The sequence below is a fragment of the Melopsittacus undulatus genome, chromosome 18 (assembly GCF_012275295.1).
Source record: "Melopsittacus undulatus isolate bMelUnd1 chromosome 18, bMelUnd1.mat.Z, whole genome shotgun sequence".
In the NCBI taxonomy this organism is placed as follows: domain Eukaryota; kingdom Metazoa; phylum Chordata; class Aves; order Psittaciformes; family Psittaculidae; genus Melopsittacus; species Melopsittacus undulatus.
Window position 1 is genome coordinate 3236545 of NC_047544.1, and position 135687 is coordinate 3372231.

The 135687-nt window shown below is 53.4% G+C and overlaps 10 protein-coding genes and 1 long non-coding RNA gene across 16 annotated transcripts; 10 read left to right on the forward strand and 1 right to left on the reverse strand.

Moving 5' to 3' along the window:
- Nucleotides 1-638: 638 nt before the first annotated feature.
- TACC1 (transforming acidic coiled-coil containing protein 1) lies at nucleotides 639-22121 on the forward strand. Of its 5 annotated transcripts, none has more exons than XM_034070405.1 (13): nucleotides 639-665; nucleotides 5278-5375; nucleotides 9227-10112; nucleotides 13818-13878; nucleotides 14266-14458; nucleotides 15545-15591; nucleotides 17202-17339; nucleotides 17450-17526; nucleotides 17927-17970; nucleotides 18069-18229; nucleotides 18320-18426; nucleotides 18843-18963; nucleotides 19362-22121. In XM_034070405.1, the coding sequence occupies exons 3-13, from the start codon at nucleotides 9445-9447 to the stop codon at nucleotides 19428-19430; spliced, it is 1686 nt and encodes a 561-aa protein (XP_033926296.1). In that variant the 5' UTR covers nucleotides 639-665; nucleotides 5278-5375; nucleotides 9227-9444; the 3' UTR covers nucleotides 19431-22121. The 5 variants fall into 5 exon arrangements, with proteins under 5 accessions (XP_033926296.1, XP_033926295.1, XP_033926293.1 ...); XM_034070404.1 differs by lacking the exon at nucleotides 639-665 and adding an exon at nucleotides 4108-4184; XM_034070402.1 differs by lacking the exon at nucleotides 639-665 and adding an exon at nucleotides 4541-4711.
- Nucleotides 22122-22177: 56 nt separating this feature from the next.
- On the forward strand, nucleotides 22178-24490 carry LOC117437126 (lymphocyte antigen 6D-like). The gene is made up of 3 exons (XM_034070407.1): nucleotides 22178-22430; nucleotides 23674-23787; nucleotides 24201-24490. The coding sequence occupies exons 1-3, from the start codon at nucleotides 22205-22207 to the stop codon at nucleotides 24404-24406; spliced, it is 546 nt and encodes a 181-aa protein (XP_033926298.1). The 5' UTR covers nucleotides 22178-22204; the 3' UTR covers nucleotides 24407-24490.
- Nucleotides 24491-25165: 675 nt separating this feature from the next.
- On the forward strand, nucleotides 25166-39366 carry PLEKHA2 (pleckstrin homology domain containing A2). 2 transcript variants are annotated; one of them, XM_034070542.1, is made up of 12 exons: nucleotides 25166-25233; nucleotides 30152-30315; nucleotides 30634-30690; nucleotides 31289-31337; nucleotides 31905-32002; nucleotides 33171-33317; nucleotides 35016-35162; nucleotides 35391-35459; nucleotides 35537-35607; nucleotides 35811-35874; nucleotides 36486-36563; nucleotides 36813-39366. In XM_034070542.1, exons 2-12 carry the CDS (start codon nucleotides 30175-30177, stop codon nucleotides 37128-37130), a joined length of 1239 nt encoding a protein of 412 aa, XP_033926433.1. In that variant the 5' UTR covers nucleotides 25166-25233; nucleotides 30152-30174; the 3' UTR covers nucleotides 37131-39366. The 2 variants fall into 2 exon arrangements, with proteins under 2 accessions (XP_033926433.1, XP_033926432.1); XM_034070541.1 differs by lacking the exon at nucleotides 25166-25233 and adding an exon at nucleotides 27592-27662.
- A 1314-nt stretch (nucleotides 39367-40680) lies between these two features.
- Nucleotides 40681-41933, reverse strand: TM2D2 (TM2 domain containing 2). Its single transcript, XM_034070476.1, has 4 exons — nucleotides 41750-41933; nucleotides 41577-41664; nucleotides 41220-41335; nucleotides 40681-41104 (listed from the first exon to the last, which is right to left on the reverse strand). Exons 1-4 carry the CDS (start codon nucleotides 41917-41919, stop codon nucleotides 40891-40893), a joined length of 588 nt encoding a protein of 195 aa, XP_033926367.1. The 5' UTR covers nucleotides 41920-41933; the 3' UTR covers nucleotides 40681-40890.
- Nucleotides 41934-43789: 1856 nt separating this feature from the next.
- ADAM9 (ADAM metallopeptidase domain 9) lies at nucleotides 43790-63529 on the forward strand. Its single transcript, XM_034070457.1, has 22 exons — nucleotides 43790-43955; nucleotides 49500-49597; nucleotides 50424-50488; nucleotides 51464-51542; nucleotides 51656-51732; nucleotides 52182-52371; nucleotides 53101-53166; nucleotides 53544-53615; nucleotides 53932-54101; nucleotides 54962-55043; nucleotides 55342-55475; nucleotides 55672-55843; nucleotides 55954-56046; nucleotides 56189-56384; nucleotides 56846-56951; nucleotides 57619-57802; nucleotides 58377-58457; nucleotides 59277-59382; nucleotides 60399-60531; nucleotides 60980-61085; nucleotides 61215-61342; nucleotides 62004-63529. The coding sequence occupies exons 1-22, from the start codon at nucleotides 43844-43846 to the stop codon at nucleotides 62116-62118; spliced, it is 2565 nt and encodes an 854-aa protein (XP_033926348.1). The 5' UTR covers nucleotides 43790-43843; the 3' UTR covers nucleotides 62119-63529.
- Nucleotides 63530-63602: 73 nt separating this feature from the next.
- On the forward strand, nucleotides 63603-69672 carry LOC117437170 (disintegrin and metalloproteinase domain-containing protein 32-like). Its single transcript, XM_034070600.1, is given in 20 exon segments — nucleotides 63603-63752; nucleotides 63904-63928; nucleotides 63931-64006; nucleotides 64138-64216; nucleotides 64316-64392; nucleotides 64467-64659; nucleotides 65011-65076; nucleotides 65311-65382; nucleotides 65570-65736; nucleotides 66021-66102; nucleotides 66226-66362; nucleotides 66460-66646; nucleotides 66792-66881; nucleotides 67097-67295; nucleotides 67727-67835; nucleotides 68069-68252; nucleotides 68351-68431; nucleotides 68772-68893; nucleotides 68983-69120; nucleotides 69513-69672. Coding segments are annotated over 20 exon segments (2394 nt in total).
- A 629-nt stretch (nucleotides 69673-70301) lies between these two features.
- LOC101870807 (disintegrin and metalloproteinase domain-containing protein 2) lies at nucleotides 70302-77179 on the forward strand. The gene is made up of 17 exons (XM_034070601.1): nucleotides 70302-70415; nucleotides 70835-70896; nucleotides 71052-71130; nucleotides 71469-71545; nucleotides 71620-71800; nucleotides 72294-72344; nucleotides 72561-72632; nucleotides 73378-73544; nucleotides 73717-73798; nucleotides 73922-74058; nucleotides 74260-74440; nucleotides 74636-74725; nucleotides 75122-75320; nucleotides 75578-75686; nucleotides 76039-76222; nucleotides 76416-76496; nucleotides 76868-77179. Exons 1-17 carry the CDS (start codon nucleotides 70302-70304, stop codon nucleotides 77177-77179), a joined length of 2178 nt encoding a protein of 725 aa, XP_033926492.1.
- Nucleotides 77180-77639: 460 nt separating this feature from the next.
- On the forward strand, nucleotides 77640-84043 carry LOC101870983 (disintegrin and metalloproteinase domain-containing protein 32). The gene is made up of 19 exons (XM_031042415.2): nucleotides 77640-77720; nucleotides 78046-78107; nucleotides 78215-78293; nucleotides 78717-78793; nucleotides 78883-79087; nucleotides 79594-79659; nucleotides 79765-79836; nucleotides 79965-80131; nucleotides 80217-80298; nucleotides 80420-80556; nucleotides 80702-80882; nucleotides 81280-81369; nucleotides 81502-81700; nucleotides 82061-82166; nucleotides 82430-82613; nucleotides 82843-82917; nucleotides 83136-83244; nucleotides 83410-83554; nucleotides 83861-84043. The coding sequence occupies exons 1-19, from the start codon at nucleotides 77640-77642 to the stop codon at nucleotides 83994-83996; spliced, it is 2253 nt and encodes a 750-aa protein (XP_030898275.2). The 3' UTR covers nucleotides 83997-84043.
- A 1235-nt stretch (nucleotides 84044-85278) lies between these two features.
- Nucleotides 85279-90095, forward strand: LOC101869800 (indoleamine 2,3-dioxygenase 2). The gene is made up of 10 exons (XM_005141633.2): nucleotides 85279-85377; nucleotides 85852-85947; nucleotides 86328-86447; nucleotides 86589-86707; nucleotides 86940-86954; nucleotides 87342-87441; nucleotides 87587-87704; nucleotides 87887-87938; nucleotides 89054-89202; nucleotides 89725-90095. The coding sequence occupies exons 1-10, from the start codon at nucleotides 85279-85281 to the stop codon at nucleotides 90093-90095; spliced, it is 1239 nt and encodes a 412-aa protein (XP_005141690.2).
- Nucleotides 90096-103415: 13320 nt separating this feature from the next.
- Nucleotides 103416-104644, forward strand: TCIM (transcriptional and immune response regulator). The gene has a single exon (XM_031042416.2). It carries the CDS (start codon nucleotides 103658-103660, stop codon nucleotides 103976-103978), a length of 321 nt encoding a protein of 106 aa, XP_030898276.1. The 5' UTR covers nucleotides 103416-103657; the 3' UTR covers nucleotides 103979-104644.
- Nucleotides 104645-109569: 4925 nt separating this feature from the next.
- LOC115945246 (uncharacterized) lies at nucleotides 109570-110304 on the forward strand. The gene is made up of 2 exons (XR_004079626.2): nucleotides 109570-109674; nucleotides 109929-110304. It is a non-coding gene; the product is annotated as an uncharacterized lncRNA (long non-coding RNA).
- Nucleotides 110305-135687: the final 25383 nt, after the last annotated feature.

Below are 135687 nucleotides of genomic sequence, written 5' to 3' on the forward strand. Positions count from 1 at the left end.
GCTTTCCGAGGACGAAATGGCCGCAGCGCAGGGCTCCATCCCTCTCCTTGTGCTCCCTCTGCAGGAGCAGAACTGGATCCGATCTTCAGGTCCTTTCCAACCCAAACCGTTCTTTGGTTCTCTGGGGAGCTCGGTGGCTCCGTCCATCCCTGTCCTCACGTCTTGCATGGGGGAAAGCAGCCTCCTCGGGCACCAACCCACGGGCACATCCATTGCTCCCAGCTCACTGCTCCCTATCTCCTCTCCCTGCAGTTCCCACTCCCTCTATAAGCTCAGAGCTTCCCTTTCCCTCCCCTCCAGAGCCGAGGCTGCCAAATTCCAGCCAAGAGCACATATTTCCAGCATGACACCATTGGGGCCCCGGCAGGACGGGATCCAGGCTCTTCCCCCCCCTCCACTGCTCCGGTACCGGCATCGCTGGTGCGTGGATGCTCGCCCCGATCCCTCAGCCCCATCGGTTCCTCTTTCTGCCCATGGAAGTGCTGCCAAACACCACAAACCCTCCTCCGTGCTCTGGGACACCGGCCACGGCCCTCCCCACGCTGCCCAGCCCCTTCCTTCCTCCCTGCTCCTTCTGCAGGCAGTTGCGCAAGCGGCTTTCCAAGGAGCTATCGGGAAAGGTAAAGGAGATTGACGGAGTCCGGGACAAGTCTGCGTTGGCAAAGGTAGGAAGGAGAAGGGAGCTGAGGGTTGGGATGCTGAGCGAGCGTTTGCCTGCGCCAGGAGGGAGGTGTTGTGATGGAAAGATAACTCCCAAAGCACGCTCCCAGTCTGTTTAGGGAGGAGGCGTTTATTCCATGCGCAGGGCTCGGTTGGGGCATCTGCACAGCTCAAGCGCCCCTAGCAGGATCCTTCATCCCATCCTTGTACACCAAAGCTCCACCTAACGAATCCAATCATCCCGCCTCCCTCATGCATATTCATTGTGCGGAAGGAGCCGGATTCCCTGCGCCTGCGCCGGGATGTGCTGAGCAAGCAAAGTCTTGAGTGTGGGGTCTCAGAGGGTTGTTTGGTGGAGAATACCCCAACAGAGGAGGACATTGAGGACAGTCCTGCTTTATCTTGCCAACCTCTTGACATCCTTGCTCTAAGGATGCTCTTCTCCTCCTCCTCCTCCTCTGGGGCACTTTGGCCTTGGTTCAGTCCCTGAAAACAAGGCGGTTCTAAACCTTGACAGATATTTACATCGTTTCTTCTGGGTTCGATTTTGACTGCAAATCAGCATCATTCCCCCCTTTGGGACCCATTATACTGAACCTCACCTCTTCATAACCTATGATTCAGTTCCAACATTGAATAATCACACAGATACACACAGGATAACTACTACAACTAACAACTTCTTGACCCATAGCCCTTTCAGATCACTTCTTCCTGTTCAACAGTCTGTAAAACAATCGTGTTCAGGTTCTGTTTTCCCTGGAATGAGCTGGATTTAAAGTGTTTGTAAGGTTTAATTCTATAGCATCTTGTTCTAGCAGCACCACTTGGTGCTTCATCCTCTTGCTGCGGGACACCGATGTCCTGCCTGTGGTACCTTTGCTACCATCTTCTGTCTCCAGATCAGCCTTCAGGCCCCTTGAATAAGGAGAACAGCAAGCAGACCATCCTTTTCTAACGGGATCCAGGCCTCTTCCAGGATCCCACCTTTGGGGCCAGAACTCCTGAAACAACCTCTTGCCTTTCATACAAAAGGTCCAAAAGGCTCATCCAAGTTAGCAAGTCCCAAAGCTGCTGCTGGCGTTAAAACGTGTTGTAAATGCGTAGGAGCCTCTCGACATCCTGGAGTCCATTCCAATGAATCCTCCTTCCCTTTGCCCCCCTCATTCCCGGCTATAGCCTGGAATTAACGATCCACAAGCGACACCATCCGGCCATTCCTAGAAGAGCCCAAGTCCGGCTTTGGTTTTGGTAGCTGCCAAATCACCTCCTTTCAGTGCTTAAACTCCATTGTCCTTGAGTAATCCTGAATCCCAAACGAGTTTCCTCAGGCTTGGCGTTCCCAGGGAATGCTCTGGGATGCAGCTGTGCCCACAAGATGCTTTGGGATGCTGTCCCAGATGCATAGATGCAGAACTGCTATCCCTGGATACAGAGCCATTAATTATCCTTGGATACAGAGTTGCTATCCCTAGATACAGAACCATTATCCCTGGATGCAGAGCTGATATCCCTACATGCTTTAGGGCTGATGGAGGATGTCACTTAGGTAACCCATGGTGTTTGCTTAAACAGAGGCAAAGCCAGGACAAATAGTGACTAAGGAAGACTTTGTCCATGGTTAGAGCCTCCCAGGGCTGAGGACCACTGTACTGTCACAGCAGCATCTCCTGTACCCATGGATTGGCCTTTACATGGATCCGAATGGGAGAGCCTGGGTGCTGGGACAGGGTGGTGAGAGGCAGTACATTGATACTTAGGCTGTACATCTATATTTAGGATGTACACTGGTAATTTGTGCTGTACACCAATATTTAGGCTGTACACTGATAGGCTGTACATTGGTAGCTTAGGATGTGCATTGGTACCTTAGACTTTAAGTTGATATTAAGGCGTACATTGATAATTTGGGCTGTACATTGGTAATATGGGCTGTACATCGATATTTGGGCTGTACATTGATATTTAGGCTGTACATTGGTAAATTGGGCTGTACATTGGTAACTTTGGTTGTAGATTGGTAATTCAGGCTGTACATTGGTAATTCAGGCTGTATACCATTGCCTACCCCTGAGCCACCACAGCTGTGCACAGCCAGGTCCCAGCAGGGGCAGGAGGTGACATAAAGCTTCCGCTCACCCTGCGCATGGGAATCACTGCAGGTCTCCTTGTGAACAGCTCAGGCTCCTCTCTGTGCCTGCTGAGTGTGCTGAGCAGCACTCTGCAGCCGGTGCCACCGGTGCCACTGATGCACTGAGGCTGCCTCCTGATGTCTGATGTGCAGCCGGTGCCAAGCTGGAAAACGGCACTGGAGGCATTTCCTTAATTGCTCATCAAGTGGAAGCAGGATCTGCCTTCGCATTCCTGCTGCATCTTCCCACCCCAGCGCCCCGCAGGGCAGGAGCTCTGCTGCCGCCGCTGTGTGGTTCAATCCTGCTCATCCCGTTCCTGCTGCCGCTCAATCCTATTCCTGCAGGCAGCAGCCGCTGCTCCAGCCAGTTTCCGTGGTCAGGAGGGATTCGGGCTCCAGTTCCCGGTGGGAATGGGGAGAGGAGCGGATGCTGCAGTGTGCAGAGCTGCCCGTATGTAACATTCATCTGCAGAAAGCAGCTCTGCAGATGGCAGGAAGCCGCTGCTCATTTCTGCTCGCAGCAGATGGAGGCGGCAGGATGTGGAGGTTCTGCTTCTGGGGTTTCATTCTGTCCCCTCTTGCACAGCATCCTCAGCAGGGAGGGAGGTCCACAGCGTCCTGGGGGTGACTGGGGAGGTGGTGATGCCTTTGCAAGCGTTGTGCAAGGGGACGAGAGCCCTTCTATGGCAGAGGAGCACACAGCAATGACGCACGTGTTTAATAAGGACACCAACAGATGGAAGCTGGCAGGAAAGGCTCCCTGTAGGGAGGTTATTTGAGATGAGGAATGAGCCCTTTGAAGCATCAGCTGGAGGCTGGGGCTGGAGGTGGCCGGACCCGCTGGACGGGTCCGGTCTGCCCCTCAGGCCTCTCTGCCCATGCGGATGCGTTCCTGGGCTGGGAGCTGGTGGATGATTCACCAGGAAGTGGTCTGAGTCTGCCATGGGAGAACGTGGGGCGGTTACCGAGGGCCTCTTCGCAACGGGCCCGGCTGGTTTGGCAGCACAGCACCCCTAGGACCTGCCCCAGGGAGTGGGCTCCGTTGCCAAAGCCCTGGACGTTCCTTTGGATGCGTCAGGAACGCTCTGCTCCGCTCTGTGGGAGATAATGAATGTGGGAGCGTCCTTAGGGAGAGGATTCCCGTAGGAGGCCCTCAGGGGTGTTTGTTCCTGCAGGGAGCACCAATAGTTAAATACATCAAGAAACCTGCATCAGGATGTGGCATCCGCCAGGGCTGCCGAGGCCGGCGTTTCCTTGGAAAATGGAAGGAAGGGGCAGGTGTTTCCCTGTCCCTCTGTGACTGAATCCTAGGGAAGGATCCGCTGCGACCGGCTCTGCCCCCTCGGGGGCCACTGGCACATCCCAAATGGAAGGAATCTGTGCTAGAGCACAGGTGCAGCCCCATAACCGTGGGATAAATCGGGGCCGATCCGGTTTCACAGCCCCCTGCCCTCTTGGTTGGGGGTGGGGGGTTCCTTCACCGCTGCAGGGGGATGGGTGACGACAGGCAGGGGGTGCCCTTATTTTGGGGCAGAAAGCAGTGAATTTGGGCGTTCGCGTGGGGAGGGAGGCGGAGCAGCAGCAGCATCAGCTCCTCACCATCATCCCGCATCCCACCCGCATCCCCCGCACCGGGCGCTGCTTGTGCTGAGTGGTTGGGGGGGGGCTCCCCGTCCGGTCCCTCCCGTCGGGCGGTGCCGGGGGGCGGCCCTTGGCGCTGGGGGCGGTGCGGCCGCAGGGAGCCCGGTGGGGAGCGGAGCGGAGCGGGGCTCGGAGCGGGCCGATGGCGTTCAGCGCCTGGCAGATCCTCTCCCCGGTGCAGTGGGCCCGGTGGACCTGGTCCGCGGTGCGGGGCGGGGGCAGCCCCGACGGGGAGGAGGAGGAGGAAGAGGAGGAAGAGGACCCGGCCCTCGGCTTCAGGCAAGTGACCCGGGTCCACGCGTGGTGTCGGGGCTGCGACCGCGTCCGGCCGCGCCCGTATCCATCCCCCCCCCCATCCACCGCTGCCCGCTCCCTGCCTGCTCGCTGCCCGCTCGCTGCCTGGCACCAGCTCCGCTGCCCGATAGGGGGGTCCGGCCCGCACCGCGCTTTGGGGGGGGGGCACCGGAGCGGAACCGGTCGCTGCTGCCCTGGGTTGCACCGAGGATCGTCCCTCCGGGGGGGAGATGCTGAGTGTGCAGCCGTATCCCTGTGGCTCCCTGTGGATGCCCAAGGGGAAGGCCCGATGGAAGGAGTCGTGGATGCTCGGCCGAGAGGAGGGTTGTGGGCACACACACACACGGAGCAGGGAGGGGGGGGCACTCACGCTATCGTTTCACCTGCTCTCCCTTTTCCGTTTGCCAGCGTGTGCCGCTGGACAGGACGGAGCGGCTGCCGCAGGATGCCCGAGGCCGGCCGGGAGCCGGCTCGCCCGGGCAGCGAGGAGGATTGCGGAGCTAAGCCTTGCAAGCGGTAATTCCTCCCTCTTTTCCCCCCCTCCTCGGCAGCTCGGACTCCAAAGATAGTTTTGAGACCCCTGAAGCAGGAACACCGACCAGCGCGCTGCTAAAGGAGCCGCCGCTGGAGCCCGAGGCTGGGACCGGAGGTAAGGAGCCACCGCCTTCTGCTTTTGGGCTCCGGATGAATAGAGCCGGGTGGGGGCACGCAGGAGAAGTGGCTTGTTCTGAATAATGCCTGCCACATTGTTTGTGGTTAATGGCCTGCGTGGTTCAAATGCCACTCGGCAAAGGGCTATGTTCTCATTCCCCTGCATCCTTGGCTGCTGTTAAAGATGCTGCTGAGCCCTGTTTGTGGAGAAACTGTGGGATTTTGCTGCTGGAAGCTCAGGGGTCCTTAGTGCTGTTGCTGGTTTGTCCCTGTGTCTTGTACCATTGTGGCTCCCTCTTAATCCTTGGCCTTTTGGGGACCTGCTCGCTCCCACCATCACACCTTCTGCCAATGGGGAACTGTGGTCTGGCTCTGTATGAGCTCAGATGGGACCAGGAGCCCAAGTGCTGGGTGGCCTTGGCAGTAATAGGATGCTGTGGGCTGCCATCCCTTGCGGTGTTGTTCTGCTGTTGGGATGGATCTGGGTGGCTGTGGAAAACACAGGTTTGTTTTCCTTGAGAGGCAGCACTGGGTCCATGCTTCCCATAGTCACAGCTCTTGGAATCATCCTTGTGAGAAGGGATGATAGAGGCATTTTTACTTTGAGGGGTAATGCCTGGGGAGGGGGATAGGGGAGATAAAGGTCTGAGGATCATTCCTGCTTTAGGGATGCACAGTGCTCAGTGTGTGCCTGTGTCCCTGTATCCTGGGATGAGCAGTTCCCTGATGCCAGCCTGGCCCACAGCAGGGGATCCAGCACACAAAGGTCACAGTGTTAGGGGCTGATCTCTGGCACAAGCTGTTTATCTGTGGTGGCTGATGGAGAGCAGGGCGTTGGAAACAGCAGGGCCCCAGCACCCAGCTCCATCCCTTCCCTGCATCTCCTCGGTGTCTGAAATGGAGGGAAGGGATCCCCCAGGTGTGGGTGTGAGTCTGTGGTACCCTGGGGTGCTGAACTGCAGGGAATCCATTGCTCAGCCCTTTACCTTGGCAGCGCTGCTCTGCAGCAGCGTGTGCCCTTCATCTGGCTGCAGATCAGGAGCGGTGGTGATGGGGAAGTGATCCCATCAAATGGCTGCGTGTCAGGAACACACCGGCTGATGGGGAATCACTGCTGCCAGCGCTGCAGGAGGAGCAGCAGGCACACAGGCGGATGGATGCAGCATCTCCTTGCTCAGCAAGGCTGGGGAACAGGCACTGCAGCCTCAGCCTTGCTTGGGAATAGGCAGGGATAGGAAATGCAGGGGATGGATGCTCTGCGTGCAGCCGAGGGCTGCATTAACCCTGCTCTGAAGGACAACCCCACAGCCTGTCCCATCACCCCGGCTGGGCTTCGTGCGCCTTCAGAACCCCTTGGTGGAGCCGTTCTGTGCCATCCTTGCTGAGCTCTCCATCCATCTCCCAGAGCAAGGAATACTCTGTGCAAGGAAATGAGCAGAGGCAGCAAATATGGACCCATTGGCGCTCATGGGCTGCTCCTGCTGTTACCCTGATGCAGGGCACGTGCTTTCCGGTGCATTAGCGGCAGCATCGCTCTGCCAGGATGCTCATTCTAACAGAATAGGGTTAAAAATAGACCAACGGCTGCAAAACAAAGCGGAAAGGCAAGAGGGGAACGGAGCCGTTGGCTACGTCAGCCCAGGCTGAAAGCACCGGCCTCATATCCTGTGCTGTGGAGAGTGGAGGGGTTGTTCTGCTGCCTTTGGCACTGAGGGCAGTGTGGGGAGCGATGCTGCTTTGCCTGGTGCTGGATGTGGGATGAAAAGGGAGCTGCTGCAGCCAAGTTGCTCTGATTCATGCGAGGGAAGCTGCCGGGTTGGTCCGTGCTTGTGTTTCATTGCAGCCTAAGGAGGACGAGCCTAAGGATTAAAATGCACAGCACAAAGTGCCTATTACGGCGGTGCCAGCCTGTCCTGTGTGTGTGTTTGTGCTTGGAGAGGATAAATCCCTGTATTCACTGTGTAATGTCCCCTGGCCGGACCAGGAGCCTGTTTGTACTCCATGAACAGCCACTGCAAGTGCTGTTTGCAGGGATCCAGGGTGCCTTGTCTTGGATCTGTGTTTGGGATGGCTGCAGTGCTGAGCCTTGCTGCTGGGCTGTTCTTCCCTATCTCCAACCTGAACCTCCCCTGTTTCAGTTTGAACCCATCACCTCTTGTCCCATTGCTACAGTCCCTGATGAAGGTCCCTCTCCAGCATCCCTATAGCCCCCTTCAGACGCTGGAATCCCCATCACCTTTGGGGCTGCTTTACAGGGGGGTTTGTCCTGCTCTCCTCAGAGAACACACAAAGGGATTCCTATGGGATTCATGGCCAGGCCCTCTCCTGAAAAGGGGAGAAACCCCCACCAGGCTTGCAGCAGGATGCTCCTCTCCTTCCCACACACCCTCTGTGTCCCAGTACATCCCAGTTCCTCAGCTCTGGCACGTAGCTATGAAGGAGGGGATGAGCTGAGCTATCCCAGGTACAGAACACGCACGGATTGCTCCATTGGGAAACGTGGTGATTCCCATGCTGGCGATGAACGGTGGCTCTGAGCTCTCCCTGCCCTGCAGCCATCCCAGCCAGGAACGGTGGTTTGCGTGCCGGCTGCTTGTTATTCCAGCAGCAAACCGGGATGGGGCTCACGTCCGTGAGAACAGCAGCACAGAGCGATCCGGTGGGAATGGGAAATGCATTTAAAAGGTGTTTTTTGCCCTCCCTTTGAAGTCTGCTCCCTGCTCAGCACTGTCTCCATTGAAACCATCCCAGCTCCAAGCTGGGATCTGCTTAAGGAGGCTCTCCCCATTCCCAGCGATGGGAAGGCCTGGCAGGCGCTGCCTGGGACTGGCTGCTGGCTGCACTCCGAGTACACGTCCATTGGGTTGTGTTTACTGATGCGTTTCCTGGGGCAGCAAAGCGATGTCTGCTTGGATTGAGCCTTTTTGCTGGTGAAGGGAGGGTTTTCTGCAGTCACACAGCCCCTCATGATTCATTTGCATGGCTTTTAGCATCCTGGAGACCAATTACACCGACCACAAGCTGTCAGCTGAGTCAGGGTTGGTGGCTCCATGTCCCGGGTTAGCCCTGATTCACTTTTCCTTCCTCTGCCGGGCTCCATCACCAGTGAACGTGAGCTGGGTGTGAATGCCCCATCACAGGAGCAGGGATGTGCTGGGGGAGGTTGTGAGCATCCCCCATCCAAACCTCCTGTGGATCCATGCACTCCATGGCTGTCACTGTCACTAGGCAGGGCTGCAGCAGTGCAATGGGACAGGTTTCCCCAGCACAAGCCCTGTTGTGGGTCCCTGGTGGTGCTGAGCATCCCAGTATCCCCTCCTGCCTTATCCCAAAAGCCCCCGGTTGAGATGCAGGAGGGGAGGTGACAGCGGTGCCGAGGTCCTGGCTCTAGGTGCTTTGTGGGTGTAGCTTTCAGGATGCTTCCATGGATAAGGAGCTTTCCCCATCCCTTTGACAGCAAAGAACAGATGAAACAGTAAAAGGATTTAGGGGCAGGGATTGGAGTAGCAGTGATTAAGTCATGGATCAGGATTTGCGCTTAAGGAACTCTGACAGCCGTGCTGAGCCTTGATGCGCTGCAGCAACAGGCTCTGGGTGAGAGCATCGACCACATGTGGGTGCTGTGTCTGAGCTCCCCCCATACGCATAGGGACCCCCCCATTTACAGGCTATGTTTTCACTGCAGTCTCCAGGGCTTCAAATCTTACCTCAAGTGCTTGATGCTGGGGCTGCACAGGTCAGGAATCCCCCCAAACTATGACCCTGGAGCACATAAGGAGGGGAGAAAACCCCTCTTGAAATGGGATGTGCAGCAGGCAGGGGTTTAACTGCCTCCTTTTATCTTTGCAGAGCCAAGTGGCCATGGTGACCTGCTGGTAGGGGAAGCCCATGGGGACAACTCACCAGGGAAGCATCCCAAAGATGAGGCTCAAGCGGAGATCGCAGCTCCTAAAGCCAGTTTGGATGCAAAAGGGGAAAACGACCCCGAAGATGCATCCCTGAGGCAGCCTCAGGCTCACATCCAGCCCCAAGGAGCACCGGGCAGTGGGACCGACCAGGAACGGGTCATGCTGGGAGAGGATGCGGTGGATGCCAGCATGGGGATGGCAGAGCCGAAGGGGGATGCTCTGGTCCAGGATGGGAAAGGGATAACAGAAGGATCCATAGAGGAGACCCTGGAGCTGTATGATGGGAGTGTGAACCCCACTGTAGCATCAGCCCCACACTGCCCCCCCCAACCCAGCAACAGCACTGGGGAGCAGGGGGGGGACCCGGAGCACAAAGAGCATCCCCCAAAGCCTGAGGAAGGAGGAGAGAGCCCAGAGACCAGGAGAGCAGCGCCCAGGAGGGGCAGCAGGATCCCGGCCAGCAAAGTGACCCCAAAGAGGCACCGAGAGCCCCCCAGGAAACCAGTTGAGGATGCAGAGAGGGGCCCCATGGATCTGCCCCCTCCCGGCTCCCCCCGGCTGGGTCCTGCACCCCGGATAGGCCCCTTGGGTGGCAGCTCAGCACTGCAGGACTTGCCGGCTCTTCCCAAAGGATCCTACCAGTTTGATCCCAATCACTTGGAGGCAATGGATCCGTTTAAGCCCACCAAGACCCTCAGCAGCTCCAGCACCGACTCCTGCCCTGCTGCTGACAACAGCCTCAATGAGATCCTGGAATCACAGGCGCTGGAGGTGCAGGATGATCCCGGCAGAGGCAGCCCCAAGAAGCCCAAGTCCCGCCTGATAACGTGAGTGATGGAGCGGGCAGCAGCGGCCCCTCCGTTCCCTTGCGGGCAGAGCAGTGGTGGTGGTGATGATGGTGATGATGATGATGATGGTGATGATGGTGATGATGGTGATGATGGTGATGATGGTGATGATGCCCCCGTGCCTGCTAAGTGAGCCTGAAACACTGATGTGCACCTCGGGGCTTTTATCCACCCCTTGTCCCAGCGGAGCGGCAGCTCCTGTATCCCTGTTGGCATCAGGAGCGGATGGGAGGAGAGGGATGGGGGTCCTGGAGTGGAGCCGGGTCCCACATAGAATGGGGAGGGCTGGACCAGGCTTTGCAGGATCATCCCTTTGGAAAACCCTCTTGGAGCTGGTGTGGGCAGAGCAGAGGCTTTACCAAGCACAGGTCTGGGGTCCTGCTGAGTCTGATGGCTCAGATGCTGCTGGGACATGGTGTGAGCAGGGGCAGGGGACAGCAGTGAAGAGGCAGATCTGTTGCTTCCATCACGTCTGCACAGGCAGGAGGGAGCTGCTTGTGCCTTGCTGAGCTATTTCAGTGCCTTTTAGTTCCTGAACTGTGCTATTTAAAACCCCTGTGGAGACGGGAACATTTCATGGAGCCTCCTGGGAATGCAGGCAATTCCTGCTGGGAATGCTCCTCCGGAGCAGGTCTCATGGCCAAACCTTCCTATTTCCTTGCTGTTTCACCTGTGGCATCACAAATGTTCTCCAAGCCGTGTCTGGGCAGTGCCTGATGCTGGGGATGGGAACTGCTGAGCCAGGCTTGGCTCTACCTGCCCAGGCAATTTTGGGTCCTTCCACTGTAACTTGGGGTTGTGGGATTGGAACCAGTTGAAAGCAAAAGGGCTCCAAAGGGGGAATTTTGGGAGCGTGGATTTGGCAGCAAACCCAATGCACATCATTGCCCTGCTGGGAAACAGGGAGCAGGGTTAGACAGAGAGCACAGACAACACCCAGCAGGTAAAGTAAGGGTGTGTTGGGTGCTCTGCTCCTAGGAACTGCTCTGCAGGGAGGGGATGTGGGTTCTTTAGGAGCCAGCATTCCCATGTGTGACCTGTTCAGCAGGGAGAAGTGTGCGGAGCCTCCAGTGTCTGAAGGGGGTACAAGGATGATGGAGAGGGCTCTTCATTAGGGACTGTAGGGATGGGACGAGGGGTGATGGGTTCAGACTGAAACAGGGAAGTTCAGGTTGGAGATAAGGAAGTTCTTTACTGTGAGGGTGCTGAGGCGCTGGCACAGGGTGCCCATAGAAGTGAATGCTCCATCCCTTGCAGTGCTCAAGGCCAGATTGGGTGACATGGTCTAGAGTGAGGTGTTCGTGGCAGGGCATTGGAACTGGATGATCTCCAGGTCCTTTCCAACCCAAACCATTCCATGATCCTATAAGCCCTCAGGGTCCCTTCTCCTGGGAGCTGCTCCATTCCCTCCCCTCCCCGGCAGTGGGATGTGTGGAATGGCACCATCAGTCTCACATCCATGAGCAGGAGATGCCCAAGGGGAGCATCCTTTATCCGGGTGTTCCTCCCCAAAAGGCAGAGCTGGGCTAAGGCGCTGTGCTTCTCCCTATGAGAGTTGATACCCAGGTCTTTTCACATGCTCTTCTTCTCTCCATCTGTCTGTCTCTCTGCCCCTGTCCATGCTTTGGTGCATCAGGACCACTGAACAAGTGAAATTTCTCTGTTTTCTGTTGTAAGTACTCTCTTCTCTATTGCTTTCCTCTTCTCCTTGGCTGGTTTTTGTCCTCTTTCTCTGGGTGGGTGCTGGCCCCACACGTCTCCACGGCATGCAGGCTCCCTGTGCCCTTTGTCTCATGCTCTGTGCTCTCTGGTCCGTGTCCTGCAGCTCTCGGCCCGGTGAGGTGAGGATGCTGTGCTTGCTCCCGCAGCATGCGGCCCCCAATGCCTTTATAGTGTTCAAGCCCTCGGACCCAGTGCGGTGGCTAACAGAGGGGAGCAGCTCTGTGTGCAGTCCTGAAGATGAGGGCATCTCCTACCCCCTTCAAAGCCACTTCTATGGAGGGGTAGAGGGAAACATCACCCAGGATTGATGGATTCAGTGCCTGTCTCCTCTGGCTCTGGGACATTGAGATGGTCCCAAAGGAGCTTTGCCAGCTCCAAACAGGGCTCTTTGGTGCCTGCCAGAGCCGATTTGCTCATGGCTCTCCCTCAGAGCATCCCTGCTGTGTCCCAAAGCTGGGATGGAGCTGGGCTGCAGGGCCCTGCATGGGTTGGGAAGCTCGGCTCCAGCACAGCAGCTCCAATCACTGCCCTGCAGCCCCTGCTGCTGCAGTGGGGCTCTGCTGTACCCCTGGCATGAGCAGCCACAGTGGGACCCCAGTGCCTGTGCTGTGCCCCCAGGGCTTGCAGCTCCCATCCCATAGGATGGCACAGAGCAGGGACCTGCCTTACCCCCATGGGTGATGCTCAGCGTTGTCAGTCCCCCCCAGGACGCTCTGGGCTCTGCTGTGGTGCAAGGGAGAACACTGGGCTCAGCTCCCATCTTCTGTCATCCTCCCAATGCCCTTCTTGTGTGCTCAGTGCTGCTGCCATATTGCACGACCAGCACTGGAGCTGATATCTGTGTCTTGGCCAAGACCCAATCTGCCTTTCCAATGGCTCACAGTGGGTGTCTGTGTCACCAAGGGCCCTGCAGCACGATGGGGCTGCCTGTGCCCCAGGCATTGCAGGGCATCAGCCTCAGCTGCCTGCTCCCCATTGCCCCATCCCTTTGAATTCCAGTTACCTCGATGTTGGGAGGGATCATTTGGCGCACGTCTGTGATGGGATGGGGAGTGAAGTGGGTGGGAGAGATGCTTTCTAGCAAGGAATGGCTCAAGGCAATCCTGCTTGAGCTGCTGCCCCATCCCTGTGGCAGAGACCCCTCTGCACGTACCCGCAGTGGGTTGCCACATGAGCCGTATCCAGCTTGGCCAGTATCTGTCTTATGAGGGTCTGGATGTGGGAGATGGTGGATACAGAGCGAGAGGGCGGTGAGATGCAGGACTGCTCCTGCTGGGACCATCCCCGTGCTGCCTCCAGCTGATTCAGGATGCTGATGCCCGGTGTGTCGGGATGTGGCTGTGCTGCACTCCTGCATGGATGGACTCGAATGGCACGCATTGAGGACCATGGGATGAAGATCCAGGGAGAGCATCCTCACTGCAGAGCATTCGGACACCCAAGATCAACCTGAGCTCAACCTTCTCCTATCTGCAAGGCTCTTTTCCCTTTGCATCTGCTGGAGGGAGCATCCGAGGTGCAGCGGTTGCCCTGCAAGCAGAGCAGAGCTCAAACCAGCGCTCCGACCATGCGGGTCTAACATACCCATGATGATATCCCAGGCAAAGCTCCATGGAACGGGCATGAGACAACCTGGAGAAGCTTCCATCCCGCAGGAGATCCGTGCGCCCTTTGGGATGCATCCGGGATGCAGCGAGGGGGATGTCTGTGGCAATGGCCTCTCGCGCTGTCCGCATCTCTTCCCTTCGGCAGGAATAAACTCCTCAGACACAAACCCCATTGCTCTGTAGTCCTGTCTTTTGTTCACCCGCTCCTCTGTCCGCCCCAGCGCTTGCTCTGCCTCCATGTCCCAATGGGGAGCGCGGTGCTGTGGGTGCTGAGGCTGCTGCTGGGGCTGCTTCCCCCTGCTCGGCTCTGGCTCTAACCCTGCCCGTGCCTGAGCTGCTGCTTCTCTCCCTGCAGGAGCGGCTGCAAGGTGAAGCCCTATGAGACACAGCCCCTGGTCCTGGATGCTGGTGCTCAGGTACATGGGATCCCATCAGGGATGGGGTCAGGAGGGGGTGTCCCTGAAAGCAGCCATGGTGGGAGCATCTTCCCCATGGAAAGGGTGGGAGGAGGGCATTGTTTGGTGCTCAGCCCTATCCCTAAGGCTTTCCTGGCCAGGGAAGGTCTCTGTGGTTCATTCAGGTCCATGTGTGTGGTACCAGCACTGTCCCCATCGAAGCTCTGAGGTTGGGTTAATGGGGTTTGTGTATTCATCACTTCTGTCCCCAGCCCCATGTGTTTCCTTCTGCCAGACCCCACTGGGGAGCAGCTTGGTGGTGGATGCTAAGCTTCCCGTGCTTCCCATGCAAGCCTGATCCCCATGGATTAGCTCAGTCCTGCTTAACGGCATGCCTTGATCCTGCAGGATGAAGGAGCGCTGATCCCAGAAATCCCGGATATTGCCAATCGGGATGGACGAGCCACTGATGAGGAGAAGCTGGCCTGTACCACTGGCCAGAAACCTGGGCTGGAGAAGAAGGCTGAGCCCGAAGATGACCTGGAGTACTTTGAGTGCTCCAATGTCCCTGTGCCGGCCGGGAAGCACAGCACGGAGCCAGGTAAGGAGCATCCCTGTATCCTCTGGGATGTGCTGTGCATGGATCTCTGGCCATGAATTGATGCTCTTGAGGCAGCTTCTGTTCACACTGCCAGGGCTAAAGGCTCTATAATGAAACCTCCGTTGCTTACGGCACGTTTTCCATCATGGAAAACCAATGGCACAGGCTGTGTTTACTTGGATGCTGTCAGTACAGAGCATCCCCATGGTGCTGTGGTGGTTACAGCGTGCCCAGCTCGAAGCTGAGCGCCCAGCACTCATATCCCAACACAAGGTCAGTGATTGATGGAGATCTCAGCATCACTGCAGCCCTTTGCTGATGCTCCTGCTGGTCCTTTGCTGTCAGTCTCCTATGGAATTAGCCTCTCTGCCCAACCCATTACAGCAGAATTAGACCCAGGTATTAGAACAGGACATTTAATCAATAGCAAACCTAAAGGTGCAAGAGGAGGAACCACCGCAGGGGGGTCTGTGGCTCTGCCCTGTGCCCATTCATCACTGCCCCGGGATGCTGGGCAGGCTGCAGGCTCTGTGGAGGGGAAACCAGTCCTTTGGTTCTGAACTGGGGGGAAAGAGCAGGAAATCAGGGCTGTTTCCTCCTTCCCTTTATGCTTTTCTTTGCCTGGCCAGTGCTGGCTGCAGCTGAGGTCCATAAATCACCTCCTGTGCTATGCCAGAGGGCAGGTTGCAGACAGGAGGGGGTTATCTCCTCTCTGATGCTGTTAAGAATAGCTGGGGCCATGTGGCAGCTCCTTTGGGCCCAGTTGGTGTGGGCTGAGGCTTGTGCTATGTGGAGTGGCCCAAGCAGCTGGGCTTCAGCCCAGGGATGCATCCCACGGCATTCCCATGCAGCTCCAATCCTGCTCTGGGCACCACAGGGCTGAGCTGCCACCAGAGGGAAGTGTTGGTTTGAGGCTGGCAGGGTGCGGGATGCATCCAGGCTGCAAGGGCACAAGAATGGGGCAAAGAAGCCTTTTGGGAGGGGATGCTTGGAGGATGCTGATGCACTTCTGCATCCCAGCAAATCCATACATGGAGCAAGGTCTTGCTCACAAGGGGTTAAAACCTTGTGTTTCCTTGTCTTTAGGCTTTGAAAAGGAGATCTCCAAGCAGATGGAAAAGGACATCTTCCCTGTGAGTGCCTCTTGCTTCCTCCTTGCTCCCTATGGGAAGCTTGGGGCTGTGGGAGGGTGACCCCCTTGTGCCTACGTTGTGCTACCCAAACCTCTCTGAACTGGGTTTCTTTGGGAGCTAAAGTCCAAGCAAAGCCCACACAGGAGGGATGTCCCACAGCCTGGCATAGGATGGCTCCCTCCGGATGGGCACTGCAGGAGGGAGATGCTGGGAATGATGGGGATCCAGGGTTGCACCATGTATGCCCAGCAAGAGCAAACACTGTGTGTGGAGCAGCTGCAGGGCAGGATGAGAGCAGGGGAGGTCCCAGGGAAGGGATGAGCTGCAGGACATGGCCTATGCCTCACATTGGGGTGTCCATGAGGGGCACCCCCAAGGAGCCATTGGGTGACCCCAAGACCCTCGTCTGCAGGGAGCCCTGTGCCAGCTCATCCATCCCTGGGCAAAGCTGCTCGGGTGCAAGCAGGTGACAATGAGATTACCAACATCAGCAAAACGAGCTCCTCTGAGACAGATTGACCCACACTAAGCCCCACAAGGACAAAGTGAACCTGGTGCTTGGGGCTGGGCAGGTTCGGAGCCTCCAGCATCCCAGAGCTGCAGTGTGGGGCATCCATGGGATGCATTGGGGCTCTTGGGTGATGCTGCCAACACCACCCAGGGCTGAACCTCATTGCCTGGACCCAAACGTGCTGGAGCCTGAGCTGCAGTGAAGGAGGAGGGGAGGGAGGGAAGTGCTTTAGTGCTCTGGTTTCCAAAACAGAGCCGAGGCACGGAGCCTCCTCCAAAGCTCTTCTCTATTTATGGCCTGGCAGCCGGTTCCCAAGGAGATGCCTGCATGGGGCTGTCATTTAGATGGATACAAGGAGGAACAGGCGGTGGTGTCAGCCCCTGCTCCGAAGGAATGCTCTCCCTGAGGCTGCAGCACCCCCGAGGGAAGGGATGGGGCAGCATCCAGGCAGGATTCAGCCTCGCAGGGCTGAGCTCATCCCTAGTTTGGTCCTCTGGTGTGGAGGAGCTGGGATGTGGTTTGGGGAGCAGTGAGAAATGGGGGTACAACCACCTCAGCTCTTGTAAGAGCACCTATAATAGAAACAGGAGGGTGATGGAGCCCTGTGTGAGCATCTCCCAGGCTGGGGCACGGTGGGATGAGTGGGGCTGTGCGTTGGGAAGGGCTGGCTCAGCTCATGCTCTACAGGGAGGTGATGCCTGTTCCCCCATTGTGCATTTGGGATGATCAATGAGGCAGCAGTTTGGATGCATCAGCTGCATCCACATCTCTGTCTGATGGAGGTGATGGAGAAGGGGGACCTGGTCCCTTGTGTGTGACTCCCATTTAAACCAACCATAGGGAAAGTGAAGGGATGCCAGATGTGGGCACAGATCCCCTTCCAGGGCTTTTAGGATGATGCTTCCCTGGGTCCCCTATGGTGCAGCCCCAGCTCCCAGCAGGAGACTGGGCATAAAGTGCATCAAGTCCCCCTATGAGCTCTGCCTGGTGCTGGCTCTGAGCTGTCTGTGTGTGCAGGATGTTCAGCACCTGGTGCAGGGGGGAGAGCATCCCAAAGGGGAGGTGAACCCCCTGCATCATTCCCAATGGCTGTTCCCAGCAGGGCAATCCCGGGCTGTGCTCCATGGACAAGTCCCCCTCATCCATCAGCAGCCTGAGCAGGAGCGAGAGTCCCTTGGACAGCATCTGCCTCAGTGAGTGCGAGAAGACGGCTGTGCTCACGCTCATCCGAGAGGAGGTAACGTTGGCACCGGGGCCGTATCCTGCCCGGGTGCACCCCTTGAGCATCACAGCACTGGGGGAATATCCAGAGCCCATCCCAAGGCTCCTGTGTCTGCTGCAACCTAGATAATCACCAAGGAGATCGAGGCAAGCGAGTGGAAGAAGAAGTATGAAGAGAGCCGCCAGGAAGTGCTGGAGATGCGGTAGGAGCCTTCCCATTGGGATGTGATGGGATTGATGAGTTAGGAGATGCGGTAGGAGCCTTCCCATTGGGAGGTGATGGGATTCCTCCAGGTGGGATGTGTTAGGAGATGCAGTAGGAGCCTTCCCATTGGGAGCTGATGGGATTCCTCCAGGTGGGATGAGTTAGGAGATGATCTAGGAGCCTTCCCATTGGGAGGTGATGGGATTCCTCTGGGTGGGATGTGTTAGGAGATGCGCTCGTGCTGCATTGAGCTGCTGGGTTCTTTGTCGCTCACCCAAAATCCCATTCACTGCCATGGGCATTGGGCTTGGGCTGTGTCTGTGGTGTGGAGAAGGGGCAGCAGGGCTGTAGGTGTGTGTCTGCCTCTTCCCTGGATTACCTTCCTCCTTTCCTCCTAGGAAAATCGTGGCTGAGTATGAGAAGACCATTGCCCAGATGATAGGTAAGGTGCCATCCCCCATCCGGCTGCATGGAGCAGTGAGGTCCATCCGCCATCCCCACTCAGTCCTGTATCCCCTTGCTGCTTATTCTCCATCCCAGAGGATGAGCAGAGGACGAGCATGACGTCCCAGAAGAACCTGCAGCAGCTCACCATGGAAAAGGAGCAGGCGCTGGCAGACCTGAACTCGGTGGAGAGATCCCTATCGGATCTCTTTAGGAGATACGAGAACCTGAAGGGTGTCCTGGAAGGCTTCAAGAAGGTCCTTACCTGGGTTCCCCTCCCTGGTCCCTGCAGGCAGAGGTCCCATAGCATTGCCCTTGCTTTATCCCTTGCCCTTTTCCCTTCCCAGAATGAGGAAGCTCTCAAGAAGTGTGCTCAAGACTATTTAACCCGGGTCAAGCAGGAGGAGCAGCGGTACCAGGCCCTGAAGGTGCATGCAGAGGAGAAGCTGGACAAGTAAGGGATGCATGGGATTGATGGGTGCTCATAGGGCAGTGTCCCCATGGTTGGAGCTTCTTGATGTCGAAAGCTGCCTTTGGTTTGAGTGGCTTTAAATGGCTGTGAGTGAAGCCAGCACGAATCCCTCCAATCTCTGCTTAGGTTTCCTAATGGAGAAACTGAGGTTTATGGTCTATTTACAGCTATTCAACCAGTTCTTACACTCCAAGAGGGCTTGTGTCTGTGTTGTACTCAACACACAGCAGCCCTGAGTGAAGTGGGTGAGGACCTGGCTGAGCTTCACCCCACAGAGCTTGGAGGAGCAGAATTAACCCCGTTCCATGCAGGTTTTCCATACAGGAAAACCATCCCTGATGGGGATGTGACACTTTGTCCCAGTGACCATTGTCCCCTTGTGTCCGAACCCATCCTAGAGCCAACGAGGAGATCGCCCAAGTGCGTGCCAAGGCCAAGGCAGAGAGCACAGCACTGCATGCGGGGCTGCGCAAGGAGCAGATGAAGGTTGAGTCCTTGGAGAGAGCCCTGCAGCAGAAGGTAACACCGGGGTCCCTTTGAGCATCCTCTTGATGCTGGGGCATCCTCTGGGGTTTGGGGTATTTCTTCACTTGCTTCCTTGCTTCATGTCTCAGCATTGGGTTCAGGTGTTGAGATATACAACTGCATCCTTTCCATGGAGGGCATTGAGATTGGCATGGATGTAAGCACAGCTATGGGCAATGCTGGGGTTGCTGGTTCAGTTTGGCTTCAGTTTGGCTGTTAGAGCCACCAGCACACCCATGGGCAGCACTGGGATGTGTCTGGGGGAGAGCTCAGGGTCCCCACAGCCCCTGGATGCTGCACAGAGGAGGTTGGGCAGGAGCATCATATCCATATGGATGTTATCTCCCATCCATGCCACCATAGGGGCTCTTTCTGATCTGTTTTCCTTCCAGAACCAGGAGATTGAGGAGCTGACCAAGATCTGCGATGAGCTGATAGCCAAGCTGGGCAAGACGGACTGAGCCCCATCACCCATCGCCCAGCACTCTGCACTTGGCCGCTTTCCTCCTAACGTGCAGCACTTTGCCTTACCCCAGGACCCCAGCACAGAGCACAGCATCCTGCTGCCTGCTCCCGGTATCCCAGGGTGCTGGGACCAGGATCCCTGCAGCCAGGCTGTGTGTCCCTCTGCATCGATGCCACCTCTCAACTGGGAGGTGGGATCCCCCCTTTTGTCTGGGTCTGGTTGTGCCCCTACACACTTGTCACTTACTGTCCCCTCCTGCTCCAGGCTGACCCCATGAGGTCCTGCCATGGGATGTGGGTGATGCCGAGGTTGGAGCTGCTGGTCCTTGTGCTAGGGAGGGGACCATGCACATGGGTGCATGGCTGGGGAGAGGCAGCAAAGGGGAGCCTTAGGTTTGGGGCCACCAGTGTGATCCTTTGGCCAAAGCAGCCTCTCATGAGGTCAGTTGGTTTTGGGGCTCAGGGGACTGGTCCCAGTCTCTGGTCCATAGGTGGAAGGCAGCACAGAGCATCCTCATCCCTGGCTGTGCCAATGGAACCCAATGTCTCTGCATTCGTGCACTTTATTAGCATTTATGAGCACTGAGGCTCTCTGCTCACCTCTTCCAGGCAGGCACGGTCCTGTTGCACATCCCCTTCCCTTTGGAGCACGGATACAGCCACTTCACCTGCAGGAACCTGAGTCCTCTCATAGGAGATCCCAGCCAAGGGGAGGGCAGGAGGCTCCTGCACTGGGAGCTGTTTGAGATATGGGGAGATGCTGGTTCTGCAGGGCTGGGGCTTGTCCATTTGCCTGCCCCACGGTCAGTGCCCTTCACAGTGCTAAAGCCAAGCCCCATTCCCTTGTCTCCCCATGCTGGGATGGATGCTACAGGAGGGAATTGCTTCCTGATTGAGCTGACTTAAGGCTCTTTCCCCATCAGTGCAGAACAGAGCAGCCCTGCCCGGCTCTTTGCTGCTCTCAGCACTGAATGTGAAGGGAACCAGACAAAAGCCAGCCTGGACAGGCACAGGCAGGTCCGGGCGGCAGTGAAATTCCCTTTGGAATCTATGGATGCAGCCCAAGATCTGCTTTTCCATGCAGGCAAGGTGCCCGTTCCGCCTCGGAGTCCATGTCAATGGACATGCAAACCTCTGAGGATGTGCTGGGAATCAGGGGGGCTCCTCAAGATCTGGGGTTCCATAGGGTGCTGTGGGTCAGTGCAGAAGCATCCCTGCAGAAGGCGGATGGATGGGATCAGGCAATAGCTGCAGTGGGAAAGGGAGGATTCTATTGCCTTGAGCAGGGAGTCATAAAGCATCACATAAGGGAAGTGTTTGCTCTTTGGACTGTTTCCTACCCAGCCGATTGAAGACTTCCACAAACCTTTTTGCTGCTACCTTTTTGTAAGAGAATTGAGCTGTTTTCCTTCTATTTTCTAACCCCCATGGTGCGCACGCAGTGTTTAACAGAGCCATGCACTTGGTTATATTTTAGTAGCTATATGATGTATAGAGAGAGTTTATCATGCACTTACACAGATGAAGATGCCAGCAGCCCTAGCACGCAGAGTCCAGGCCTGTTCCCTGTGCTCCCAGTTATCCCAGTGACAGAGGTGGGGAAGCTGATGGCTGACACCATCCATGGCGTTGTGCTGAATATTTGCCCCTTTGCACAGCAAGGAAAACCCCTTTTTCTGCTCTTTTTGCCCCTTTTTGTCCTCCCCACACATCCATGGGCTGGCAGGAGAGCCTCTGGCAGATGATGGGCAAGGATGATTCCTGTTTGGGCAGTCAGTGCCAGCCTCAGCCCACTGGAGCATCACTCCCCTTCCCTCTTGTATCATCAGCATTAGGGGTATGCAGACTACAGCTCTCCTCCCATGTCCCACTCCAGAACAGCATTCCCACCTGGATGTGTGACCCTTTGGACCTCCTGGGGGTCTGTGCAGGTGAATTGACCCCCTCGAGACCAGGAATTTCTTAGGGAGTTGGGTTTTGCTCTTTGCAGCATCCTCCCCATCTGCTTCCCAGCCTCTCCCGGTCCCACTCGCTGCCTCTGTCACCCCAGTGCTGCTGCATCCCTGCGCCTGTCAGCATGCACTTCCAGTCTGGGCAAAAGAAGATTCCTAAGGAATGATTTATTAACTATAATATGGTTATAGTTACATATATATATATAAGTATATATGGTTATAGTTCTATATAATAGGAGGCGTGTGTTTGTAGCTGCAAGCAGGCAGGACTGTTGCATCCCGGATGCTGCTCTCAGGAGCCAGCAGTGGGGCTGTGCATGGGGCTGGCTTAGCCCTGGAGCCATTTGGATACCACGTTCCAGTCAGGATGCATCCCGGTTTGGGGAACACTGTGGGTCCCCATGCTTGGGGTCCAGCATCGTGGTGTTTGTCATCATCTGCTTGCAGTAGAGGTGAAATCCCTGTATCCAGCAAAGTGCCGATGAGGAACTGCCCTGACTTTAGATGGCTCCCCCAAGGCAGGCGCTTCCCTGCCCTGACCCCAATCGCTTCCCACCACGTGTGTAAGTGCCATTGCCATCGGTTTTATATGTCCAATGAGTTCCCTTTTCTATGTCAGGTAAATATTTGTAAGAGTTCTAATCCCACAAATGAGATTATTCTAACGATTACTAATATATTTTTGTTGCCATGTTTCATTGCCTGAATAAAACCCGTGTTTATCACTTGAAACCTTTCCTGCTGTGTGCAAGGATGGAGAAGCTGGGTTTAGGCTCCATACATTAGGCAGAGGGACTCTAATAACCCTCCTGGCCATGGGGAAAGGCTGGGATGGAGACTGCCCAAGTGCGGGGATGACTCCTCTGGGCTCTCCAGATGTGTCCAGAGCATCTCCAGATGTTCCTAATGCTTCTCTTTGGAGGGGTCATGCCCAGCTTGGCTGCTGCAAATGGCAAGAGAAGGCTTATTCTGAATGGCCACGATCTATGAGAGGCACCAGTGTTGGAGATGGAGCCGGTCCCCAAAGCAGAGCCCAGCCTGGTGAGTGTGGGGAGATCCAATGCTCTGCCCATGCCCTTGGGATCCGTGTCCCGTCCTCCCCGGCTAAGATGGCATTAGGCAGGGGCTGCAGTAAGTGCGTTATCCCCAGCCCGGTGATCCGATATCCCAAGCAGATTAGCTCTAAGACCTTAAGACAAAACAGGCTCTGTGCATCCTGTGCCCCGCACAGCCGGGATGTCCGCCCTGAAGACCCTGCTGGCCCTGGTCCTCGTCACATCCTTGGCTGGATACAGTAAGTGTCCTGCGGCCCAAGGCAGTGTTGGGAGGGGGGGAACACTGTAGGAATGCTGCTCTTCTGCTTGCTGGGTGCCCCCATCCCTGCCCTGCTGCTCCCATCCCTGTGGAGAACCGGCATTCCAGTGGGATGTTGGCACCCAAAAGAGCATCCTGCTTTTCACATTGCCATCCAGTGCTGTGGAGGCTCCATCTCTGGTGGAGCAAGGAGGTACCTGAGCCATGGAGCAGCAGCTTCTCATCACTAGAGAGGTGTTTCTGGACCAAACTGTGGCTCCTCAAAGGTGGAATCACAAAGAGGCACCTCAAAGGGCAGGAGGGCAGTGATGCTGCTTGAGCAGTGCCATGGGCAATGTCAGGATGGTTGGGACAAGAAAAGATGAACCATGACGGTGTTTTGGGCTGAAAGCGGTCCCGTTGGCGAAGCCAGGGTCAGTGTGGGTTAACGGCATCTGAAATCCCAGTTTTCCATCGGTTTTCCCAGGGGATGGAGGTGGGAGCTCTGGCCTCTCGCAAGCGCCTCTTGCCACGAGAGGGCTCTGCTCAGCCAGCAAAGATTTGACTCCCAGTATCAGTGGGAATATCCATCAAAACCAAGAATTCCTCATTTCAGGCAGGAGCAGGAGCTTTAGATCTAGGTTTGGAGGGGGCTTTGCCTGCAGGAACTTAGCGCTTATGCTATTGAAAGTCATTAAATGATACTATTAAATGATACCATCACTTTCACATCTGCTCCTCTGGGTCCTAAACAGAGCAGGGACCTCTTCCTGCTGTGTGCTTCCCTCTCCCAAATGATCCAAGAGCTCTCACCACTGCCATCAGCTCTGGCTCACACAGCACTGCAAGACCAGGGGCTGGCTATTGCCTAACACACCTGGGGCTTCCTTTGAGGAGCATCTGGACATGGGTTGGATACGGGGGCTCCGGGATGCTGCTGCTGCTGCTCTCCCTCCTCATCCTCCTCTTCCTCCTCCCCATCTCCACGCAGGTCAAGCGCTGAGATGCCACAGATGTGTCGCATCCAACGAGAACGACTGCAACAAGCAGGGCTCCCACAGCTGCCCCCAGTACGCTGATGCCTGCTCCACAATCACTGCACCCAGTAAGTGCCTGGACTGGGAGGACTGGGTGTGCTGGGGAAGGACCAGAGGGCAAAGAGAAGAAGGGGACGGGTGGGAGCTGGTTTCCTCTTGTCCCTGTGAAGCAGGGATGAGCTATTTGTGTTTCCCAAGTTTTTAGTCCTCAGGAGCATCCTTTTGGTCCGAGGGGACTCACAGCCCTTTGCTGGAATAAGGAAAGTCCTTTATAGCACGGTGCACCCATTCAGAACAGTGTTCCATTTGTTTTCCACATGGGAACAGACAGGGACTGTTCCCAAACCCAACCTGGGATGCAGCTCTTCCTCCCTTCCCTGCCCCAGCACAACAGTTAGGGATGGAAAGGGCCTTGAGACCACGGAGCAGGGAGGATGCATTGGCAGTGCCTGACCCCATGTCCCCTTTGCTCTCCTTGCAGACAGCATCATCAAGTCCTGCTCCTACAAAGCCTTCTGTGACCAGGCTCGTGGTGGTGGCTCCAGTGGGGCCACCGTGCGCTGCTGCTTCAGTGATGACTGCAATGGGCAGCGGGGCTCCAAGAATGGGGCCGGGACCCCCTCCAGGCCCCCCCATGGGCTGCTGGTGGCTGCGCTGGCAGGGATGCTGCTGCTGAGCTGGGTCTGAGTGGTTGCAATGGGGTAGCTGCTTGTTGCCATAGGCTAGGGCCACGGGTCGGGGTTTGCTGTGTGTGAAGGATGGAGAGGCTCAGCTGCCATCACACCAATAAAAGCTGCAGTTGAAATCCGTGTTTGCAGCCCCTGCTCCTCATTTACAGGGATCATGGAATGGGTTGGGTTGGAAGGGACCTTAAAGCCCATCCAGTTCCATGCCTTCCACTAGGCCAGGTTGCTCCAAGCCCCATTTGACCTGGCCACAAAGGGATCAAAGTGACACCCCCAGGAGATCCCCATTCTCTTTTCATCAGGCTTGGCCTCCAAACCCCTCCTGGGTGTGCTCCACAGCTGCCCATCATCATTACCTCCCAAAGTGATCTCATATAGAAGCCCTCCTGCAGCCCAGAGCTGGTCTAATGCAGGCAAAGGGGCCTGGCATGGAAGGTTTTGTGGTTTAAGGAGCAGAAAGGCAGTGCTGGTTGGGGTATGGAGGAGATGAAGCACTGGGGGGGGGTGCAGGATGCTGGGGATTCCCATTGGGATAAGAACAAAGCTCCCAGAGAGTGAAGGAGAATGGTGAGAGTGAGGGGATGATGAAGGGGAAGGATGGTTGGGAGCATGGAGAGGATCTGACTGCAAGGAATGCAGCTCAGTGCAAGGAGCAAAGCGCTGCTTGGAAGCCCAGCCAACCTGTGGGAGTTTCCCTTAGTCATAAGACAAGCAAAAAGGGAACAGGTACTGAAACCGAGCAGGGGCAAGTCTGAACAGAGGAGCAGGAATCCGGCACGCTCAGCTCCAGCCCTGGAGCTGTGGGATGCGGCCGGACCGGAGCCCTGGGTGAGTGCTGTAGGGTGGGAAGCCCTGGAGAGCAGGGCTATGGGGTCCTGTGAGGGTTAACCCCGAGCGGGTGGGATAACACAAGAGGGGAGAGCAAAGCTGCTCTGTGCCTGGTTCTTCTGATGGGAGCATGAAGGATGTTGATGGGATGCAAAGGCTGTGGTGTAGAGGGATGTCCTCCTCCAGGAAGCCCCTAATGGGGTGTCCCTGTGAGTTCAAGGGGGTTCTTGCACCCCCCTACGGGCTGCAGCAGCAAAACCCATTGGGAAAGGTGGGAGGTGAATGGGAATGCTGCTGGGATGCAGGAGGAGCAGCAGTGTGACTAGCTGCCATGTGACTGCAGAGGACACGGTGCTGCTTCAGCCCTGGTGCCAGTCACAAGGCTGAGAGATGCCCTGGTATAAAAATACCCTGTGGAACAGTTTAGTGTTTGCAAAGCAGGCAGGGATGAGAGGGGGGGACAGGGCAAGGCTGGGGAGCTCATTCCAGTGTGGAACACTGGGAGCAGTGGGAAGGGGAAGAGGAAGATGTGCTCGGGGTGGGTGATGTTTTCTATTCTATATATGACCCAGGTGCTGTGGACTGTGCTTCCCTAACGGGTGGTTCTTCATGCTTCGGGTTTTGCTTCCCTTATAGCACCTTCAAAAGCTCTGTGGGAGCTCTTGGTGCTTTCAGGCTCCAGCCCCATCAATGTGTGCAGCTGGGTGAGGATGGGGTTTAGGGTATGCACAGGGAGGGCAAGGAGCAATGCCCAGCTGCACTGAGGGGTGATCCTTCCCTTAGGAGGTACATGAGTGGCAAGGCCAAATCCTGCCATCACACAGAGCAAAGGAGCATCCAGGCTGGAGCCACCCTGGGTATCTCAGCTCGGGTTATGTGTGGTCCCATTGGATCTCTTTGGGAATGCTGGCAGGAGGAGATGCAGAGGGAGCTCAGGGCTGCTTTTCTCCTGATGTAATTGATAATGATGCAGTTTGGGCTGCAGCTCCTTGCAGGGTGTGGGGCTGGGCTGATGGATGCTGCCAGCATCCCACCGGGAATTCCTAGGGAAAAGTAACCCCTTGTGAACAATCAGAACCACAGAATGGAAGGGACCTTAAAGCTCATCCAGCTCCAACCCCTGCCATGGGCAGGGACACCTTCCACTGGAGCAGGATGCTCTCTGCAGCACCATGATTGCTTTCACCCATGGTGGGACAAAGTGCTTTGGGGCCAGATGCAGCTCCAAAGAGGCAGCTGGACCTTTCCCATGGCTGTAAAGGGGGATTTCCTGCTCCCCAAATCCACCCTGAGCTCCAGCAGCAAGCGATGCTCATGCAGGGCCCCAGACTGAGCTGCTCATCCCCATGCAGTGCACACTGAGAGCCTTCCACAGCAGAGTCTTGTGCCTGTGATGGGCAGGAGGCTGCACTCTGCTGTGGTTTCATTGCCATGGGCCAGGAGCACGCACGCAGCCATGGACACACATGGTGGCAGCAGCAGCGGTTGGGCAATCTCGTGTGCCATGGGAGGGGAGGAAAGCTCTGCTCTAAAAATGACCCAGGCCATAGGAAATGCTGGGGGTTGAGGCAATGCGTTATGGAAGGTGATGTGCAGTGAGTGCTGAATGGTCAGGGGGGAAACAGCCTTCAAATGCATGCAATCTGGTCTTGAAATGGAGGAGAGATATCCCCCCTGATGTGTCAGCAGTGAGGGGCACAGAGCTGGGTGCTGGGGTCATTGGTATTGCATGGAGAGGAGCAAAGCTGGTGACAGTCTCTAGGTGGGCACTATGCAGAGCTGGTACCTGAAGGAGCATCACTAACCCTCTGTGACTGCATCACCCCATCAGGACCTTTGGGGTGTGGGTGATGGAACTGGATGACTGACTGTGATGGAACTGGATGAGCTTTAAGGTCCCTTCCAACGCCAACCACCCTATGACAACTGGTGGTGGTCAACCCCAGCCCAGGGCAGGAGCTGGGTGCATGCTCCCTTGCTCGTATTACCCCAAATGCTGCTGTGTTTGATGTCCTGTGTTATGGCATTATTAAACCCATAACTTTGGGAGCCCCGGGGCTGTGTCACGGTGAGGACCTCCTCAGCCAGGACCCCAGCGCTGCTCCTGCAGGGGAACGCACTCGGTGCTGCTCAAGGCGCATCCCGATCCGGAGCAGGACCCGTTTGGAGAGCGTTGATTTACGGAGCGGTTTTGGTCGGACGGGGGGGGACGGGACCCGAACCCGTGGCCGGGATGGCTCCATCCCCACACCGCAGCCGGTACCGGGGCGGAGGGGGGGTGCGGACCGAGGCGGTGTCTCCGCAGGTGCGGCGGGGGGCGGAGGGGCCGCGGGTGCGGACTCACATCCGGGGCCGGGTTTGCTCATGGCAGACGTAATGAACCCGGAACGAAGCGGAGCCGGGAGCCACGCTCCGCAGGGACCCGTGGGGTGAGTGTGGGCTCCCCCGGTGCGGCCCCATCCGCACCGCAAGGCGCTTCCGAAGGGTCGGTCCCTGGTCCATGGGTGCGGGGATGCGGTCCCGGCGCTGCCTGCATCCCGGGGGTCGGGGGAGGCCTCCGAGGCGCTTTGGTGCCGTGGGGATGGCAACAAGAGGGAGGTGGAGAGTTTGGGAGCGGGGTCTTTGCGGGATTGATCCCCCCTTTGGGGCTGCGGGGTCGGGAGCAAGCAGAGGGAGGATGCGGGAGCTGTTGGGAGCGTGTTCCCAGCGCTGTGTGGTGGGATGAAGGAGCGCATCCCGGCGGCTCCTAGGCTGCCTTCAACAGGTTCGGTACTTCGTTAGGGCTGGGCTCTGCCTGCGCCGTCTGTGTCAGCCGCCGGATAAGACGTCGGCAGGGCGAGCGCTTTGCAAGACCAGGTAGAAGGAAGTTGTGGTGCAACCGCTGCGGCTCGCAGGCATCGCCCTGCACGGCTGGGGCCGGCTTGGAGCTGGAGGGGGGGCAGCCAGGAGCCCCCATGTAACGGGGGGTTGGGATCATCCCGCAATGGGGCAGCTGGCACAGGCCTGGGAGAGGAGGAGGAGGAGGAGGAGGATGAGGATGCTTGCAGGTGCTGTGGATGAGGTGCTGAGGAGATGCCAATGTCAGGTCTCCAGTTCCATTGCTGCAGGGTGTCCCTGGGTCATGCTTCCATGGCTGTACTGGGAATGCCGGGAGCAGGGGTGATGATGGGGGGAAGCTTCCTGGAAAGTCTGGCTGTGTGGTTGCACACGAGGTCTTTGAGCCAGCTGGGAAGCCCTTCCCAGTATCTCAGGGTGCAGGCGAGAGGTATTTCTGCCATAAACCTTCTTCTGTAGCCTTATTTCTCCCATCATTCCATTAACAGAGCCTGAAAAGGGCTGTGCTTTTTGGTGGGATAAAGCTGGGAAGTCAGTTGCTTCCGAGTCCTGGAAGATCCCATTGAATCAGCATAGGCATCATCCATCAATCACTGCTGCCGGTGCAGTGTCCATCGTGTCTCACAGGGGATGAAGCTGTTTCATGGGCTGACCCCTGTTAGTAAAGGGAAAAGGGGAAGGTTGGGATGCTCAGGAGGTGACCCATGGGTCCAGCACTGCTGCCCCAAGGGGCTGGGGGCTCCTTGCTCTTCCTTATCCCTCTCAATAGCAGGAATCCCTGGATTCTTATTAGAAGGAAGGGAGAACTTGAGGCATTGGGGAATCTGCTTCTGTGAACTCCCACCCCCAAAGAACCCCCCAGAAAGCAGTAAAATGGGAAGCGCCCCCATAACCCTTTACATTGGGACAAATGGGTTGCTCCAGAGCTGTCTCCACTGCAGCAGCCCCATTTCCCTGATACCCATCTCTGCAAGGCTGGTGATAAAGGCTGATCCTGCCACCTCTACCTTACAGCTGCAGCACAGCTCTTGCACAACACTCGCCTCTCAGGGCCCCTCTCAAGAACACTGTTTCCTCCTTCTTGTGCATGACACCTTCTATTTGTGCAGCTTCTGCTATGGGCACCTGCACCAGTCCCTGTCTTCCTCCAGAGACACCACACTGGGGTCACCGCTGCCTCCATCCCCACTGTGGTGATGGCGCAGAGACCCCATTCCCAAGCAGCCCTATGGAGGATGCTGTGCCCAGGGGCTCCCATCCCATGGCTGTGCACCTCTGGGCAGCACTGGTGCACAGAGCCGGTGGCACAGCCCCATGGTGATGATGGGGCATTGTTTTCCTGCGGACTCAGCATCACAGCTGCATGGATTTGCTGCTTGGAGCTGCAGATTGTTCCACATTTCCTGGGCTCTCTCTGGCACCACATCCACTTTGGGATTCCCTTTGTTACGGTTCCCAAGGACCTGGTGTCTTGCATCCAACCCTTTATGGGGTGCCCCACACTGCTGAGCAATCAGAGGGCATCTCTGTGGGATGCAGACATTGCTGTGATGAGGCTGTGACTTGTCATTGCCTTCACATCACAGCGACTGTGGTGCTGGGATTGAGTCCATCTGCACCTCCCAGTATTCCCAAGGCCTGGAGCTCCTGGCTGGGCTGTTCTGGTCCTGCTCCATGCCCTGGGGCAGGAATGCTGCACCCTCCTTGTCACACTGGGTGATGCTTGTGCTTGGCAGCCTCCCCATGGAGCAGTTTGGCTTTGCTTCCCATGTGTTAATCCAGGAGGATGGGGAGAGGCAGCCAGAGGTTTGGATAAGGCTGGGAAGTGGGACCTGCAATGGGATGTGAGGCAGAGGAGGGAACCCCCACTCCTCCTTTGAGCCTAGTGTGGGTTTTTGCACTGTGTGGTCGCAGTGGGGCTGGGGACTGATGCTCATTTCTATGGGGACGAGACGCTTATGGAGATGAGGTTATCCCTGCCCTCTCCCTCTTGTTAGCTTGGCTGCATCCCAATTGGTGTTGATGCATTGGGATGGCTCCCTATGGAGCAGAGCACCCACCTGTCTCTGTCCCTGCTCCGCAGGGTGATGTGAGAAGGAGCCCGGAATGCCGTACCTGGACCGGCAGAACCGTATCTGTGGCTTCCTGGACATTGAGGAAAATGAGACCTGTGGCAAGTTCCTGCGCAGGTATTTCATCCTGGACACCCAGGCCAACTGCCTCCTGTGGTACATGGACAACCCCCAGGTATGATCCATGCTGCTCCCAGCTCTGCATCCGTGGATGCTCTAGTAACAGGAAGGGGTTTTCCTCATCGCCTTGGAAGTGGTGTCGTGCTGCAGGCATCAGACCTGGTGCTTGGTGGGGATGGAATCTGTGCTGCTTGTGTTAGCATCTGGAGCTGCCCCAGTGCTTGCAATCGAGCCCAAAAGAGCTGGGTTTGGAGCAGTGTTCCTGAGGAGCACCACACAGTGGGTTCCTCACTAAAGGAAGGGGAGATGCCTGTAGGGATGCTGATGGACCCTGGTACCTTCACCCTGTCATTTAACTCCCATTGCCTTGCAGAACCTGGCCATTGGCGCGGGAGCCGTTGGGTCTCTGCAGCTCACCTACATCTCCAAGGTAATGTCCCTGTTATCCCTGTATCTGTGTGGCTTTCCTGGGATAGGCAGCGGCTCCTCCTGCTCCTGCAATGGGAGCCTGGGTGCTAAAGGGCAGCACCCTGAAGGATGAGTCCTTTTGGAAGCTGTTTGAGTGTCTTAATGGCATTATCCATCTTCCATGGGGAGGCAGGTAAAGTGCAATAGGTAAGAGCCTATTGGTGACTGAGAGGCAGGGATGCGGAGCCGGATGGAGCATGGGGCAGATCTCCCTGCTCCTGCTGAATCATGACTTATAAACTAAGCACAGATGAAGCAATAGCAGAGCTGAACCTTCCCCATTTCACTCACAAATTCCATATGTTTTGGGCTACATGGAAGTTGCTGCAGGACAAGGTTTCGGGCACAAACTCAGGGCTGGGTTGTGCTTTAGCTGCCCCTGCTCCTCATTGCCCTTCCCCTGGCTCCATGCTCATTGCTGGGGGAGCAGGAAGCATGGCCTGGCTTGGAGCTGGGGGAGCAGCAGCTTCCCCTCCATCCCAGGGATGCGCATGGAAGCACTCAGCTCTCCCATCACATTCCATCACCTTCAGTGTTGTCCTCCCTATGCTCTGCTGCAGGTCAGCATCGCCACCCCGAAACAGAAGCCCAAAACCCCGTTCTGCTTTGGTGAGTGAGGGGACCCCGGTGGGTGCTGTGTTATGGGTGCCCCTTCCAGAGCCCTCCCTATGCCTATGGGACCTGCCAGCACTGGTCAGGAAGGGAGGGTGATGCTCCCCTTTGGTCCTGTCACTGTGACCCCCATTCAGTGGGGAAGGCAGGACCTTGGGGTCCCCTTTGTGGTGGTTCCCTGCCTCTGCTGTGCTTCCCAATCCCTTCCATGTGCCCCATGTGCAGTGCAGGGTTCTCTTCCATCCTAATGCCTGCATAAGCTCCTGTTCTTGGTGCCTGGGACTGGGGTTTTGTGTCCCATCCAACCCTCTGCTTCATGTATGAGCCATGAGCTTGGGTTTAAAGCACCAGCAACGACAGCACAAGCACATACTTGTCCCAATGGAATGGCGTTGCCTTTACAACACTTCCCCACATGGGATATAGCCCAAGATGCAGAATTCCATGCGAGAGGTTGGGACCGATACCCACAAATGGGAATGGAGTTGGGAGAAGCTCTTTGATTCACTGTTCATTGTATTTACTGATGCAAAGCTCTGCATTCCCTGGCTCCTCTCTCCATAGTCATCAACGCCTTATCCCAGCGCTACTTCCTCCAAGCCAGTGACCAGCAGGACCTGCAGGACTGGGTGGAAGCTCTGAACAGGGCCAGTAAGATCACGGTGCGTTGGGTTCTGCTCCAGCTGGCACCAATGGCCCCTGCCTGGATGGGCCCCTTGGATCAGAGCCTGCTGCCCTAACAGCCTCAAGCTGCACCAGGCTCTAGGATCCTCATTGTGACCCCACTCAAGTGTCTGCCTTCAGACAGGGGATGTTTCCCATTCCCCCATCCCTAGGGATCCTCCTGGTTGGGGTTTACTGTGTGGCTGCTTGCTCCTGTATTCACCCTCCCTGCCCAGCTGCTGTTGGAGAGGGGGAACAGTGGCTTTTTCCATGGGGAAGGTCGTGCTGGAGCCATCCCCATCCCATCTGCTCCAGGGCCGTTTATCTCCTGTTGGAGGGAGATAAATCCACTCCAAGGGCATCTTCCTTGTGCTCCACTCCTTTATTTACTCCATTTTCACCCTTTCTGGGTCACGGGGGTTTGTGATGAGCTGCAGCCAATGCCCTGAGCATCACGGTGCCTGCATCCTCAATCTCCTCTCATTTACTGCTGTGTTCATATAACCATGAATTCATGGTCACTGACCCAGTACCAGCGCTCCTCAGCCCCCTGCTGCTCCTGGCGATGGGGATCCCATTCCCATACAGAGGGAGCAGCTCCATCCAAGTGTGATGCTCAGGACCGGGGGCATGGGGGGGTGTTCCTGGGGAGAGATTGGGGTGCTGCAGTTAGCACTATTGCCATGCTTAATGCTAGCAGGGGTTTATGAGACCGTGCACTGAAGCATGGAGTGTAAAGTGTAAGGGAAAATCCCAGCAAACAGTTAAGGATTGGGCCTTATCCAATAACTTCTTTCTTGGTTTAAAATCACTGTGGTGCAGTCGCTGTGGGGAAACCAATGGGCAAGAGCAGACCTGGCTGCTTTGGTCTCCAAACAACATTAAATGCCACAGGCTCAGCACCATGGGCTCAGGACACTCAAGATTCAGTGTGTGAACCCCCTGCAGCTCAGCCAATGGGCTCGTCATTAAGCCAGGCTGTAATTAGAGCAGGGCAAGTGAGGTGATGCTCCATGGCTCTCACACCTCATCTCCCACCATTGCCTCCTGCAAACCCTAACTGGGGTGGCTTGTCCATTGGGTGGGTTTTACAGGGACATTGCTTCACTGGGGAGGATGGAGGTGATGGTCCCACCGGAGCCTTTCACCCCTTTCCTTCTCCAATAGGTGCCAAAGGGTGGGAGCATCCCAGTGGCCACAGAGATCACGAAGCCTCCAGTGGTGCTGCAGGCGCAGGAGAGGAAGCCACAGGTTGCCTACAAAACAGAGATCATCGGGGGGGTGGTGGTCCACACACCCATCTCCATCACCCAGGTGAGCAGGCAGGATCCCCATCCCAGGGCTGCAATCCCTGTGATGCCAGCGCCCTGCTTTGGTCTCTGTTCCATGTGCTTTCCCTAATGGGAATGAGCAGCAAAGGTGGCAGGAAGGCGGCTACAGGGATGCTGGAGAGGGGCTCTGCGTCAGGGATTGGAGTGATGGGACAAGGGGTGATGGGTTCACACTGAAGCAGGGGGAGTTCAGGTTGGAGATAAGGATATAAGCTCTTCCCTGTTATAGGCACTGGCACAGGGTGAAGGCTCCATCCCTCACAGTGTTCAAGGCCAGATTGGGTGCCATGGTTCAGTGTGAGGTGTCCTTGCCCATGGCAGGGGTTGGAACTGGGGGATCTCAAGGTCCTTTCCAACCCAAACCTTTCCCTGATGCTGCTTTGGGCTCTTGGTTTGCACTTTCATTTCTGCAAACCCTTCCCCACTGTTCAGCACTAAGGGCTATATAAATAGCTGCACTTAGCACCCTTTGTCCCCTCTGAAGCCTGAAGAGATGAGGTGTGAGGAGGAGGAGGCTACAAACATCCTGACCCATCCACATCCCCCATTGAGGCACTTGGGGCAGAGGGACCCCAAAGCCAAAGGCAGGGATCCATCCCTTCTGTGCCCCCTTCATGGCTGTCGGTGTCCCCCACCTTTGGGCACCCATCTGGCGCCGGGTCTCGCTTCAGTTCTTATCAGCACTAAAAATAGAGCAGAGGAGGAGGTGGTTGCAGTGGTTTTCTGCTGTCTGCAGATGGTTGGCAGCAGCTCTGGCACTTTTCCTCTTTGTCTCTGTGGGTTAAAGCTGCTCTTTCCTCCTGCCTTCACTCTGTCCCCTCCAGCAGCACCAGCTCCATCCTCACACAGCTCCTCTCTTTCCCAATGGGTTTTAGAGCGGGGTCATCACTGCTGGACCCACCAGCAGCATCCCTCCATCCTGGGTGTAGTGATCCCTATTGCACTGGATCTGCCTTTGGACACGTGTTTCATCTCAACCATCCCTTGCACTACCAAAGGGAAAGGGAAGGTGCTACCAGGGGCAGGATGGAGGAGCCAGGGGTGATGTTGAGAGCAGGATCTGGCCCTTGGGATGTGTTGGGGTGAGCCCAGGGATGGGTGCTGGGCCATGTGTCCCTCTGCATGAAGGTCTGGTTTTCTGCCCGAACTCCAACCATCCCAGCCTCTTTTGAGAGGGTTTGGCTGTGGAATTGTGGAGACTTCGCTGCTTTCCTGAGTGTATTCCCACAATACATCCCCTTGTCCGGTTGGAAAGCATCCCTGCTTTCTAACCTGGATTTGCCCAGCTCCAGCTTCCTTTGCTCTGCCTCCCATTGCCAGATGAAGGAGCTCCTTGGGCCTTGTACCCCCTAGAAGGTCTGTGCTGCAGTGGATTGACCTCTCAGTATGGGATAAGCCAGGCAGGGAGGGGATATCCTTTAACCCCATTGCTGCAAGGGCTTTTCTGCAGCCCTCAAATCACTTCTCCATCACCTTTCCAACTTCTTCACGTTGCTTTTAACACATGGACACCAAAAGGATGAGCAGCTCTCTGCATGCAGTGAGACAACATCAGCCCTGCGCTCTGCTTCATCACCCAGGCATTGCAACCAGCCCATGGCTCAGCGCTCACTGCTGCTCCTCCATCCTAGCAGGGACCCCCCATCCCTGCTGTCCCCATTGACTGTGTGCTCTGTTCCAGAACGGGGGGGATGCAGGGGATGGTGGTGATGTGGCTGCGCACCCACTGCTGCGGCGCTCGCAGAGCTACGTCCCCCCCTCGGCCACCAAGGCACCGGCTGGGCCACCCCCGCTCAAGAGTGGCTACTGCGTGAAGCAGGGGAACGTGGTGAGTGCTGGGGTGCAGATAGAGGGGGGGGCATGGGCTTCCTGCACCCCTCTAGGCTGGGGATGCCGCACGGATGATGGAGGGATGATGGAGGGATGATGGAGGGATGATGGAGGGATGATGCAGGGATGCCGCAGGGATGATGCAGGGATGCCGCAGGGATGCTCCGGATGCAGGAGCAGGCAGCACGGAGCTCAGCACTGAGCCGTTTCCTCCTCTTTTATCCAGAGGAAGAGCTGGAAGCGCCGTTACTTCGTTCTGGATGAGTTTTCCATCAGTTACTACAAGTGTGAGCAGGTGAGCAGCCCAGGATGCTCCACAGGGACACGTCCCAGGCCAGCCAAGCCCATCAGCATCTCCTCTTGCCTCCGCAGGACAAGGAACCCTTGCGATCCATTCTCCTGAAGGATGTTTGCAAGACCCATGAGTGCCTGGTCAAGTCTGGGTAATGCTCTGTCTATGTTGCCCTGGGTCTGGATGGGGGGTACCTGCAGACAGCAGAGGTTGGGGTGTGTGTGTCACTGGAGGTCTATGGGGAGCTGGAGTCTTCCCAAACCCCAATGAGATCCAAGTTTTCCCCTTGGATAAACCCAATCACTTCCCATCCACAACAGTTTCCGGGCAGTGAGTGCCTCTTTCTGTCCCTAGCGACCTCCTGATGCGGGACAACCTCTTTGAAATCATCACAACCTCCAGGACCTTCTACATCCAGGTGAGCACCGGGGCCAGTTGTGTCTCTGGGCATTAAGCTTTGCTCTCCCCAGCCTGTGCTGCTGCAGAGGGGCTGATCCCCAGCAGCCTCTTACCCCCAAACACCAGATGAGGCTGTGGCATCTTCACCCAGAGCTCTGTGGTTTCAGTTCTCCCCTTGGGCTTATTTATACCAGCAGCGATTTGTGTGAGCAGGAAAAGCAGAGCCCAGCACAGGCAGATCCAATGAGCAGGTTTTGCCTGCTCCCTTCCATTGCTGCAGACAGCAGCACACTGGGGATGCTGCATGCTTGGTACCCAAAGAGCAGCCGATGTGCGATGCTGCGGATGCAGGTCCCTATGTGCATGGGGCTTATGGCAGACACTAACCCAGTTGGTAACACCCCAATTCTTGTCCCTTAACTGCTTTATCTATTCCTGATATGAAAATGCCACGAATGGCCCATGTTCTACAGGGGAAGATAAGGTGTTGTGGTGATGTTTAAGCAGGGATATTAGTGCCAAGCCTAGCGCAGCCTGCCCATCTATGGGTCCGTGTGATGGGGATCAGGCCCGGTGGCACTGGGGGCTTGCAGGGAGGCAAAGGCTCACTGCGGCTGGTGTGTTTTGCAGGCAGACAGCCCTGAGGACATGCACAGCTGGATCAGAGCCATCACAGGGGCAGTCCAGGCCTTGAAAACCCGTCCCAGGGTAGGTCACATCCCTTCTGCTTCGTGTTTGGTGCCAAAGGAGGATTGTGCCGATGTAAGAGACGCTTACTTAGAACAGGACTGGCACGATCCCTGCTCTGCACTGAAGCATGAGCAAGAGCCCAACTGATGGCAAAGAGCTGCTTAATTCAGACTTCCAGCTTGCTTAGGGCTATTCTATCCCCTTTCAGTGCGTAAAGAGCCCAGTGCTGGTCCCCAGCCATGCACAAACCCACCTCTATCCTTGCAGGAGATGTCCTTCATGCGATCCACATCCATGGGGAGACCCGGGGGCTCCTCATCCCAATGCCAGCAGAGGCCGGTGGTGGAGGAGCGGAGGGTGCTGGGCCGGGCCCCCACCAGCTCCTCCTGGCAGCCCTGGACACCAGTGCCGGGGAAGCAGCCGGAGGTGCTCCGGGACTCGCTCTTTGCACCGGTCCCTATGGAGCACGGTGCCGGAGCCGCACCGGGCACCCGCGTGCGGCACAAGTCGGAGCCGCAGCAGCTCAAGGAGAAGCCTTTTGCCTTCGACCTGGATGATGAGAGCATCCGGACCTCTGATGTGTGAGCGGGGCCATCCCTGGCTGCCGGGGTGGGTTGGGATGTGCAGTGTGCCCAGGATGCTCCATGTGTGCACTCAGGACCCAGGATGCTCCATGTGTGCACTCAGGACCCAGCTCACCCCCATCCTCTCAGTGGGGTGAAGTGGCCCCATCCCTCCATCACTTGTGATGCAGGATCCGGCTGGACCCGCATCCCAGCGCCCTGGGGAGCCGGGTCCTGCCTGCTCCCCACCCAGTGCCTCCGTGGTTCAGAAGCTGCCTCTGTGCTGGTCCCCAGCATGGCCTGGATGAGAGGGGGCATCTCCTGCATCCTCATCATTCCCCCTCCAGAACCAAGCATGGAGGAAGCATCAGGAGGTCTTGGAGGTGGGAAGGGGAGTGTGGCCTTTCTCCTATTTGGGACAAACCCCATTTTTCTCCCCTTTTGTGCTGCTCATCAGCTGGGCAGAGCTGCCTGTGCAAGGACACATTCCCTAAGAGAGCAGCTCTGCGTGCTCTGGTGCATTAACATCCTGGTTGGCTTTTAATGATACCCTTTGGAACCTGTGGCCGCTGTTAAACCCCAGCCCTGGCTCAGCTCCTCCAAAAGGCTTCATGGTACCTCTGGAGCAGCAGCGGCTCTGGGGATGCTCAGGGATGGAGTTGGTTTTGCTCTGGGTACCAGGGAGCCCTGCCTGGGGTGAAGTGCTTTGAGCAAACAGCAATGAAACGGGTGTTTAATGGCACCGGGAGGCCTCATTGCTGCTGCCTTGATGTGAGAATGAGCACAAGTCTTTAGAGCAATGTGAACTTGGCATCTCCATACCCAAAACAGCTCCTGTAGCAGGTGTGATAAATAGTGTAGATTCAGGTATTCCCTGGGCAATGAGATTGTTATCCTCATCCTGAAAAGCGTGTGCAGTCCTTGGGTACCAGTGAGGATGCAGCTCCCCATCCCTGCTGTCAGCATCAGTTGTGTTGGTGTGACCTGAGGCCCTCAGGGCCGTGGGTTGATGATCTTGGTCATGTCCTTGCACTGTGGAAAGCAGCACATGGAGGGGTGGGAAAGGTTTCCTCTGTTCTTTTGTTTTCCTTTCTTTTTCCTTGTCACAATGTGTTCTCAGCTCATAGATCCGGTGTGTCCCTGCCCTTCCCAGGGCTCCAGCTCAGCCTGGCATGGGGCAGAGCTTTAGCAACTGAGCTCTGATGAGCCTGAGCTTAGCAAGGTTAAAACTGCATCTGCCTGCATCAGGGGGGGGGGGGCTAATCCAGCCAGGCAGCCTGGGGAGGCAGTGACAGGACCCCCTGTACACTCAGGGGGTGCATGGAGATGCTGGAGAACACTGAAACTATGAAAGCAAGCAGGAATCAATGCAAACGGGACAGGGTGAGTGTCTGTTATTTAACTGTAGAACCCTCAATGATGCTCTTCCTTCTTTTGGCTTTATTTGTACCAGCGTTTGAGATTTTAGGCTGGCTTGGCTCCTGATGTGATGCTTCAGGAATGGGTTAGGGATTGGGTCAATCCCAGTCCCAGCACTCGGTGCTAGTGCTCTGGCCTCCTTTCTGGATGCCCCACATGCAGAGGGATGGGGTTACCTTGTGCCAGGCTTCAAAGCTGTGCAGTACCAAGTGTTGGTGTTGCTTGGTAATTGCAAAGCTTCCCGGGGCCTGGGATGGGAAAGCAGAAGCTTGTTGCACAATTAGGGTTAATTATCCAGGAGGAGAAACTACAGCAGCTCCATTGCTGTTGCAACATCCCTGTTTCTCATTCCCACCCTCCCCACATCCCCAGGACAACGTGAAGGCTGAATGTGAGACAAACGTGTCCAAAGCTGAGCCAGGCTCCAGCCTCGCTGTAATATGGGTGGTGTTACAGGGAGGAATTTCTCTCCCATCCCAAAGGACCAAGCAAGTGCAAACAGACCCCGATGGAGCTTTGTGGTGATGTCTGAAGCAAAAGTGCTGTCCCCATCCCTGTGTGTGCTGTGGGTTTCCTGCTTTCCTAGGGATGCATGCAAGGTTTGGGGTGTCTGGTGTGGGGAGAGGGGTGTGCAGATGGGTTTGCTCTTTGCTGTGGGAATGGCAGGGTGGTTTCAGCCGTGGATTCAAGTGCTCTTAGTGCCATGTGCCTCGCGTGAACAGTGCTGCATGGTACCGGTACCCACCTCCATCCCTCACCTGCAACTCCTGCAGGAGATGGAACTCCCCTTTTTTCCCTGTGTTTTTGAATAAAGAAGGAAATCCCAGTTGCTTTCCTAGGCTGTTTGCATTGTGTCTGTTGGGTGATGTTTGCCAGGAGGGGCTGAGCACCAGCTTCAGCAGGGACAGAGACTAACCCCATCCCTTGCTCCCCAGTGCGGTCCACAGCAGCCTGGTGCACGAGAGGAACGTGATGTCCTGCTGTTGGCTGGCAGCTGCTGGGCTGAGGACGTGGGGGATGCTCATAACAATGGGCTTTTGCACATGGGATTGTTGGGATCTCTCTTCCTGGCTCGCTGTGGAATTCTTTCCCCACCGTGGGCTTTTCAGCACCGTTGTTCCAGTGGCCTGAGGAATGTGGAAGCTTCCCAATGGAGCCTCCCCCCCATCCCCCCTGCCCTGAGACCTATTGAAACCTGCCAAATGCAGATTACTCGTGACCTAAATGGGATCTAATCCCCATTCCCTAAAGAGGAGGCGTTGTTGCAATAAACCACAAACCAAAACTGGAATGGGCAGCATTCCCAGCTCTGTTGGAGGCAGCAACAGGAGTAACAGAGGCAGAAATGAGACAATGGGAGGGTGCTCAGTTTGCAGAACCATGTGAGAACAGCACATGTGCATCTGCCGAGGTTTACATCAAACGGGACAGGATTTGTGCACGTACGGATTTTGTGTGTGGTTCTGGCTGTGCCTTCACTGCAGCTTCCTCTTCCTGTTCTTAGTCAGCTCAGTAGCTCTCAGCCTGCATCTGGTGGGGCTTCTTCCTCTTTTGGCTGTCAGGCTGCTTGAAGCTCCCGCTCCCTTTGGTACCAGCACCCTGTGCAGTGGGCTGGAGCTGGAATGGGCACATGGATGGGAGCTCCAGCCTTTCCCTGCAGCTCTGGGTGGAAATGAGCCCTCACCCTTTTGCCTAAGGAGGCAAAGCTGGGATTGAACAGGTTTGTAAACCACAAATGGTCACCACTGCAGGGTCATGGGATTTAAAGAACATGAGACAGGGGAGGAGGAGGTCATTTAAATAAGCCCTGTACCACTCTGGAGTGGTCACAGTGTCCTGTGGCTGATGTTTCTGCAGTAGGAGCATGGAGTTACATCAACAGATGCAAGTGCTGCTTTTGAGAAGCCTGGGTAGTGACTGTGATGGCTGCACCGTGGCTTTGCTTGCCTGCAAGAGAGCACAAAGTGATTCTCCTGCTCAATCTAAGCCAGGAAACATGGGTTTAAACCAATAATGTACAACTCATCCCTTCAGCAGAGCCTCTATAACATCGTGTTACTCAACTTGAAGGGTTTGCAAAGCCCAGGACCACAAACCTACACACCAGTGCCTGTATCTCCGGGTGGCTCTGCCAATACTGAAGGGATGCGGACTCCGCTTCTTCCAGCTTTTATTAAGGATCTGTTTGACCACCTTCAGATCCAGATTACTTCAAACAAGCAAAATAAGATCCTGAGCAAATCCATGTCCAAGGTTTGTACATTAAGAGGAGTAATAGCTCTGCACGTCACGTTCCAGCTTTGGTGCGAGGCCACCGTCTGTCCTGATGCCATAGGGTCCGTATGTCCAGCCCCTCAGCTCTCTCAATACACCGTGCACCAGTTGCTGCCGTCGCTGGGCATCAGCCCTCCAGTGATGAGCAGAATCAGATCCACGAACCACCAGATCCCCAGCCCGCCCAGGGTCAGCAGCTTCCCCACGGCGGTGCCGGTGTGGCCGAGGCAGAACCGATCCACTCCGAAGCACCCCAGGAAGAAGGAGTAGAGCAGAGTGGTGATGAAGTAGTGCCCAGTGTACCTGCAACGGGAGCTGGTTCCTTACCGCGGGGCTCCCTCCGGCGGGGGGCCGGGAGCGGTGCAGCCGGCGGGGGAACGACGGGAACGGGAGATGGGCACACGGGACCGTATCGTACTTGACGCAGGGCCGGCTGCCCCGCAGGAAGCTCCGCGGCTCGGCGCACTCGATGCCGTCCAGCGCCCTGCACTGCACCCGTGTGTGGTCAACCTCCCCGTAGGCCTGACCGCCGAACTGGGGTGGCAATGGGAGCTCAGCTCGGAGCCTTCATCCCTACATCCCTCCCTCCATCCATCCCTCCCTGCATCCCTCTCTTCATCCCTCCCTTCCTCCCTCAATCCCTTTCTCCCTCCATCCCTTTCTCCCTCCATCCCTTCCTCCATCCCCCCCTTCCTCTCTCCCTCCATCCCTTCCTCCCTCTCTCCATCCCAACCTCCCTGCATCCCTCTCTTCCTTCCTCCCTCCCTCCCTCCACCTTCACGCAGCCGTGGCCCAGCTCCTGCTGCGCCGTCGCGTTCCCACCGTGGTCCACGGGCTCCTCGCACTCCACGAACTCATCGGGGCTGCGGGGAAGGCGAAGATGAGGATGAGGATGATGATGATGAGGAGGCAGAGGAAGGCGCAGCCCCCCCCCCCCCCGGTGCTCACAGGTATGTGCACAGCACCAGCGGTGCCTGCGGGTCGCTGTATGCCCACGGGGGCTGGTCGGGCTCGGTGCCGTTGTGCGGCAGCCCTCGGGACGCTCCGTGCAGCAGCAGCAGGGTCCCGAGCAGCAGCAGGGCCTGCCCGCACAGCAGCGCGTACCCCACGGCCGCCATGGCGGCGCCCGCTGCTAGGAAACGCTGCCCCGCCGCGGCCGTGATGGCCAATGGGAGCGCGTCGTTTGGCGCGGTGGGCGGGGAATAGGCGCTCGGAGCCAATCAGCGAGAAGGAGGAAGAAGCTGTTGGAAGGGTGTGCGGAGAGACAAAGAGGAAGTGCGCTTTAAGCGAGGAGGTGATTGGCTGCTTGGGAGGGACGGACAGCCTATAAGCGAAGGCGGGGGGCGTGGCCCCGGGACTATGGGGTCCGTTATGCCCCGACGGGAGGGCGCTCTCGGTCCTGATCCCGATCCCGATCCTTGTCCCGATCCCGATCCCGATCCCGGTCCCGATCCCGACCCCGACCCGATCCTGGTCCCAGCCCCAGGCTCCGGCGCAGGCGGAGCTCCGGTCGCTCTGCCCCGCTCCATGTGAGTTGCCGGTGCGCGGTGGAGCCGTGCAGGGCAGGGGTCGGAGCGGGCCCGGTGCCGGTGCCTGCGGAGCGGGGCTCCGGTGCTGCCCGCCCCGGTACTCCCGGTTCCCCACCTGCACACCGGGCCCTCCTTCCGCCTCCCCGGCAGAGTGAACGGTGCTGCCGGGTGGGGGAGCTGCTGGAGCCCGGTTCTGTGCCGGTGCCGGCGGCAGCGCCTCCGTTGGCGACCGGGAGGAGTCCGAGTGGCTTTGGGAAGAGCTTAACGGCTCCGGTAACGAATACGAGCCGAGGCAGGAGCAGGGCAGGGGCTGGGGAAAGCGCCTCTGTCCTCTTGAGCTCCTATGGAAACAAATGGGACTCACTGCCTTGAATGAAATTCCCGTTGATGGGAAGACAGGGAATGGTTTCCAGGGTTGTCCAGAGCATCTCCCTGCCCCGAGGGGGAGCTAAACCAGTTTGGATGGTCAGGGAGCAGCTTGGGTTTATCGTAGTTGGGTTCCTCCTTGTACAAATCCATTGGCATGGGGAGACCCCCTTGTCTTGGCTGCTTGTAGTGCCTGGAGAGCTGTGAGTGAGGACAAGGGCATGCTCTGCTCTTTAAAAGCAGGCTGAGATCTGTTCTTGACCCTCTACATGTGGATGAGCTGTAGATCCTAGGAGCTACACCCAATACAGGATCTAAGAGCTGGGATCCTGTCCTTGACGCTGTACATCCGGACAAGCTGCTGCTGTTTCCAGCATCCCTCCTCTGCCTCATTTTCCCCTCCCTCCCTTAATCCCTCTCCCTCAGTGCCTTGAGATCGCTCCATGGGGAATGCCAAGCCCCGTTCCAGACAGGTACGTGGCGCTGAGCTGGAAGCCGAGCACGTCACTTGATAAGAATGTGTTTGTATAAATGCCATTGCCCGTCTTTGGAGCTGCTGCCTTGCTCCCAGTGCTCCATGCCCTGTCAGTGAGGTCCCGACTGCACCCGGACCCCTTCCGAACCCCATACCCGGGGTAGATGGAGAGGGTGCGGGTTGAGGCTGGAGGGGGAAGTGACCCTCGGCTGTTTAAAGGGCAACCGGAGCCCAAGGCGCTGGTTCAGCATCCCCTACGGACCGGAGGGGAGCACACACTGTAACGTCGGGTTTGGGGCGAGGAAAGGCCGAAGAACGGGTCCGTGTGTCCGGGTCCGGCTTGGGGCCGTACCGGGAGCGGTCGGTGCGGGTTATACCGGTTATCCCGTTCACCAACGGGACCTCAAGGACGGGGTCCCGCAGGCTCCATCCCTCGGGAGCCGTTGTTCGGTTCCAGCGGTCGGTGCGGGTTATACCGGTTATCCCGTTCACCGACGGGGTCCCGCAGCCTCCATCCCTCCGGAGCCGGCTCCGGTGCCCCCCGGCCCGCACCCCCCGTGGGCGGAGCGGCCCCGCCTCAGGGGGCGGTGCGGCGCAGGCCCCGGCCCGGCTCCATAAGGCCGCGGGGCCGGCGGCCGGACCCAGCGCCCCAGCCCGGGGTGTGGGGCTGCGATGCGGACACGGAGCTCCATGGCCGGGGCCTGGGCCCGGAGCTGGGCCCGGGCGGTGCGGAGCTGCCTCTGCCTCCTGCTGCTGGCCGCGGCCGGGCAGCCGCACCGGGAGGGTGAGTGAGTGCGCCGGGGCCTGCTCCCCCCCTCGGGCCTTGTCTCGGCATCCGGTACCCCCGGTGCTGTGGGGAGGGGTTAGGGGTGCTGCGGAGGAGCCCGAGGGGAGCCGGGTTCCATAGGGGCTGCCCCGGCCTGGGTCCGTGTGGGGCCGGGGCATTGCCTGCATGGCAGCGGCGGTGGGGCAGGGAGGGGAGGCCTGGCTCTCACTGTGGGCTCCTAACGGGTTGGTGCTGTGTGTATGGGGTGTTTGTGTATTGTATATCCGTTTATGGGCTTTTTTGGTGCCAAATCTGATGGGATATATACGTGATAGGCAGAAATGGCTCCTCTTGTTGTTTTCCCCCTCCTAAGGGATGTGTTAAACTTGTGTGTTCATCGCTAATGCATAGTTTTAGATCAGATGTCCTAAAGGAGGGTTCTCTGAACCCATCGCTGATGCTTCAATGCTGAGCACCGGTGCTGTTGTGTGGGGTACCCCTCGTGTCCGTTGGGACCTGCTCTGATGGAGCTCCGAGGAGGGAAGGCATCAATGACCTGTCCGAAGGATGCAGGATGCTCATGCTCCTGCTTTGGTCAGCGGCTTGAGGAGGGATGTTCGAGTCCCTACCTGTGGGTGGGAGGGAATGCAGGTCCCTGAGGATGGGCAGTGAATCTCCTGCCTTTGGAAGTCTCTGACCCACCTGATTCTGCAGTGAAATCCCTTTGCCTTGGGTCTCAGCATGAAGGAGAAGGGGAGAAACGAGTTTCCTGCCTCAGTTCATGCAGGAGCTTCCAGCTTTCAGGCTGGCTTGGGAATGCTTGGGACACTGCTCAATAAACAGGGATATGAGACAGAAATGGGGTGTTACCCACAGCAATGAATGGAGAATTCCTGCATGAACATAATCATCCAGGGATGTATAGCTCCAAGGGAGTTGTGTGGTGGAGATCTCCTTTGTGTCCATAGGAGGCATTTGGCTGGATAAACTCATCCAGAAACCACCTGGCATTGCCCTAGGTAAGGATTGTGGCTCTGCTGCTCATCTCCTCCTTGCTGTTGGGTACCACACTCCCCCACGATGGCCTCGCCGTGCTTTAGCAGTTCCTAAGGGAATTCTTTGTCTGTACCCTTGGTTTGAGTCTCAGTGTTTGATTCCTTGCTTCAGATCATGAAGAGCACAGCTCTGCTTACCCAGTCTGGGATGCTCATTCAGCGTCCTTCAGAGTGATGCTCATTCATACAGGTTTGTGGTTGTGTCCTCCAAGTGAAGACTAAAGAGGGAGCTGATGCTGCCTCTCATAGTGCTCTGCTGGCAGAAGGAAGTTGCTGTTTTTGCAGCTCTTGGTCGTTCTTGTTTCTCAAGCTAAATTTAATGCTGATAAAAAGAAGCTGATTTCCTCCCATCCATGTCTGGATTGTCTGGTTGTGCACTTCCCTTTGGTGGTGTTGCCTCTGAAGAGCAGCGTTCCCATAACCTCTGTGATGAGATCCCAGCTGAGACCCACACAGCCCAGGGGATGTGCAGGAAGTGAGTGGGCTCCGAGGGCAAGGGGCTGCTCTCCATGGGCCAGGCTATCATGGGTGTGAGATCCACTGACCTGGGGGGAGATGGATGGTCTTGTACCACAGAGAGGAATGTGGCTTTGCTCTGTGTCCCTATGGAAGAAGGTTCCTAGGGGTGAGGGTGCTGTGACCCACCAGACAGCAGGAGCCATAGTTGTTGTGGAACAGGAGTAGTTGTCTCACATTAGGCTGCCTTTAGAAGGGGCAGAAGGAATGGAGTCTAGACAGGAAACTCTGACAGCATGGGTCAGGATTCCAGCAGGAGGGAGGTAAGGACTTTCTAGGCAGTATTGCTATGGAAGAGCACTGCATCCTCATTAACCAAGGGAAACACCATGAGCTGCTCTTGCTGGCTTTAACGTTAAACCAGTATTCCAGGTGAGCAGTAAATCAGAGCAGGTCAGTGTGCTTCAGCTGTGACAGTTGCTCACCTCTTCCTGCCTTCAAAAAGGCCCTGTGACACAAGGAGACCCCCTTGATCCGAAGACTTAACCCAATCCCAGTCGTGTGGGCACATGAGAGAAGGATGTGGTGTTGGAAGGACTGGTCCAAAGCCTTCTACTGAGGTGGGTTAATTGTCTAAGGATGAAATAATATCAAGAGGGTGAAAACTGGGGTGCAGGAGCCTGTTAGGAGAGGAAATGAGTGTTAAGAGTAGGTTAAACATCAAGTGAATCAGCCCTGCTGTCTGCTAGGGAAGACAGATTAACCTGGGGAGATGCATGAGTGCACAGCATGCGTGAACCTTGGTACTGGTGAGGGGTCCCTGGACTGCCCTGGTTTGGATCCCCTTTCAGTCTAACTGGGAAGTAGAGCCAGTAGAGCCCAATGGGAATGTCAAAGAACTGGGTTCTGTAAGGAAATAGCAAGCACTGGTTTTTACTTAACAGCACCAGGGAAATCCATTGGACATCAGGATACTTGTTGGAGATCCTGGTACCCAAGGGTGGCTGTGTAAAGCCTTTGGCAGCTCTTCCAGTGAGCAGCCTGCTGCCTAAGTGTCAAATGACCGGTGAGCTGACCTCAGCTATTAATTGTAATTGATTATAACAGTGGTTAATTTAATGAGTGTGTGTGTTTAATGCTTTAGCAACGTGCATCTTTGACTCAGATGCATGTGGCTAATGAGAGGTTAAAATCACTGCTGCTCACTGATAAGGGAAGTGGGGCAGCATCAGAGCATTTGCTTGTACAGGATGATGCTCTCCAGTATCACTTGTGGGGGATCCAGTGGGGTGGTCAGAGCACAGGTGGAGCTGCACAGGCACTGCCTTGTCTCCATGAATCCAACCCTGCTCCATGTGGGAAGGGCTTTTTGCCCTTTGCAGCTGAGCCAAGGGTCTGCCAAGGTGTATGGAGATGGGAGATGCAGCTTGACCTCTGCTGCATGTAGACCTTACCTGTGATGGAGTGAATCCTGTAGCAGCTTATCTCAGCATCTGGAGAGCTGGAATGGCCTTGACACGTTCCAATGGTTTTCAAGCTCCTGCACGCCACGGAACGTGCACCAAATTCCTGCTGTGGAGTTGGGGCAGGGAAGGGAAGATGAGTCACATCTTCCCCATTGCCTCCATTACTTGGTAATTAAAGTCAGTCTCTAATGGGACAAGATAAATGCAGTGGATGTAATTGTGTTTTGCTCTTTGGAAGTACAGTCTCCAGTATTGTTAGACCCAGGAATGAATGAGAAGAAGCACATTGGTGGTGGGATGTGAAGTGCAGCTCAGCTCAGCTTTGACCAGGGGCAGGAAGTGCCCAAGTACAAGTCCTGCAGCATCTATTGCAGACTGCTGTGTTTGAGGACCATGCTGATGGTATTGCAATGAAGCTTCTCCAAAGAGGTGAAAAAGAAGCCACAAAAAAGAGAACGTGAGCATCTTCAAGCATCTTATGTGCACAAGAGCTGAGTATCAATCCAGGTTGGCTCTTTGCTGTCACTTCTGCCTTTCCTTAACTGCTGTAACTTAAACCACCTCTACTTTGGCCTGAAATATCCAGATGGATTCCTGTGGATAATAACTGTCCTGCAAGCAGGTAGTGTTGTTAACAGGGATGTGGTTGCAGGAACACATCTGATGCCTTCACATCACACTGGAGCCCAGCCTTTCCCTATGGTGCTGTGGCCACTGCAAACAGCCTTATCCTGGTGGGAATTTCGCCTGTGCTAATTGGGTCAGGCCGAGTGTGTCTCAATTCCCAGGGTGAGGGAAGGTCTGAATGTGTCAGCCACTAACAGGAGCATTGGGTGCGAGCTGGTGCTGGGCTGCTGGCTGGTGTGTGTTGATCCCTGCAGGAACCCCACAGAACATCCCCTTTGTGCAGCAGGGGCTCAGTTTGATCGTGCTCTGAAACACGAGGATGCCAGAAGAGGGAAGAGGTCTGGGGGTTAAAAGCAGAGCTCTTTGCATTGAGTTTGCACTTGTAACGTGTGGCTGCTCCTCTCCTTGTAGTTCCATTGGGAAGTGAGCTGGTGCCTTCCTACCCTTGTGCTTTAGCTTGTAATGGGAAGCTTGTTCATCAAGACCAACACACCTTCCTTCTCTGAACAGTGCCCACAGTGAAGGGCACAATTCCCTACCCACTGGGGTAGTGCAGGCAAGGAAAGGAAGCAGCAAGCAGGGCCTATCCCATGGTTGACAGCTTCCCTCTTGGTGCTATTCCTCCAAGAGGAAGCCTCACAGTGTTGCACCCTTCCCAGAAATCCCTCCCAGTCCTACTCATTCCATCGGATGATTCACTCCTTTGTCTCCTGCTTCCAAGCTGCTTCTTTGGGAAGCACACTGCTTTCCCAGCACCTCAATGTGTCACCCCTGCTCCTACAGCCTGTGTCCTGAGGTGCAATCCCAACGTCACATCCCTGCTCACAAAGGTGCTTCTTGTTGGGAATGGGTGTGCAGGAACTCCAGGCTGGCTCCCAGTGGAATGTTGTCATTGGAAGTGACATCGAGAGGCTGTTTGCTGAGGCTGTGCTTTCAGTGGCTCATCCAGGGAAGGAAGCAGCCCTGCCCACCATGACTGTCAGGCCAAGGAGGTGTGGACATGGATGTTCTGTAGCCTCTGACCACCAGGGCTGTTCTCAGGAAGTTTATCTCGGCTTTAAGACCTTTTTCTTCCCAGCAATTGCTGTAATTAATGAAGCTTCTGCAGTGATTGTGCTGTGTTACCCCTGAGAAACAGCACAGCTCTGCCTGTGGCTGTGTGGCAAAGCTGCTGTGTTCAAAAGCAGTGGCCGTTGATGGGAAAAGTCATTGACATGTGCAGCTTATTATGGGTTACACATTGAGACTGTTTCTTGCAGAAACTGCTGCCTTATAAAGGAAACTTGGACCAAACTTGTGTTTGCTTGGGAGCATCTCTCTGGCATCACTTGTTTGACCTCAGTAAGGTCCTGAAGAGCTCTCTTAAGAACACAATGAGTAGCACTGGCCTCGTGTCAGGCTTTGGCTGTGGTGGACAAGGGTTGGATGCTGAGCCGGGCTTGGGGCTGGTGTGGGGCTGGTTCTGCAGCTTCCCAGCACAGGATACCTGGTTTGACAGCATCTTTCTGTGTGTCCTTGAGCAAGTTCTCTGTGCTGACCTGCTTTGGTAAACGCTCTCATTCCTGCTGATGGGAAGTGATGGTGGGTGCTAGGGACACTTAAGAGAGAAAGAGAGAAAGAGAGAAAAAGAAAGCTTTTGCTTTGAAAAGGGAATATACAAGGCAATCTGAGCATCCTTTGCTCTGAGGTTTGCCCTGCGAGCATCAAGGTCTGTGGCTTTTTCTATTTGGGTCTGAATCCCAGACTGGTTTGGGTTGAAGGGACCTTAAAGCTCCTCCAGTTCCAATCCCTGCCATGGGCAGGGACCCCTTCCACTGGAGCAGCTGCTCCAAGCCCCTGTGTCCAACCTGGCCTTGAGCACTGCCAGGGATGGGGCAGCCACAGCTTCTCTGGTCATTTTCTTCCTTGTGCCTTGTCCTTCTTGTTTCTGCAGCCAGTGTTTCCCTTCTGCTTTCCAGGTTTCCAGCAGGTTTCTCTGTTGTCTTCCTATGAGGTTGTAATCCCGCAGAGGTTAGGAAGAGAACGGCGAGAGGCTTTCAACGTCTCCTCCGTACAGGTACCTTCAATATGCCTTCAGTTTAGCATCTACATCCTCATGTCTCCCCCCTAAAACTGACCTGAATTCTCACAAAACCCTGTTGGGCTCATCTAGCAGCAAACAAGTCTCCATCCTCACAAAAGGACACATCAGGATCCTGGTTGCTGTGTGCAGCATTTGGCTAACATAAGGCTGTGGGGGTCCTGGCTCACTGCAGATGTTCAGTAATAGAACTGTGTTGTCCTTTTCCAGCTGTAACTAAGAGGTTTTTCTATGGAAGTCTTAAAAACAAGGAGTGAGAAAACCACAAAGCTATTTTGGAACAGCTTCTTCCTTCATGTGACTTTTCCCCAGTTACACAGGAAGGGATGCCAGGTTCCGGAGGTAGGGATTATAACAAAATAGGTTTCAGGCTCACCCACATGTGGCTTTTCCTTGTCTGGGTGCAACTAACTCAGTACCTGGCTGGTGTAGTGTATGGGCCTTTTGTGTGCTGGGTATCAGGGGAGACAAGGGACCAGTGCTGAGGTGACAGCAGGAACCAGGGATTTATAATGAAGTCTCTTCCCTGCACCTTTTTCTCCTTGGAATTCCAAATGGGAGACCTGAACCTGTGACTTGTGCATGTTCTTGACTGGGATATTTGAAAGGAGCCTCTATAACCCTGAATTTAGCAGCTGCATCTCCAGCAACTGCAGCTGTATCTCAGGTCGGAAGGTGACAGTGATGCTCTGAATGCTGTGGTAATGGAGCTCACAGGGTGTTTTCTGCCCAGCTTTTTCTGATCTCAAAGAACATTTTCCTCTTTAATGTGAGTAAAATGCAACTGTTGTTTTCTACACAGGACAAGGTGTCCTATGCTGTTGAGATAGAGGGCAAAGAATACACGATTCATCTAGAAAAGAACAAGTAAGTGATGGGTTTCTTTTCTGTAGGTATTAAACTCCATCTGTGTGTCTGAGTTTCAAGCTGGCAGGTAGCATTCCCTGACCCTTGAGGCTCTTTGGGGAGGACAGTCCCACACCAGCTCTGTGAACACAGATTGAGGCCCACAGCCTCTCCTCTCAGCCAGGAACTGTGTGGAACACTGAGCCCTGGTGATCCCCTTGGCTAGAGGAAGCTGCCCTTTGCTCAGAGGGATGTGGGGAATGGGGGGGATTGGCTCTTCCCAGTCACATCCAAAAAGAAACAAACGGAGCTGGATTGCAAGTCAATATTTTCACTTTCTTATGGGGTTTGTTTGTTGTTTCAGGGCTCTCTTTTTTTCCTGTCTCAGTAGCACACGGATGCAGTCAGCTTCCTCACGTAGTATCTGAGGCCACAATAGCCATAACTCACAGACAAGCTTAATTTACTAGAGCTACTTGCAGCACTGGCACGTTCCCTTTTATCAGGCTCTGAAATAGCTCTGTCTTCAGACTGTCACAAAGACACAGAACTGTTGGACTGCACAAGCCCCATGGGTCCTACAGCTGCCACTTGACCTCAGAGCCATGGGAATTCACTGCTACAGACCAGCACTCATCATCATGGGAGACATTCCCAATTGAACTTCCTTCCTTAAGTGGGCAGGAGAAGTCAGACACAGCAGGCTGAGGGCTGTCAATAATTCATTTCCTGTATGAAATCAGTACAGTTGACTGGGTTCTGATGCTTGTTTTGCATAGCTGGAGTGAGGTGCTTGACTGGATTTCATCAACGGTTCCAGTGTTCTGATAGCTTGGATTTTGCTCTGGAAATTCCCATTTTCTTTGCTAATTTTGGAGGGGTTTCCTTTTCAATGTCTCCTTATTTAACTGCTATTTGGGATGCTTCTGATTGGGATCATCTTGCTAGAGTCAATTCATGCAATGGCTCCAGTATTCCTTCTCCTCTTCCTTACAGAGAACTGCTGCCCAAAGACTTCACCGTTTATACCTATAACAAGGAGGGAAAGTTGCAATCTGAGCATCCAGATGTCCAGGTAAGGTTTCTTTCTTTTCATACCCTTACCAAAGGTGACTTGAACATTGAGCACCAACCTGGAGTCACCTGTTACAAAAGGAGAGATAATGTTTTCCTTGTTTTCCCATGTAGGATCACTGCCATTATCAGGGATACGTGGAGGGGAGCCTGGATTCTGTGGTCGCTCTCAGCACTTGCTCGGGGCTCAGGTAGCACAACTCTTTTGTGTCTCAGCTGTGTCTTACATCTTGTATTTGCTGAGCCTGAAACAAAGGTTTTGAGGTGGGGTTCAGCAGTGGGTGCCTTTGGGCAGCTTCTCTGCTCCAAACCCATTGCAGTTGGTACTTGCAATGCCATTGAATAAGCTGGTTGATGCAGTTTATAATCAGTTGTTCTGTGACACAAAGTTGGCTTGTTCTGATCTGTGTAGAGGATCACTTCAAAGAGCTGTGCACAGTGCAGAGCTGGGGAGCAGAACACCAGTGTGCTCACATTTGACTGCTCTTGGGCCTGAAATGAAGCCCACTGGTTTGCCAGGACTGAGATACAGACATGCCTTTAGATACCAAAGAATGACTGTTCCTATGTTTTACTGTAAGAACCTGGGGGAATGTCCTCTGTGCTTAACAAGGATTTCTCATCCACTGTTATATTTTAGGGGCTTGGTGATGATGGGGAACATCACCTATGGGATTGAGCCCATGGATTCCTCTTCTGACTCTAAACACATTTTATATCGATTGGATAACGTGAAGAAAGAGCCCACAATGTGTGGAGTAACTGCTGAAGACCACAACAGTGAGCACAGGGAGGCAAATCACCATCCCAGCATGACTCAGCTGCTGCGAGTAAGTGCTGCACTGTTTTCTCCACAGTAATGAGTTCTGGAGTGTTCACCTCAGAGTATGGAAGCAGCTTATCGGATTTCCTGGGGCTTAGCACATACCTAAAGGCTTCTGGTTGAGGCCTTCCTATGCTGCTGGGAAACTGTTGCTTCAACAAAGCAGTTGCACATTCCTTCTCCATCAGTGAGAGGTGAGTGGCTGCTTGCAGTGTTCACAGGCAGAGCTTTGTGGGGCTTTTAAGGGCAGGAACACTGCCCTCATTGGAGAGGCTCATGAGCAAAATGTTGCATCAGGAGCCAGGAGAATATTATGGTGTGTATTCCATTCTGCTAACCGTCAGGAGAACAGTTTGATGTGGAGGTCCCTGTGTTGTTTAAAGCCTGCCTGCATGGGAACACGATTGTGGTAGAAGCTTGAGTCTGAAAACCATCACGTTGGCATTTGCTTGTTAGTGCCTTTCAGCTCCTTTCTTTCCAAAGAAACCTGTGTGGAAAGGAAAAGGATCCCTTGCTTTTGAGACAGGAAATCTTTGTGCTGCTAAAGTTGAAGGTGAAACACTTGCAGAGAAACGGTCATTGCGTTGGCTTCCACCTCGTGGCTCTGGTTACAGTCTTGGCACGCTGTGCTTTGGGTGTGCCTTGAGCCACCCTCTGGATCACGTGAAGTTTGATGATGTCAGGGTTGTGTTTTTGGTTTGCTAACACTGAAGCTGTTGCAAACTCTTCTCCCCAGACAAAGAGAGCAGTCCTGCATCAAACCAGATACGTGGAGCTCTTCATAGTTGTGGATAAAGAAAAGGTAAAGCTCATGTGTTGTTCCCCCTTCCTTCTCCCGCAGTCTGCATTACTGCCAAATGGACTGTGGACAGACACTGACACTGTAGCCACAGAATAGTGATGGTTGGAAAGGACCTTAAGATCATCCAGTTCCAACTGCCATGGGCAGGGACACTGCACACTAAGCCATGTTGCCCGAGGCTCTGAGCAGTCTGGCCTTAAACACTGCCAGAGATGGAGCATTCACTTCTTTGGGCAACCTGTGCCAGTGCCACACCATCCTTGGCAGGATGTTTGAGCAAGGCCAGGGTGGTTTTCATGTTAACTGGTCCTTAAACGTTTTGTTCCATTTTATCTTCTGTCTTTATTTCTTCATGACCAAGTTTCTTTGTCTTGCAGTTTGAAGATTTTGGGAAGAGTGAAACAGAAGTAAGAGAGCACATGGTGCAGCTGGCAAACTTCCTTGACAGTGTAAGTTAAAGCTGGGTTAAGTGATGCTGTGTGCAGCAGGCCTGCACCTCTGCTTCCTTCTGTCAGCTTCGACCTCAGTGTTCTGATACTGCTTTGGTGAGGATGGAAGAGGGGGATTTGTCAAGCCAGGAGCTAGAGCTGTTCCCTCAGCTGTGATGTTGGAGCCTGAGAGCACTCAGCCTGAGTGTGGTGCTAAAGGAGCATCACAGTGGAAAGCTAACCATGGTGTTCCAAACCAGCAGTGAGCTATAGAACACCAGACACTGCCCTTACCTGAAAGCCTTCAGGTACATTTCCCCTTTTCTTCCTTGCCCAGATGTACATCATGCTGAACATCCGTGTTGTACTGGTGGGGTTGGAGATCTGGAAGTATGAAAATATCATCAGCACGGATGGAGGAGCTGGGGATGTGCTGGCAAACTTTGTCCAGTGGCGAGAGAAGAACCTTGTCTTGCGCCGGAGACATGACAGTGCCCAGTTTGTCCTGTGAGTGGCAGTTCCTTCCCTCTGACTCCTGACAAGCTCATTCTCTTCCTGCCTGCTCAGCCGCACTGTGCTAGCAGTAGTAGCTGCTGTATTTCAGCAGAGAATCAGTGCCATCTGCTGTGGTTTAGCTACATGGTAGAACTTTCCAAGTCAGTGTAAATGCTCTTCAGAAGGCTTCTGTGGGCCTTGAATTCAATGTCCTCCCTGAGGGTTATCTTTTTTGCTTGTCCCATGTGTCCTGCAATGTTGTGTGTTGCATTGTATAAAGGTTCTGCTCAGATAATCCTTTATCAGGTTGTACACTGGTTAGACTTGTCATCTAGGGCCGCTCCCGCTTGAAAATGGGCAGAAACCTGATGCAGAGCATTGTATTTTAATGGAGAGAAGGTTGTTTCTGCAGCTGGTACCCAGGAGCTGGCTGCATGGTTTGAGCTTTGACAAGAACATTGATCTGTCTATGCTGCCTTAAGCTAGCACAGAGCTTCCTATCCCGTCATCTCTGCCCTTCCAGGACATGTGCTCCTGTGCACTTCCTCCTCTGTAGACAGCGTGGCCCTTAGGAAGTCACTGCTCAAAGCAGTCAAAGGGCAAAGGGGAGATGCTTCCCCCTGTGTAGAAACAAGTTAAGAGAGTAACAAGGAGGAAGTTGGCAAGGAAAGGAATCAGTGGAGTTTGGCAGTAATAGAAAGTCAGGGAACAGCCAAGGAAAACAAATGATTTTAAGGGTGGACCATTCAGCTCTTCGTGTTTAGAGGGAAGATGCCAACTTTCTCTGCAAACTTCTGTCTGAATTCAGAAGCATAAAGAACCATGAAGCTGAACTGGCACATCCATGCTCCTTTTTCTCCCCATTCCTGCAGGAAGAAGGGGTTTGGTGGCACAGCTGGAATGGCCTATGTGGGAACAGTGTGCTCCAAGAGCCATGCAGGAGGCATTAACGTGGTGAGACATCCGTAGTGATACGTGAATGTGATCGTGATAAAGAGTTTTGCACTCCAGAGTCTTTAATAGCAAAGCTGAAGTGGTTACTGGGGGGGTTTGTGTATCCTCAGCTGTTTCTGGCACTTTGCTGTTATCCTTTGCAACCTTTGCTCAGCTTCCCTTCTCAGTGTGTGGCACTCAGGAATGCAGGACAGGGCTTCTGTGCTGATGCAGGCAGAATGACACAAGTGTCTTTTGGCACATAAGGACTCTCAATACAAGCTGCCTGCTCATTTCCTTCTGCTTTGCTGTTGTGCAGTTTGGAAGGATCAGTATACAGATGTTTGCATCAATTATGGCTCATGAACTGGGACATAACCTGGGGATGAACCACGACGATGAACGTGTCTGTCACTGCGGAGCAAGCAGTTGCATCATGAGCTCTGGAGCATCGTAAGTACCTGCTGGAAAGTCCCTTTTCCATGTGTTTAGTTCTTGCAGGCAGCTTTTGCCTTCCAAGTACTCGTGCAAAGAGTCATGTTTGTGCTTGCAGCTCATGGGGAAAGCCAATGTTACCCTTGTTCTATGGAGTAAGCGAGCACTTATGGGTTGGCTCAGTGTAGAGACAAGTGCATGTGCCCTGTTGCAGGGGATCGAGGAACTTCAGCAGCTGCAGTGCAGAAGACTTTGAGAAGCTGACTCTCAACAAAGGTGGAAGCTGCCTGCTCAACGTTCCCAGGCCTGATGAAACCTACAGTGTCCCCTACTGTGGCAACAAGCTGGTGGATGCTGGGGAGGAATGTGACTGTGGTTCACCAAAGGTTGGCAACTTGTGCGTCCTACAGATGCTGCCAGGGCTCCCCTTGCTGGAGAGGGGCTCTGGGTGGTGGAGGATGAGGTTTCCTGATGCTCACTGCACTTCTGTTCTTAGGAATGTGAAAGTGACCCTTGCTGTGAGCCAGGCACTTGCAGGCTCCGATCTGGTGCTGTGTGTGCTTATGGTGACTGCTGTAAGAACTGCCAGGTAAGAGGCTCAGTGTTCAGTGCTTGGGAAGAGGAGAGCATTGGCCTCACCAGGGCATCTGAGAGGGCACTGGTGTGTGGCTGCACAGCACTGAGCTCTTTCTGTTTTCCAATGCCATTTCCTCTTCCTCCTTTCTCTTTAGCTCCTTCCCAGAGGAACTGAGTGTCGGGCGAGCAGCAATGAGTGTGACCTCCCAGAGTACTGCAATGGCACATCCCAGTTCTGCCAGCCAGACTTCACTGTGCAGAACGGGCACCCCTGCCACAACAAGGAAGCCTATTGCTACAACGGGGTCTGCCAGTACTATGATGCACAGTGCCAGGATATATTTGGCTCCAGTAAGGAAGGGCACAGTGTTACAGGAGATGTAGCTAAAAGAATACACTCTATTTAAACTCTACTTGTTCTCCTTGAAGACCAGCTGGCTTTGGCAAAGGGTTTGAAATAGTGGCATTTATGGCTTCATACATGATTCCTTTGTTAGGTTTAACAGCGTGCTGGTGATTCAAGTAGTAGTTTTCTTGCTGTATTCACTCCTAGCACAGTGTATAGGGCTGTAAAGAAGCCAAAATATCTAAATTTGATATTTTGGTGGAGAAATACCAAATGGTGTAATTGACTCAATGTGAAGTGACTGTTTCTCTCTTGGAGCCTTGTAGTGCTGACATCTTGATCAGGTTCTTAAGCTGTCTGCTGTGTGGAAATCAAATGTAGCAGCATAATTACTCTGGGTGAAAGAGACATGGTAATAGGAGATGTTTCTGTCCCTGTGTGACTTGGTTCCTCTCTCTGCTTGCAGAAGCCAAAGCAGCCCCCAACATCTGTTTTGTTGATGTGAACTCCAAGGGTGACAGATTTGGCAACTGTGGTTTCCATGGTCATGACTACAAGAAATGTTCCAGCTGGTGAGTTGAGGCCAGTGCCTCAACAAGTTCCTCACTGCATCACTGAGAGCCCTTATTTGCATGCTGCAGTATCAGTTTGGGGTGTCCTAGCAGGTGCACTGAGGAGGGATGTGTTACCCCATCCTCTAACCTTGCTGACCTGTGTGCATCAGTCTGAAACCACAGTGAGAGTGCAGATGTGCATTACCCTCATTTCTGAAGCTGCTGTTAGCACTTCAGAGCCTCCCCACTTTGGCTTTGCTCACTTCTGGTTTAAGTTGTCTGCCCTTGACTCTTGCACATAGGAGGTGGAATGAGTTTGAATGCTTGCTCTGTAGCTGGCTTTGAAGCTTTGGGGCTTGTGCTGGGGTTTCCCATGTGTGTTCTGTAGCCTCAGGGGATCCATGCATCAGATGTGATGCTCCACATCTCCTGTCACTGATTGTTCTTACCCAAAGCTGTTCATGTACAGAGAAAGGATCTTTAATGTATAGATCCCAACAGCAAGAAGGGATAAAGCCATACTCCTGCAGCCCAAAACAAGGCCCAGCTCAGTTGTGTTTGGCCTCAATGTGATTTTCAAGCAGTGTCTTCCAGTAAGGAAGAAAACACCATCTCAAGTACTTGATGCTCTTTCTCTAGGCTCAGATTGAAGTGTTACTCCAGTATTGCTGTGTTGATGTTGTAGGAATGCCGTGTGTGGGAAGCTGCAATGTGAAAACGTGGAAACTATGCCTGTGTTTGGAATTAAGCCTGCCATTATCCGAACTCCCATTCGAAACACCACGTGCTGGGGTGTAGATTTCCAGCTAGGCTCCGATGTCCCAGACCCAGGAATGGTGAATGAAGGCACCAAATGTGGTAATGGGAAGGTAATGAACAATACAGAAGTGGTTTCTTAATGTAGTCATCCAGGGGGGTTTATGTGAATGCAGTTTTCAGCTGTGTTGTTTTGGCTCTGTTTCTGGCCCTTAACTTCTTGATGCCTGGAGTCAATGCAAAGCAGAGTGAGCCCCTTGCTTCCCAGCACTGCACTGGGTGTGCATGGGGAATGGAATGAGCAGAAATGAAGTCTGAGAGCCACAAGCTTTGCTCTGTGAGAGGGAAGAGCAAGTGCACACAGATGCCTTCAGGACGACTTTGAATTAAAACTCAGCTGCACTGAAAAGCCTTGAGGCTTAGCCCCAGCACAGGGATGTGCATTCCACATCTCACTGAGCACAACTTCATTGCTGTTCTTTTCCATTCAGGCCAGAGACAAAAGACCCCAGTATCAGTTCAGACCCCATTCTGAGAAGCCTATGGGGCTGTTTGTGGAGTTGGGCTTTAGCAGGGATTAGCCTGAGGCTCTGTGGTTCCTTGGCACTGGGTGACTGATGGAGCATGGAGCAGGGGGGATGAGGGGCAGGTCAGTGAGATGCTGTCTTGCTTCATCTGTGCACACAGATCTGCAGACACTTCCAGTGTGTGAGTGCCTCTGTTCTCAACTACGACTGTGACGTGGAGAAGCAGTGCCATGGACATGGAGTAAGTAGAGCAGGAGCCTCTGTGCCTGTTGGAATCCACTGGTGAAGGATAAAGCCTGTGGCTGACTGGGGCTCCCCATGAAGGTCTCTGACTTCTCTGTTACAAGAACACGAGGTTCTTGCAGTGCCAGCCACGCTGTGATTGTGCTTCATCAATAGTGTCCATATCCTGGTCTTTTTCTGGCCCTTGGAAGTCTTGCCATTCCCTCTTCAAGGCTGTAACTGATGTGAAAGAAGTTGTAATGGTACAGGCAGGGGTTCTTGAGGGTGGGTTTTGCTGTAAAAAGCTGCTTTTTGGTACTGATCACAGCAAAAGTGCCTTTTAACAGCAAAAGTGAGACCAAATTGGGGTAAGCTGAGTGAGGTTTTAAATGGTGGATGGGAACTCAAGTGTTCTGGTTTGTTTCCTTGTAAAACACTCTATAAAATGCCTCTGGGGGAGAGAACCTCTAACAGTAATGAAAAAAAGCTCTTCAGATGGCATGTTTCTTTTGCCAGGCAAGAATTCCCAGTTCCAGTGTTACGAATGTAACTTGGAACTCTGCATCTCTCCAGCAAAAGAGCACAAAAAGGGAAAGCCAAGGTCTTTAAGCCGTTGGGATATAGCTCATCTTTGGCAGGTCATCCTGCCCAATGCAGTCATGTGCAAGCCTGAGATGTCTGGCCAAGGGGCTGTGTGTTGATGTGGGTTAACGTTCTCCAGCCTGAGCAGTGTGGGATGGGTAGAGCAGATGGGCCTGGGTCCTGCAGGCTGTTTAAGCAGGTGGAAAGTGGGGCTCCTCCATAGGCTTACAGTGTTGTTTGTGCTGTTTAAATGCAGGTGTGCAATAACAACAGGAACTGTCACTGTGAACCAGGCTGGGCTCCTCCTTACTGCGACGTGGAGGGCTACGGTGGGAGCGTGGACAGTGGCCCCCCATACAGTGGTAAGTGAAGGTTGTGGCCCTGCCTGCTGTGGGGCTGAGCACAGGGCACCCCATGGCTCCAGAGTGATGCCTCGGTGGTTGGCTCTTTGGGTGTCATCTGCAAACAGTCCTAGTTGAGGTGTGGGCTCAAGGGTTTCTCCTCTGGGATGCAGGGGATGTGTAAAGGAACTGGGCTGGTTTCATTGCCCCCAGGTGATTTCGGACACATTGGAACCAAGATCCTCTTGGACTTCCCTGTTTCCAAGCAGGGAATTGTAGCCCTTTCCATTCTTAGAGCCAAACAAAAGATGAGATTTAGCTGGATATGTGGCTTCAAATGCATGGATGTGACTCTGCATCTCCATAAGGATGCGCTGCTTCTAGCAGTGGTGGGAGAGATGCCCTGTTCTGGTACCTCCGATGCACTCATCTGGCAGAGGTGGGCTGGTGCAACCCTGGTTGGAAAGTCACTGTTTTATTAGTGTTTGTTCTTTGAGTGCAGACAGCATGCTTACAACATGTAGTAAATACATACATAGTCCCTGCCCCAGCCAGTAACCGACTGGAGAATCACAGTGGAGCAAGGACAGATGCTTGAAGCCATCAGACAGCGAAAGGGAAAGGTCTTTTAGTACAGCCTTGTTAAGAACCTGAGTTCTTTGCCTACAGCAAACAATAGTAGGAGAAGAGGCAGATTTAGGATCAGCCCACAAGGCAGAAGTTCTCTTTCTCTCAGTTGATCTTCACAGTAATGTAGTGGAAGAAAAATGAGGTATTGATCTTGTAATTCAATGTGCTGGTCTAGCCCCGGGTAGTAGAGCATGCACAGTTCTTTCATCTCTGACCAGATGTGAGGAGATAATCAGAAACTAATACACTTGGGCATAGATCTTGCAGTCTTCTTAGAGTCTTTCGCTTTTGCTTCTGTGACAAATGGAAGCTGGAGAACAAATGGGACCAAATGCAGCTCCAACGGGCCCAGCTATGATGCTGTGTAATTCTTTATCCCTCTGTCTCTTTGTCCCCTTCCCACAAAGACTCCTCACTGAGGAACGGGCTCCTGGTGTTTTTCTTCCTGGTCCTCCCACTCCTTGTAGCTGCTGCTGTGGCATTTGTGAAGCGAGACAGGCTGAAGCGGTGCTGCCGACGAGCGATGTCGCGCTGCCATGGGTATGTACAGCTCCTGCTTTCCTGCTCCTCTGCCCTTCTGCAGTGGTCCATGGGCACTTGTTCCAGGCATGTTCTGGTCTGGAGATGGCAGGCAAAGGGCCTCACATCAAGTGATGCCTGTAGCTTGTCCCAGGCAGGGACAGAAAGATAGTCTTAAATTGAGGGAGCAGAGAACTGTCTTTCTTACTATTGTTACCCACTGGTGATGGAGTTTGTCTTGTTGGGTCCTATCTTTGATAAAAGTGGGCAAATATCTCTGTCACGGTCCTAAACAGAGAAAGGACTACATTGCTCATCAGATTTGTGACAAGTATCATCTTCCTGACATCTGATACGTGCTGAGATGGTATAAATCCATCCAGCAGGTTTACTGTGCTTGGCTTCACAGCCTGCAGGGTCCTTCTGTCAGGGCTACATGCTCACACACTGCACATTGGTTGGGTTTTAGGTCACATTCGTCACCACCTCCTAGGATGGAAGCTGAGCCAAGAGAGCACCACCACCCCCGAGGCTTCTCACAAGGCATGCCCTATGCACCAAGGGGTGCCCCTATGGTAGGAGCGATCTCTTTGTCACTTTCAAGATGCTTCTTATGGGGGGGAAATGTCCCATAACTGATGGAACAAGTATTCCAGTTCCCTATGTGTGGGTTTGTGAATGTTCTCATTGTGTTTTCTTCATAGGTTATGGAGCCAAACAGCTTTCCTGCCCCATCTTACCCAGTGAACCAGCACCCTCAGCAGGCTTACCACCAGTCCTACTACCCACCTCTGCAGTACCAGGCCCCACAGCCACAGAAGCTGCCGACAAGGTTGGCTGACTTATTGCAAATAACTACTGCTATTTGCACTGATGTGTATATACTGTTGTTGTCTTCATCTCTGTAAGCACTGGGGTGTTTCATCACGTTCTGTACACACACACAGGCCTGACCTTGTATTGCCAGAAGCTTCTCCTTCATTTCACACTGTGCTATTACCCACAGCATTCATTTCACACCCTGTCACAGCTGCATTTTGATGAACAGGATTCAGAATGCTTTTGTGGGGCCAGCTTAGCCCCGTGTCCAGGTCAATAATAAAACACCTCTCAAAATACCTGGTTTAGAAAGAGATCACTCAGGAATCTGTCGTTCTGCTGATGGGGGAGTGTTATTGCTCAGTACAGGATCATTGCTCAGGAACCTTGGGCAGAAAGTTTTCCTTTCATTGTACTTTTAAGATGTAAATGCTTGTGCTGGAACCTGTGTATCCAGAAAGGGCAGGGGATGGAGCTTGTGGTGGTGGTAAACTTGTGGGGTCTTGGGGAAGAATGCTGTGTTAACACACTGGGTTCCCTGAGGCTTTGAGGCACTGGGAAGCAGCATCTAGCCACAGCACGTTCGAAATGGGGCTTCGGCTGGAAGCTGAGCTTGGGGCCATGTTATGGGGCTGAGTTATGGGGCTCACCATGGCTCCTGTGTCCTCTTGCAGGCCCCCACCTCCGCAGCAGCAGTGTGCACCTCAGGGAGCGCCTCCATCCCAGCACAAGTGTTTACCTCAGGGACAGTACTTCCCTTCTCGACCTGCACCTTTGCCTCCCAAATAGCTTTTGGCTTCTGTGGGGCCTTGATGTGAGCTGACCTGGGCACTGAGAGCTGAGATTGCAGTTACCCTTCGTGCATGGAAGTGGCCCTTGAGCCTTCCTGCTGTGGTCTGGGATGAGGCGGATGAGATACAGCACCGAGGAATGTAACACTTCAAATACCTCTACCAAAGCTCCAGGGACTGAAGAACACCTAAACCCCATTCCCAGCTTTGGGAACGGGCTGGAAGCTCCATCACTGCTTGGAGTTCAGCACTTGGGAGTTGCTTTGGGTTCCCCAGGATGCGACCTGGATGCTGGGGTTGTGTGGAATGTGCAGTGAGGAGCTGAAGTGACCCCATTACCCTTCTCAAAGCAAGGAGAATCAGGGCAGTTAAGTGGAAATCACTGGGCAAGGACTGGAAGACATTGTCCATTCCCACAATAACAGCACAGGGGCAATAAGGTGTCAGTGTCCTCTTTCAGAGGAAGATCAATATAGTGTGCACATGTTTATGCATGTATATATGTGTATTGATGTGTAATAATGCACTTACATCCTTTCCTGCTGACTGACACTAAGCTGTGCTGGAGGAGCACTAGAGTTAATGAGTTACTAACTGAGAATCATGTACTAATGTCCACTAATACCACCCTAGTGTGGTAGTGAAAATAAAGGTACGAATAGGCCTGGCCCCAGTTTGGGTGGAGGAACTGGGATGCTCTCAGCTTTGAATCTGGAGCACAGCATTGAGCCCATGGAGGAGAGATCAGGTCAGGGTGATGCTGCTGTGTGTGGGTGCCCAAAGTAGTGAGAAGAGCTTGGCTTTTTCCCTTCATGCTGGCCACTGAGTGCAAACTCGGCCTGTAAAATGCCCCCTAATATTGCCAAAAATGAAACCTTTCCCTCTGTATATACATCCATGTATACAATAACAATGTGTATATAGTGTTTGCAGTAATAAAATACTTGAACTCCTGAGGTTTCCCATCAACATAGACTAAGGTTTATAACACTATTAAAACCTGTAAACCAGTACCTAGGCTAGCACCAGATGTATCTGGGGGGGTCCTCTGTTCCATGTAATCACTTCCCACTGTTTCTGCTGTGTCCTGCTCCCTGGGGGCTGTCTGTCCCGACCAGCTTCCTGCTGGGAACAGGAGCAGGAATCCAGGCTGGAGAGAGATGCATGGGCTGTATCTGAAGCTGCATCCGCTACAACTGTGCTGAAAACGGTGCCTTTTAACCCACGAAGAGTTTGGATCCCGGCCGCAGTGTGGGGCAGGACTGATGCCACGGGAATGGGACCGGCTCCGCTGGGATGCTGATGCTGACTGACTGTCATGTACCGCGTGTGCCCGTCCCCTGCGCATCCCGGTCCCGACCCGCGCTGTAAGCGACAACGAGCAATAAAGAGCCCGGTTTTGTACAAGGCTCTCGCTCTCCTCCGCCTCTGTTTCCGGGCTGGGCGGGGACGAACGGCCCCGGGGCGGCCGTTACCGGTGCGATGGAGCCGCACCGGGCGCTGCTGCTGCTGCTGCTCCTGGGGCAGTGCGGGGCTGCTCCGCTGTGGGTCCAGCACCGCTCGGGGCTCTCCTCCCTCCCTCCGGGCTCCCAGGTCCTGGTCCCACTGCGGCTGCCCCCCAACGGGACCGAGGCACGTTGGGGAGGGGGCTCCGGCTGCAGGGGTTGGGTGATGCAGATGTGTGGGCAGCTGGAACGGGGGGTTAGACCTGACCTTGCTCCTTAAGGGAGCAATGAGCTGCTTGGGCTGCTCCCAGGTGTCTTCTCCATGTGCTTTTCCATAGCCAGTGGTGCTAATTCTGCCTTTCTCCTTCTGCACACCAAGGATGCAGTGTCCTATGTCCTCAGCATCGAGGGGAGGCCGTACACCATCCGCCTGCACCCGCAGTAAGCTGGTCCTGATGCTGCTGATGGCAGAGGGGTTTGGCTCTGCCAGGCAATACTGCAGCTGCAGGCCCTGCGGTGAGCTCAAGGGGTATTGTTGTAGGTGCTTCCCTCTTGATGCCTTCCTTTTGTAGTGTCTTTTTATCTGAGGATTTCAAGATCTTTGTGTTGAATGAGGTGGGAGCTGTGCTCGCTGATTCAATCCAGTTCAAGGTAACCTGGGGTTCATCTGGGGACCATAAGTGATGCAGCCCAGAGCCATGTCCACTTGGGTGATGGGTGAGGGTCTCCTTGTCCCCTATCCTGATGCAGGGAAGCTGCTACTACCAGGGCTACATCGACGGCTTCCCCGGCTCAGCAGTGACCCTCAGCACATGCTCAGGGCTCAGGTAAGGAGGCAGCACATGGGTACCCAGGGATGCTGCAGCCCCCGGGTGTCAGCATCCGCTGCTGTCCACGGCAGGGGCTTGCTGCAGTTGGACAATGTCAGCTATGGCATCGAGCCCCTGGGCTATTCACCTGCGTTCGAGCACCTCGTGTACCGGGTGAGGGATGGGGAGGCCGCAGGGTCCCTGCTCAGCAGCAGCCGCCCCGAGGCAGAGCCCGATGGGCTGACGGTGATGGAGGCAGCGAGCAGAGCACAGGGACGTGATGAGGTGAGCTCTAAGTGCTGGTTCTTGCTGTGCTGCTGCTGTTCCTGTCACATAAAGGGGTCTTATCCTATTGGGATGCTTTGTTGGGTGCTGTGTGGATGGATGGGGGATGCTCAGAAGCACCAGTGACCTGGTATCACCTGGGTTGTTGCCTAATGGGAAGCATCACCAAGGTGAAATGGCTTTGAAAGGTGTCAGAAATGGCCAAGTTTGAGCATCTTCTGCCCTTGGGCTCATTTGAAGGCATCAAAGAGGTGCTTTTGAATGGGCACTTGAGCAGTGGGGCCAACCCCGGGCACAAAGTGACCATAGGGTGTAGCAATAAGTAGCATTGGAGGCTCTTTTCCTTTCCAGCCACTGTCGAAGGCAGCACAAGCTCCCAAATACCTGCAAGTGTATGTTGTTTTGGACAAGGCTTTGGTAAGTTTGGGCCACTCATTTTGCCCTTGTGTTTCCCTGATTTTGGGCACAAAATGATGCCATTTCCCACCTTTTACCTGTGTTTCTTTTGCCTTGGAAAACTGTTATGTACTGTGGATTTATAGGGAAGAAACAGTGAAATCCGTGGCTTCCATTTACACGCTGGGATGTTGGCAATCATCATTCCAGTGATGAACGATGCCTGCTCTCATGTGCCCTTGGGTTATCTTTCAGTATGACCATATGGGTTCGAGCACGAAGGCAGCGACACAGATGATAATGCAGGTCTTCAATCTGGTCAACAGTGTAAGTTGGGAAGCCTGTAGTAAGGTGATGGAGGGGTTGGTAACAGCCACCTGAGTGCTTTGGTTGGAGGAGGAGGGTGCCGATGGTACCCAGTGGCTGACAATAGCAATGGGCTTCTTCTATGTGGTTGAATGGGTGTTGAGCTCTCAAGGAGTGGTACCCAAGGGGGTATTTGTTGTGCTTTCAGGTGTTTCATCCTCTCAATGTCACCATTGTGTTGGCCTCCCTGGAGCTGTGGACACAAGGCAATAAAGTCTCTACAGCAGGGGAAGCAGAGGATCTTCTGCAGTGGTTTTTGCAGTGGGTAAAGTCTCACCTTGCTCTGCGGCCATACAACATCGCATCCCTGTTGGTGTAAGAGAGAGGTTTTGTTGCTCATTACAGGTTACTGGGTAGGGATCAGTTAAACCACCATGGGTTAACTACAAGCATTCCTATTAAAACCAGGGTTTTAAGATGCATTTCTTACATGTTTCCTAATTCCTTTATATCCTGGCAATATTCCACTCAAGTCTATACCTTCCAGCTGGGCTTTCAGTGCCAATGTGAGGGACACCAGAGCATCCCAGTGGGACTCAAGCCATACAAAACCAGGACCCCCAAATTACCCCCAGTGATGGGGTCTGCCTGTGTTTCAGGTACAGGGACCAAGCAGCGTTCATGGGCACAGCAGCTCCAGGGAAGGTGTGTCAGAGGGATGCTGCCGGCATCGTGGCCGTGGTACGGTGCTGCCTGTCCCCATTGAGCCATAGGGATGCATGGGAGCATCCGCAGGCGGAGCTGGGATGCGATGGGAAGGATGCTCAGGGAAGATGCTGCAGCCCCTGCTCTGTCCTCCCTTAGTACCAGGAGGCCACGACACTGGAGTCCTTCTCTGCCCTCCTGGCTCAGCTGCTGGGCCGCAGCCTGGGCATCGCCTATGATGAGTCCCCTCAGTGCCGCTGCCCTGGGCACGTCTGCATCATGAGCCCCCAGGCGCTGTGAGTTGGTGGTTGGGTACCAGGAGGTGGGAGGATGGAGGCTCAGAGCCTGGCAATGGATGTGTTGTTATATGCATCAATAATTGCTCTGTTTCAGGTATTTCAGTGGGGTAAAAGCCTTCAGCACCTGCAGCATCAGGGACTTTGAGGCCTTCCTAAGGCACGGTGGGGGCACGTGCCTCTTCAGCAGACCCCTCCTGACTGGTCCATCCTCCCAGAGAGCTGCCATCTGTGGCAATGGCATCGTGGAGCCCGGCGAGCAGTGTGACTGTGGGGCAGACAAGGTTGGGGGTCAGGGATGGATGTGGGCATTGGAACCATGTCTGTGTTCAGAATGAGGATCCCTGGAGCTGGAGCCAGCCCAAGGTGCATTATATGGGGTTTGAGATTGTTTCTCAACAATAAGAGGGTTCTGTGATGCCCCCACAGGACTGCTTGAAGGACAAATGTTGTACTGCAGGATGTCAGCTCAAGCCAGGAGCGAAATGTTCCTCTGGATCCTGTTGTAGTGCCTGCCAGGTAAAGCAGGGGTATGGACATCAAATAGTGTCCCTATGATGAAGGATGGAGACAAACCTTGTGCTGTCCAGCAGGAACATCCATGAGGATGCCCTTAGGGCAGTGTGTGACCTGAGTGCCTCAGAGGGGACCGTGAGCACTGGGGGGGCTGTGATGGGGGTACCCCACTGATGTCTGTGTGCGGATGAAGGCTCCTTCTGCCTCCTCCTCCTCAGTTCAAGCGCAAGCACCAGCAGTGCCGCCCTGCTGCCGATGAGCAGTGTGACCTGGCCGAGTTCTGCACCGGGGCCTCAGCATCCTGCCCCCCCGACCTGTACGTGCAGGATGGGCACAGCTGTGAGCAGGACACCGGTTACTGCTACCGGGGCCGCTGCCAGTCTGCGGACCTGCAGTGCCAGCAGATCTATGGGAAAGGTAATGGATGCTCTGGTGTCACTGGTGCTCAGTTTGTGCCTTTGCTCTTCAGTGCAGTGGAGGGGCAGTGGGTGCAGGGGGCACTGGAGCAGGAAGGATGCAGCTTTAGGAGAGCGTTGCAAGCTCAGCTCTGGCTCTGGTTAATGGGCACTGCATTAGTGCGTGGTCCTCCAGGTTCTGCAGAGGTAACAATGAAAGCAATAACATCAAATACCCGTTATTATCTGTGGGCAAGCTTAATCAGTCACTGACCTCCTGTTTGCTCATACCTGGGGTGGCACTTTGGGGACAAGTACTGTGTTTTCTCCAGTTAGCAAAGAGCATCTCTGTTGTGCTGCGAGCAGCACGAATAGCACAGGATTGATTTGACACCATAGGATCTCCTTTTGGGTTCATTTAAACGAGAGCAAATCTTCTTGCTATACTCGTAGGTGCCAGGAATGCTCCTGTGGCTTGTTATGCAGAGCTCAACAGCCAGCAGGACAGGTTTGGCCACTGCGGGCTGCAGCCCAGCCAAGACTTTAAGCCCTGCTCTTGGAGGTAGGCCTGGGGAAGGGAAGGTTTAAGGGCAAGCATCAAGGCTCCAGCCGATAGGAAGGGTTGCAATGCAATGAATAGGTGCGTGTCCTTGCCAGGCTCGCAGGTTGACTTCCCAGTCCCGTTCATCCCTTCTCATGCAGCTTTGCATGGTGTTGTTGCCTGTCTCTGGTGCTCCATCAGGTAGCACTGCTCCTGTGTGTGAGGTACACAGCCCCTGCACATGGATTTTGTAGGGATCTGAGGTGTGGGAAGCTCATCTGCACGTACCCGTACAGGAATCCCTTCCACACAGATGTGTCTGCCGTTGCCTACGTCCATGTGCGTGGGCAGTTGTGTGTGTCCCTGAATTACCTGCATGCAGGAGCAAGGCTGGATCCTATCCTGGTTCCACCAGGAACAAAGTGTGGCTCTGGGCAGGTGAGGAAGGGTTTTGTGACCCCTTAAAGCGACAGGACCGGGGCTGGATGCTGTGATGGCAAAGCTGTGCCAAGCTGGAGCTGTTGGGGTGTTTCTAGGTGTGCATAAACAACACTTGCCAGCCACATTCGGTCCTGGGCTATGACTGCGATAGCAAAGTGAAGTGCCACGGCCACGGTGTAAGAGAATGGGATGGGTTTGCTTGGCTGATGGAAGGGGGGGGAAGAAGGAAGGAGAAATGAAGAATTGAGGGCATCGGAGCCGGGGGAGATGCAAGTGTTGGGTGGTTGTGGTGGGTTATGCAGGAGGATGATGCCTGATGCTTGCTCAGTGTCTCAGAGTCACAGGATCCTGCACTTTAGAGTGGGTTTCTTGCATGATTCCCTTCCTAAATGACCTTGGAATGGTGCTAAGTGCCCATGGCCTTGTCCCCACCATGGGGCAGAGGCTGATGGTGGTTGGGGCAGGAGCATCCCTTGCATGGATTCATCGCTCACCACCCATCCCCTGGCTTTCCAGGTGTGCAATAACAAGGGGCAGTGCCACTGCCAGCGTGGCTGGAACCCCCCGGATTGCCTGCAGAGGGGATCCCGCCGGGGGGGCAGCATTGGCAGCCGCCTGCAGCTGAATGATGGGGGTCAGTACCATGGGGAGGTGATGGGCGCTGGGATGGAGGAGGAGGAGGGCACTGGTCCCATTCTGCTGCCCCAGCAGGTCTGCACCTGGGGAGGGGGATAGAGGGTGTGATCATGGCATGGCCGGTGCTGGGCTTCTGCCTCCTGCTGCTGCTCCTGGCCGGGGTCGTCTGCTTCCTGATCCGGTGGTGGGCGCTGGGCTTGTGCGGACCACGGCCCCAGAGCACCAGTAGGTGAGATGGAAGGAGGGGATGGATGGGGCACGGGGCTCCATTGGGGGGGGGGTGATCCCTGTGGATGGGTGATTCCCTTGGAGCTGTGGATATGAGGAGGTTCCTCTGGGCTGAGATCCGGGGCTGAGGGACCCAGGGATGGGGAGACTCCAGGGATGAAGGGATTGGAGGCTGAGGAAACTCAGGGATGGGGTCACCCCAGGGATGAAGGGATCTGGAGCTGAGGGAACCCAGGGATGGGGAGACCCCAGGGATGAAGGGATCAGGGGCTGAGGGGTCCTAGGGGATGGGGAGATCCCAGGGATCAATTGGTCCAGGGCTGAGGGGACCCAGGGATGGGGAGACCCCATGGATGAGGGATCCGGAGCCGAGTCTCTGCTCCCCCCCCCCAGCAGCGCCATCACTGCAGAGAGCAGCGAGGTCTCGGATTGGAGCTCGTGGAAGGGCCTGAACCTGAACCCGAACCCGGACCCAGACCCGGCCCCGGACCCGGCCCAGGACCGGTCCCGGTCCCGGGAGCCGAGCTCGGGGTCGAGCCTCGGGCCTCAATAAAGGCGTTGGGCGGAGCCTCGCGTCCGTGCTGTGTGGGGGGGGGGGGGGGGGGTGCGGGGCCGTTACCGTCCAACGGGGAGCGATGGGCGCTGCGGTGGTGACCGCGCTGCGTGAGTGAGACCCCCGGGACCCCCCCCCCCCCCCCGGGATGGGTTCGTTCCCCCCTCCCTGCCCCCGGTACCGGAGGAGCCCCGGGGGGGGTCTGGTCCCTGCTCTCGGACGGGCGTTGGAGCCCGATGGGGCCGGGGCCGGTGTGCTGGGAGCGTGCGGAGCTGCAGGGGGATGCGGAGCTGCATCCCTCGGGATGGAGCTGCGGTGGTGCCTTCCCGACCGGACATCCCTTGTGTGGCTGGGGTGGGAGGGGGGGTTGGAGTCTCTGAGCCCCATTCCCTGGTGCAGGGTGGGTTTGTGCAGCTTGATCCCATCCAGGGTTTCAGGCTCCTGGGCTCTGATCCAGCAATAGGCACACACTGAGCTTTGTTTTACTCGTGCAAGTGCCTATGTACAGGGGGATAAAGTGAGGCTGGATGGTAGCAGGGTAGAAGCTGGAGTTGGAAGAACCCCTGCCGGTAGCAACCACATCTGTCCATGGGCTGTAGAGGCGTCTGTACAGGTATATGCATCCTGACATGGTGACAGCATCTGGGATTGTAACTGGGAAAACCAATTCTTCCCTAGGGTCACAAATGCTGCTGCACATCACAGTGCCCCAGAGGCTGCTCTCAGAAACAGCTGGAGAGACGGTACTGAAGAAACCATAGCATCATAGAATGGTTGGGGTTGGAAAGGACCTTGAGGTCATCCAGTTCCAACCCCTGCCATGGGCAGGGACACCTCACACTAAACCATGGCACCCAAGGCTCTGTCCAACCTGGCCTTGAACACTGCCAGGGATGGAGCATTCACATCCTCCCTGGGTAACCCATTCCAGTGCCTCAGCACCCTCATGCTAAAGAACTTCCTTATATCCAATCTAAACTTCCCCTGTTTCAGTTTGAACCCATCACCCCCCATCACTACAGTCCCTAATGAACAGTCCCTCCCCTGCATCCCTATAGCTTCAAGTTCCTTGAAGCCCTTATGCTGACCCCATGCGTCTGTAGCTTCCCTCAGTGCCTTTCCACAGCTAATTCTCCCTTTCTCTGCTCTCCTGCACACACAGGATACAGTGTCCTATGTCCTCAAGATAGAGGGGAGGCCATACACCATCCACCTGCAGCCACAGTGAGTTGGTCCTGGGGCTGCCTCATCCTGTTGGCAGCAGGTCTGGCTCTGCCAGGGCATCACCTACAGCTACAGGACCCTCAGTGACCTCTCTGTGCTCTTGGGAAGGGCATGGCAGAGCGTTTCCAGAGGATCCCATTGTTTTCCTGCTCTAGGTTCTTTCTATCGGATGATTTCAGGATCTACACGGACAATGGGAAGGGATCTTTGCACTCCACTGCACCCCCTACCAAGGTAACGGTGACCTGCTCCCTGCTTCTGTTGCTGCCTCGTGCCCATGGTGCTGCCCCTCTCCACGTTCTTGCTTCCTCATCACAGCATGAGGATAAACCAAGTTTTCCTTGCGTGGTCAGATTCGTTAGGGAAGGTTTTTGGAGGCACTGAGGTTGGTTGGTTTAAAGGGGGTGATTCCGACCATGGCCACCCTTCCTTGGTGGGAAGAGCCAGCATTGGGCCTTATTGTGTGGGTGCCACATCCCCATGCTTCATTCCTTGAGACATCATCCATACAGCCCTTGAGGCGCCTGCCCTTCAGCCACGGAAGGGTCTCCTTGTCCTCTACCTTGATATAGGGAAGCTGCTACTACCAAGGCTACATCGACGGCTTCCCTGGCTCAGCAGTGACCCTCAGCACATGCTCAGGGCTCAGGTAAGGAGGCAGCACATGGGTACCCAGGGATGCTGCAGCCCCCGGGTGTCAGCATCCGCTGCTGTCCATGGCAGGGGCTTGCTGCAGTTGGACAACGTCAGCTATGGCATCGAGCCCCTGGGCTATTCCCCTGCATTTGAGCACCTCGTGTACCGGGTGAGGGATGGGGAGGCTGCAGGGTCCCTGCTCAGCAGCAGCCGCCCCGAGGCAGGGCCCGATGGGCTGACGGTGATGGAGACACAAGGACATGATGAGGTGAGCTCTGAGTGCTGGTTCTTGCTGTGCTGCTGCTGTTCCCATCACACAAAGGGGTCTTATCCCATGGGATGCTTTGTTGGGTGCTGTGTGGATGGGCAGGGATGAGGGGGATGCTGGTGCCGGGTGTTGTGTGGGTCATTGCTGCTCTAGTGCTTAAGGAGAGGTGTCCCCATGGGTTACAAGGTTTGTATAACGAGGGTATTTCTCCCTCTGGTTTGCAGAGGGTTGGCAGGGATGTGCTGCCTGCTTCAGCCATAGGATTCATGTGAGCATCCCAGGGCTCGTCTTAGCCAAGAGCCAATGCCATCAGCAAAAGACTTCAGCCTTGTCCCAAGTGTCAATGCATGGCTCTTGCTGTCTGTCTGACAATAACAGCAGCAGATGGCAGTGCCTTCGGGAGGGTTTAGTGTCTCAGATGAGCCGCATTCCTTATGCCTCGTGACTGAGCTGGTGCAATGAATGATTAACAGTGGGGAATCCTGTTTTCCAGCCCGGGTATGAGAGGAAGATCGCCCTGCACCTCATTTTGGAGAGGGCTTTGGTAAGTCTGGCTCAGTCGGTTCCTGTCCTGTGTTTGCCTTCTTCCCCTGGCTCAAGCTGTGATAAACCAGTGCTAAATCACTGTCATTGTCCCCATGGTCCTGCCCGGTCTGTAGCCACATTTCAGTGTGCAGAAAACCCTCTGAGAAAGACTGTGATTACCCCACATGTTTCTGCATAGCAAATAACCTACAACCAACCTCATGTCCTGTTTCAGTACGACCACCTGGGTGCAGATGACTACGTTGTGGTCCAGAAGCTCGTTCAGGTCTCCAGCCTGCTCAGCATTGTAAGTTCTATAGGATGGAAAACGTGATGGTTCACTTCAGCACACTGATGTCCATCACACTGATGGGTGGGATTGGGCTAAATGTGCTTTGTGGTGGTACCAACTCTTTGGGTTAGGCTGGCAGAGCTTCAGGTTTGCTCTCATCCAGGCTGGGATAGGAGCTGTAAAGGGGGTTTTGCCCCTCGCTGGTGCTGTAAATCAGTGCTGTAAGTCAATCAGTGCTGCTCTGCAGTCCAGCAGTGCCTATTCCTCAACCCCTCCACATTATACACTGTGCCATGGTACATGCTCCCCAAGGTGTATTCATGCTCATAGGCAGGAGCCTGCAGCCTCGGCTGCTCCTTTCCATGTGCCTCTTAGGGAGTGATGTGGGCTTTGCCCTGCCTGTGTAGTACACAGCATAGGCATCCGTGTAAGCTTGAAATCCAAGGGGCTAGAGTGTCTCCTCCTGGAAACAGGCAACAATGCAGACAAGAAGCACTCTGTGTGTTCTCTGTGTGTATTGGATATCTCTGTTCAAGCTGAGGTTGTCTTTATTAGATCCTGCTCTAATTGGGATAATCTGGGGTTTCCCTCTCGGACACGCTTCCATGTCCATTCCCCACACCATTTCCATCACACACACACCCAGAGCAGCAGATCAGTTGCCAGCTGCTCCCATCTGTTTGCCTGAAGGAGCAGACATTCAAGCAGCACCTGAAACGGAGCATATGGGAAGCAACCACTTCTCTCATTGAACTTTCAGATGTTCAGCTCTCTTAACCTAACAGTCACCCTGTCCTCCGTGGAGGTCTGGATGGATAACAGCATGCTGAAGACAACAGGGAATGCAGAAGAGGTGCTGATGTGGCTGCTGCAGTGGAAGAAGAGCAGTCACGTCCTGCAGCCCCCTGAAGTGCCCTTTCTGCTGCTGTAAGGATCGGTTGTCATTGTTTAAGAGCAGGTAGCAACCTGCTGAACGCCCGTGCTTGTGAGGAGCAGATTTTGCTTTGAATGGGATGCCTCTTGTATAAGCTAAAAGGCTTTGCAAGCATAAAGCTGGGCAGGACCATTGGCTCTGCCTGTGGATGCGCCTGTGTTTCAGGTACAGGGACCAAGCAGCGTTCGTGGGCACAGCAGCTCCAGGGAAGGTGTGTCAGAGGGATGCTGCCGGCATCGTGGCCGTGGTACGGTGCTGCCTGTCCCCATTGAGCCATAGGGATGCATGGGAGCATCCGCAGGCGGAGCTGGGATGCGATGGGAAGGATGCGCAGGGAAGATGCTGCAGCCCCTGCTCTGTCCTCCCTTAGTACCAGGAGGCCACGACGCTGGAGTCCTTCTCTGCCCTCCTGGCTCAGCTGCTGGGCCGCAGCCTGGGCATCGCCTATGATGAGTCCCCTCAGTGCCGCTGCCCTGGGCACGTCTGCATCATGAGCCCCCAGGCGCTGTGAGTTGGTGGCTGGGGATGCTCCCATCAGAGGTGCATTGGGTGGGTTTGGCTTAAGCAAGATCCATTCCTGCTCTGAGGTTGGCAAGAGAACTGAAAGGCATCCAGGGGACCACTGTGCCTGCATCAGAGCCGCACAGAGACCCACAGCGAGCGAGCAGGGATGGATGTGTTAACACACATGGATCACGTTCGTTTTAGGAGGTTCAATGGGGCAAAAGCCTTCAGCAACTGCAGCATCCGGGACTTCCAGAGCTTCCTGAAGCAGAACAGGGACTGCCTGCTCATGAGGCGAGCTCAGCCCCAGCTTCCCCATCATCAGGATTCATGCGGCAATGGTGTGGTGGATGCTGGCGAGCAGTGCGACTGTGGGTCTGTGGAGGTGGGTGATGAGTGGGTGTCAGCTGGGTCAGGGGGTGGATAAAGCGTTTATAGGGTAAGACACACAAGGGCAGCGTTCCCATTGATCCCGTGGCCCCACTGAGGGGTCTGTGTGCTGGGAGGATGGGGTCAGGACAAGCAGTCACCAGCCCATAGGGAAATCCACATAGGATAATGGTTCCTGATGTGTTTGCAGGACTGTGCTTTAGACAAATGCTGTACCCCCCAGTGTCTCCTCAAGCCAGGAACGCAGTGCTGGTCGGGATTATGCTGCCATAATTGCCAGGTGAGTTGTGCCCAGTGTTGTCAGAACTTAATCCCATATTTCAAGCTTGGATCAATGGGATTCTATGGGAGCATTGTCATCCAGCCCTCTGGTTTTGCTTGGATGGGTATGTCCAACAACCTTAAGGATATTTGTGCTGCTTTTTGTCTGGTTTGGATCCTGTTGTAGTTCCTGCCAGGTAAAGCAGAGGTTTGGACATCAAATAGTGTCCCCATGATGAAGGATGGAGACAAACCTTGTGCTATCCAGCAGGAACATCCCTGAGGATGCCCTTAGGGCAGTGTGTGACCTGAGTGCCTCAGAGGGCATCCTGCGAGCACTGGGGGGGCTGTGATGGGGGTACCCCACTGGTGTCTGTGTGTGGATGAAGGCTCCTTCCTGCCTCCTCCTCCTCAGTTCAAGCGCAAGCACCAGCAGTGCCGCCCTGCCGCCGATGAGCAGTGTGACCTGGCCGAGTTCTGCACCGGGGCCTCAGCATCCTGCCCCCCTGACCTGTACGTGCAGGATGGGCACAGCTGTGAGCAGGACACCGGTTACTGCTACCGGGGCCGCTGCCAGTCTGCAGACCTGCAGTGCCAGCAGATCTATGGGAAAGGTAATGGATGCTCTGGTGTCACTGGTGCTAACAGTGAGCTCCAGGGCTGGTCCAGGGGGGAAGGATCCAAGCAGGATGGGTGCCCACATTGTCCTGTGTGAGATTACGGAATCTGGGCACTGCTGGTGTGAGTGGTGTAGGGAAGGGAAGGGGGGACCATGGGAAAGGAATGGGCCATCCAAAGGGAGGTTTCAGTCTGAACATGGAGACACCAGAGCTATCCCAGTCTGTAATCAGCATTACTTCTATACTTCCAGGTGCAAAGAATGCTCCTTTGGCCTGCTATGAAGAAGTCAACGGCCATCAGGACAGGTTTGGGCACTGTGGCAACCACCCGATGGATGGCTACCAGCCCTGCTCCTGGCCGTAGGTTGCAAGGGGATGCAGGGTGTTGAACTGGGGACATACAGTGAATCTGTGCTTCCTTTTGCTGCCCATGTAAAGCAATAACCTGTGAGGAGGGTTTTGCAGTGTTAGCTCTGGGTTTTCCATAGGGAAGTGGTGATGGAGAGAAACGGGAGGCAAGTGCAGCATGGATCTAATGGGGCTGCAGTTAATGCTCTGGTTAACAGGATGCCTCCTCCCCTGCTCTTGGGGAGCATCACATCCATGTGGTTTTATGTTGTGTAAACCCCCTCCCCACTTTGTGCACCTCAACATTCCCAGCACCGGGATCAATCAGATGCTGTGTTCTAATCCATTGTGCTGATTGTCTTAGGAATCTGGGATGTGGGAAGCTGGTGTGCGTGTACCCGAATCATCTTCCCTTCACAAAGATGAAGGGGGCCATAATTTATGCTCGTGTGCAAGAGCATCTGTGTGTGTCTTTTGACTTTATGAACGGGCCCACAGAGTTTGATCCTGTCATGGTGAAGGATGGAACAAAATGTGGTCCTGGAAAGGTGAGAAATCCTATGGGATCATCTGGAAATGGCACAGAATTAGTGGTAGGAATAGCTTAGAGTTCCAGTAATCACTGCCTGTGCCGTCCCTTTGGTCATCCTTTAGGGCTCAGAATGCTTCTTAGATTCATGGCATACAATGGTGATGGATGTAAAAGAGCCCAGCAGGATTCTTCTCCTTTTGGTCCTGCAGGTTTGTTTGAATGGCACCTGCCAACCCCATTCAGTGCTGAACTATGACTGCAACATACAGGAGAAATGCCATGGGCATGGGGTAAGTCACAGCAGCATCTTCCCTTGGTGGTGTTGGGTTGATGCTGCTGGAGAGGAATGAGTGGTTCTGGTAAAAGGGCCCTTGGGGCTTGTCTGTGAATGGGCCAGGGCTGTGTTTTGGGTTGCTGTGGGAGAAATGAAGTGAGATTGCCTGAATTCCTTTGCATTCCAAGTGAAAAACAAAGGGGATAAAGGAGCGTGGAGGAAAACAAGGGTGTTTATTGAGGATTTAATGGCACAGCATGGAAATGGTGCTGGAAAGGATGAGTGGAGCTGTGCAGGGCAGGGTGCTGGGGCTGGAGCAGGATGCATGGATGAGGCTCCTCAGGCTGTACAAGGAGGGATGCTTTCCCCCCACCCTGGTGCATGCAGGTGTGCAACAACAAGAAGAACTGCCACTGCCATCGGGGCTGGAGCCCCCCCAACTGCGAGACCACAGGACCCTTTGCTGGCGGCAGCATCGACAACCCATGGGAGGCTGGTGGGTGCCCCATGGTTTTCCTGGGTGCCACAGCAGCTCCTGTGACCCCACAAACTGTGGGGCTGAGCCCATGGCATCACCCAGAGCTGCATCTTTGCCTTGCTCCCCAGCTGGAGGTGTCCAAAGCTCTTCCTTGCTATGTGGGCTGCTGCTGGGCTTCAGCATCCTTCTCACCAGCCTCTGCAGCATCATTGTGGTTGTGAGGTGGAGGCGGCAGAAGGGATTCGTTACAAGGAGGTGGATGCAAACCGAGGGGTGAGTTGGTGGTGAAGCAAAACAAAACTTTCCCAACACCAAGACCAGGGAAACGGGTTTTCCATTTGGGAATTCCATGGGGAAAGGGCAAAAGTCCGGGAGAAGCTGCAGGGCACGGGGAAAAGGGGGAGCTGGGGGCTCGTAAGTGCGATGGGGAAGGGGAAAGGGACAGGGCATGGGGCTGAGCCCGGAGGTCCCCGCAGCCCCGACGACACCGGGAGCACGGAGACGGAGTCGAGCACAGACGAGGAGGAGAGCACGGAGCTGGATCCGGCCCCGGAGCCCGGCGGGGCCGCAGAGGAGGCCTCGGGGGCTCCCCGCAGTCGTTAATAAAGGCGTTGGGAGCAGCCCCGTGTCCGCGCTGTGTGCGGGGGGGGGACAGCGGGGCCGTTACCGGCCGTTGGGGCGATGCGGGCAGCGCCGGGGCTGTGGCTGTGGCTGGGGCTGTGGCTGGGGCTGGGGTCGGTGGCAGCAGGAGGTGCCCCGCAGGTAGGTGCGGAGCCCCCGGCCCTGTCGCTGCCCCCCCCTTGTCCCCCCCGTCCCTAACGCTGCTCCCCCCATGTCCCCCGGTCCCTAACGCTGCTCCCCCCTTGTCCCCCGGTCCCTAACGCTGCTCCCCCCTTGTCCCCCGGTCCCTAACGCTGCTCCCCCCTTGTCCCCCCGGTTCCTAACGCTGCTCCCCACTTGTCCCCCGGTCCCTAACGCTGCTCCCCCTTGTCCCCCGGTCCCTAACGCTGCCCCCCCTTGTCCCCCCGTCCCTAACGCTGCTCCCCCCTTGTCCCCCGGTCCCTAACGCTGCTCCCCCCTTGAGCAGCGTACCCGGAGCTTCATCATCCCCATCGAGGGGACCCCGCGCACCGTGCGGCTGCGGCAGCAGTGAGTGGGGCACAGCGGGACCCTCCGTCGGGGAGGGCCTGGGGGGGGGGGGGGATCTGTCCCGTACGGTGCCTGCTGCAGGGGCCGCGTCTCGGTTGTGTGCACAGAGCGTTTCTGGGCGAGGATTTCCGGGTCTACAGCGATGGCCAAGGGGGGATCACGGCATCCGAACCGGCACACGTGGAGGTAACGGTTGTGCCCCCTGCACCCCCTGTGTCTGAAGGGGGGGCTGCAGGAGGAGCACACAGAGGGGGATTCCCCTGCTCTGCTCCAGCACCGTCGGGTCATGGAATGGTTTGGGTTGGAAGAGACCTTAAAGCTCATCCAGTTCCAACCCCCTTCCACTGGAGCAGGTTGCTCCAAGCCCCATCCAGCCTGGCCTTGAGCACTGCCAGGGATGGGGCAGCTCATTCCCAGGGAGCACAGGTAACAGTGCCAGCGGTGCTCAGACTTCCATGGTTGATGCCGTGTGGCTGAGGAAAGGGGGTTCCCAGAGGTGTTGTGCTTCTCCCTGTTGTGCATCCTTTCCCTATGGGATCGGGGCCATGGTGCTACCCGGGTCTCTGTGGAGAGGGCACTGAGCCATTGATGTGGCTTTGCTGCTTCCAGCGGGATTGCTTCTATGAAGGTGACATCAAGGACTTCCCTATTTCACTCGTGGTGCTCAGCACCTGCTCTGGCCTGAGGTAAAGCCATTGCTGTTCCATAGGGGTGTTGGTGTCACCCCACAGTGGCAGCAGAGCCGTTCCTGCCACTCTGCTCCTTTGCTTTGCAGGGGGATCCTGCAGCTCACCAATGCCAGCTATGGGATCAAGCCTCTGGAAGCGGCAGCCATGAATCAGCATCTCCTGTACCCAGTGTGGAATGAAAACACAGAGGCTCAGCAGCTGGCAGAGAAGAGTTCCCTTGTCTGGCCTAAGGAGGTGCCACCAGAGCCAGAGGATGCAGTAGCAGTGAGTGGGATGTTGTGGGATGTTGCTGTGGACATGGGAAATGCGCAGCTGAAGGATGCTCTTTGTGCTATAATGTGTTGTTTCCAAGTGTATTCAGTGCAGCCGATGCTAAAGGGTTTTGTAACTTATCTGTGCTAAGGATGAGGCCTCTGCTTGTGCTGGGAGGGAGCTGTGAGGGTGGCCTGAGGCTGGGTGAGCAGGTTGGGGATTCCTTGGCACCCAGTGTTTGTATGGCACCATGGGACTGTGGGCATACAGAGCGGTTGGGAATGATAAGGAATCCCTGCTTGCCTCTGCTCTGCTGTGAGAGGCCTTTCCAAGATGCTCCTTTGTTGTAAGCACTGATGGAATCTGGTTGAGGATATCATGTGGATGATGGAAGGACTGCACCTCGGGGAACTCGGGGCTGTTTGACAGCTCCAATTGGCCCTGAAGTGCAGGACCTGACCATGGCCTATGAACAGCAGCAGCTCTGCACTAACACGTGCATGGGGGATGTTGTGTGTGTGTTGTGTTACTTGATTTTCCTATAGCATAAGGAAGCTGCCAGAAGACCCTCTCTGTACCTGAAAATGCACGTCATTTTGGACAAGGATCTGGTAAGCAACAGGAGATAACCCCCTTGGTATGACCAGGAATACACATGGCAGGGACCACAGCCCTGCATGGTGCCCTGATGTGCTCTTGTGTTTGTCACCTTTCAGTACAGCTACATGGGAGCAGACAAGGATGTTGTGGTGGCCAAGATAGTGCAGCTTTTCAGCTATGTGAACAGTGTAAGCTGCTTTCTGTCCCATCCTGAGTGTGTATGGGATGTGTGGTGGTGGTGTGGGCCCATACATAGAGCAAGCTGGATGCTGTGGCTCAGCAGGGCTCTGTGGTCTGTCTGTCTGTCTCCCTCCAGATGTTTGCTCCCCTCAATCTGACCATGGTGCTGTCTTCCCTGGAGTTCTGGGTTGAAAAGAACAGGATCCCAACCACAGGAGGTGCTGAGGAGCTGCTGCAGAGGTTTCTGCAGTGGAAAAACGAGCATCGCATGTCGTGGCTGCAGGACGTAATGTTCCTATTTGTGTAAGATAAGGATGGCTGAGGAGCATGGGTTGAAAGGGAAGGAAGGTGCTGTTACACCCCAGACTCACTCTGGTCTGCTCCCCAGTTACAGGGAGCAGTCCCGTTCTGTGGGTGCATCCTCTGCAAGAAAGCTCTGCCTCAAACCCCATGCTGGAGGTGTTGCCTTGGTAATGTACCTCCCATCCCTATAGGTGATGCGGTGCCAGCATCTGAGCCCTGGCTGAGGACCCCACAGAGGCTGGGGCACAGCATCCCTCACATCTTCCCACCCGCTCCCTGTCCCCGCAGTACCACAGGGCTATGGCACTGGAGGCATTCGCAGTTGCTGTGGCCCAGCTGCTGGGGCTCAGCTTGGGGATGGAGCTGGAGGAGCCTGGGAGCTGTCAATGCACAGCAGCCGCCTGCATCATGCAGTCCAGCTCGATGTAAGGCTGCCCTTGGGGTGTGCTGTGGTACCCGAGGGATGCCACCCATGAGGGCAGAGCAGGGGATGTGCCCATGAGCAGAGGGCATGGGCTGCCCTGTGTTACTGATGTCTTAGTGGTAACACAGCCCTGGGCTCACCTGCAGGCACTCACCTGGTGTGAAAGCCTTCAGCACCTGCAGCATAAGAGCCCTACAGCATTTCCTGGCCACTGAGGAAGGGCAGTGCCTGCTGAATAGGACAGCCATGGATGTAGCCTATAAAGCTCCCAAATGTGGGAACAAAGTGGTGGACCCAGGAGAGGCTTGCGACTGTGGTACAGCAGAGGTGAGCTGAGGAGCATTGGGACAGTGGGGCAGAGCCAAGCTATGCAGGAACAACCCCAAGGGAGGTGGGAACTGTACCCTCCAGTCCTCTCTGCAGGCTTTAGGAGACCATGGAGCCATGCAGACACTTGGCCACCGTGTCTCAAGTCTATCATAGAGGACTTGTGTGGTGTTGGGGATGGATGGATGGATGGATGGAGTGTTGTGAGGATGGACAATACAGGCTTCCTATGGGAGCATGGGTGGCTGGTGGCAGCTAGCATGACAGAGGGCTCTGCCTGGGGAACCAGGGTGCCACCGGCCACAGCAGGGCCTGGGAGATGGGAAAGGCCAAGCTTAATCCCTATTCCTTGGGAGAAGCGGAACCTTTCCCGACTGTCCCCACTGGTCACCTCCAGGAATGCAAGCATGACCCATGCTGCACCATTGGCTGCAAGCTGAGGCGAGGGGTGCAGTGCCTGACAGGACCGTGCTGCCGGAGATGCCGGGTGAGCCATGTGGTGGGATGGGAATGCTGCATTCCTATGGGATAACACCTGCACCGGCATCACCTGCTTGCCTGTATCCCCCTGGTTTGGTGGTGACTCTGTTGCAGTTCTCCTCTCATCCCTGTTCTCTAGTTTAGGAGGAAAGGCACAGTTTGCAGACACAGCTCTGAGGATGAGTGTGAATTGAAGGAGTATTGCAACGGCACCTCTGCACAGTGCTCACCCAACCTCTGGGTCATGGACGGGCATCCCTGCAGCAGGAATACTGCCTTCTGCTACCAGGGGGTCTGCCAGACAGCCGACAAGCAGTGTCAGAGGATCTTCGGCTCAGGTAAGGGTGATGGATTCTAAGAGGGAGTAACCACAGCACCCCAACCTATATGTGTGTGTGTGTGAAATGGGATGGGTGGTGTGGAGGAAAGGGAGGAAACATGTTGAACCTTGTGCCCATCATTGTGCTGTCGGGGCATGGGGTAGCCTGGGGTGTTTATAAGGTGTTGGTGATAGCAGAGACCTCAGGGGAGGTGATCCAAGCTGGAGCATCCCACCATGGTGTGTTGGAGGGACCAGGCTGCGTCTGATGCCAGTGGCCCCGGGCATCACTGAGGAGCAGGGCAGCCTATGGAGATGCTCATTCCCAAGGTGGAAAGAGGCTGTGGGACAGACACCAAGTGTTGTCCTGTGTTTGCAGAGGCCAAGAACGGGCCCTTGGCCTGCTATGAGGAAATTAACAGCCAAATGGACAGAATGGGACACTGCGGCTCCAACCAGCATGGTTACCAGCGGTGTGCATGGAAGTAAGTGATGCAGCAGGGTCTGCCATGGAGCGGGAGAGGTGGGATCCCAAAACGTGCAGGGGAAACGCTGCTGAGCACTGAATGAGTCTGTATGGAGCTGGGAGGGGAGATGCAGAAAGGCCTGTGTGAAGGTAAGGGTGCCATATCCATGTACCGGGAATCAGGTGCTTGGGATTCAGGCTTCCAGTGATGATGGCAACAGAGCTGCGATGGAAGGTTGGAGGTGGCTGTGGCCAAGGGCTTTGCTGGTGCTGCCTTTGCAGGGATCTCCAATGTGGGAAGCTTGTGTGTGAGTATTCCAGCTCCAGGCCCTTCACCAAGGAGAAGGCTGCGGTGATGTATGCTCTGGCGCAGAACAAGCTCTGTGTAACGCTGGACTACATGAAGCCTCCCATGGAGAGGGACCCCATGCTGGTGAATGATGGCACTGTCTGTGGTGACGGCAAGGTAAGTGATGCCCTGATGGTAGCAGCTCCTTTAGGAGAAGGACTTGTAGACAGCATTGCAGTGGTAATAGCATCAGGACCACAAGGGCAGTGGCTTTTCTTTAGCTCCATCCCAAATGAGCCAGGATGGATGCATGGGAACCATCACAAAGCCTGGTGCTCCCTTGTGAGCTCCCTGATGGAGCTGGGTGTGTAACTTAGCCAGGGCTGCCTGTGTGCTTGTGCTATAGATCTGCCTGAACCAGAGGTGCGTGTCTGTCACTGTCCTGAACTACACCTGTGGGATGAAGTGCCACAACCACGGCGTAAGTCACAGATGTGCTGGGGACGTGGCTGTGCTAAAGCAGCCATTGGGTCCTATCTATGGGGAAGAGCAGCAGAGGTGAGGTTGGTGGTGGAAGTGCTCAAGGCTGCTCAAGTGCCACCAGCAGAACCCTGTGCCCAGTGTCTGGTGGGTGAGGATGTGAGGGCATCATCTTCTGCAGGGGGTGATAGATCCCATCCCTCCCTGTGTGTCACACAGGTCTGCAATAACCTAGGGGAATGCCATTGCTATCCCGGCTGGAAACCACCAACTTGCTCGGAGAAAGCAGGGACAATAAGCATGAGTGGCAGCAGTCCCAGTGGGCAGGGTGAGTGGTGAGGGTTCCTATGGGAAGAGAGAGGTGATGGATTCCTGCTCTGGTAGCTGCTTGCCAGAGCCATTGTGGCCAGGCAGGCACAAGTCTGGGTCCCACATTGTGTCCCTGGATGAGCTCACGGAGGTGGTTTTGTTTCCTTGTGCCTCAATGGAGCAGATGTGACGAGCATGAGCTCAGTGAAGCTGTGTCTGTTGCTCGCCTTGTGCCTCCCTGTGCCCCTCATCCTGGTGCTCTTCCTCATGTTGCTAAAGAGAAGATGCCCAAGCTACTGTCACACCACGAGGGTGTTGAACGATGACAAGTGAGTCTGTGCTCTGCACCAAAGGGTGTTGGGGTGAGGGTGTGGAGGTGGCTGTAGGCAGCAGGAAAGCTGGAGCCGGGACAAGGACTCTCACTGTGCAGCACAACCAAGGTGGGAAGAGGTATTTAACCTCTTGGATGCAGCACTTGAGGACCTGGTTCAGTGGTAGACTTGGCAGTGCTGCATTAATGGTTGGGTTGGACACAATGTCCCCATGGCTCGTGGTGGGCCTGGCTCCCCAATGAGCTCCATGTGGGTCCATGTGGCTGGAGGTGGGTGCTGACCATAATGGTGCTTCCTCTCCAGCCTCACGGTTCAGAGCTCCATCTATGGATACCAGGGCACGAGGGATGTTGCAGTGCAGCACAATGGAGGGAGACACACATGGCGTCAGCCTTGGCAGTCACATAACTGCATCCTGCACACCTCTAAGCGTGTGTAGTGTGTCCGGTTGTTGCGTTTTCAGTTGTTCAACAAAAGGTGTTCACAATCAGTGAGGAGTTGTGTGGTTCCTGAGCGGCACCATGTACCAGAACAATGTCTGCATCGGGACCCTTCCAACCCATGGCATCTTCATCCCTTCCCACCCACCCATGGCATCTTCATCCCTTCCCACCCACCCATGGCACCTCCATCCCTTCCCACCCACCCATGGCACCTCCATCCCTTCCCACCCACCCATGGCACCTCCATCCCTTCCCACCCATCCCTGGCACCTCCATCCCCAGCATGGGAAGTGTTCAGTGCAGGCACTGCTCCCAGTGCTCATTTTCCCCCAGGAAACCCCTGTTGGACAGGCCCTGCTCACAGCATCCTGTCAAGCCCCCCTTGCAATGGGGGGGACCCACCAGTCTGCCCCACTGACCCCAGCTGCAGGGCCCCTGCCCGGCGCCGACCCACAGGAAGAGCCTGGGGCGGATGCACGGTCCCTGCCATGGGGCAGGCTCCTTCCCGCTGGCCTGGGGCTGGGTGGAGGAGGAAGCCTGAGTCATCGGAGCAGGAAATCCCCTCTCTTGTCCCTTCCCTGCAGCCGCAGCCCCTGGGCAGGCGCCCCATGGCCCTCACTGGGATGTGTGGGGTGGGGATGCCCACAGGGGGGTACCAGTGTGCCATCGACCACTGGCAATTAAAAGCATCGTTATGGACTTTGATGGGGATTTGAAGACCAATTTGATGACAACTCTGCTCTTGTTCAGGCAGCTCACTCAAAACACCAATAAACCCTTGATGATAAGAAATGTGGATTAGGGAGTTTTATTCCTTGCTATGCAGGGCTTTGGATGTGTAGCATCCATCCCATCTATTTATTCTGGCTGTGTTGGGCATAGTGTTAGTGTGAGCATCAGCATCAGGATGAGGGTACAGGAAGGGCCTCCTGTATCACTCCTGTGGTGCAAAATACATCATCCCTGAGCTGGGTGACTTGGAACACCCCAGGTCACCCTGATGCAGGCTCCTATGGGAACCTGGAGCATCCCTGCAGCTCCAAGGGGAGGTCCTGGGGAGAGCCAGCTCCCACCCCGAGCCTTCCCCATAGGTGGATGCCATGGGGCTGGAGATCAGTGTTTGCTCTATGACAGCACCTTATCAGCAACCTTTAACCGTGTTTGCTCGGCCCCTCCGGCCATTGGGCTCTGGCTCCCATTGGGACAAGGAGCGCTGGCTCAGCACATACCGGCAGCAGGGCAGGCACCAGGAGCCAGGTCCATCCTGAGCCTGCAGTGATGGAGCCTGGAGACAGCTCAGAGGAGCCCCCATTGCCTCTGGCGCTGGAGAGGTTTCAGCTCTCTGAGGAATACGGTTCCCTGCTTCCCGAGCCTCTGGTAGGATCCGGCACAGGAACAGAGGGGTTGGTGGTGGCTTTGGGGTTGGGTTTCAGTTGGATGCTGCTCTGACCCACTTGATAAACAGCAATGGGGAAGGTGAGTGCTATTCAGGTACAGTTTCATAGGACAAGGCACTCCATTTACAAGGGATTAGCAAGAGGCACAGGGGAGAGGAGAAGGGTGTTTGCAACCCCCTTTGGCCTTGGCTTTGCAGGATTCCAGGGTGAGGAGAGCCCTTTTCCATGCTGAAATCACTGCCATTTATCACTGGGTTTACTTCACAGCAGGGAGCACTCAGGGACAGGCAGACACTTGTTTATCATCCATTAACCGAGATCACAAGGGCTGCTGTTACAGGCGGGGGCAGCAGACACAAACCATTAACTGCAGTGGGTGAGGCTGGATGGATGCTGGTGGGTGGATGCAGGCTCATGGTGCATTAAGTGTTCTCCTTCTCCCCTCTTTACCAAGACAGAGCTGCCGGAGCCCTATGGTCCATGGATGGAGATTGCCCATGACCTGCCTGAGCTGATCACAAGCCATCGGCTCCGCTCACGTGTTCACCAGGTACCTTTATCCTTCCCATCCCTGAAGCTCCATCAAACCTTGCTCTGACACAGCAGTATCTGCACTGCTAAAGCCCATGGAAAAGCAAAGCCATGTCCTTAGCAAGGGCACAGGCAGACAAGGACTAAGACAAGGACCCAACAGTAATGCATCAGTATTGGTGGTGGATCCTTGGGCTCATCCCGGCTGAGGAACCCAAGGCTTTAGGGTCTGTGGTCCAGCCGGACCCATGCAAAAGGAGAGGGATGCTTTAATGGGTGAAATGCTGTGATTTATTGTCTGTGCTCACAGACCAGCAACAGGGAATCAATAGCATCCTGGGCAAGGAGGTGGGATGGAAGCTGGCTGGGGTTGGCACTAGCAGGGTCTGTCCTTGGCAGATGCCACACTTGAGCACCCGGCACCTCCATGGGCGCAAGGAGCTGCACTTGGCACATCTGGTGCTCAGCTTCATCACCATGGGCTACCTGTGGCAGGAGGGCGAGGAGGGCACCGTGAAGGTAAAAACATCACAGAGCAAGTTCACCTCCTCCTGGGACTCATCCTATGGGAGCAAAGCCCCTTTCCTGACCGTGACCCCATAGACTGGCACCATTCACCTGACAGTGACTTCTTCTCCTCCTGTGTTTTATGCCCTTCAGGTCCTACCCCAAAACCTTGCTGTCCCCTTCTGGGAGGTCTCACAGGCTCTGGGCCTCCCACCCATCCTCAGCCATGCAGACATTGTGTTGGCCAACTGGAGGAGGAAGAACCCCAATGGGTAAACAGGCAACAGTGGTGACCCTGAGCAGGTCCCATCCAGCACAATGGGGACAAACAGATCCCAAACTGCTCCTGTTCCATCAGACCCCACTGAAACCCACTATTGTGGGGCCTGCTTTGGACCAGTGAGCCCCTTTGTACCCCTAGAACACAGCCCATTGCTGATTCTAACATCTCTCTTCTCTCTCCTTTCCTTGTGCTTTTGCTGGCAATAACAACAATGTCTTCAGGCCCCTGGAAATCGAGTAAGTATTTAAGATGCTTATTTATTTCCAGGCAGTATTGGTTTTGTTTGGCTTGGCTCTCCAGCACTGCAGGGCTCTGCTTAGGTTCAACCTCTCTTGATGTATGAGCACAACAAAACCAGCTCAGTCTCATTGGCACGCAAATGCTACTGCAACAACAGCAAAGTGCCATGGCTGCGGCTGAGCCTCGCTGGCCTGGGCCAGCCCTATAGCCCAGTGAGTGCATGGAGAGGGTCCTGCACCCATAAAACCAGCTCTGCTCTGCCCAGGGCGCAGACAAGAGGCTCTGTGGCTGGGGAAGGTTTGGTTCCAAGGCTCAGTGGGTTTTGGGGTGTGCAGGGAACTCCTGAGAGCATCTTCCTGACCCCCCATCCTTGGCTGCTGCAGCAACCTGGACACCATCATTGCATTGCCTGGGGGAGAGAGCCTGAGAGGCTTCATCCTCGTCACCCTCCTGGTTGAGAAGGCAGCTGTGCCAGGGTTTAAGGTAGGGGATCCTTGTCCTCACAGTGCTTTGATGTGGGGACCATCCCCTGCTCCCCTGCTCATGGGCAGAGCCGGCAGTGGGTACCCAGAGCCGCAGACATCCCAGCCCCTCATCACTTTGTGTTCTCCTTTCTCTCCTCTCCAAGGCAATTGTGGAGGCTGTTCGTGCTGTGCTGCAGCTGGATGAGGAGACCCTGCACAGAGCACTGCAGGACATGGCAGAGGCCATCCGGGACATGAGCAAGGCTTTGAAACGGATGCATGGTAACAGCATCCTTGGGTGGAGGGCAGCCTAACCCTAACCCTAATGCCAGGTCCTTCTCTGAGCACAGATTTGGGTCCCCTCAGCTGTGACAGGAGGGACACGGCCATATGGGAACCACTGGTGCAGGGGGAATGACTTGCCCTTTGCTTGCACTAACATCTATGACCTGGTTTCCTCCTAGACCATGTGGATCCAGCCGTGTTCTACTCCGTGATCCGCATCTTTCTCTCTGGGTAAGCAAGATAATCCCCCCTCAAACACTGGAAAAGGTCATTTAGACAAGGCAGAACCATGGTTATGAGCCCAGCACTGTGGGTTTATCATCCCTCCTCTTCCATGCGGGGCTGTGAGCATCCTTCCCAGGGGGTTTCTATTCTTACTTCTCTTCAGCATATCTCAGCATTCCTAAATCAAAAGGCTCCATGCATCCGGCTTAGGCTTCTCTCATATTTTATCTGAGCTGACCTTGTCTTGATGGCCATCGGCCTGGAACAACATGCCTCTTAAATTCCCTTCTGCTTAAAACTTCCCACTAGTAAAGATTACTATAAATACAGCCCAGGGAGAGCTAAAAATACACTGGTATTTGATAATGGATCTATTTTCACTGCAGTTTATGCAAAACCAGCTCCAGCACTCACAGCCCAAGCAGCAGCACCCAAAGCCTCATGAAACGGGTGCATTCCTCAGAAGGTCAAGAGATATTTTTGTGCCAGGCACGTTATCTCTGGGAGATTAGAACTCCCCTTTCCATCTGTAAGCAAGCATTGGTCCATGCACGGAGCCTGCTGCAGGGCCCATGGGTTGATGCATGCACTGGTCTCTGGGCTTGCTGAGGATGAGCAGCCTGAGGACAGGAAGGGAATCATGTTGCAGGCTGGGTCTCTGCTGTCTTTAAGGGCAATGCCTTAAGAGCAACAAGGAATGACCCAAATTCCAGGGGGTCAGGGGAGCATTTTGGGTGACTCCATCTGCTTGGAGATTGGCTTCTCCCAATGGCCACTGGGATCTCAAGGTGTTGATGTCAAAAGTGCTCTTATTGCCCCTCTGCTCCAGCACACCCAGCTCTGCACATGAGCCCAAGGTGCTCATCCATGCATGGCATCCCATAGAATGATCCCTAGCTCCTATTGAGGATTCCTCCCTATACCCATGACCTTATTGTGCACCTCAGCAGTGTTTGCTTTCCAAGTGCATCTCCCATTTGAGGATGAGGCTGAGTGAGGAGGAAGAGATCCATGGCTGGGTTAGGAAGGGTTTGTTCCATGTTACCAGCTCAGGGTCTCTGCTTGCAGCCCCCTCATCCCATTCTCTGCTCCCTGCCTCACTGCTGTGTCTTCCTGCTCAGCTGGAAGGATAACCCAGCCATGCCGGATGGGCTGATATATGAAGGGGTATCCGATGAGCCTATGGAATACTCGGGAGGGAGCGCGGCACAAAGCACCATCCTTCATGCCTTTGATGAGCTCCTGGGCATTCGCCACAGCGAGGAGAGTGGTAAGACACCCACTTCCTAAGGGAATAAGGGGTGAGGGAAGAACCAAGGCAGAGCGATTCCCATCTCGCCCTCGCATTGCTTTGCTCTGCCCAGTTTGTTAGGGAGGAAGCCTATAAACGAGGCTCTGGCAGCACTTCCTTGCTGCTATAAATTCCCAGCTGGACCAGCCTCTGCTTTCCGTGTGTCAGCTTTATATTGAGGTTATATAGGGGTACCGAGATGAGGGAATGGAGCATCCTGCTGTACCCACATCATCCATTCACACCTCATCGCTTTAGTCCATCCCACAGGATACGTTCATCAGAAATCAGCAAACCCATTCTAACAGCAACAAAAATCAAACCCCAAACAACCCCAAACCCAAAGGCTGAGAGCAAAGACTAAACTCTACCTTTTAGGCTTAAAACCAACCTTAATGAAGCATTGGCCTAATATGGGTCTTCTTTGTCACGTAGCAGGCTAGGGGCTGAGTGTCAGGCTGCTTTAACCCACTGATTTCTCCCTTTGCTGGTGCCTTGCAGCCGCTTTCCTGCACAGGATGAGGGGGTACATGCCCCCCCCACACAGAGCCTTCGTGGAGGAGATCCACCGTGCCCCATCCCTGAAGCAGCTCGTGCTCTCCTCTGGGGACACACGGCTCCATGAGGCTTTCAACCAGTGCGTGTCAGCACTGGTGGACTTCAGGTCCTACCACATCACCATCGTCACCAAGTACATCAGTGTCGCAGCGGCCAAGGCCAAGGCCGGGAGGGCAGAGCAGGGCACCAAGGCTGGCTCCTCCATAGGGAAGCCCCCATCCGCACTGGAGGCCAAAGGGACCGGTGGGTCCCACATCTTCTGCTTCCTGAAGAGCATCAGGGACACCACCAGGGAAGGGATGATAAGTGCCTGACTTTGCCATAGGGTTTGCACTGTGCAGGAGGCCACACGTGCGTGTCTGCAGTGCCTGAGCCACAATCCAACCACAGGGATCTTCACCCAAACCTCCTCCAGCAGCACCCATCCTGCTCATGCATGTCTGGGACGTGTGGGACATGCTCTGGGTTGTTGAGGGAGAAAAGCACCACTGCTGGGAACCCCCAGAAGGCAAGCAGTGAGTTCAGCATCCTTCCACAGCACTGTGATGGGCACAGCATCCTTCCATGACACTGTAATGGACATAGCATCCTTCCATGACACCAGGATGGGCACAGCATCCTTCCATGACACCGTGATGGGCACAGCATCCTTTCAATGCACCAGGATCAGCACAACACCCCCCCCACAGCACCGGGATGAGCCGTGTTCATCCAAGCCCTGCTTGCTGCTTCGCACCAGGCTCGCTCCCCCCCGAACTCTGGGGTTACACGGACTAATAAAGCAGCGCTTCCCCCCCGCCCCGAGCCGTGCTGCGGACCCCGTGTCTGTCTCCGAGCCGCTGCTCATCGCGACATCCCAGCGCTTCCCATCGCGAGGTGGCGACAGAAACCCGCTTTTGGCTGTGCCGCAGCCGGGATGCTGGAGCAGGGATGGGGGGGGGCAGGTCAAACATCGCACCCGTCGGGGTCTGGGGGCTTCCCGTTGCCTTCGGCACCCACACACGGCTCCTCTCCCCCCCCCGGCATTGCGACACCCGGACGTGATGCTGTTGGGGTCCCAAACAACGGGGGCAGCCTCAAGGCGTTCAGTCCGCATCGACCCTGTCAGCCCGATCGCGATAGATGGGTGGGTAACGACAAGCGGTGCCGTCAGCATCCCGGCCTCTGGATGGGAGCCGGGTTTCACCATCACTTGTGTCTGTCCGAGGCAGCTCTGTCTGTTCCCAGCTTGAACAAGAGGCAGAGATCTTGCATCTGCTGTGGGAGCACAGGGGGATGCTGCTGCCAACCGCAGCTCCCCAGCCAGGGGGATGATGCTGAAGTCACTCAAACCCTGCAGTATTTGGGCACTCACAGGCTTTGCTTTCTCATGTCTCAATGAGCAGCAACAGCTCATGGCAGGGGACATGGAGACACATGGTTATCCCAAGGCAATAAACCACCCATGGTCCTCATTAGGTATCTGCAGCAGAGCAGCACCCAGCCTGCTGCCTAATAGAGGGGCTCTTATGATAGAGACACTGTAAAGCCAGACTGCACTGGGATGGGTGGGTAGGTCTGCTCCAAGAACAGGGTTAAATCCTTTCCTATAATGCCAGGTGCCCTTTACAGTGTGATCACGCCCCCAAATGCCTTGGAAGCAGCGTGTTGAAGGAAACAAAGCCATATGCCACCGTGTTTTGCCTGCCCAGGTTTTGCTGGCACGGATGCCAGAGACGGGTTTCACACCCAATCAGTGCCGCGGTGCAAAAATAGCTTTGGCAGTGCCAAAAGAGAGTCAAGGTCCTTTGAAATGAGACTTTGTTCCCATAAGGGCAACAAAAAGCTCAGCTTGAAGCGTTAAAGCTCCTTGGTGAATTTTGGTCTGTGCCCTCTTTAGAGGTCCAGGCTTAAAGCTGGGGTTTAGGCTTAAAGCTGGGGTTTAGGAGATGGTATCTTCAGTAAATGACCTATGGGAAGGTGTCAACTTTAAATCTCCTTTAAAACACCTTTACATCTCAGCCTGGCAGCCCTCATTGCGCTTGGATCTTCATTTCTGACCAGCTGCTGCATGTTTGAGGTGGGGAATATTTCATCCTGATGCTTGGCTTGGTCTATTTCATTTCAGCCCATTTCGACTTGGAAGGGAAAAGGAAACTGCTCCAGCTAAATGGAAACCATCATGGGGCTTGCAGGGTCCTTCCCCTGCCCACACCAGCACAACCCCAGCGATGCTCCAGCTGTGGGGCAAGGAAGGTGCCCCAAAAGCTGCACAGCTCATGGTGTTCCCAGGGTGGGAAACTACACAACAAGGGCTCCCTTTTCCAAATGCATTGTCAGGGACAGAATGTGCATTAATCACATTCAGATCCTTTAAAATCAGATTCCAGGAGGACCCTGCAGCACTCCTGCACTAGACAGGGATGCACAAACCCTTCCTGCAGGATGGGACAGCTTTGCTTTCTCTCTGCTCCCAGATCACTGCTGTCTCCTATTGATCACAGGACACAGAGATCTCAGGTCTTGGGTGTTTCATGACTGGCAGCACATTGCATTGTAGCTAAGGCCACACCAGCAAAACCCCTGCAATGGGATGAGCCCTTTTCTGCCCCTCTTTACTGAAGTGGGTGTTTATAGAGCAAGGAGAAACCAGCAAGAGGACAGAACCCCCTCCCTGAGCACAGCAGCATCTGCAGGGAGCTGATGCAAGACCAAGCAGGATGTCACAACCCTCGGCCCCAACAGCAGCCATGGACCAGGCTTAGAGCCACCCACAAGGAAACTCTTATCACTGCAAACAGGGGCCGGGCCCTGCAGCACCAGTGTCCACCTCTCCATTGTGAAGCTGCAGCTCAGGAGCAGCCCCAGCACCAAGCTCCGAGGTCTGGGCTCCTTATTACCCCTTTGCTTAAGCAGCGATTCCCCTGTGGTGCCTGCAGTTCCTAAGATGCCATCCCGGCCACGGCTCCGCTCCCCAGGACATCACACAGCCCAGACTCCTGCTTCCACTTTGGTCCCCGTGACTGGAATCGAAGGAGAACACAAACATTTGGATTCCAGACACTTCCCAACCCCGACCTTATTTATCATACTTGGCTCCGCTCCTGGAATCAGGGCCAGAAGAGGCCCTGAACAATTTATGTTATTTAACAGGCTGTGCATAGATCAATCTTGCTCTTCCCCTCTAGCCACGGGTTTCCCTCTGTGGTTTGCTGCACACTTATTATGTCCGTCAATAGCCAAGTAATTAAAATCCCCCATTATCCAGGTCCTGGCTGCCTTATGAGCTCCTCATAAGCTATAAAACCTTTGATCATCAACCTTCCTTAAGTACCCGGGAGGTCCAGAGCCCCATCTCAGCATCCCCTGAAGGTCCCATTGGAGCTGCCGTCTGCCATTCTGCTCCTCTCCTTCCCATTCTGTGCCAGGATTGCTCATTTTTATTCCCATCTTTCTCTGTCTGCTGGCAGCCACCAGCTCCTACCTTGCTCACAAGGCAAGGTTGGGACCTGCTGCATTCCTGGGATGTCACATCCCAGATTTCACCCCATTGGCACACACTGTGTACCCGCAGTGACAGCATCTCTACAGATGTGTCCCCAGGTTGGGTCTCCTCTCCTGCACAGCTGGGCCACAGGTCTCAAAGCAGTGTGTTAATAACAACCAAGTTTGCTTTGCAGTTCCCCTTTGGGATGGATGGGAGGATACAGAAAACACATCACCTTATGGAGCTGCCCAAGACCCGATGCTGTATCAGGTCCATGCCCTGAGCACCGTATCTCTCAGCCTGGCTTTATCTCCGCCTAGGGAATTACTCACCGTGGCAGGACTGACTGCAGTCTAGATATGATTAAAGGACATGACTCAAGCCCCAAAGTGCTAATTACAACACAGAAGGAGGAGGAGGACAGAGGAGCTGCTAAATTACACCTAATATGGAAAGTGAATTAGGAACAGATTGAAAAGCCATCACTGCAGGGATGATGAACCTGGGGCTGTCCCAGCCTGGGGAACACATCAGATGCAGCCCCCCTGAAGCAGCCTCAGGCCTCTTCCCATTGTTGTTCCTGTTCTGCACTTGGGATCCCGCTGCTCTCCTTGCTCTGTCATTCCATTCTACACCTGCTTTGCCCCAGCATCCCTGGGACCTGCCCCCCCCAGCCCACCAGCAGCCTGTGAGCAAGCCTTGGAGGAGCCCAGCCATGGGAGATGGGTTGGTTTATGTGGGACCTCTGGGTTTCTGCTGTGTTTTAGCATCCCAGCCTCCCCAGGCAGAAGCAATCTCTGCTGAGGGCTCTGCTGCATCCATGCAGGCTGCAGTCACACTCCCATCACCTCCCCTCGCTGAGCCCAATGCCTGCACTGCAGCAGTGTGATGATGCTGGGGTGAAGTGACACAAGGGACATGTCACATACACTCAGCTCCCATTTCTGCCTGCTAAAGGGACTAAACCAGCCCAAAGCCAGTCCCAGGCAAACATTGCTCCTGTTTTCCCATGGAAATGGGAAATGGCATCGTGATAACGTGAAACTCCAGATGGGAGGATGCCCAGAGGTTGCTTTGGGCAAAGGGCTTTATTTCAAGCCCTGATGATGATTTCAAGCTGGTGCTGTTACACCATTGCCCTGATGGGTTTAATTCCCCCTTTGGCCTGCAGTGAAGCAGGGGAGATGCAGGTTCTCTGTGTGCCAAGCAGCTCCAGGACTGGTGACATCCAGAGGGGAGGTGACAGGGCCCATAGACTTCACTGGGGCCAGGGCTGTCTCTTTCTGTGTGTGCTTGGACACAGCACAGCAGGTTCCTGGTTTATGAGGATGCTGTGGAGTAATCAGAATAATAAACACAGTGAAGAAAGTGCATTATTGTGAAATAAAGGTTTTCCCATTAAATAAATCCTGGCCATTATCTGCATGTGTAATCCATGCGTCAGGAACAATGGGTGCTGGCTGGGGGGGCACCAAACCAACATTGCCTCCCTTTAGCTCACCTCTCATTCCAGCTCCATCGGGTTTCAGAGCATCCCTGCCTGGTTTGGGTTGGAAAGGACCTTAAAGCTCATCCAGTTCCACCTCCCTGCCATGGGCAGGGACACCTTCCACTAGAGCAGGGTGCTCCAAGCCCCATCCTTGATCACAGACAGGGATGGAGCATTTGAGGGCTCATCAGAGCAGGGATCACTGGTGCCACACATCCACCCCAATGCCTGCTTGCAGGCTGCTGGCAAACAAGGGCAAACACCCCCTTGGCAATGGGACAGGTGCAGGATCCCAGGGTGATGCCTCAAGGGCTCTGTCAAACCCATTCCTTAGGGAAAGAGAAAGGGATTCAAAGACAAGGCCTTGCTATTATTGCAGTAAGAGCTGCCTCACGCTGGGCTCTGCTGCTAAATATATTCCATGTTTACTGTAGGCAAGAGCAGTGGGAAGCCTTCCGAAACGGCACTGGGGTTGCTCCAATTCCTTTCAGCAATCAATCCCGCCTGGCTTGAGCCGTTTTTATCCTGACACGAATGGAAACTATTCCCCTGTTTCATTTCTCCTGATGAAAGACGTTTCCTCAACAGAGAGGAGCCCCACAGCCCTGGGAAGGCATCCCCAAAGGAAGCATTCCGAAGGGATGCAGGGCACAGCTCGCAGTGGGGTGCCCTGTAAGCAGATGGGGCTGGTCAGGACACGGCCCCATGAGGTCAGGAGCCCTTCACAAGGCTGTGATAATGCTTCTGCTTCCCAATGCATTTGCTGAACAAGAGACTTGGAATTTACCCTCTTGCTGGTCAAATGCAGCCACGCTTGAGGCTGTTGATGCTGGATGCAGGCAGGGACTTGTTGGTGGGGATGGTGGTGAATGGATAAGGGGTGATGGTGGTGCATGGATAAGGGGTGATGGTGGTGAATGGATAAGGGGTGATGGTGGTGCATGGATAAGGGGTGATGGTGGTGAATGGATAAGAGGTGATGGTGCATGGATAAGGGATGATGGTGGTGCATGGATAAGGGGTGATGGTGCATGGATAAGGGATGATGGTGGTGCATGGATAAGAGGTGATGGTGCATGGATAAGGGATGATGGTGGTGCATGGATAAGAGGTGATGGTGCATGGATAAGGGATGATGGTGGTGCATGGATAAGGGGTGATGGTGGTGAATGGATAAGGGGTGATGGTGGTGCATGGATAAGGGATGATGTTGGTGCATGGATAAAGGATGATGGTGAGCACAAGGGTGAGGGCTCAGGTCCCTCCACTCCTCTCATCAGCTGCTGCTGTAATGAGAGGGGCCTGTGAAGGGGGCGGTTTTGGGGTCAGATCTGCTGGATTTTGTTTACTTTCCCCATCAGCTTTCCCTAAACAGCAATTGGGAAACACTCCTTCCATGAAGCTCATCGAGGCCGGAACTGACTCAGCTTCGTGCATGGAGAGGGCTCTGGAGACAGCTCAGCAGCTCCGTAAGTTAATGTCACACTCGTCACTGTTTACTGACTGACAGACAACCCATTTCGTTTGCATTTGTGCCTCACGTCAGCATGGCATGCCCAGAGCTCCCTCTGCATCCCTGTGGCATCCCTGTGGCATCCATACAGCATCCCTACTGCATCCCCGCTTCATCCCTGCAGCGTCCCTGCAGCATCCCTGCAGTATCCCTATTGCATCCCCACTTCATCCCTGCAGTATCCCTGCAGCATCCCTACTGCATCCCTGCCGCATCCCCACTGCATCCTTGCTTCATGAAGCTGCCTGAAGCAACAGCCACTCATAGGGTCAGTGGCACCATTCAAACAGCAATTTGGCATTTCAAGAGCAGCAGTGACCACTGCCATGTACAATAACACCAAACCTTGAAACCTGGAATCTCCTTTTCCCCTGCCTGCTTCAGGGACTCTGCTGCTCCCAAAAACACAGGGAATTGCTCAGCTCTTCCTCATTGATGCCTTTATGGAGCAAAAGGGAGCAGCTTGGAACAATCCAGGCTCTCAAGTGCATTCAGACCAGCAGTCCACAGCCCACACTAGGGCTGTTGTACCCAGTGTTCTCCATCTAAATGCTCCTTTCACGTACACGGTGTTGCAGCACTTCAGTGTGCTGGTGAGGCTATGGGATGGAGTGTCACAAAGGAAGACTGCAAATGCCATTTGTCTTTCAGGGCTCCTTATGTAAGACAGAAAGGAGAGAAAGGGGACATGGATGGAAGCAGCATCAGGGCTTCCCACCACCTCATGCACTGACTGGGTGATCCCTGTGCTGATCCAGCCAACACTGATGCTGGGAAGCAGTGACTTGGAAGAACCAGGCAAGGGAACAGCTTCAGGCTGAGCACAGCCTACGTGAAGTGTACCTAAAAGGACAGATAAGACCCAGTACATATCTTGGAGGCCTTATCTCCTCGGGCTGAAAGGGTGGCTGGTACCAGTGCTGGCTCCTGCTTCACTCCAGCCTCAGACAGACCTCATGATGGGCAGATTTCCCTCCTGAAGGCTGGAATAAAGGCAAATCTGATTTACTTCTCTCAGGCAGATGCCAACAGCTTCAACAGCAGGGCTGGTTTCTAGCTAGACACCCAGCCTCTGATGGATCAGAGCTGATGCTCTGGCAACAGACACTGCTTGTACCATTTGCTGCTCAGCCAGGTTTCTTCCCAAGGGGCTGCAAAGCACTGTTACCATACCTGCCTGCATCCGCACAGCAGCATCTCTCTCCCCTGTCCTCCCCTCCTACACAGAGCCCTTATAAACATACAGCTCTAAACCAGTCCCTTTCTGTTTGAGCCGCCTGCATAAATAACCCCATGCAGACAGGGCAAAGCACCATAAACCAGCGCTGACACTTGACAGGGATTCAAGGGCACATCTCGAGTACAAAGGCAAGGCTCCCTTGTAAACAAGGCATCAGTCACTTAGATTGGACCAATCAGGCAATGTGATTGTTGGAAGCATCTAGAAGGCATCACTGCAAGAGCTAAACATGGTCCTCATGGGCTTCCCACACTGCGGCTGTATGGAGGTCTGTGTCCTGTGGTGCTCCCATGGATGCAGGGATCATGGAAGCCGTCCCAGCTCTGCCTGGCACCGGAATTGGCTGGGCTGGTGATGCCAGCCTGGTGCCCAAGGTGCCAGCCTCGCCTCTGTGCTGAGATAGGGTTTACAGCCCTGTTATTGCTCCCTGGAGCAGAAGCTGACATGTGCTGGGCACAACAACCACAGGCAGGAGGACACGAACCTCATAACCTCACCAACAGGTACAGCAGCCCTAGGAACAGCCCCTCATGGGCTCCAGCAGCCGCACTGGTCACAGACCCATGCAACAACCATACAACAACCACACAACAACCATGCAGCACAACCCTCGTCCCCCCCAAGAGCAGCAGAACACACCAGCCCCATCTGCACACCACTGGAGGGGTCTACAGCAAGGTCTCAACAAAACCAACCCTAAAATCCCCTATGGAGTCCCCATCCCTGTGATTCTGATGCTGATGCTGCTATGGGCAGTGCAGGGGCAGGGACCCACAGATGTTTTGGGTTGGGGTGATAAGGGGAGGATGGCAGAAAGTGCTTTTCTAGCAGCCACAATGCAAGAGCTGTGGGGCCACAGGGAGGGTGATGGGAGGCAAACACCATCTGTTTTCTCCAAGGAGCTCTTTTGTTGCTGGAGGAATGAAGTACAAGGCTGATAACGCTGCAGTTTCAGGCTAAGCTGGCTCATGATTCACCTCAGGGTTGATCTCCTGATCAACCTCCACAGGCCCAGGTTGGGTGTTTCCCTCAACTCCCATTCACAGCTTGTTTCTCCCAATGTTGCTCAGCTGCATAACCCCAAACCTCCACCCAAAGCTGCTCCCAAAGCCACACTGCTCCTCCCCAAGACACCAGCCCCAGCCTTGTGACCCATTGCCAAGACCAGAGTCTCTTCTGCACCATCACAGCCCTCACCAGGTAGTGCAGGTTGGCAGTTTAACACCCCCTTAGATCCCCTCATTCCCTTTCTGCTGCCCATTGCCACTGCTCCGTGTTCAGACTGGCTGTGGCAGCATCTTGCTCCCAGCATTGCATATCACACATCTGGCTCCTGGCATTGCCATGTCCTCTTGCACATCTGGCTCCTGGCATTGCCATGCCATATCGCACATCTGGCTCCCACCATTGCCATGCCATCTCACACATCTGGCTGCTGGCATTGCCATGCCATATCGCACATCTGGCTCCCAGCATTGCAGTGGCATCTCACACATCTGTCTCTGGAGATGCAGCCCCAGGCTGCAGCCACATCTTTGGGGGCACTGGGGACACCCAGGCCCCCCCGAAACAGAGCAGTACACAGCACACATCCTGTCTGCCACCCCTGCACAGCAGAGGAAGCAGCTCAGCAGAGATTAGAGCCTTGCTGAGGGGGGCACTTGAGCACGGGACGTGTGTCTGGTACCGTCGCCCGTGGGCTGGGCTGTGACAATGGCCTGAGCCAGCACCGGGTCCCAGCCCCAAGGCAGGATTTCCCGTGAGCCCGTCCCCTCGGCAGCAGACAATGCAGTGTCTGCCATGCGGAGACTGCTCTGCCTTCACCCTGCTCTAGCGAGGGGGACCTGGGGAACTTCAGGAAGATCCAACAGGAAACTCAGCACAGAAAGAAAGGGCAGTTCATGCTCAGGAGTCTAAACTTTCCTCCCCATGTTCAGTCTTGCTGACACAGGAGGAAGATGCTGGAGTCAGGATGTTAAAGTACTTTCCTTACAGCAGGGCATAGGGAGCTGGTCTGCAGACCAGTTTCATGCCAGAAGTCAGCGTGTCCTCGGTTCAGCTTTGCTCAGTGCAGGGGCTTCTTTAAAAGGGTTCTGCCTCTTCAAAGTGCCAGAAGATTCTGTTTCTCCAGAGGCATGATTTACTTACTGGAACCGGCTATTCATTATGTCCTGCACTGCATTATTAACTTGGTGATCGTGCATTTAGCAGAGAATTTATGAGAAATGAGGAGACATTCATTATCAGTAACACCACAAACTTTACTCTTATATGGTGTCCGTGCAGAGCGCGATGCTCAGCTCCTGCAGGGCTCACACATGGTCCCTGGGCAGCCTTGGAGCAGTCAGCTCAAGCCAGCCCGACTGTACCCCTGCATAGATACCATCAAAAGCTGTTATTCTATGCATGGCACCCGTTGTTTATCCCTTATGTCAGCAGAATGGATGCACAGGTTAGGGTGAAGGAGATGAACATGGGATGGAGGGAGCCCTGTGGAGAGTGTGGCTATCAGGAGGTGACAAAAGATGCTCTTGCTCGCAGGAGGCTGCAGCACAGATTGATGCTGTGCAGAACACACCTGGTAAAACAATGATGGTCTTAGCAGCCCAGAAGCCAGAATCTCATTTGGTTTTCATAGGTAGGATAAAGAACAGTATTCAATAGACACAGGGAGCACACACGTAGCCTAGTTAGGCAAAGGACACCTCTTCCTGCCATGCAATGGGGGACAAGTGCTCTCAGATGCTCTGTTAGAGATACAACAACCACAGAAAACCAAACCAGAACCCAGGTGGGGTCTGTGCAGACAGAGGCACACGACACACAGTGGGCAGAATGGGGAGCCAGGGCCAGCACTGCTATGTGCATGACCTGGGTGAGCATCACAGGCTCCTGGGCATTTCAGAGCTAAAGAGCTAAAGCACATTATATAGATATATATGTAGGCAATATATATATAGGCTATATATATATAGGTTATATATATATATATATAGGCAATAATTTACTTCTTTTCCTGTTCCAAACCCTTCCAAAGACTCAGTTTTAGGTTCTTTCACACACAGCTGGCTAGGTCTCTGTTAGCACCGATGCTCTCCTAGGGAACTGCTGTATCTCCTGATGCCAATGTGGTATTACAAACCGTGCAGGCTTAGGCAGGCTAGTGAAAGGAAAGCTATGCAAAACATGCCCCAGCAAAATGCAAAGACATCCCGAATTACCTTCTTTGGAGTGATTTTGGACAGTTACATGAATGCAGACTATGCTCTCTGCAAGAGGTTGCGGGAAAGGCATTGACTGCCCCTGCCTTCCTCCACCTCCTGCTCTTGGTGCTGGGGGCTTCCAAAAGCCCCTCGCATGGTGTTTGACCCAGTAAGGACCCTGCTTTAACTTCCCCTTTCCCATAATGGTGCAGCCGGGGTCCTGCAGTCCATAGCTCTGAGCCAGAGATGCCTCCAGGTCCATTTAACCCCTCTTTGCATCACTGAGATTCCTCTCTGAATCTTCCCCACAGCAACTGCAAGCTCTGACTGAGACCCTGAGGCTTGGCTTAGCCTACAGCCTATCACAAGTGCTTCAGCTTCAAAGCCCAGAGTGCTCCAAGCCATCATGAGACGCAGAGCACAGTTAGGGATGGGGCTGAGCTGCTCTGCGGAGACAGTGGGGGTAGGAATTAATCCTCCCATTAATGTGTGAAATGGAGCAATTGCGTTTCTCAGAGCAATTATGCACTAATAGCAGGAGAGCAGTGATAGGAATCACATCTTCTCTGAAGTTTTGCTCCATTCCGACACATGAATAATTCCTCCTGGGCATTACTGGAAAAGCAGCATTAAAAGACCAATATAAACAAAAATGACTGGAAAAAGCCCAGATGAAGGATGCTTCACCTCTCAGTCAGAGCCCAGCACAACTAGACTTACACAAACTGGGCACAGAAGCTTGAAGGGGCAAAGACATTTGTCACCGCTCAGATGAGCTCACGAGAACACGCGTGCTTCATCTTGGCAGCTTTCTGATGTCTTCCTCCGACAGCATCGGCTTTAGACTCGGTTTCCATGGCAGATCCTTTCCTGAGCTTGTGTCTTCCACAAATGTGGTTAATTTATGCTCTCAGCCGTGCTTCCCTCTGCAAATACCTGCAGAAGGATCCCGTGTGCAGTGGGAGCAATGGGAAGCAGGCACGTGTTAACGTGTCTCAGCTCTGGTTTGCAGCCAGGGGAAACAAAGGAGGACTCGTTTTCTGGCTGATCTTAGAATCATCCAATCATGGAATGGTTTGGGTTGGAAAGGAGCTTAAGAGCATCCAGTTCCAACCCCCTGCCATGGGCAGGGATGCACTGCACTAGACCATGCCAGCCAAGGCTCTGTCCAGCCTGGCCTTGAACACTGCCAGGGATGGAGCATCTAAGCAAAGATCTTCTTCCTTACATCCAACCTTAACTTCCCCTGTTTCAGTTTGAACCCATCACGCCTTGTCCTATCCAGTCCCTGATGAAGAGCCCCTCTCCAGCATCCTTGTAACCCCCTCCGGATACTGGAATGCTGGTATGAAGCCCATCTTCTGGCATCATTTTTTGCCCTAAATACTCAGAAATGTCATTATCTGTCCAGCGAAGCAAAGTACATCCAGCATTTCTGCAGCCACATTTACAGACAGGCCTTCCCTTCCCTTAGCACTCCAGGCAGCACTTTGCAGGAGAGGACCACAATGAGCACAATCCTTCCTTCCTACTGCTCTCCCTTATATTTCAGGTTAACCATGAGGCTCTTTCCCAGAGATCCCATTTTCCGGGTGGATTTACCAGCCCTACAAACACTGAGCAAACAGCAACTGATGTGTAATCCACACCAATTCAGCAAGACTACAGCAAACTGAGAGGATATTAAGTCTTTCTGGCAGGAGGAGAATCGCAGGGGGTTGCAATGGGGTTGTTTATACACTAAAGCACGTAACAGGCAGCACAAACAGAAGAAATTCCACCACCTGGGTGATGTTACATGGGGCCTGCTCATCACTGCGGTCAGAGATCACCCCACAGCTCCAAGGGAACCCCCTGGGCTGTGGGGACAGAGGCTATTTCTGGAGTTCCTCGCTGAGGATGAGTAACAGGGTCACCACCACCACCTATAAACAAGCAGCCGGTTTCCCAAACAGTGCTTCTGCAGCATCCGGATGCTTTTAAGCCATCATCCATAATACCCTTATCCCCAGATCCCTGGCTTCAAGTGGCTTTTGAGCCCACTGCTCTTCTGGGTCAGGTTTAGTTGTGCCTGGTAATACCAGATTCCTAAGCCCAGCAGGAGCTGCACAGTCAGAGCCAGCCCAGTCCACATCCCCAGTGAGAGGGCATCAGGTTGATCCCGGGTTGGAAGGGACCCATAGGGACCATCAAATCCAACCCCTAAAACTAATCCATATTAAGAGTGAGACCTCCCAGCCCAAGAGCTTGGCACTGGGCAAGGATGGTGCAGAGAGCACTAACTCTATGGGAGCAGAGGAGATGGAAACTGAAGACAATGGATACCCAAGGCAGGAGCAGGACTTGGTGCAGAGATTCACCACAGTGAGAGCATGGCCATGTGGGGTGTAACATCCCTGGAAGTCACCTCATTATGGATCCTCTGCCTTCAATACACCCCTTGCCAATTAGAAAACACAGCACTGAACAGGAGCTGCATCATCTGGGAAGCAGCAGAAAGCATCCCGTGCCTCGGCCTAGGCAGGTTTTGTTCTGCTGTGTAGACAGAGACACAGAGGAGCGCTCATCTGCATGCACTGGCTCGCAGCTATCACCTCTTGTTAGTGCTGCAAGAGCTTTAACTCTTTATGATGTACCCTGAAGGCAGCACAGCAGAGGGCCAGGAGCAGAGCGTGCCCTGAATGAGTCCCTCAGTCTGAACCCGCACATCCCCTGCTCCAAGGAAAACCATTCCCATTGCAGAACGCTCCAGGAGTGATTCCCCCCTCGGCTGCAGGAGTTGGCACTTCAACTGTTAAACTCGCCTATGACCATCCGGTGTTGACATCAGCGTGAGCTCATCGCTGTAACTTGAGCCTCGGGCTTTTTCCTCCTGCCTGCCTTTAAATACAGGTCCCGGGAGCCAGCACTGCCCGGATCGACCGAGCGACCCAACCGGGAGCAAACCCGGCTGCACCCCACGTAGATGAAAGCGAAGAGAAGCTCCAGAGCCGCAGCCATGTCCACATCCCTGCGGGTGAGCCCCTCGGTGCATGGGTACCGCTTCGACACTGCCCTGCGCAAGAAAGCTGTGGCCAACATCTTTGAAAGCGTCAACCAAGAGTCCCTGCAGAAACTGTTCAGGAATTCCGGGGATAAGAAGGCAGAGGAAAGAGCCAAAATCATCCTCGCCACCGACCAGGACCTGGAGGAGAAAACCAGAGCGCTAATGGCACTAAAGCAGAGGAGGAAAGACAAACTGCTCCAGTTCCTGACGCTTCGGAAGTACTCCATTAAAGTCCACTGAGCAGCAATGGAGAACGCTCCAGGACAGGACTGTTTGTGAGCTCCCATCATGCAGGCGAGCTGCTGCGGGACAGGGGATGTGACAGCAGGGCTGCAGCAGCAGTGGTGTGGATGGTGCTGCAGGCTCCATAGGGATGGCAGCTCCAGGTGGGAGGCGGCCGTGGGGCTCTGCATGATCCCACACGATGGTCCTGACCCATCCCGTGTGCCTGGCTGCGACTCGAGACCTTGCCATGGACTTGGTGTTTACCAGCCTTTGCCTTTCCAGACTGGTTTCCTTAAAGGCTGAGCCTAAAGGTGGGATGCAGGCTCTGGAGACCCATCAGCTGCTGAGCATGGATCACCCAGTGCACTGGATGGGTGCAGTGGAGAACACTCTAAACACACTGCATCTGATCCTTCTCTTTCTCCAGCAGTGGAAACGTTTGCACAGAAGCAATAATAATGACCTGGTTTCCCTGAATTTACTGTGAAGTTCCTTAATGTTTTGTTCACTTCCCATTAACACCGAGAATCTAAATAGCATAACTACAGTTCTTCTGTGTGTAGATTACAGTGTCTGTTAGTGAGTCCTTCATGGTAATGTTTTGTGACAACGTTATTATATTGCCTATAATTTATTGCTTACAGCAATGTGAAATGTAATAAATTAAGAAGTAAATCTCAACTCGCTTGTCTGAAATGCTCAATTCTGCTGGAGTGGGTTTGTATGGTCATTTCATATGGAGCAGACATCATGCCCCTCTCCTTACTCCCTAAAGGCTGCTCTCTGAGCCCGCAGCCCCCCCAGCATCAATGAATACTGGGTGCAGCTCCATCAGCAGCACCAGAGTCTGAGCCATGGTCCCATGAAAGACCCCACCAAATTTAGCTGTAAATTCCCTTTCCCCTGTGTAACCTATGACAATGCAATAGCATCACAGGAGCATCAGGTTAGAGTACAACCAGTCCTAAGGCACAGTGAGCGCTCCTCCGGGCTCTTGGTGTTCCTGCAGCACAGACTGAGAGCTCAGACTTGGCTCCAAAGAAACAGAAGTGAGTTATGAAAGCTTGGCAGCAGAGCTGGACTCGGTTTTCCTGCAGATTATGCCATGTTATCCTGATAGACTATGTTGAAAACACTTAAAAATAGCCAAGACTGGTTATTTATAAGCATGTCCTTTAATAACCCACTGGGTTAGAATGAAACATTCCCATGACTCTGCTCACAGCAACACAGATCAAAGGATTCAGAAGAACAAGAGACCAGCCCTTAGTAATAACTCCAAATGGCCTGGAAGTCAGGGGGCCTGGAAGTTATCCTTTAATAACATGGATAATTGTCATTACTTATAGTATGGGGAGGGATACCCCAGCATCCCTGAAAGCACAAAGCTGGGGGATGCAACCCACATCAGCTCTAGAGACATGGCTCCTGGGATGATAAGAGCCATGGTTTGGGATGGACACCTCTGGAAGTGCTTCCAAAGGCTTTCCAGAAGTGTCCTTGCTCAGAGGAATCTGCTTCAGTGTGGGATTTGCTCCAGTTTTCAGGCATTCAACCTGTCCCATGCGGCTGTTTCACTGGCTCGTGACACGTCCCCACGAAACCATCCTCAGTGACACAAACTGCCTCCAATTCCCAAAAAAGGCCAAATGAGCCTCCATGCATCAGCCCCAGGCATTTGGGATGCAGCTTCTTTCCTCTTGATCCAGCAGGTTTTCCCATCGGAGCCTTTTCTTGTGTGACAAGCACTCAAAATAGAACCCAGCAGGGTGATGCAGCCACCGAATCCATCTGCATCTGGGCTGTGTTATAGATGGGATCCCAACAAGCCTGCTGCAAGCAGATACTCTCAGAACCCCTGCCGTGGGTACCAGATTAGCTTTGTGCTGTCCCACTGCTTCCCACATCCCTCTGCTGCTGGGGTTTTGCTCATCCCATTGGACCATGGAGCTTTCCACAGGGCTATGGTGGGAGAGTCTCCCAGTTTGGGGAGAGGGGCTGACAATGGGACACACACAAGGATGCTGGTGCTGCGGGACATGGGCAGAGCCACTGTTGGGGCCTTTTCCATATAGAAAATGACTCTGAAGGAAGCTTGCAGCAGGCTGAAAGCAGCTCTGATGGAAGCATGTCCTGCATTGCCCAGACATTCCTGCTCCCAAGCATTTGCATAACATGATTGATAAGATCCTGTGACTTTAGAGTCCCTCTTGTCTCATTACATTGAAATCATTATTCCAAGTGGCATCCCTGATGAATAAAGGCCACTTACAAAAGGATGCTTCTGGGATTTTTACAGTGGAAAAGGGCACTTCTCCTTGTGTTTGGCACGTTTGTGTTGTGGGAACCACACAATGGCTCAGGAGCAATCACGATTAATTGCTATCAATTGCTGTCAATGGGGTACAGGCCCCCAACCATCACCCATCACAGGTCCCTTTGCTGCTGCTCTCCAGGGCTGGTGACTCAGTGCTCACCGCATCCCAAGCGATGCTTTGCTGTGTGATCCTAACACAATCCATGCGGGAGAGGTACAGGTCACCCAATAGGGCTGGGCCTTTCCGGAGCAGCCGGTGCTGCAGACTCGGTGTCTGCCGGCGTGTGCGCGGCATTCCCGGGACAGCCCATTGTCAGCTTCACCACCAACAAACGGAGGAAAAGGCTGTTCAAGGGATTTCCTCCCTTCAGGAGCCGGGCGTTTCCATTAATTCTTCTCTATGAGTCAAACTGGCTGTACTGGGTGTCCCTGTGTCCCGGCATCCTGAGGAACGTGCGTCTGAATAGCTAATTTTATCTCTTCTCTAATGCTCTGTCATCAGCAGCAGCACCACAGAGACTGTGGTTGCTCACCCCCAGCTTGCAGGACCTATGGGGAACTTAAGCCAAGACACAAACCAAGCAGAAGCCTTTTCCACACAAGCAGAGGGGGATCAGTTGGAGCATCTCCATCTCCCCAAAAAGCCACATCCTGCTGATGGGAAGATGGGGCTGGAACAAGTCAAAGGTCCCACTGTTCAGGAGATGGGGATGCTCCATAGTGCTCTGACCTTATGGTGAAATCAAACACAGACAACAAGAGCAGAGTCCAGAGCAGAGCCAGGCCAGCCCTCGCATGGCTGTCTGTGTGCTATGGGACAGGGTGCTCCAGTCAGCAACACCTCCCGGGCAAGTTTCCCTTCCACACCATTGAGCAATGGGGCAGGTTAAAAATTGACTGTTCAGCTGAACCATGGAGCTGTTTCACCCCCAGCTACAGGCTCGCCTTTGCAAACAGGCGCTCAGCACCATGGGTGCACCCTGGATACTCCTGCATAAGCACCTAAGCACAAGCATCCTCGTGTTAAAAGGGACATAAGAGGCGTATTTCATCTGGGGCTGCACAAGGAAAACCTCTGCTAGGAGCTGTGTTAAATGGGAGTGAAGAGCCATAAAGGGGTGAGATTTATGGGTGGCTTTCACAGAACAGAGCTGGTTTGGGGTTTCAAAGCAGGGATGCCTCACATGCAGCAAACACGATGCCACAGTGTCACTTTGTAGTGATGGACAGGGCTATTCATGAGAAGAAAAGCCTCCAAAACACTGTAGCCAACAGGAGATGGCACAGTTGCCATATATCTGTGCTAAAAACTAGAAGTTAGGCTATGACCAGAATCATAACACACAGCCCAGAAAAAGCCCTTCTTCCCATTGAGCCTTACACCAAGCTGGTACCTGGGGCTCAGTGTGGGGATGCTCTGCTGTGCCATGCAGTGGACTCATCCCTACCCAACATAAGTACTTGCAAGTAAGGAAGAAGCCACCACTTGCAATTGATATCAAGGTACCGTGACACTTCCAAGGCATCAAAACCAAAATGCCACCTCTTACAGCCCCTTTGTGATGCTCATCTGCATCCCTGCTCTGCACAGGGGCTCTCAGAGGGGTGTCTGGGATGCAGCTGTGGGCTCCTTGCATGCCAAGAGGGTTTTATGGTGTGTCAGGGCAGTGAATCAGAGCTGAGCCAGCGGCTGCGGCTCCTCCAGGCCCACGCATAGGGAGCATCATTGGTAACTGGGAAACAGTTGGGACTCGGCATCCTCCTCCGTGGAAAACCAGCTTCCTGGGAATGACCGAGCACAACCCAGGGCCAGGGGTGTCACTGAGTCACCGGTTCCCAAAACACCCGGCTGGAAACAGTGCTGGTCCTGCAGAGTGCTGCCTGCTTCCTGCCTCCTTCCCATGGGATTGTGCTGCCGGACCCCAGGGCCAGGACCCTGTTGCTCCATGGGGAAGATATTCCCCATAGGAAAGCTGTGTGGATGCTCGGAAGGGGCTGAGAGGATGCAGCAGTGAAGCTTTACAGGGGAAGGTGGGTCTGAGAGATGCTGGGGCACCCACCCAAGGCAAAGCCCTTTGCAGGACCAGGATGGGGGTTCAGTGGGCTCAGGGGCCAGTCTGTGCTGCTCCCAGGTGTGTCCCATGTTCCTGGGGCAGCAGGGATGCACCCAACCCTTGCCCGCTCCATTCCTGCTGCTCTCCCCCAGCATCAGAGAACAATCCCAGTCTTCTAAGCATCCACACAGAACAAAATGTGCATTTCCATTGTCTTTGCCATGTAAAGGTGCTTTTAAGCCTCAAGGAAGCTGGCAACACCTGGCAAGCCAAATATCCCACAGTACCTTGACATGACTTTCCCCACCTCTGTAGTTTCTGCTTTGACACCAAAAGGGAAGAGAAAATGGCAAATTCAGCTCCCCAGACCATGGGTTTCCACTTGGAATTCCTCTGCCATCCAGAATGGTAAACCAGTTCTGATCCAGACCTGCATTTTCCTCTCCCTCTCTCTTGAACTGTAAAGAATAAGGCACAATTCACCCTTTCACAAGCACATTTGGGGGCCACCAGACCCTTTCCCTCTGCCAGGCTTTTGGAGGGCTGTGATTGATGCCCCATACCCTGTCCTAAGGACACTTCCTGAGCCCATTTGCAGAGTGACAGCACACAGGGGTCAAGGACAAAACTACAGCTCAAAGGCACAGCAGTATCTTGACCGAGTGGAGTCCATGGAAAACATCCAGGCAGCTTGAAGGCTTTTGTGCAGGGGGAAAAACCTTGAGGATACTCTGCAGAAAGCGCTGCCAAACAAATACTGGTTTTATCCTGATCCCAACAATAAATAAGCCTGTTCCTAAAGACTGTGTGACTCTGCTGCAATAAAAAGTATGCAGAAATGCTTTATGATGGTGGAGAGGCATTTATCAAAGTCAAGGACCAGGTTTTCCCTGGTTAACTGGCCAAAACCGCTTCTCTCTTCCAAGGAAAGTGAATAAAACATTATCTGCCTCCCCAAGTCAATTATGTGCAGGTGAGATAGAGACAAACACCAATGGCCTGTGTTACCTTGAGCCAGCTCCCCCAGGCACTTGCAGACAGAACAAGCACATTATCACTTGCTGCAGCATCCTGGCCCGCTCCCTGCTTCACTGTTTGTTGCTGGTTCCACCCAGCAACAGCCATTCCCAGCCACAGGACCTGCATTTAATGGACCTGCTCACTAAAACCAAGCCTCTTACGTTGTCCTCCCCCTTGTATTTTCCTTACAGCAATTCCTATGAGTCATATATTCAGCCAGATGCCACGTCCTGCTGAGCCAAGAGCAAGCAATGGCAATGGGGGTGAATCTCAAGACCATGCTGCCTTTTGGATGCATGGCAAAGGCAGGAGCCTGGATGGTGAGTGATGGGATTGAGGGGCTGTGCTGTGTCGGTCTCTGCAGGGGGTTTATAGCAGTTAATCCCTGCCTGTGCCCCCTTTATACCCCAGCATCAGCAATGGGGAGGGATCCAGGCACGTCCCCTTGCTCCGGGGAGTGCTTGTGTTAGAAAGCTCTACACGCCTGACTGCAGAGCTTATAGTTTGCCATAAGTAAATAAATTAAGCTTAATTTAATATTTGATTGTAAGATTTACTGTTCTGCTCCTTACAGCTTCTCAGGTGGGTGCCCTCTAATTGAGCCAAATGAAGAGCCCTATTAATTCCATGCAGGGGATGCGGCAGCAGCACCGGCTTGGGAATCCTTCCATCACCTCCTGCCTGATCCCGGTGTCCGGAGTGGGGGACAAGGAAACTGGCATTGAAGGGGGGGGAATTATTACCCTTTGCTGTGATTAATGCACCCGCCCCATTGGAGGGCAGAGTCCAGAGGCACCTTACAGGAACATGGGTTATCCTGGCACAAACCCCCAGGGCTATCCAAGGTCGGTGGTTACAGACTGAGATTTGCTTTGCTGTTACTTCTGAGCACATTTCATTTTGAATAATTTAAACTCTCTTTTCCAAGATATTAAAGTTAAGCACTTGAACCGGTGTCCTAATGGAATTTAATAGCTTCCCGGTGCTGAATCACGTTGCAGACCTGCAGAGGCTGGCTCAATGGGATGGGTTTAATCCCCCTTCTGCTTTCAGCTGGGCAGGTTTTGCTTACTGCAGAATTCAAATGCCATCCTTTTGTGTACTATTCCAGAGCAGCTGCCTAATGGCATTAATCTCTGTTGCAAAACATTGTGTAACCAACCATGTCTGGGTCCTTCAGCACCAGTTCAAGCACAGGCCTTTAAACCGGCTTCTCAAAGTCCGCAGGTATCGATGCCAAGGAAAAGCTCATAAAACCCTTCCGATGTTGTCCTTGTGTTCCCAGCGTTTGGCCAGCTCAGCTTATCGAGTCCCAAATGCTGCCCCGTGTCACTTGAGGCCAATGCTCACTTTAACCTTGATGGGCTGCAGCCCAGGTGCTCTGCACATACCTCCTTCTCCCACTGTTTCTATGCTTGTCCCAGGGCTCCACTGTTTTCCCCATGTGATGGACATGGGACACAATCCCATGGGCACAGGGGGGGTCTTCACAGGCATCATTCTCAGAACAACCCCATTTAAACTAACCAAACAAGCCTTTTTGGGAGACAATGTCCTCCTGCTGCTGCTGCCTGAGCTGGGACTGAGCAAACCCAGGTTATCTTTAGCCGAGGCAAACACCAGTGAGTGTGTGCTGGCCTGGACTCACCCTTACACACCCCTCGCGCAGGCAAAGTCCCATTAAGCTGAGCAGGAATTCGGGTTAAACATCACCTGGGTACTGAGAGCTGCAGAACCACCTTTTAGTGTTGTTCATACCATCCATTGAAGCCAGGCTGAGAGAGCTGGGAGTGTGCAGCCTGCAGAAGAGAGGGCTCCGGGGACACCTTAGAGCAGCTCCAGTGCCTAAAGAGGCTACAGGAGACTTGGAGAGGGGCTTGGGACAAGGGATGTAGGGACAGGACAAGGGGAATGGCTTTAACCTGATAGAAAGGAGATTGAAGTTAGATATTGGGAAGACACCTCCTCTATGAGGGTGGTGAGACACTGGCACAGGCATTGAGTGAGTGCCCCAAGTGCCCTGACTTTGGTGATGGAAAGGTCCTGGAAAGAGCTGCCCCTAAATCCCATCGGCTTCCCAGACCCTTCAGAGGAAACGGCTCTGTCTTCTGCTAGAGAACATCATGGAGTTTTCACCTTTGGAGACCCAAACCCCAGTGTAGGGGGTAAATCCTGGTTGGAAAGCAGCTGTTTTCCCATGGATTCATGCTCCTAAGGAGCTTGCAGAGGAGAGGGAGAGGAGGAGAGGAAGGCAGCTGAGCATTGACTTCGGGCTGCATGTGTATCCTGCATCCTGTGGCCAGGCATTGAGGATTCCCCCTTCTCCCCCAGTTACAGCACTTGGATGTTCTAACAGATCCAAGCTGGAAACAGGTTTTCCCAGCTCACGGCAGTGCCGCCCTCCTGTGGCTGGAGAACAGCTCGAGTTGGGATAAACCAGCTTCAAAACCGGCTGTGGCACAACCGATTAACCAACCCTACGGTTCCAGCCTTGCCTTTGGGATGGTGATGGTGAATGTTACAGCGTGGCATCGGAATCTGCAGCAGCTCAGGGCTAACATGAGGAAGATGCTTTACAAGCCTCTAACTTCATCAAAAGCATATCTGTAATAGCACTGACCATTGCCACATTAAGCCATTATAACTCCATATATAAGCCAGGTAACACCAGAGTAAGATGGGCACAACTAGCCTGGACACACTTACTGGTCCCACTAACTCCTGGGAAGGGTTACAGGCTCTATAAAGCCAAAGGTTTCCAGGATTTGGGATAAATGCTTCATCCCAGTGACTCACCAACTTCCACGACGTGTTCCAGGTTTCCTACATGTGTTATGGCAAAAGCAAATGCAACACATTTCTGTTGGGTGTTTCATACCATAACCCTTTGCTGAAGCAACTCAAGGTGCTGAAGAGATGGGAATGTCGCAGACAAAGCACCACAGACACAGACAGGGGCTTTGGAACATCATCCGGCCACATCAGATGCTTTACAAAGGACTGGCAAGATGCAGGTACAAACAATTGAACATTGATCCAAGCTGGTGGCACTGGTGATGTGAAGGTGATGGAGCACACATGGATCCCAGCATAGGGAGAGCAGCAGGGGAGGAGCAGGGAGCCCTTAGCTGTGCCCAGCCTCAAAACTGCTGCCAACAGCCTCTTGGGCCCAAACCCCACGTTTCACCCACTCATCTCCTCCACATCTCACATAGGAACCAAATAAAGCTCTGGCAAAGCGGGTGGCTGACGTGGCCAGTGACGCAGGTGGGATGCTCAATGTATTGTGAATGCAAACCCCCAAAATACATAGGAAAGTGCTCCATCAATGATCAACAACCCAGCACAGGAGCTCTCCCTTCGCATTCTTAAGGAAGGAGACACAGATCCTTTCTTTCCTCATAACCCTTTACGATAGTTTCTGAAGTACAATGACATCAATGCGACTGTATATCAGCAACACACCTCAAAAGGCAGTGACAGCCGATGCCCTTTGACAGCCTCACCCTGTTGCTTTACCTCACCTTGTTGCTGTCACCTTTGGTGTTAGATCAGACTTTGCAGTCACCCAGAGCTGGTACCATTCTGCTACTTCTCCTACCTGCTTCCACTTTAGAAACAGCATCCATCAGAGCAGCCAGCATGAAAACTGGGAAGCCAAACGTAAGGTACCACAGCACCCAGTGCTAACCACAGAGAGCAATGATCAACTGACAGCAGCAAGTTAACCCACAGCTCTAGGGGGAACAGAGACAAACTACATTCAATACATGCTGCACTGGTCCATTGGGGTTGCCCAGCATGGTGTGGGCATGGTGACTCCTCATAAAGTGCTCCATTAGCTCCCCAGGATAAAGGCCTGTTGGTTCCTGCACTGCTGGAAGTAACAGAAATCATGGAACCACTCCCCAGGAATGTGGATTTTATGAGGATCATAAACTGCAAGGGACCCACGTTGCATCAACAAAGCCCTGCGCAGATCCAGAATTAAAGGCACCCTTGATTCACTTAAAGGGACATGTCAAAGCCTCCCTTAATTGTGATAAATCCCATTCCTTCATCTGAGAAGGTGACATTTCACGGCAAATAAGCCCAAGAAATTGAGTGGAACAAGGAAGAGCTTCCTGTTTTGTAAGTGATTTCCTATAATGAACAAAGCTCAGCGTGAAAACAGTAGGCTGCATGTCTGGTGCTCTGCTTTTTCAGGTCTTTGTTGATCCCAGGCAGGCAGATGGAATTCATCACAAGAAGCTAATCGGGGACACTGAGACCTCATTGCATTTACAGGGAGAAAACCTCGGCTTGGGAATCATTAGAAACCTGTCTCTTGCTTGCACATTTACAGTCCATTTCCCAACCAAACCATCCTGCTCAGGCTGGATAAGCCCCAGGGCAGAGCTATGGGAGTGGAGCACAGGGGTTGGCTCACCTGGGGCTGTGCCTCCTTATCCCAGCATTCCAGCGGTCGGGAGCAGTCACTCCTCATGACCTGCAGAGAGAACAAGAGCAGTCAAGCAATGATATCCCAAACCAGCCCATTTACTCCAATGCTGCTCCAATTCATCCTGAGCACAGCCTCTGCCCCATCACTGCTGGGGTGGGATGAGCAGAGCCACCCATGCCAAGGGGCTGCCTTCGGAAGAGCCTTTATGGAGCTCTGGTAGGTGGAATTGCAAACAGGGAAGTGCTGAGCCAGCCGGGAACAAGCTGTTCGCCTGCCCTCGGGTCTCCCTGCCAGCGACAGTGCAATTCCAGCTCCGAGTGCCAACAGAAGGAGCAACTCCATCAGCAAAGCCGGGAGGAAGGGCAGCTCCTGTTCCCACACAGCACAGCCACCTCCCTTCCTTCCCTGTGGCCATACCTGTGCCAACCAGGCAACAAACCATTCCCATGGCTTGCTGCAGCTCCTGGGCTTCCCGTTTTAGCTGAGGAAGAGGTCAGCTTGGATGCAGCTATGGATTCCCCTGCTTTATGCACTTCCAGGACCCCATTCCTTGTGGTTTAGAGAGGAAAACAAGCTCTCCCCATTAGGCTTCACCGTTCTCCTGATGCCTTCATTATCCCTGATGCGGTACCCATCAAATGTTGCCTTGCACCGAAAGCCGTTCCTGTCAAATTAAGTTAAAAGGAAGCAGTGGAAAACTGAAAGCTCCACATCTAATCCTGCCCCTTGGAAAATCAGCAGAGAAACAGAATTCTGTAGTCGTTCAAATTAAATCAGATTCTGGCCTCTCTGCTGATGAGTTAATCCAGCGCCGAGTGGAATGGCTCTGCTCAACCATGACCAGGTTTGGGCACGTTCAATCCATGGCAAAGCAGTTCCAGTTCAGAGACGCTGCTTTTAATTGTGCTCTCACCCTGTTTCTTTTAGTTCCTTCATGTGGCTCAACACTTCCCCATTCAGAAGCCATCAGAAGGTGGCTCATGGTGTCTGTGTGTGGTTTGGGTGCCCTTTCCCTCCCCATCCTCCTGCAGCACCCATCACAGCAGCAGATCCCACACTGGTTTGGGATCTGTTTTGCACACACCTCAGTCCATCCCAATCCCAACCCGTATCCCTCCTCGAGCTGGATGTGGAGGATACTGGAGCTTTCTGACCATCTGCCCCCAGGTGGAGCTGGACTACATGGGTTGATGGGGACCTCCAGGCTGAACTGGAGTTGTGCCCTAGAGAGAACTGCTAAGCGATCCATAAAGGAGGCATTCACTGCACTGATCTCCCTCCTCCCTGGCCAGTTTTAACCATCTTCCCCCCAAAAAAAATCCACATAAAAATAAATATTATTATAACAAAAAGAAAAGTAAAATCTTTGCCCAATCCTGGAGGAAAATCAGCAGTTTCAGCACCTCAGGAGCTGGTTTTGTTCCCTGTGACAGTGCAAATTAAACCCTTCATTGTTCTTCCTTTAAAAGGATGAGTGTGGTCACAACCCACACTTGAGCATCACACAGCCTGGGTACCAACTGATTCACCCATCACATGGGAAGCCAGACTCAAGTCCTGCCTCAAGCCTGGCTTTTTCTGTGCTTCACCCCAAAGCCAAGCCTGAACTTAAGAAAGTTTCAGACATTCACCAGTGCCAAAGGGTTATTTTAACCTTTTTAACCTCATTTTTACGTTCTTTTAGACAACTGTTGCCTCTTGCAAAGCAGAAATGAGATCATTCCTTCAAAGAAAAAAGCCCAACGAGGCTGCACATAAATGAGGTTCATTCTGAGGAGCTTTTCTGGTATCAAGAGAAATGATCTTAGCACAATATGGTGTTTTGGTTCAGTTTCTGTTTTGTTTTCCTAATTTACAATGCGTTTTAGCATCTATGCAAAATATCCCTCAGGCTGCCAATGGCAACAGGACCCGGAGCAGTGATTTAACATAAGAGACCACGTTCTCCTACACCAGTTATCCAAGCTCTCCCACTTGTGCTGCGAGCTCATTAAACCACTTGAAGCTAAGTCCAGAGTTGTGATGGAGCAGATGTCCTTCCATTGCACACCACCAGATTGCTGCTGTCATGTACTGGTACCTACCCACTCCCTGCTGATGCTGCAGAGCCCCTGCCCTTCCTAGGTGCCTGCAAGGAGGAAGAGGAAGAGGGGAAGCATCACCCTGTGGTTACACAGAGACATTTGGCTTATGAGGAGAGTGACATCCATCAAGCCAAGCTGCATATGTCAGCAGGGCCATACAAATACCACTGGAGTGGACACACGCTGCTATTCTAGAGAATTAACAACCCATCATAATAACAAATCTAAAGCAAAGGCCGAACAGAAAGCAGGCAATAATTCCTTGCCAAGCATCGCAGCTGTAAGCACACAATGGGAATGGAGCTGCTGGGGGAGAAGCCTGACTCCAATGAATCACGGCAGGAGGGGACGGAAAGCTGGAAAGCTGCTCCTTTGACCTAAGCCTAAGCTTGTCTTGGGCAGGGAAAACAGTTTGCATTGCTGCTCCTCCTGCAATCATGACAGATGCTCGTGGGGCAGAGGAGGGATTTATCACTCCTCTCCGGGCAGGAGGTGATGGATTATCAGTGGAGCTGCGGAATTTCCCTAGATCCGATAGGAAATCAATCACCTGGAAACGTTTCAGGCGATGTGGAAAACACAAGGTCCTTCGGTGCACACCTTCACCTGCAATCATCTGGGCTGCAGCAGTTTCATTTGTTTCCTTTAAAGAGACTCCAGGGAACCATAAGAGGCAGTTTCCAGGATTCAAAGGAGACGGCAGAATTTGATCTCTTTCCATGGCCTTGTATGTAATTACTGGGAAGAGGGAGGGAGGCAATAGAGATCCAAAGGCTCAGAGAGGTTGAAAGAAGTTATTCAGCAGACAGAAACTCACCCCTGCAGGGGGTTGGGGAGGGTGCAGGACCTAAGCAGAGCTGGTAACAGCATCTTGCCAACTCCAGTTGTTGGGATGTGTTCCTTGGGATTGGTGCATGGGCCTGGGAAGGAGGAACCATCACTGCCTTCAAACTGACATGAGGAAGCTGGAGGTTTGACTCTATCCACGTTTCATTCCCTCCATCCCTCTCCCATCCCCACTGCAGAGAGTACTAGGCAGTGCGGATGCAGGGAGCAGTGGGTGATGCTCCATAATGTGCGTGCCCTGGGAGCTGCTTTGCCCTGTGTAACTACAGCACTTACCCACCTTGGGACACTTCCCATACCCCAAACCACCTTGTTTCTCTTCTCCCACAACTACACCTTGCCCCACATACAACCTTCAGCACCACCAGTGCCTGAGAAGCCATTCCAGGCTCTCGGCAATTCCAAGCTCATCCATCTTTCACGGCTCTGGATTTTAACAGCCCAAGTGACTCTTCAGCACTGCCACGTTCAGAGGATTTCTCACATGTCATCTAATTTTACTGCTATTCTATTTCATTTGCTACCTTACCTTAATCAATTTTTAACACACTTTCAGTTTGCATTTCCCTCTCTTTTCATCTTCATCTGTTCCTGATATTTTATTTTCCCAATAAACTAAGTAATTTAATGGCCCTAATCCCAAACCTCCTCGTTAGAGCAGGGATGTGGAGGCTGCAGAAAGAAATCCCTATTTAAATCCATCAGTCAAACATAATTTAATCTATCATCTTCTTTATATCTAAAACTGCTCCATGGGAAGGAAACTGGGATTCCATTTATCTTTAAACCACCCATCTTTACAGCTTGCTTTCCTTACACGTGGCCTATTAGAAAGTGACAAACCTATGCAGACTCTGGACAGCAAAAAGCCACAACTCTTTGGGTTCAGGGGTGACCACACAGGATTTAAGAGCCTGAGGACATATTCACAGCTCCTTCACCCCAGTTCAGCAGTGGATGATGCTCACCTTTAACCATCAGTGCAGCATCTGGAGATTCACCTATGGCAGCAGCAGCAGCAACGCATCTCACTTACAGCCGCATCAGTAATTGAATTACCCTCCAGCTCTGGGCCCATAGGAGAAGCAGTATCAGGCAGAATAATGTCCAACAAGACTGGCTGCAAGCTCTGGAGATCAATCTGTGTAAGACAGAGCAGCTAATTACTGCACAAGCACACAATGCACGTCTCAATGCCAGCTCCTGAGTCCCCAAGGGTTATAGACATGGAAAGGGTTTTTGGTAGCTGGAGCACCTTGGCTCAACAGGCTGCTGTGAGCTGCCAGCACTGCCCAGGTATCTTGTTTTAGCACTTTAGTCTGATCCACATGTTCCCACTTTCATCAGGATCACAGGAGATCCATTAAGGAAAGCAGGCTGCAGCATCTCCATTCCCAGCAGTAACCGCAAAGATGCTCAGTGCAGCCAGGCTGTGTCAGCATCCCAATGCATCCCAATGCAGGTCCAACAGCTCCGAGTGCAGAGGGGTGGGCAGGGAGGAGCATCAGGTGCAGGCTTAGGAAGGTGGACCAGGAGAGCACAGCCTTTGGGAAGTGAGCTGGGTGTACCAGAGCCGCCCTGCATCCACATCCATCTCCTAAGGGAGCCCAGGGTATCTCTGAAGCAGGAGACTCGCTCATCTGGATGGCTTTGGACCAGCCTGTGTCACAACCTCTGCAAACAAATCCTCCCATCTTCTACTATGGGTGGGATCAGAGGTTGGGAAGAGGGCTCAAGCATGGGAAGCTCCATTACCCTGGAGCATCGAGTCCTAAGTGCTTGTACTCCATCCATGAGAGGCTGTGTCATGGAGATGTCATTCTACAGGAAAAATGAAGGACCTTTCATGAAGGATCCAGGATCCAGATGCTCCTTACTATGGAAACCCAGAGAACTCACTGCATCCTCACCTGAGCTGGAGCATTCCAAAACCATGACACTCCATCCACTGCTGCTGCAGTCACAGCCGGACATCAGGCACAGCAGCCGGTTAGCAGCTGACCATGGTTTATCCTGGTCCTTATTTCACCCCACAGCAATTAGCCAAGGGGAAAAGGGCCTCATCACATCAATGTCTCAGCCCCATGTATTCTGGAGGGCTTAGGGAGATGGAACCTGTAGGAAGGTGTCTTCTGGATGCTGAATAAACCCACTGTGGATACCTGCTGATGCTCACAAGCATAGCATGAGGCAACAGCTCCTCAGCCCTGCTGGGGTTTAACCCTCTCAGGAGATAACTTTGGACCAACCTGAGGCAATGAGAGGGACGTGTATGTGCAAAAGGATGTGCAAAAGAGGTTTGTACAGGGCCCAAACCATCCGGACACCCTGAGAGCACCATATTGCAGAACAAGCTGCTGCTCCCGGTCCCGAACTGAGCCTGCATCCCAAAAGATGGGAAACTGGAATCTCCCACCTCCAGGCTTTTTACTATCAGATTGTCCACGTGAGCATGAGCAGGGACCCATGTCCTGTGCTGTATCCTGTTCCCCAATAGTAACCTGCACCTCCAGGGCCCTTTGTGCAGCCTGCTGGACATTGGAGCATCACTTGCAGCGAGGTTAGGAGCACCACAGCAGCCCTCAAACACTTAATGGATGTGAGGTCCTTCCCCTCTGCTCCACCTCGAAGTGAAAGCATAAATCTGATGTCCATGCTCTAGTTTTCTGCAATAATATCTTTGCCATAAATATCTCCTAAATAGTCCCAACCTCAAACACAGTGCTAATAATAGCACTCTTTATGGTTATTAGACAAGTGAAATGTCCCTGGACTGAGCAATTACCTTCCAATATCAGTTCAGAACTGGCTGGGAGTGGAAATCAGTTTCTTCCTCCCCAGGTACAAATCCATAATGAGGATTTATTTCTAAGGCAGTGGGAATGAGGTAATCCTGCTGCTTCCTGAGGTGACATAAGGAGAGGGCAAAAAAGGCCTTAAGAAATAAAATGGTACAAGTTAATACTGGAGCATCTGTAAAAGCAAATGATTTGCAGGAGGAAGGGGCAGGAGGTCAATAGCATAGGAAAGCTTTAAATAATCAGAGGGGAAAATGAGTGGTGTGTCTAATGCTGCAGGGTCCCTGACACAGCTCTGTACCAATGGGGTCCTGGTCCTGCACATCTCCATGATGGATTCAGAGACCTGCGCTTCGTGATGCTGCTGCTTGATGTGAACTGATGGAGCAGCAAATGGCCCCAAACCACCCCACACTGAACAGGCTGGGGTTTAATATGGGCTTTAAAGAGAGATTGCAAACCCCTTCCTGTGTCCGGCATCCAGGGGAGAATTCCAGCAGGGAATTCACCCCTCAGGACTGCAAGAACTCATCCCAATGGAAAGCTTTGGTTTCCAGCAGCTCTAACCTGCTCTCTGTGTCTTATTCATGGAATCAAAGAATGGGACATAACAATTCCATGCAGATGATGCTGTTTCCTCTCACTCCCATGAGATGAGGGATTACCAGTAACAAATACCTGTTCAGCAGAGAAAAGGAGACATCCACTTTAGACCTGGAATATGCAGCTACTTCTTATTAATATTTGACAACATTAGGACAGTTCCTATCAGTCTCTCAGCTATTCTCCATTGCTCTAATATCCACCAAAAAGGAATTGAGTCCTTAAATCACCTGCAAGAGTGTTGAGAAGTGATTTGCTGCCATCCCAGCACTGCTGGGTGACAAACACTAAGGACAGATGGACACTAAGCAGGTTTGTTTCAGTAAACTCATCACTATAACAATCCCACTTCCTTAAAACACATCAAATCTCCCTAAAATGAAGCAGACCTGAAGAAATATCACCTGGAGAACAAAACTGCTCCTGGTTCTGCAGCAAAGCCACAGCATATCCATAAACCTGCCCTATGCAAATGGAGTCATTTGAGGAAGAGCTCAGATTGGGATAAAGGTGTTTATGGGCAGCAAAGGAGGAAAAGCTCTCCTGGTATTTGTGCTCTGCTTTTGCTGAGCAGCTTGGTTTTCTGCAGAGCCCTGCACTAGACAGGAGAGGGATGTGTTGATGCTACAGAAAATGAAGCCCTGCGCAGCAGTCCATAGGCAATAATGGATATCAATGACACAGCTGGAACTGCTGACTTGATGGGGGTTTATAACTCTCTAGTCCAGGGGTCTTCTTCATCCATGCACTGAGGGAAGTGCCATAGCTTTTACAGTTCATATGTTTCAGTGTTTCATTTTCAACTGGCCATCTGACAAAATGCTCCTCGGGGTCTCCCAGAGCCTCATGAAGGTACCAAAACTGATGGGAGATGGACACGAGCTATTTGTTCTCTAACGCAGGGACCAGTTTGCCATAATGCTCAGAAACTGCCATTGGAAACCAGCTTCTTTCCCTTCTGCTTCAATCCCACTCACAGCAGCAGGTTCCTGCCAAGTGATTTAGGAAGAGCCTCACTGCAGGGTGCTAAAAGACTGGGTCATCTGAAAGCAAATGGCCCATTGAGGAGTACCCTGGGTTTTGTTGCAGCTGAGAAACAGCATCTTGTGTGAGCAGTGACCTGGCCCAGCAAGGAAGGGCCTTGGGCAAGGCAAGAACAGACACATCCCCTCCAACCAGAAAGGAAAATCACATTGAATAGAGTAAAACCCACCGAGCTCACCTTTGTGTGCTCCTTGCAGCCTTTTATCTGCATCTTTCTTCAATGCAGCCACCATCTCAAGCGCTGAAAGCAGAAATGCAGCCTTCTTAGATGGCATCTTCCCTATGGTAAATCTAATTAAATAGCCATTAAAATGTCTGTTAGCTCGATTATGTCAAGGTGACCTAGAGCTCCTGCTAAATGTTAATAACAGCATTCCCCACTAACTGGCATTCAACAGGGAACAGGCAGTACTGTTTCTACCCATGCAGCCTTTAGATGAATATGGTTATTAAAGTGCTCTGTATATGACAGAGTCCCAAATAGACGTGTATCTAATGTCCTGGCAGCTAAAGCATCTTGGGTACCCCCCCCCCCCAGCACTCCAGCCATGTTGAGCAGGGCACCAGGGGCAGCAAGGGATGCAGGCATAGACAAGCAGCATCTCTAAAGCCCTGGCCAGAGAAAGGAGAGGAGAGAGGTCAGACCCTCATCTGTGAACAGCAGGAGCTGGTTCCCATCCTCATGGCAGCTGATGGGGATCTCCATGGGGCAGGCTCATGGAGCAGCTTCGCCCCTCCACCTGCAGACAAGAGGGTGGTTGTTTCCCAGCCAAAAAGAACATCCATGGATATCCTTAAATCCCTAAAGCTCAACTTGGATCAAGATCTGGGATACTTACTGTGATGTGAAAGGCCTAAAAATGGTGGGAGGCCAACGAGCAAGTAGAGGCTGCAAAGGGGTGGGAGGACATACAAGAGTAGGAGGCCAAAAAGTGGGAATGATGAGGGACATCTCCCTTATGGAGACAGGCTGAGAACATTGGGGCTCTTGAACCTGGAGAATAGAAGCTGCTTGGAGACCTCAGAGCAGCTTCCAGTGTCTGAAGGGGGCTCCAAGGATGCTGGAGAGGGACTCACATCAGGGACTGTAGGGATGGGACAAGGGGTGATGGGTTCAGACTGAAACAGGGGAAGTTCAGGTTGGAGATAAGGAAGAAGTTCTTTACTGTGTAGGGTGCTGAGGTGCTGGCAGAGGGTGCCCATAGAAGTGAATGCTCCATCCCTTGCAGTGTTCAAGGCCAGGCTGGACAGAGCCTTGGGTGACATGGTCCAGTGTGAGGTGTCCCTGCCCATGGGCAGGGGTTGGAACTGGATGATCTCCAGCTCCTTTCCAACCCAAACCATTGGCTTGATCTCCAGTCTCAGCACCCCATATAGTTCACATTCGTGCTTACAAGACTCTGTAGACCGATGTCCACATCCCTCTCCAGAACTAGACGTGCTAATGCCCAACAAAGAAACATCTTTTTTCTGAAGCAGGCAATTTATCCTGTGAAGGTTAATGATAGCAAAATGCTAATGATGGCACTGATAATTGAGAACAGTGTCTCTGTTACTGCAGGTTTTTATCATGCACCCTAAGAAGCATCATTATGCTAAAGAAAATCTTCCCTATGTACTATATCAAAGTTGGTCAGATCTGCATCTAGAAAATGACTCCCTTTGGTTGTTACCTTATGCTTGACTTTATCAGTTTATTCCATAGTAAATATCCCAGTAAGCTGTTGCCTCACTCCCCCCTTGCACATCGAAGGCACGAGTTGGACACTTGGGCTACATGACTGCATAAACCTCCCCCATCCATAGTGAGCAACTACAACATTAACTTACCATCATTCCCAATGACTCAGTGACATCAGACTGAAACAGAGAGGCTGTGGGGGCTCAGAGGGATACATATCATCTCCAAACCCTCCCCAGGAGCTGATGGCTCATTCCCACTCCTGGCTGTAAGCCACACGAGACCAAGTGAGTACAGTCATCACTGGTGATACCCATACCTAACACAGAGAAGTTCTGTTCCCTGGGCTTTGGCAACCCTTCTGAAGGCAAACGTGCCTTTTCCAGTGCTCTTTTCACTTCCCCTTTATCATATATCCAAAACAGGTTTGTTAGGAGCACTTTGAGTGGTCAAATATCAAGCCCTGTGCTCAGCACTGGATATGATGAATGTGCTTGAACAAAAGCACCAATTTAACGGTAATTCAGGGATAAGCACCACATAGCCCTTTTGAGCCTCTGATGCAGCTTGGCAAGAGCCCTTCCCAATGGCAGCGTGGCTCTAGAGGATTAACTGTGCAATCCAGCATCAGGCAGGTCAGGGTTGAAGCTTCTGGCTGTCAAGAGCAGTGCAGGTACCGATTGGAGCAGCAGCTTCTCTGTGCCTGTTGCTCTGTGATTTCATCCGGTTGCTCAGATCTGAGCTTATTCTCACATCTTTGCTGATGTGCATTAGTTTGAAGATGCAAGGATGGAAGGCACAGTAAAACTAACCCAATAACACCCAAGAGCTTTAGCACTGCAATAAACTGCGAGAAGCTTCTCTTCAAGAATCACTATGAGGGGTACACAGCCCGTGATGTTTCCTATGATGTCTGTCTGTGAGCATCCTCTGGGTACCAAAGACTGCGCATCACCAAGTCCAGGTTTTGAGCAAGAACCAGCGAGGGAAGGGGATGATTCACAAAGTGCAGAGTGCTCAGCTGCAGCACAGGGTACACACAGTGCCTGGGTGTGGGTTTGACACAGGCTGGGCACAGAGTGGCTTTCACTGCCTGAACTCAGCAGAGGATGGCCCAGGCTACCCCGATCTGCTCCCATCCCATCAATCTGCTTCGCCACAAACACTAAGAGGAATGGAAACAAGAGAAAGAGAAGGGGTTAGATGCAGAGGGCTGTTGGAAGGGACATATGGGATATAAATGAGCAATTCCATGCAGAAACCTACTGAATTTCACAGGGGGTAATGAATTAAATGAAGTGGAAAGCATGGCGTGAACCGGAGATTTGCTGTAGTGACTAATGTAATTAACCTCTATTGACATAATTAAGCCTCCTCATTCAGGCTGCATGAGCAGCACAACCAAAGGGTGCGAGGCACTGGTCAGACCTCACTGGTGGCTCCTCTTGGTGATGGGCTCCAGCTCCCCTGCACTCCAATGCGGATCCAGCTGGAGACAAGGGCAGGTTCTGGTACATCCGACACCCCTTTTCCAAGTCCTGTCTCAGCCGGATGCTGCTCTACAGCTCTGCTGGTGGCACAGAGGGAATAAATCATATGGGGTTAGGAATAAAAGGCCACGGTCACAAATACCCCACAGAATGCTCACAGCTTGACCTGCCTCCTCATGAACTGTCCCATTTCCCTTCCTCCAAAGGACTGTTTTATGCCAGTCAGTGAAGCAGGGTTTTGTTGTCTCTAGCTATTAATTTACTGCAGTGCCTTTGCATGGTTTATTGCCACTACCAGAATGGCTTTTCCTTTAGGTTATACATAAATGTTTGACTTTCCCAAACGGGCACCAAGGAGAAGCAGAACTCGGCAGCACAGCATCCTCACAGGACCACAGCACTGAAAGCCAGCCTCTTACAGCATCCATCATCCCTCCTGTGAGCCTTGGAGAGGCAGAGAAGGTGGCCAGGTCATTCAGAGTCACCACTTTTGTGCCTGAAACACAAGGCTGTTACTGCCCATTCCTATCTCCTGTTACTCAGGTAGTGCTCCCGATGGAGAACAGAACAGGCTGCAGAGCCCTGCATTCATTGTATTAATGCTTCTACATTAGCTGGCACTGCAATAACAGCAAAACATAGAACAGTTGATAACAAAAGGGGTTTACTGGTTTATCCTGCTCTGTCAGTCCTCTAATCTTTGTTTCATTGTCCACATGAAGGGTTTTACTCTCCCTCTCTGCATGTGCATGTCTTGGTGGGATCCATTGAATCTGTCTGGCTGCTGAGTTTATGTTTCCCTGCTAAAGTCTGGCTGCTGATGGAAAATGCTGATTCCTTCCCCTCCCCATTCACTGCCCAATGTTTATAATGAAAAAAAAAGCATCAGATTTAGATTGACTTTTTCCCTGTCCTAAAAATACCCTATAAACCACTGTCATTGTCAAAGCGCTGCTCCTCTGATAAGCCACATTTTCCCTCTAGAGCAATGATTTGGAAGGCTGCTATTAGATTGACTGCAAAAACCCAACAGCATCTCACAGGGCACCAGTGGTACTGACACATCAGGTTCCTTCCCTGCTTCTGAGGAGCATCACCTGCTGCATGTCCCATCAGCCTGCATCCTGCTGCTTATCAGGACAGCAGGAAGGTGGTGAGATTTGTAGTGTTTGGTGGGGAAACTGACACTTGTAATGGGTCCTCTGCACCCTATTTGTGCTGAAGGTAAAGAATAGAAAGCACCTCAGGTGCTTGACTGGCTTTGAAGACAACAAAAGAGCTTCAGTGCTTCCTGCATCACTGATGTACATGCAATGGCTCAGCAGGGCACTGAAACAGGGACAAGGTGCTTGGAAGCTGTGTCCATCTTCCTGCCCACTTTTAGGGATATACAGGCCCAAGATGTGAGCAGCAACACTGGGGATGAAGGATTTACTTCCAAGCTGAGGGGCAGAGCCAATGCCCAGCACCACCTCTGCAGTGTTAATGGGTGCTGTACCAAGGCTGGGTAAGCACATCGCTGCTGGGGCCAGCGGAGTGCTGTTGAATTGATGTTAAAGGCAGGCATAAATCCTAATTCACTGCATCCTTGTCAACTGCACTGAGCAACGCAGCTGCTCCTTAAATTTGATTATAGCTATATTACTACCGAAGATAATTGGGGTCTGTGTCATTAGTCTTACATCAAGTACAGCCTGTGTTTCCCTTTCAGTCATGTTTGCTTTCCCTTCACAGTGGAATAAATCAAGTTCACAGTGATGCTCAGCAACTGTTGTAGGAAGGTTAACATTCAATTGAGCAAAAGAAAGAGAAGGAAAGACCACAAATGGGGGAAAATTGAGCTCTATTAGACACCAGCACCGTCTGACCCTCACTTTCTTGCCCTGCTTTCAACCACTTCCCCAGTTATACTGGGAGTTCTTAGGGAGAAGCTTGGGAGAAACACCCCCGACAGTGCCCTGCTGTGGATGGAGCCATGAAACAACTCTTTCCAACGGGTACTTGTTTGCTCCCTGCGCCCTGGCAGGAGCCCAGGCTCTCCTCTCACACGCTGTGACTCTTCTATCTTGCACAGATTTATTTCAGTCCATTTCCTGCTCCAGCCTGCAGCCCTGTGATAAGGCATCGCCCAGTCTTTACAGGCTGGATTTTATTCTCCCTGCGTCTCCTTGTGAACGGAGGTGCCACTTCTTTTCCATGAGAATTCTTTTGGTTGAGGGTTTCAAGGGCTTCTTACTGAGCCACGATGCTAGCAGGGTAATTGTAAGGGGTATAAAGTCCTAATGGCAGCAGCAAAGAGCTTCAATACGTTTAGAGAGCCACACACTTAAACCCATGCATCATCTGGGATGCGATGCCTTCCTGTGGCAGCCAGCCTTTGGTTTGCAAAGCGCTCACCATGGCAGGGATGGCTGGGACAAGAGTTTGGCAGGGAAAAAGACGATGTGGGAGAGGTTTACACTCCTGCTCCTCACTTCTGCAGCAAGATGTCATGTCCTGGCCAAAGCAAACAGGGAGTGAACCCATCAAAACCATTTGGGTCTCAACAGGTTCCTTTTCCTAGCTTATATTTGGGTGTAGAGCCACATGTACAACCAGCTGAGGCTGCTAAAGTCTTTGGTAGTGATAACCGAAATCTGTTATCTTTGGCATCTAGTCCTTCGCCCTCTAAGGGGGATATTACTTACATACACAGCAGCGAGAGGTTTGGAAGGGCAAGGGATTAATCCCAGATTTGGAGGCAATAAAATACAGCCGAGCTAAAAGGGGTTGCAAGGGAAGTTTATAATCGAGATCTGCAGCACTCGGGAGGTGATTTGCATTTAATCGGGACAAGAAAATATAACTGAATTTAGTACAACCGTTCTCTTGAGGCTCAGCTCGTAAACCAGCGCTTTATCTTTGCTCCGAGCTGAGCCCGACTGCTGTGACAGAGGCTGATTAAGGCACATTAGCATTCACAGAGCTTAAGTGAGGAATTAGCACATCCTCAGGAGCCATTGTGGGATGGAAGGTCCATCATAAGGACCACTCCTGTTGGTACTCACAGAGCTCAGTCTGCTCCGGGCAGTGGATGCTGAGCGACCCGGGATGGGATTTCTCCAACCAAGAGAAACCCTTTGTCCTTTCAGCCCCAAGCAGACGTTTGGGTTTAGGTTTGTGCTATGGACAACTGAATACACACTCAAGGGGAGCATGGGGATGCTCCAAGATAGCAGCACACACTGTGCTGACAGGGGCTGGGGCTCCTGGGCAAGCACCCCCATAAAGGTACAGTACATGCACCAGCTCAAACCTGAATTTAGAGCAGCGGCTCCTTCGTCAATTCATATTCTGGTCAAGCCCCTTAACAATGATGCTGGAGACAGTTAATGAATGCAAGTGAAGACAGCTCTTCCTGGTATAATTTGCTTCTCCCTGCCTCACACACCTATCATTTTCCTGCGGTTTGTTAACAATAAGTATTCGCATAACTCATTTCAGTACGGACAAAACAGTGTTAGTAATGTTTTGTTCCCTTCATGTATGTGTCAGGCACTTGCTGAATACCGACTTGAATGCGTAGATGCTATCCCGAGGTGGAAAGCAGCATCTCACAGCAAACAAAGCACAGTGCTGGCGTACTTCGAGTAACTTCGCAGCATTAAGCCCTATCAATTGCTTACAAATAATGAAGTAGCAAGATACCAGTTGACAATTAGAAAGGAATAATCCCCAGTTCCTGCTCTGGGATGGATCTGCCACATGGTTCTTTGCTTGGGAAGCCCTGGCAGGACACAGCTGGGGTCTGTGCTCCTACCTGGGAAAGGAGCATCTTCCTGGCATTAGGCATAACAGGATAATACTCCAAACATCTCTTTGTCTGTCACTGGTGCTTTGGTTTAAGACCTTTTCTGCAGTCCTTTCCCCACTTAAACCAGGCACAAGCCCTGCTGGCAATCCCATGTGCTCAGAAGGTGATGTAGACACAGTGCTGGAAGCATTTATGTCTAACAACCCCTTTTCTTGTGCTCAGGACAGCACAATAAGTGCTAGGAATATATACAGTGAACAACAGATTGGGAGCCCACAATGGGAAGTCACTTAGAAAAGAGAGGAGGAACTATGCTACCCCTTAAATGAAGATATCACATCTCTGATATCACTGCTTTGCAGCCTAAAGTGTGGATTTCCATGTAGACCTTTAAGGTTTTCTTTCAGATCTTAAAGGAAAGGATGCTCCCAACTTTAGACGACAATTCTATTTACCACACTAAAATATGAACTGTCCCAGGCACTTTCCTAGGTGAGTTTTTAAAGCATTCAGCTCCGAATTAGTTTCCTTGGAAGGGTTTCGGTGCACGGCATCTTTTCCATACCCCTATTATTTGGTATTAACTTCTGTGGTTGCTCCATGGAGCACTGGGACTCTAAGATGGGAGCTGACAACACACACAAACAATCTTTTCATCCCAATAAGCTGTAACTAAAGAAATGATAGGAAATCCATCAGGAGGAGCCTGGATCAGGAGGATGGGCAGGGAAGTTATCTTCCAAACTGAAGGCTCCCCCACAGCTGGAGCCTGGTGGCATCTGGTGCTATTATCACCTACTCAAACACGGCTTTTTAAACGCTGTGAACTTTAAGTCAGAAATGATGCCTCATAAACATTAGAAAAACGTGCAAAAAGCAGCATATTACAAGGAGATAAAACCCATACACTGGCGATTAACAGCACCTCAACTGTTTCATTGATGCGCCCAGGAAGGCAATAGGGCACTTGCCTCAGGCTGTATTTCCTGGTACCTTGTTTTCTGCTGGTTGAGTAGCCAAGTCACGCTTTATAAATGTACTTAATAGGCTGGTGCCGTTTATCACCTCCTGCAGTTGTGCCTTTCACCGGCACCAGCCTCTCGCAGACTGCATTAGCATAGCTCTGCTGTACCTATACATCCAGATAGCTTCCTAAGGGCTGCCCCAGGAGAAAGGAGGGATCACCCTGGGCACCCTCAGAAGCAGTTATACTGGTGATGCTCGAATCTTATGGCTATAAAAGCTCTTGAAAGTTGCCCTTAAACCTTTTCATAACTTAATGGAATTAGAAAAAGGCTGTGTTAATGCAAGGGGCTGACATTTAGCTTGGAGCAGTAACAAGCTTGGACTGCTGCTCCTCCTGCACAATTAAGGAGGCACCAGGGCTGATAGGCAGGTCCCTCCCATCAGAAACGGGACAGCCTGGAAAGCATTCCCAGCACGTGAATGTGCCATCACCTGGCTGTCACTGTGATGTCCCTTCATCCCTAATAGAGTGAGATTCCCATCTGCTCCCTGGGCACCGCACCAGCCTTCGCCTTGTGCACAATGCTCATTACCAGCATGGACTGATAAGCATAATTAGAGCTGGGAAAGCACCAAGGTATTACAAGTGACTCCTTATCAAGTAAGTACAATTCTTAAACCTTTCATGTGGGCAACTGCACAGAATTGGCAATTAACTTGGTCTAAACGTGTCAGGATCTGACCAGCCAGCACTGCACCTCCATGTGCAGGATGCTCTGGGAGCCATCAGGAGCAAACCCTCCTGAGATCAGGCCTGGGATGTGCTCATTGGAAATGCACATCCTGGCCTCCTCTCACACAAAGCACAGGGAAGACAAGTGATGGGCACGACATTTGTCTCCCTGTTTTGTGCCTTGTCCATAGCCCAGAGACATCTCTCCAGGGCATAAACTCATTTGCAAGCAGATGACAGTGATGGGGAGACAGACAGGGATGCAGGAGCTCGCTCTGCAGAAGCATTGCGACTGAAGAGCAATTAAAGCAGTGGGAAACCTGCTGCTAATGTCAGTGACAGAATCAAGTGATGAACAGTTTTGATCCTCTTCATTTAAGAACACCACAGACAAATTTGTTTCACTGTTTTAAAGCATATTGACTTTAGCAAATACACTATTCCCATTAGTAACCTATAAAGGGGCTGAATTCAGTTAAACAGAAGGTAAAGAGGGCTCAGGCAGCAGCAGGGAGAGGGCACTATGGAAAGGCTGACTGATATTGTCCATTCTATGTGTACCCAGATGCTGTCAGTTCTCAGGCCTGATGCCCACTGCTGAGCCTCCATATGCCAAGAAGGATGCTAAGCAAGCAGGATCACTCATTCTAGTCCCTGACAGACCCACAAAGCCCTGAGCCCCATGAGAAACTTCCCCACTCCACCTCATACAGAGTGCTGAGCAAGGGTTTGATGCAGTAACTGGAATGGATGTGTTTTAAAGCACTTGCTGAGCTCTTATTCCTCAATTATTTAGGTGTGTCTCCCCCTTTCGCACTTTTCCCATGGAAATACACGTTATTGCAGCAGAGCATCCTTACTTCCCTCACTTCCCATAGTGACAAACAGCCAGAGTCAGCACAGGAGAGCACACTATTGGTTGGCTCAATCACTGATGGGTGCAGACATCCTTACAGACCAATTTGGTGCCATTGCTCCAAGGTTACCCAGCCCATGATGCCAACACAGACACATAACCCCTTTGTACATGGGAGAAGCACAGCATGGGGTGTAAATCCAGGGGCTGTGTGATAATAAATGAGCTCAGCCTTCAGCTGCAGCCTCTGCACCAGGCAGGGTATCGATTTCAACATGATGAGAAAATGAAGAAGGATGATACACTTCATCCTATTGATTGTAACTATTAGTGATAAGGGCAGGTCCTCCATCCAGCTGCCTGCCCCCATTGCAGGAAGGCACAAACAGTGACTAACCAGCCTGTCTCGGAACAGACCATTCCATTGCTTTTTTGCTCACAGAGCATTACTCTATTGCCAGCCAGGAGCAACCACCAAAGCACCCTGTGAAAGCATGAGGAGGGAAGATGAAGAACTGAACCTTGATGATGGAGTCCAGATTAGAAAGCATTTGTGGGTGGTAAGGGGCTTGGGGTCTCTTCAATGCATTACAAGTCACAGCTCACGCATCGCACTTTAATGGCATTTGCCCTCCAGCCTTTCCATTAAAAGTAAAGCAGAAGCCAGCACCTCCCATGGAAATGGCCCTTTCTCCATCCCCACTGGCTGCTCCTTCCTCAGCTCCCCCTTCAACATCCTCAGAGACAGGCTCCACATAGACCATAACCCATCTCCTTCCATTAAACACATACCTCTTGCACCCAATGCCTCAGTCACTGACTTAGAGTCTGCTTGATGCAGCTCAGGTGTATTCTAAAGGTCCTGATTGAACTTTCAGATAAATAATCCTGCACTTTCTGCAGAGCTATGAATAGGAGATATTTCCATAAGAAACCAGGAGGAAGACACTCATTCTTGCTGCATGAATAATAGATAGCATCCCAAACCTAGACAGAAAAAGGCCAAGCATGCATGCAATCACAAACCCCATCACTGATGTGGGGGGAGCTGGAGGCATCACGACACAGCCACATCCTCCCCTCCTGCCTTGACTCACCATTAGAAAGCAGGATGAGGGCATGGGGAGCCCTGGAGAGCAGGCAGCTGCTCTCATCAAGGAAAGCGTGCTTAATTAACACAGGAGGTTTAATTAGCTGATGTTTCTAAGGAGCTCTGAGAGCCTGAGGTGAAAGGCAGCAGATAACTGCAAAGTGTTATTATTGCATTTCACCAGAAGTGGTTTATTGCTGTTAGCTTCCCCTTCTCCCACTGCTTTGCCTTGTTACACCTCCTGAACCCAATACCCTCCTCTTCCTCAAGCTCAGCCCTTGTCCTTTGCTCCTTCTCCCAGTGCAACTGGCATTTGGAAGCAGTTTTGGGGGCCGGAGCTGATGCTTGGAGCCAGAGCAGCAGGTCCAAGGATTGGGGATCCAGTGATGGAGCATCCCAGTGGGCTCATGCCTGGGAGCATGGGGCACAGCAGGCACCCCCAGAAGCACCACTAGGATGTGATAACAGATCCCAGGCTTGGTGCAGGGTTTTTGCTGCCATTAATATAAGAGCTTCTGAAGACAACCTCCCTTTGCTCCTGCTGTGGCACTGAGCATCCATCAGACACACATATTCCTCTTACCCAGCTCCTGCCTGGGGGGAGCTGCTCTCCCAGCACCCAGATGGGTTCAGTTTCAGACCACTTGTCTATAATGGAGCCACCAGCCTCGATAAGAGCAAACCAAAAGGCAGCAGCTTTCTGCACAGCAGGAAAAGCACATTTGGAAGTGAAGGGAATGGGAGCATTCGTTTTAATGGACTGCAGGGGCACAGCCCAAGGCAGGCTGCAGAAACTGCTGCATGGGCAAGTTTTAGATGGTGGATTTGCAAACTTGGATGCCCAGAATGTAATAAGCTTTAATGTGGGTCTCAGACCCACAGCTCAGCTCAAAAGGAAACAGGACCAGCAGCTTTCAGTTCTAATCTAATAGATATTGTGGGTTCATAAAGCACTGCAGACACAGGAAGTGTTACTGGGGACTCATTGGTGTAAGACACCCAAACACCAGTGATGAGAACTGTGCCAAAAGCAAGAGCTGCTGTGGAGCAATGAGTGGTGTGTGTTGGCAAACAGAGCCCGAAAGCAAACACAACCATTTGCTAGCATCAAAGACACCTCAAAGCACTTCTAATTGCAGGGATGAGGCCAGGAGGAGACACCAAAAAGCAGCTGCAGGGGGAGGACCTGGAACCTGTTCATTTGCCATTGAAGATGCTGTTTTCCTGCTAAATGCATGTTCAGACACGTTACAGAGGGATGCAGCATTCCCAGGTCCTTGTGTCACCTCCTTGTCACCCCCAGAGGACAGGGATAGACTCACACACCTTAGATGTGTATTTCTGGCCATTCTGTAACTCTTCCTTAATGAACTGGGACTGCAGTGATAGGATGAGGGGTGATGGGTTCAAACTGGAACAGGGGAAGTTCAGATTGGAGATAAGGAGTTCTTCATTGTGAGGGTGCTGCACTACAACCACTGCAGCAATCACTGCGTTCCTCTCTTAGAGAAAGCAGAAACCAACTTCATAAAGCTGCCACTTACAATGTTCCTGGCAGAGATTTTGACTGATTGGGAGCATAAACACAGATACAACCATTACAGCAATGTCCAACAGGCAACATAACTCCAATGGGTTTAAAGCAAATGCTGTAGAGGTGGCTTGTCTCTTGGTGTGGTTCATTCTTTGCTATGACACCAGCCTACTCTCAGGCACCTGCACACTGATGCTACCAGACAAGGATGCCAACACTTGCACCCACTCTCACCTGATGCAGAGCTGCCTTGTGCCCTGACCAGCACCTTGTTCGGAAGGATACAGGATGCTCTGACCCTCTGCTAATGGTCCTAATGAGCACAGAGCTAATGGTTGCAACTTTAGTGCAGCAAAGCCATGAGTAAACTGAATAGGGAACAGTGCTGAGAAATCCTGAATCCAAGTTGTTTGTGGACTTTAAAATAGGATAAAAACAGCAATAAGAAAAAGGAATTTCAATTACTCACCAGGTCTCACCTGCTTTAGTGCAGTCACAACCCTTGTGCCTGTATCTGTCCAGAACCTTCAGGCTTCTCTCCCCTCAGGTCCCTGGTGCATCTTGCCAACGATCTGGTGTCATCTCCAGCTCCATCAGCATATTCCGGTCATGTACATGCTGCACCACAGCACCACACAGCCCTAAATGCTCAGGTCCAGGTCAGACAGTGCTTCCAGCCCCCATTGCAGTGCCTGGGATTTAATACCCAGCCCTGGGAGTCACCCCTGGGGTTATTTACAGCTCCACTTGTCCCAAGAGCAGAATGAATCTCAGGCCTCTCAAAGTGATGGGTTGCTGGCTTATTAATAAAGCCCTGAAAGGGCAATGCCAGCTCATCCAGCTCAGTGCCAAGGCTGCTGCTGGCAGCTCGACAGCCTGTGTTAACAGAAACAGTGCATCCATCCCAGAAGATGCTGTGAACCAGCCCTGGACCACTGCTGATACAGCCAAGAGCAGTGATGGCAAACAGGCTTATAAGGAAATCAGGCCCCTGGTGCCTGGCCAGGAGCTTTATGGGCAATGGTGGTAACAAGCCTGGTTCATCAGGGACCAGCTGAGCTCAGAGGTGTGGATAACCCCTCCTTAGGGACCTGCTAACCAGCAGAGCCTTGGCTTCACTTGTGAGCAGCACACAGGCATCAGCCTGCAGCATGAAAACGAAGCACAGCTGCCAAGAGCACAGGAATTGTGCTGCAGATCAGACAATCTCTGCTGGACAACCAGGAGCATTGATGTTGTGAGCCCATGGAGGGGAAAATACTCAGTATCTACAGAGTCTGCTATTTTTGGTTGAGGAATGGGTAAACAGCAGCACATTTGGCACCTGGGAGTCACTGAAGATCATGTATAGGAAGCATAAAAGCCCTATTTCTGCTGCACTGATTGGTGCTAGCAAGGGCATCCTGGGCATGCATTGCAAATAGCAGGAGCAGTAAATCTGCAAGGGCAGCAATGAGTTAAAGCGTTCTGCAACAGAGCAGGCATAAAGCATCACCCAGCATGGTGCTGTTCTGTGCTGCAGATCCAAGCTCTGTGACCTCCAGCATCCCTCTGTTGTGTATGTGAAAGCACTGGCAGTAATCTGCTGAATTTCCACAGTGTCTTTCATTATAAAGCCACCTGCCCCGTCTGTGGGCTTTGGAGCAGATCCTGACGTGTGGCCACTGCTGCTCTATGAGGACAAGAGAAAGGCAGCGAGTGAAAAGCACATGCAACGTCCAATTGAAACTGCAGGAGGAAATACCTGGCCAAGAAAAAGGAGGTAGAACTTGAAGGGAGAAGAGCCAGCAGAGATTTAATGGCCCAGACTGCCTGTCTGATACAGCATCAGAAATAACAGCACATCCAGCCCACAGGAACGCCGTGCCAGGGAATGGGGCTCATCAGTGACACAGACGGAGGTGCCTCAGCCGCATTCTGTCACTGGAATAAATCATCCCAAAGAGGCCAAATGACTCAATAAGTCTTGGTCCCTTCTCTGCTCCGAGTGTCAAAGCTGTTCCTGAAAACAAGTGGTTTATGTGGGAGCTGAGATCCATCACACCTTGCCTTGCACAGCACAAACACTGCGAGGGTGTGATAATGTGCCTTGGGAGACTGGATCTGCACTGCACAGCCCCAGCTGTGGGTATTGCAAGGGATAAAACACCACCACACATAAAGCTGGTGCATCACTGGGCAGGATGCATGTGGGTGCTGTGAGAAGGCACTGCCTGTGCTTGGCTCCTCATGGATGCTGTACCAGGGATGGGGACCTGGCTCTGGGGACCAGCACATCCCAAAGGATGCTGCTGGTGCTGCATGGGCTGTGAGCTCACACTGATGGGCAGCACCGCAGCCCTTGCTGCCTGGGGCTTGAGTGGGGAGAGCA

Excerpts from the sequence above, each read along its gene's own strand:
- TACC1 (XM_034070402.1), top strand. The coding sequence starts at position 4,575 with ATGGCGTTCAGCGCCTGGCAGATCCTCTCCCCGGTGCAGTGGGCCCGG. Across the intron at positions 13,879-14,265 it reads TCCTGGATGCTGGTGCTCAG|GATGAAGGAGCGCTGATCCC; the intron begins GTACATGGGATC and ends TTGATCCTGCAG. Across the intron at positions 17,527-17,926 it reads CAGGAAGTGCTGGAGATGCG|GAAAATCGTGGCTGAGTATG; the intron begins GTAGGAGCCTTC and ends CTTTCCTCCTAG.
- TM2D2 (XM_034070476.1), bottom strand. The coding sequence starts at position 41,919 with ATGGCGGCCGTGGGGTACGCGCTGCTGTGCGGGCAGGCCCTGCTGCTG. Across the intron at positions 41,665-41,749 it reads CTGGTGCTGTGCACATACCT|CCCCGATGAGTTCGTGGAGT; the intron begins GTGAGCACCGGG and ends CCTTCCCCGCAG. Across the intron at positions 41,105-41,219 it reads GGCAGCCGGCCCTGCGTCAA|GTACACTGGGCACTACTTCA; the intron begins GTACGATACGGT and ends CTCCCGTTGCAG.
- LOC101870983 (XM_031042415.2), top strand. The coding sequence starts at position 77,640 with ATGCGGGCAGCGCCGGGGCTGTGGCTGTGGCTGGGGCTGTGGCTGGGG. Across the intron at positions 77,721-78,045 it reads CAGCAGGAGGTGCCCCGCAG|CGTACCCGGAGCTTCATCAT; the intron begins GTAGGTGCGGAG and ends CCCCTTGAGCAG. Across the intron at positions 80,132-80,216 it reads GACGTAATGTTCCTATTTGT|TTACAGGGAGCAGTCCCGTT; the intron begins GTAAGATAAGGA and ends TCTGCTCCCCAG.
- ADAM9 (XM_034070457.1), top strand. The coding sequence starts at position 43,844 with ATGCGGACACGGAGCTCCATGGCCGGGGCCTGGGCCCGGAGCTGGGCC. Across the intron at positions 51,733-52,181 it reads AGCACTTGCTCGGGGCTCAG|GGGCTTGGTGATGATGGGGA; the intron begins GTAGCACAACTC and ends GTTATATTTTAG. Across the intron at positions 55,044-55,341 it reads ATGCAGGAGGCATTAACGTG|TTTGGAAGGATCAGTATACA; the intron begins GTGAGACATCCG and ends GCTGTTGTGCAG.
- LOC101869800 (XM_005141633.2), top strand. The coding sequence starts at position 85,279 with ATGGAGCCTGGAGACAGCTCAGAGGAGCCCCCATTGCCTCTGGCGCTG. Across the intron at positions 86,448-86,588 it reads GCGAGGAGGGCACCGTGAAG|GTCCTACCCCAAAACCTTGC; the intron begins GTAAAAACATCA and ends TATGCCCTTCAG. Across the intron at positions 87,939-89,053 it reads ATCCGCATCTTTCTCTCTGG|CTGGAAGGATAACCCAGCCA; the intron begins GTAAGCAAGATA and ends CTTCCTGCTCAG.
- LOC117437126 (XM_034070407.1), top strand. The coding sequence starts at position 22,205 with ATGGGGAAAGGCTGGGATGGAGACTGCCCAAGTGCGGGGATGACTCCT. Across the intron at positions 22,431-23,673 it reads CCAAAGCAGAGCCCAGCCTG|GTCAAGCGCTGAGATGCCAC; the intron begins GTGAGTGTGGGG and ends ATCTCCACGCAG. Across the intron at positions 23,788-24,200 it reads CTCCACAATCACTGCACCCA|ACAGCATCATCAAGTCCTGC; the intron begins GTAAGTGCCTGG and ends CTCTCCTTGCAG.
- LOC101870807 (XM_034070601.1), top strand. The coding sequence starts at position 70,302 with ATGGTGACAGCATCTGGGATTGTAACTGGGAAAACCAATTCTTCCCTA. Across the intron at positions 71,131-71,468 it reads CCACTGCACCCCCTACCAAG|GGAAGCTGCTACTACCAAGG; the intron begins GTAACGGTGACC and ends ACCTTGATATAG. Across the intron at positions 74,726-75,121 it reads TATGCTGCCATAATTGCCAG|TTCAAGCGCAAGCACCAGCA; the intron begins GTGAGTTGTGCC and ends CCTCCTCCTCAG.
- TCIM (XM_031042416.2), top strand. The coding sequence starts at position 103,658 with ATGAAAGCGAAGAGAAGCTCCAGAGCCGCAGCCATGTCCACATCCCTG.
- PLEKHA2 (XM_034070542.1), top strand. The coding sequence starts at position 30,175 with ATGCCGTACCTGGACCGGCAGAACCGTATCTGTGGCTTCCTGGACATT. Across the intron at positions 30,691-31,288 it reads AGCTCACCTACATCTCCAAG|GTCAGCATCGCCACCCCGAA; the intron begins GTAATGTCCCTG and ends GCTCTGCTGCAG. Across the intron at positions 35,163-35,390 it reads GCGTGAAGCAGGGGAACGTG|AGGAAGAGCTGGAAGCGCCG; the intron begins GTGAGTGCTGGG and ends TCTTTTATCCAG.